The 139192-nt window shown below is 36.4% G+C and overlaps 6 protein-coding genes, 2 long non-coding RNA genes and 1 pseudogene across 9 annotated transcripts in view; 5 read left to right on the forward strand and 4 right to left on the reverse strand.

Moving 5' to 3' along the window:
• Positions 1–16009: 16009 nt before the first annotated feature.
• LOC136252870 (uncharacterized) lies at positions 16010–46137 on the reverse strand. The gene is made up of 3 exons (XM_066045453.1): positions 46128–46137; positions 45945–46072; positions 16010–18098 (listed from the first exon to the last, which is right to left on the reverse strand). Exon 3 carries the CDS (start codon positions 17183–17185, stop codon positions 16166–16168), a length of 1020 nt encoding a protein of 339 aa, XP_065901525.1. The 5' UTR covers positions 17186–18098; positions 45945–46072; positions 46128–46137; the 3' UTR covers positions 16010–16165.
• On the forward strand, positions 20274–24729 carry LOC136252873 (uncharacterized). The gene is made up of 3 exons (XR_010699814.1): positions 20274–22873; positions 23808–23865; positions 23959–24729. It is a non-coding gene; the product is annotated as an uncharacterized lncRNA (long non-coding RNA).
• LOC136253551 (tyrosinase-like) lies at positions 33914–34483 on the reverse strand. The gene has a single exon (XM_066046219.1). The coding sequence runs from the start codon at positions 34481–34483 to the stop codon at positions 33914–33916; it is 570 nt and encodes a 189-aa protein (XP_065902291.1).
• LOC136252223 (uncharacterized) lies at positions 42877–43479 on the reverse strand. The gene is made up of 3 exons (XR_010699421.1): positions 43294–43479; positions 43087–43244; positions 42877–43034 (listed from the first exon to the last, which is right to left on the reverse strand). It is a non-coding gene; the product is annotated as an uncharacterized lncRNA (long non-coding RNA).
• Positions 46138–46326: 189 nt separating the features above from the next.
• Positions 46327–56436, forward strand: LOC136252868 (E3 ubiquitin-protein ligase TRIM71-like). The gene is made up of 2 exons (XM_066045451.1): positions 46327–47904; positions 55453–56436. The coding sequence occupies exons 1-2, from the start codon at positions 46493–46495 to the stop codon at positions 56285–56287; spliced, it is 2247 nt and encodes a 748-aa protein (XP_065901523.1). The 5' UTR covers positions 46327–46492; the 3' UTR covers positions 56288–56436.
• A 24066-nt stretch (positions 56437–80502) lies between these two features.
• Positions 80503–81532, reverse strand: LOC136253552 (subtilisin DY-like). Its single transcript, XM_066046220.1, has 2 exons — positions 81517–81532; positions 80503–81380 (listed from the first exon to the last, which is right to left on the reverse strand). Exons 1-2 carry the CDS (start codon positions 81530–81532, stop codon positions 80503–80505), a joined length of 894 nt encoding a protein of 297 aa, XP_065902292.1.
• A 27587-nt stretch (positions 81533–109119) lies between these two features.
• On the forward strand, positions 109120–111395 carry LOC136253553 (long-chain-fatty-acid--CoA ligase ACSBG2-like; annotated as a pseudogene).
• A 14478-nt stretch (positions 111396–125873) lies between these two features.
• On the forward strand, positions 125874–127690 carry LOC136253554 (extracellular serine proteinase-like). Its single transcript, XM_066046221.1, has 2 exons — positions 125874–126161; positions 126554–127690. The coding sequence occupies exons 1-2, from the start codon at positions 125874–125876 to the stop codon at positions 127688–127690; spliced, it is 1425 nt and encodes a 474-aa protein (XP_065902293.1).
• A 5435-nt stretch (positions 127691–133125) lies between these two features.
• LOC136254408 (tripartite motif-containing protein 3-like) overlaps positions 133126–139192 on the forward strand; it is a 7355-nt gene continuing 1288 nt past the window's right edge. The window contains exons 1-3 of one of the 2 annotated variants that reach the window (XM_066047100.1): positions 133126–133679; positions 137182–137717; positions 138751–139192. The exon at positions 138751–139192 is cut by the window's right edge and continues 1288 nt beyond it. In XM_066047100.1, the coding sequence (XP_065903172.1) occupies positions 133140–133679; positions 137182–137717; positions 138751–139192 (1518 nt within the window). In that variant the 5' untranslated portion in view covers positions 133126–133139. Of the gene's footprint in view, positions 133680–137175; positions 137718–138750 lie in introns of both variants that reach the window. The other variant, XM_066047099.1, reaches the window with a different exon arrangement.

Raw genomic sequence — 139192 nt, forward strand, 5'->3', positions numbered from 1 at the left:
GAGCTATATGCTGTAGTGCACCATTCATCTTTTGTTTCACTACTTTTTACTGCATCATTCCCTACTTCATTTTTATTTTTTTTTAATACTAGTTTGTTTAGTTTTTTGTTGTGGCACAGCTATATAGCTACAATGTAACTGGTATTAGTCCACTTGTATTTTCCATATCTGTAGGTATGGGGAGGCAGATACCATCGCTTATAAACATCTTGCCCATTTGCTCAGTGAGAAGTGGAATTCCCCATATTGTGTGGTTATGGGCTGACTTTGCTGTAGTTTGGAGTTCTCCTTGCTGTGCTCTTCAATAATGCATGTGCATCAGGGGATCGTGTTCTAGACCCAAGCATCCCTGTGTGCCTCCAACTGTTGACCTTGTGTTGCTGAGGAGCACCTGTCTCCATTAGAACAATAATGTTTTTATATTGTCTTTTTCTTATAAAAATATGTCTACCAGAACAATGTAACTTGTAACTGTTCTATCATACGTGACTGTTGTATTAGAGTGACTGTCGTATTAGAGTATATCTCGGGTCAGCTAAGTGGTGTGCAGCTAGACTAGCTATCATGCAGTACGATAGTAGTACTGTACAGTGGCGTAGCTACCATTGAGGCAACCGAGGAAGCTGCCTCGGTAAAAATTCTCAGGCTAAGTAGGCCTGAGTTTTGGCACCCCTGATTTTCTACTCAAACGTTTATACTACTAGACAACATTGCTGTACCACACATCATCATAATAGAATCTATTATGGCTGTAGTACTAAGCAGGGCCAGAGCCTACTGTGACATGGTGCTAGACCACTTTTCAGCCACTGGAATTTGTAAAAGATTGAGAAACTCTAATAGAGCAGTCATCGTAACTAATATACTCTAATAGAGCATTCAGTACAGATTACCACCGTTCTCATTACACTGCTTGGTCTGAATTATTTACATTTATGTTAATTGTATTAAATTACTTTTCAAAAGTTCCAATGAGTCAACTGCATGGCATTGCATTGAGCTAATTGATCATACAAATCAGTTACAATAAAAAAATTGCCTCCACATGTCATTTCAAAGCATATATTTTCAAAATTTTCCTTGAGGGAGCATGCCCCCAGACTCCCTAGCCTGACATGCTTAGCACATACAGTTGATCATCACATGAAAGAGATAATCTCTGACTTAAATATCACATCAGATAAATAAAAAGTATAGTGTGCATGACTATGACCTCTGTTGGAGTCCATGGATGGCTCGACCACTCAAACTATTTATGGAGTAATTCGGTTTTTTGTGCCAGTTGAATGCAATTAAACTAGTTTAATATTGAAGCATGGTATACTGTAGCATTAACTAAGCTGGAGCATTATAATTACTTATGACATGTAGAAAAACAGTTTCTTCCATCCAACCAGAGTCAACCTGCAAATTTTGTACCACCCATACTTGAAAGTATTTGTGAATCAGTTATAATTAGTTGAGTTAGAGGCAGACCCTTTCAATTAGGTCAATATATAAACTTTGCCTCAGTAAAGATTTATTCCTGGCTACGTCACTGCTGTATAGTAGGGACATTGAAGGTATAACCCAATAACCTACCACGATTTTTCCTCACAACGACGTGACAGTATTGGTTGGGTAAAACCAAGGGATCATGTGCCTATCAGTACTGGACGACGTCTTGAAACAATTATAGGACATCGTCCTATAATTATAGAACGATGTCCTTGCAGTGGTGGATCCAGGAGGAGCACAGGGGGCACGTGACCCCCTCCTTCATCCCTTTTTAAAAAATTGCATACAAGATCGAGATACTCTAATTGAGCAGTCACTCTAATAAAGCAGTCACAGTGTTCATGAGACAGTGTAGCTTAACTATGAAGCTATGAATAAGGATCTTTACATACTTTATAGTAAATACATTTGGTAAAGGGCAGCCATTATTGGTGTGACTTTCTTTATTTCTTCAACTTTTCAGCAAAGTGCACCCCCTTTCCAAACTCTGGATCCACCCCTGCTGTAAACAAAGTAGAATAATATTTGCAGTATACACATTAAGTCACTCATATGAATTTATTATTCTGCAGGGGCGTAGCTAGACGTTTAGTGACGGTAGGGCCTAGGTGGGGCACACCTTTGCATCAAGTCCTCCCATGCAATATAAATACACGACATACGAGTCCATCTCACTGTGGACTCTTACACATCTATATAGAAATCTTATTAAAGTGCATGGTTGTGCCTAGCTAGCTAAATATACTGCTTCACTGCTGTTTCTGCAGCTAATCGACCCTACAACCTACGCTATTGCTCGGTCAGCATGCAATTTTACCTAATTTCTTCTTCCACAGCTCTCACGGATTAACTCTTGATCCCTAATCGGCTAGCAACATGTCACACATCAGCACTGCAGGAGATCCGCTTAACCACATCGGGCATTAAAAGGAATGCGTAGTAGCATGTGCCTCATCATCTTGACAATCTCCTTAGTATCATAGGTCTAATTTCCAATCACTACTCAATATTCACAACCTTTTTGCAGTGAGCATTAAAAGGAATACTTCATTTATTAAACCTCTAGCACGTCTTCTTTCAAGAACACCTCACTCAACACCTGTCATAGAGTAGTATGTTATCACCTTGACTTGATATAATCACGATGAAAACAGCCTCATTTTACTGACACCTTCCCTCCAACTCATACACTTGAACTCGCGATCACATGATAGTGGGCATTTAAAGGAATTTTAATTTTCTTTGTCCGCTGATGTTAGTAATAGCGAAATAACAAGAAATTGTATCTGCAGCGATGATATTCATATAAAAATCCGCATGGTAGCGTTGTGAAAATCGCCGCGCGTCGAATCACGTGACTTGCAACGTTTACTGACGGTGGGGCCTGGAAAGCTGACGGTGGGGCACAGGCCCCAGTGTAGCTAGGCCACTGTTATTCGTCATAAATCATGTTACAAAAAAGTTAACAAACAAGTGTAAGGAAAATTACTTTATATTGAGGAGGGATCCTTGGGAATCTTAGCAATCAATAAAGCAATGAAACAAGGGAGGTCATCTACACCACCTGCAGCAGTTTACATTTAACTCCTACTTTTTAATTAGCAATGGCTTTTAGCTATATGACTGAAGCAGGAGGGATTTAGAAAACCCGGACCGGACCAGGTCAATTGATTATGATTATAATTAAAGTACCGGTAAAGGCACAGCCTGTATACCGGATCTGCACACAATAGTACAATTAACCATTATACAAAAGTAATTCTCGAATCAAATAAGTAATTATCTAATAAGGATTTAAAATTATTTACAGAATTTACGTTGACTACAACTCCAGGCAAAGCGTTCCAATCATTAATTAACCTATTTAAAAAATATTTTGATCAACAGTTTAATCTTGAGTGACATTTGAAAAGCTTAAACTGATGTCCCCTTGTAATGGTGGTATCGGAGTAGGTATATAGAGTCGAAAAATCTGAATTAAAATAGTTATTAATAATCTTGTAAAGTAGTATCATATCACCTCTATGACGCCTGTGAGCCAAGGATGGTAGCTGTAGCGCTGCTAGTCTCTCTTCGTACGGTTTATCAATTCTTCAAGTAAGCCAATTTACACAATACCTATATTAAACATACAATTCACGCAATAGCTAGCTATAACATACACTCTTCACCTTGTTTCCACTCTGCCAAGAACACAATTAATTAGCTATGATGGCTCAGACTGCAACAGCAATCACGCACGAAACTTCATCCACGATAAAACAACCTAACTAAGCTATTAAACTATTTTCTACTACATTTAACTACACAATCATGATTATGATTAAAGTACCGGTAAAGGCACAGCCTGTATACCAGATCTGCACACAATAGTACAATTAACCATTATACAAAAGTAAATCTCGAATCAAATAAGTAATTATCTAATAAGGATTTAAAATTATTTACAGAATTTTATAATACGTTGACTACAACTACAGACAAAGCGTTCCAATCATTAATTAACCTATTAAAAAATAATTTGATAGACAGTTTAATCTTGAGTGACATTTGAAAAGCTTAAACTGATGTCCCCTTGTAATGGTGGTATCGGAGTAGGTATATAGAGTGGAAAAATCTGAATTAACTTAAGAAATAGTTATTGATAATCTTGTAAAGTAGTATCATATCACCTCTATGATGCCTGTGAGCCAAGGATGGTAGCTGCAGCGCTGCTAGTCTCTCTTCATACGGTTTATCCCTTAATGATGGCAATAAACGTGTAGCCCTACGTTGGACTTTCTCCACTTTCCTTTGATCAAGAACAAAGGAAGGCCCCCATACTGCATTACTATATTCAAGTGTTGGACGCAAAAAAGCTGTAAATAATTTAGTCAACATATCAGAATCTAAATAATCAAAAAAATTCTTAATTAATCCTAGTAATCGATTAGTTTTTGCAGCAACCTCTGTGGTATGCAGGTGGAACTTAAGTTGGTGGTCCAAAATAATGCCCAAGTCAGTGTCTTTGTAAGAATCAATATTGTCAATAACTGTTCCATCCAAATAATATGGCCCATAGTGATGCATCGGTCCAAGGTGCATATGCTTGCACTTCAAGATATTGAACTTAAGTTGCCAACGAATTGACCATTCATAAAGTAAGTCCAAATCATGTTGTAGTACTGAATAATCCTCACTAGTTCGTACAACACGGAAAATCTTAGTGTCGTCAGCAAACATATACACGGGACTTGATACAACCGAAGATAAGTCATTGACAAACACCGTGAATATGATGGGACCAACACTGAACCCTGTGGGACTCCACTTGTAACAGGAATGGGATTAGATTTCTTTCCATTAAACACTACTTCTTGTGTTCTGTCCTTAAGAAAATCTTTTATCCACTGTAGCATCTTACCATGTATCCCAAAAGAAGGCAATTTTTGAATCAAGCATTGGTGGGGAACTGTGTCAAAGGCTTTTTGAAAATCTAGATATATCACATCAACAGAATAACCTTCGTCTAAGTATTTAGTGAAATAATCAAGTACATGAAGTAATTGAGTAGTACACGATCTGCCAGGTACAAATCCAAATTGGTAAGCTGAGTGCAAATTGTTCAATATTAAATGACTTATTAGATGATCTTTAACTATAGACTCCATTAACCTACCAAAAATGGACGTAAGACTGACTGGACGGTAGTTACTAACATTGTTTCTAGCACCTTTCTTGTGAATGGGTGTCACTTGGGAATTTTTCCAGTCATGCAGTAAGGTTCCACTATGAAATGATTTGCTGAAGATAATGGACAATGGGATAGCAATAAATTCACCCACAGATTTTATTATAGAAATTGGCCAGCCATCTGGTCCTGGAGACTTATTGTTATGCATGTTCATAATTTTATCTAAAACAATATCCGGGGTGAAATCTATCGACTCAGATATGGGAGGGGAACCATTAGGGTCTATTGCAGGGGTAGAAGTGATATCTTCATTAGTAAAAACAGTGGGAAAATAATTATTAAACAAGGTAACTATTTCAAAATCAGAGCATGTCACAGTGTCATCAGAACGGATCAATTCAGTAATGCTGGGGCGTGTCTTAACTTTGGAGTTTACATACTGCCAAAAAGCTTTAGGCTTGGATTTAACATTCTGAACTAATTGCTTTTTGTAGTCTTTTTTAAGGTTGCAAGTTAGGCTTCTAAGTTGATTATTTACAGTTTTGAAGTTTAATAGATCAGTTGGAGAACGAGTTGAACGATACCTTTTCCACAATTTGTTTTTCTGTTTCTTTGAAGAGAATACTTCAAAATTGGAATACAAACTTTTCCTTTCTCTTTGTTTATAAGTAGGAACATACTTATCAATAATATCTTGAAAGATGGACTTAAACAATAACCAAGACTCATTAGCGTTGTTACATAGCTACAAGCCTACAAGCTCTTTCTGCAGTACTCAACTGTTATATATACGAGTAACCACCCGCATTTATTAGAATCGAGGTATACAAAGTGAAAGGAACTAAGATAGCAGCTAACCCCTTTGAATTTATTTCGGTAATGATGAATGAGGAATGGAGTATTTGTAGCTACATATCAAGGTAAGCTTTAAATAGAACAAAACCTTACTACTCCAGAAATCTCTATATAGCTACCCTGGGAATATAGATGTGTCACACTAGCTTACCTTTCTTAGTTTAGCCAGTCATCCATGACCAAATAAATTCGAAGATTTGCTGTTATATTCACTTTGTATATCACGATTCTAATAAATTCGGATGGTTACTCGTGTACTGATGTAACAGTTGAGTACTGCAGAAAGAGCTTGTAGGCTTGTAGCTATGTAGCGATTGTGTAGTTAAATGTAGTAGAAAGTAGTTTAATAGCTTAGTTAGGTTGTTTTATCGTGGATGACGTTTCGTGCGCGATCACTGTTGCAGTCTGAGCTATCGTAGCTAGTGTTCTTGTCAGAGTGGCTACAAGGTGAAGAGTGTATGTTACAGCTAGCTATTGCGTGAATTGTATGTTATAGCTATTGTGCAAATTGGCTTACTTGAAGAATTGACCTGGTCCGGGTTTTCTAAACCCCCAAGTTAAATGTCCACAAGACTAAACATGGCTGCAGGTGTAGATGACCTCCCTTGTTTCATTGCTTTTTATTGCTATGATCGCTATTCATGACAAAATTAATAGCCATAAACTCTCTTCTATTTTATTGCAAACTGAGGTTGGATCAACTTGTTGCATCTTCATTTTTGTATTCCTTATCCTGTGTTTGCACTGTGGTAATTACAAATGCTAGTATGAATTACAATGATGAATGCTGAATCTTTTTTTTTTTGACAATATTAATAAAATGTGTTTTAACAACACATAAAATAAAACATGTTTCAACAACGCATAATGCTGAATCTCATCCCTAATTCTCATACAGTACGATAGTAACTGTACAGTAGGGACCACAAAGGAGTATGCGTAGCCCAAGAAATAACATCACCCAAAAACCAGCCTCAATTTATCCTAACGACGACGATGCAGTATTGGTTAGGTAAAACTATGCACAAAGAAGCTTTCAGATCAACCCGAAGCGCTTTCAACAAATTGCTACGGAATTTTAAAAATAATTTATTATACGGAATTTTCTACTGACTGACTGACTGATTCCTTCAGACAAGCGTAACTCGATAAAGGCTCTGCGGCTAAGGCTATGGGCTTGATTTTTTCACTTTTCGACGTCGCTTCGGCCCGACAGGTGTCTTTTGGCATACTGCAGTACGTACAATGCATTCTTCACAGAGGCGTACCCCCCATCACCGTAGTGATCTTTTTTTTAAATCTCCATCACAAGCTTACCAGTAATAAACTGACACACCAATGACTATAAATTATATATGTGCGCTACTCAGCCCGTATTACCAGGGGTTGTTAGTGAACGCGCACACACAACATTCAACTCGCCGGTGAATCCACCGAACGAAAATATTAGAGACACACTTCTATATTTACTCATGTGATAGAGCATTTTCGAATCTAAAGAGTGACCTGCTCTAAAGGACCTCGCCGCTGCAGGAGTCGCAACTCACAAGTGACGAAGGAGACCAAATGACGCTACGAACCTACTGCCTACGAGGTGATAAAGTGTTAAATGTACCAAGTTTATTTTCTCGAGTCGATCACACTAGATCTTTGTATGGCAGTGCAGTCTATTTTTTTACTTTATCAGTCAGTCAGGCGGATCAGTCACGAGCTTACAAGTTCTGCTAGCAAGAGAGACAGGTGCATGGGATTTCATACAATACGTGGCATTTGAATTTCGCGGTGTGTAGTGAGTGAACATGTCATCCTGTCGGCAGTGTGCTAGGACTGCAGCACAAGCTGTGGCTAACATAAAGTAACTTGTGTTAGCACTAAAATATTAACAATATAGTTCTACCGGACTGTGAATGAATTTGTTGGAGTACAGTTGTGGCACGTGCGATGATGTTCGACGAATATACCTCCATTGATAAGCAACCAGTAATGAAATAGTTACGTAGCTAGTTGTGTAAGCTGTAATAATACAACACCGTATGTTGGCTAGCCCACCATTGGGTCATTAGCCCTTTTTGCAATCATGAGTAATTTTGAGTGTTTCGTGGGGGACATTCCTTCCCCTCCATCACCTTCTGGCTAGCTGCGCCCCTGATTCTTCATAGACTTACCACAGTTACCAGTGTCCTCCTTTGTGTACCATTCATGACGGCGAAAAGCGTCGATTTGGCGGTAGCACGTGATGGCTGGGAAATCGTCCGTATTTTTCATAGTGGCTATTTTGATAGCAGAGGTGCTTTTCAAACACTTCTTGATTCGTACTGGTTGAACATAGCCGACAACGAAGCGTAATGGATAATTCACATTTCATGGAGCGCGCGGAATCATTTCTTTTTTTCGGCATGCGTGGATTGCACAGATGCTTTTCGAACAGTTCTTGATTCGAAATGCTGCGTAACGGGTTGAACATAGCTGACAACGAAGCGTAATGGATACTTCACTTTCAGACGATAATTGGGGAGCACTGCGCCATTTCAGATGCGGTATGCGTGGATTCACCAGTCATAATAATTATTTACAAAAAAAGGTTAACAAACAAGTACACTGGAATTTTCAACTAGAGTAGGGACCATAGCATATCGATAAAAGTACTGAAACAAGTTGGAGTATTAAATCACAGTAAAACAATAAGAAGTGTTATATCCCTACTGTGCTCAAGATACCATAATGGAAATGCACTACTCTAGTTGAAAATTCCAAATTTTTCTGTGTACTTGTATATATGTGACTGAATTTGACAAAACAAGGCTTCGACGCACAAAGCTTTGTTAGGAGATATGGCGATTTTAAGGAATCATTGTGTAATAACTTCCCAGTGCCTACAGCTGTGCAAACAAAATTTGCACCAATTGTTCATCTGTTCACTAGCTATCACTGAGTGGGTGTATACATTTCTGATACCCAAAATTTGCCCTGTTTTGAGCAGCTTTTTTCGAGCGGGTAGTAATATCACAGATGGTAGTACTAACGGTGGGAGGGTGGGGGTGGACGGTGGTCTTAATATACGGGTATAAAATGGAGTAAGAAGACGATTGGAGTCCAGAGGCCAAGTTTGGGCTCTCCATGGCCCTCCAATTACTCCAAATTGACTGAGAACACTATTGGCGAGCTCCCTGTGAAGTCCCAGCTCACTACACACCATTATCACAAAGCCATGGCCATTTACTGGTGCCAATCTCACACTCGTGGCTTTGACAGGGTCGGAAGAAAGCTGCTACAGAAACCAGACTTGCCAGTGCTAAAGGAAGTACAGTGTGAAATATGATGGTATATTAGACCAACAATCCATTTCTGGTAAAATCGTAAGTTTGATTTTGTGTGTGTGGAAGCCTTGTTATATGAAATCCGGTCACATATAGTGCAGTACATAAGCCCTTAAAATTGACATAATCGTTCACTTTTTGATAAAAGCACCAATTTTTTTACAGAGTATATGGAGCGTGCACTAAGTGTTTTAAGAGGGGGAGGCACGTAAAAAGTCCTCAGGAACACCCCTTTTTGCACCCTGACAAGAAAACCATTTGTTACTATTAAAAATCAATCATGTTTCTATCAAGTTAACTGCTGGGCCTAGTATCATAGTAGTACAAAGCATACAGCTGGAACATAATAGCCTATTAGTAATCTATAAAAAACAAATAGTTTTCTCACCTAGGCAGTAAACAAAATCATTAAAATTTCCATTTGCAGGGATTCTGTTAAAGTTTTGGACCTTCAATGCTGATGATTGTGTAGTACTATGTACAAGGATCATCCTGATTTGTATCGTTTCTTTATTAAAGGAGTAATGCTAAAGTCACAGGTGAATATCTCTGTCAACAGAAACCATGAACTACAGCAGTTCGATTATCAAGCACAGAGCTTGAACAAAAGGTCCCTTGTCCTTATACTGGGCACCATATGAAAGGTAATTAAATTTCTAGTTTAATGAAGGCAGTTGCAAGTTGTTTCAACATCTTGTTCTCAAGTTACAGCACTTTCAATTCAGTGTAATATAGCATAAGCAAGAAAAGCACACAGATGAGTATTAAGGTATTTCTTAGTGCTGTGATAATGTTCAAAATAAGTATAAAGGAACTGGGTTCCAATGAAGTGAGATTTTGAGCACTAAGAAGTACCTTATGACACATCCTTGTGCTTTTCTTGTTACACTGAATTGAAAGTGCTGTAACTTGAGAACAAGATGTTGAAACAACTTGCAACTGCCTTCATTAAACTAGAAATTTAATTACCTTTCATATGGTGCCCAGTATAAGGACAAGGGACCTTTTGTTCAAGCTCTGTGCTTGATAATTGAACTGCTGTAGTTCATGGTCTCTGTTGAGATATTCACCTGTGACTTTAGCATTAAATAACTTTTGTTATACCCCTTTAATAAAGAAACGATACACATCAGGATGATCCTTGTACATAGTACTACACAATCATCAGCATTGAAGGTCCAAAACATTAACAGAATCCCTGCAAATGGAAATTTTAATGATTTTGTTTACTGCCTAGGTGAGAAAAATATTTTTGTTTTTTTATAGATTACTAATAGGCTATTATGTTCCAGCTGTATGCTTTGTACTACTATGATACTAGGCCCAGCAGTTAACTTAATAGAAACATGATTGATTTTTAATAGTAACAAATAGTTTTCTTGTCAGGGTGTAAAAAGGGATGTTCCTGAGGACTTTTTACGTGCCTCCCCTTCTTAAAACACTTAGTGCACGCTCCATATACTCTGTAACAAAATTGGTGCTTTTATCAAAAAGTGAACGAATATTTGGCTTAGGCGCTGGACTAATATAATTAAATTGCTGTCGACTATTTTTATTCTTGTATGAAATGTTGTAGCCACAATATGTACTGTACATGCATTCTGTTTACAGGTTTCTGTCGAACATCATATTTCATTAGTGTTAGTAACTGTGTTGCTATTATTTCACCAAATTAAGTCCTTTGCATAAAAAATAATAAAGCTTACTGTCCACTACTGAAAGGCTACATGCAGCATGTTAATGTGTACAATATGTATAACGAATTAGTCACAAGTCAGGGCATTAGACAACACCAATCAGTGGTTCCTGGTACTCACTGTAATTATAGGAAATCTCTGGGATATTACTGGGTCTGTTCTCTTGAAGCTCAAATTGTTGGACTACTTTTCTGCTACTGTGAAACAGTTTACTGAATAATATGGACACCTTGTCTATGATTTCTCCTCCACAAGCATAAGTTACAAAGTGAAAGGTAACGATGCAAATAAAATGACCTCCAGCCAGGATGATCAATATGTTGACAATCATGGCATTTATTACTTCACTGTGCTGCAAAACAACAATTAATATCCATTGAAGGTTAACTATGAACATCATCTCTTGATAGTTTTTGTATTTCACTTTAAATGGTCGTACAAATCCGTGAAGAACAGCTACGATAGTAAGTAGCATGATTCCTGTAGTGAGGTTGATATTCCTCTCCAGTGATGATATTCCATAGAATACAATTCTTATCACAAGTTGTACACCAGTCCAGTAGTAGAATTTGATCTTGTATGGTCCTTGATAAGCATCCAATAGTGGTTTGAATTTTGTGATGAATTTAAACCTTGACAATGTTCTTGTGAACAACAAGATTATATTAAATGGCAGAAGAATTGAGAAAATTATACAGCATACTATGAACAATATGGCAAATTTAACTCCAAGAAGTGGTACATTAGCATCAATTGACCACACCAGTATGGTGTGTTTACTAGGCAGATTAATAATGCTAGAGAAATGAAACAACACATTGGACACTGTTAAGAGAATCTTGGTATATGACAATAGGAAGAGTGTAGCAAGTACTGGTAGTGCTCTACGTGCAGTAAGCCTCTGTATTGTAGTAGAATAACGACTTGTTATGATGAGTGATGTAGCAATGAAAATGAGATAGAAGGGAAATGCTAATTGTAACCACATCTTTGCATAGTCATCCATACCATTGTAGAAACATGTTTGAATACCCAAATCAAGATTAGCCAGTGAAATGAAAGTGTACGTCAGTGTAAAGTTATTCAATTGAGGAAGAATCACTGATGTATTTATGCTGATGATGTTAACATAGAATATAAATGCATTGATAGTTCCATCAGTTACCGTGAGGTTGAGAATAAAGAGTAGCAAGACCAACACAAAACCTGCTATTGCAATTGGTACAATTAGAAACAGGTAGATATTTGAACATTGTTGACAGTGAGAGGAACCTAATACAGTACTGAGACCTTGTTGACAATTTCCACACAATGTACCGGATCTGTTAAACTGACACTGTGAGTTAGGAATGGAGAAGTTAAGATGTGATGGGTGAGGTAGACAATAGTGGAATGGACATTGTAGTGAAAGATCATAAGAATACAAGCTGTTTTGAAGTATTGGTAAAATCCATGACATGGCTGGTCGTAGTATAGTCTGATCATTGATATTACAGTTAATGCCAAACTGTGTGAGGGACTGGTAACATTGACACATACCATTAAACTTAATGAAACCAGCTGGACAAGGCTTTTCTTCAATGTAATAAATATCTAATTTTTCAGTACCGTCGTTAGACACTTTCAAAAACAGTTCACACCAATTTTCTTTCAGAAATGCGATAGTATATTTTATGGTAGTGCAAGTATGACTTGTTGTGATTTGTACCATTTCAGAAGAATTAGCAATGACACAAGCAGTAGGTGGTAACCAAGTAATATTGTTCACAACTGTTACTACATTATCAAAATAACCAAAACCAACAGTTTTTGTGTAAAACCTTAATGCCTTGCTTTGTCCAGGATATATGGGATCAAGTATCTCTTTATTACAATCATAATGGTCATTGTTATCACAATAACACAAGACCTTTTGTCGAATGTGTTGTGGTAACATATCAAATGTACCTGATTTGTTTATATACTTTATGTATTTCTTGTTTACTTCAAGTGGCATTACAGTAGTGAATGCTGACTGTGGTAACCAACTACAGTGAGTAAGTGGAAGATTTTTGTATGCAATTTTTGGTATATTTTCATAATTGTTATCAAATATTATGGAATAATTTCCTTTAGTGTTGGAGTGTGCATCACTTAGATATTGAAAGAAGCAAGACAGATACTTGTAAGCAGATACGTAATTAAATATCTCTGAATTTTTCTCGTTAAGAAAAGTTTGAAATGTATTGTGAGTTATGTTAATTATAGAACCTTTCTGTAAAAATACATTAAATCGGTTGTACGTTTTGTGGAAGTGATATTCAAGAATAGCTATTCCTGTGATATTTGCAAACTCAATGTAGTTTGAGCATGTTAAATTACTCTGATCCAATCTAATTACACTGTCAGTGTGGCTGATGTTATAAAATATCACTGGACCTTGCAAGTGCATTTCTGCTTTTCGTATATACAATAATCCTCTAACTAATACCATGGAAGATAGAAACACAGTATTGGTAATGGTGATTCTTATTTCCGAGTATGCTGCACGTATTCCCTCCAGGTAAATAACTGAAGATTTCTTGTTGTGATGAAACCTACAGTGAGTTATGTTTATATTATTTTGATTATCAGAAATAGTTCCTATTCCCCTATTGCTAATCCGATTATAGCATAATTCACAATTCTGAAACCATGCACCATCACCTTGTTGCCATGTATAACCATGCAAATTTGTTACATCACTTTTGATAGAAAACATTTCGTTATTAGCAAACTGACAATGTTTAACTAACACTATGTTTTGCCTTATGCTTTCAGTACAGAATTCAAATGAAATTGCCGTGTCATTTTTGAGCCACTGAAATGTTGAATTGAGTACTTGTATCCTTACCCTGTAAGTACACTGATAAAGTTTAAATTTCACTTTATTTTTAAAACACCTATCAACGTCATTGATTTGATAGTGGTCTATTGTAAGACTGTGATTCTCCATGTCCACTGTAGTGTCATTGTAAATAATTATTAAGACATTGTTTGTGATATAGGAGAAATGTGAGTCACCCAAAATGTTGATACTAACTATACCATATGAGTTATGGCTCTCCTCTATCACTACGTGTCTCAGTTGAACATTTGTACATTGCTTGATCAAGACTGTAGCATGGTTATATTCATTACCTAAGCAGCTCCTAACTGTTATATCAGTTACTATCAAGTTAGTAATATTTGTAATTACAATACCAACTGATGAGTTACACTGGATGACTGTGTCTGGTGTTGCACCATTAGTAGTGCTACCAATGAGTGAAATGTTGTTAAAATTTTGTATGATTAGATCAGTGTGAAGGTGATGTGGTCCTGGTAGGAAGAGTAGTTGAGTGTTAGAGGTGAAGTATTTGGTGGTATTGAGCAGGTAGTGTTGTAGGTTATGACAATGATGACATGTAGTGTTAGGATAGTAGTGATCTTCAGGTGTTACATTGTAGACACTACCAGTTGTAAAGTGAAGCAGTGATGATAGCAGCAGCAGTGGATACATGATGGACCTAAATGGTTAAAGGAAACAGCTTAGTCCACTTTTTATCAGTATATGTACAGTGACTTTTGCGTACCCCATTTTAAAATCATCTTATAATCCTGCAGTGTATATAACATAGAAGATTTTTACTAGGACTTCTTTACTCACTCAAAAATAGATTAAACTATAATTAAACTCAATGGAAACAATGTAATTGTAATTTTAACAATTATAATGTTGTCTGCACTGTAATTGAAAGTATTCTTCAGTAGCATGCACATTCCACAGATGCTGTCTTTATGAAAAAAACGTGAAGGTTCTGGAGAAATCAAACCCAAATCTACTAAATTAAAAATACTGTAACATTTAATTCCATACATTATGGTACATATTACATGTGATGATTAAAACCTGTAGTGGCTTACAATCATACCTCATCAGGTATAAAATACAATCTGTTATTGTCAGTTTTAGTCTTTACGTTTGTGCTCCACCTATTATCCTGAAACAGTGTGTCATTGGTGCATGTGAAATGTTTTATTGTGTTAACCCATGCATGCATGTGCAACTGAAACCTGCATGTGTTTACTTATACCTTGTTTTGTTTGAATAATTTCACTTTAATTGTAGTTTATAATACAGGGTGTATGTGCTAACAAAGACCATTCACATTTTAATATACCTCTGTCCTTATGTGCATGTAAGTTGAATCATATTTGAATGTCCTTAATATATGCTAACATGCTCAACATGCAATGTTTGTAAACATGTTTTTGTCACACAACAATGTAGTCACATGCACAATGTGTTATATATTCTGTAGTCAGATACTGATTTATGAAAAGTTATGTACCTTTTTCACACATTTTACATGCCAGCAAACAAAATGTTATAACAACAATCTTCATGCAGCACTGATTCAGTTTCTCTTTATATCAAAATGTGGAATCATTGTATATATTAATGTTTAAAAGCATTTATGAAGGAACTATATTATATATTAAAATACTGTATGGGAATAAAAAAATTACTCTCATAATTAGACTAGTATTAATTCAAATTGGGTATTGCTAGTTAATTTCAATTTCACAGTGTTATCTCGCATCAAACAAGTTTGCACACTTATGATTAGTATCCCCAAAAGTATACAATTAAAGTTGTTGTTGTTAAGATTTCCAGTACAATCTTTGAAGAATTATCGGAAAGAAGATATGACATGGTGACTGTATACATATGACCATGTACATAGTACTAATATTAACTAAAGTATGTAGACTAAGCACTATCATTTCTGTTACTAATTTAGTGCTGAATTATGGCAAGGATAATTGAATGAGGGGCTTTGATACACTAAGATCTTCTCTAACCATAGCCAGAGGTGTGTAATTTCATATAATATGAAATATTGTAGCCACAATACATTATGTAGCTATGTATATGCATTCTATTTACAGGTTTCTGTTGACCATTTTATGCTATTATTACAGTGTTGTTATTGTTTCACCAAAATTAGTTCATATGCATTAATAAGTACAATATTAAAGTTTATTGTCCACTACCGAAAGGCTACATGCAGCATGCTTAATGTACATAAATAAATACGTATATCACAAGTCAGAGCATTTATTTAGTTAACACCAATCAGTGGTTCCTGGTACTCACTGTAATTATAGGAAATCTCTGGGATATTACAGGGTCTGTTCTCTTGAAGCTCAAATTGTTGAACTACTTTTCTGCTACTGTGAAACAGTTTACAGAGCCATCTGGATACCTTGTCTATGATTTCTCCTTCACAAACATAAGTTACAAAGCGAAAGGTAATGATGCAAATGAACTGAACTCCAGCCAGGATGATCAATATGTTGACAATTGTGACATTCTCTTCACTGTGCTGCAAAACAGCCAATATCCATTGAAGGTTAACTATGAACATCATCTCTTGATAGTTTTTGCATTTCACTTTGAATGGTTGTACAAATCCATGAAGAACAGCTACAATAGTAAGTAGCATGATTCCTGTAGTGAGGTTAATATTCCTCTCCAGTGATGATATTCCATAGAATACAATCCTTATCACAAGTTGTACACCAGTCCAGTAGTAGAATTTGATCTTGTATGGTCCTTGATAAGCATCCAGTAGTGGTTTGAATTTTGTGATGAATTTAAACCTTGACAATGTTCTTGTGAACAACAAGATTATATTAAATGGCAGAAGAATTGAGAAAATTATACAGCATACTATGAACAATATGGCAAATTTAACTCCAAGAAGTGGTACATTAGCATCAATTGACCACACCAGTATGGTGTGTTTACTAGGCAGTCTAATAAAGCTGGAGAAATAAAACAACACATTGGACACTGTTAAGAGAATCTTGGTATATGACAATAGGAAGAGTGTAGCAAGTACTGGTAGTGTTCTACGTGCAGTGAGTCTCTGTATTGTAGTGGAGTAACGACTTGTTATGATGAGCAATGTAGCAATGAAAATGAGATAGAAGGGTTGTAACCACATCTTGGCATAGTCATCCATACCATTGTAGAAACATGTATGAATACCCAAATCAAGATTAGCCAGTGAAATGAATGTGTAGGTTGGTGTATGTTTGTCTAATTGAGGAAAGAACACTGGAGTATTAATACTCATGATGTTAACATATAATATAAATGCATTGATAGTTCCATCAGTTATTGTGAGGTTGAGAATAAAGAGTAGCAATACCAACACAAGACCTGTTATTGCAATTGGTACAATTAGAAACAGGTAGATATTTGAACATTGTTGAAAGTGAGAGGAACCAAATACAGTACTGAGACCTTGTTGACACTGACCACACAATATAACAGATCTGTTAAACTGACACTGTGAGTTAGGAGTAGAGAATTAAGTTAAGATGTGATGAGTGAGGTAGACAATAGTGGAATGGACACTGTAGTGAAAGTTCATAAGAATACAGGTTGTTTTGAAGCATTGGTAAGATCCATGACTTCGCTGGTCGTAGTATAGTCTGATCTTTGATGTTACAATTAATGCCAAACTGTGTGAGGAACTGGTAACATTGACACATACCATTAAACTTAATGAAACCAGGTGGACAAGGCTTTTCTTCAATGTAATAAATGTCTAATTTTTCAGTACCATCATTAGACACTTTCAAAAACAGTTCACACCAATTTTCTTTCAGAAATGTGATAGTACATATTTTATGGCAGTGCAAGTATGACTTTTTGTGATTTGTACCATTTCAGAAGAATTAGCAATGACGCAAGCAGTAGGTGGTAACCAAGTAATATTGTTCACAACTGTTATTACATTATCAAAATAACCAAAACCAACAGTGTTTGTGTAAAACCCTAATGCCTTGCTTTGTCCAGGATATATAGGATCAAGTAACTCCTTATTACAATCATAATGGTCATTGGTGTCACAATAACACAAGGTCTTTTGTCGAATGTGTTGTGGTAACATATCACATGTTCCTGATTTGCTTATATACTTTATGTATTTCTTGTTTACCTCCAGTGGCATTGCAGTATTGAATGCTGACTGTGGTAACCAACTGCAGTGGATAAGGGGAAGATTGCTGTATGCAATTTTTGGTATATATATTCTCATAATTGTTATCAAATATTATGGAATAATTTCCTTTAGTGTTGGAGTGTGCATCACTTTGATATTGAAAGAAGCAAGACAGATACTTGTAAACAGATACGTAATTAAATGCCTCTGATATTTCTCATTAAGAAAAGTTTGAAATGTATTGTGAGTTATGTTAATTATAGAACATTTCTGTGAAAATATATTAAATCGCTTGTAGTTTCTGAAGAAGTAATATTCAAGAACTAAGCATCAAGTATTTGCTTGAAATGGTTTAGAAATTTAAATTGTGACAGTGTCCTGGTAAATATTAGGACTATATTGAACAGTACTATCAGGAATTAAACAAGACATACAAAAAATAACAAACTGAATTTCAGTCCAAAGAGTTTAGTTTCTGGAGCGATGACCACACCAGTGTAGTGGTTTTGTTAGGAAGACTAGTTTTTGTGGAATAAGAGAACAAGACACTTGATACAGTACGTAACATCTTAGTATAGGACAATTGGAGTAGAGTAGCAAGAACTGGTAGAGCTCTCCTTGCAGTAAGCCTCTGTATTCTTGTAGAGTATCGACTTGTTAGGATGATTAATTTAGCAATGAAGATTAGGTAAATGGGAAATATCAGTTGTAGCCACACTTTAGCATAATCATCCATACCATTGTAAAAACACAATTCAATACCAGTGTCTAGGTTAAAAGAGGAGATTACTACAAAAGAATATTTAGTCATCTTGTCGTTTGGAAAAAATACAAGACCATTTATACTCACAATATTGGCATAATAGATGAATCATTTATGCTGCCGTCAGCTACTGTAAAGTTAGAAACAAAGAGAAATATAATTATGGCTATGCCAAGAAGTGTGAATAGTAAAAGAAGCAACAAATAAGTGCTTGAACATTTTCTACATTGAGAAGTACCAAACACAGTACTGAAACCTTCTTTACATCTTCCACACAACAGACTTGTTCTGTCGAACTGACACTGAGAGTCAGGATTGGAGATGTTAAGGTGTGATGAGTGAGGTAGACAATAGTCGAGGATACCTGATAGTAATATACTCTTGCTGATAGGTATGGAATTTTGCGAGTTCGTGTTACCTACAATCCAACTGTTTCCTGGACGTTGTATTATTTGATCATCAATGTTGCAACTATCTATTGAAATTACTTGTGTTTTTAAAATCGAATCACACTGACAGATTTTTAATATTTCATTCAATACAAATCCTGGTGGACATGGAGCTATCTTAACACGAAATGCATCTATGAACTTCCAGTTGGATTTTATGTTAAAGGAAGTAGGTAGCAATGGTGACATTACGGTTGCATGCAAATATATTTCACAGCTTTTTCCACTGCTGTGCAGTATGCTGTAGTCATTTGTGTACATATGTGTGCGAACAATGTTATTTGATTGTTTATGATGTGACTTTCACATGCTCTGTTTGGTCGATCATCAATTGTCATAATTACAGTTTGTCCAAAAATCAGATTAGCTAGTGTATGTTTTTCCTGGATAAAATGGTCCCAGTTCATCCATGTTACAATCATATTGTCGGTCATCAATGCAGTTACAGATAACATTAGATCTCTTCCTAATATCAACTGAGTTGTTAACATAATGCACTATTTGTTGATTTATTTCTTCAGATTCGGAATGCATGAAAGCTGAGCCATCAATCCAGTCACAATGTGAAGTTGCAAACCTTTCTTGGAGCACTGTCTATATCTCCCCTAGCTATTGTTTTGTAAAAGTATGGAATATCTTTTTGTAATCTGCTGCTCATCATTATAATCCGTTAAACTGTTGTGCTGTGATTTTCTCTATCATACTGAAGTGTGCACCACAGTTTACTTCCCTCAAAGTACAATTGATTTAGGTGAGACGTTGCATAGAAAAATTTGTAAATAAAAATATTTCCTGTTATGTTAAACAAAGTGTTTTCTTTAAGGACAATGTAACTGGCTCCTACACAATAATCTCCTACACCGAGTGAAATTTCTGTATAGTCACGCATCCGTACATGACTGTTTATTACATGTAACATAATGCCAGTTTTTATATTAGTAAATAAGACTGGTCCTTCCAACAACAAGTCAATGCTTGTCAGATGAATAACAGTGTCATTAATGTTTATTAGATCAAAATATGTGCTTTGAATTTTTACAAGTGTTCTAGGTTTCCAAACTTCAGCAGTTCCCTTTTTTAGCCGTGTTGCTAACAATAAATTTGCTGTGATTTTGTAAAACATGCTGTGTGTAATAGAGATTATTGAAAAGCATGCCCAGAATTGTGTTGACTCTACCAGAATTGCAAAGGCTGCTACATCTTCACCAATGAATAGTATATTTGTAAAGTTACTATCACTTACATAAATCATGTTAGCAGGTTTATTGCCTTTACCACAATTGTTTAGCCTAATCACAATTATAGGCTTTATTGATACTGCACCAATTAACTTTAATGCGTTTATGCTCACTGTATTGGTACCTACACAAGTATACGCAAGTATTGCAATAGTTTTGTTTAGCATTAAAGTCACATGAGACATTGTAATGGTTAAATTATGTGAATGCTCCTTCAGTGTAAACTCCATACCCCAGAAATCAATATCTTTTTCTTAAGACATTCTATATCATGATAATTGTTAATTAGCATATTACTATCACTAGTAGCATATTCAAATATCAAACACAATCTGCAAGCTGAAATGTTCCTTAAAATAGGTAGTTCTTATAGCATTAAATACTGACAAGCCACATTGTTGGAGAGCACATTTAATAGTTGTCATTTGTATTGAAATATATGAGGAATTCAGGGGCGGATCCAGAGTTTGGAAAGAGGGGGGGAACCTTGCTGAAAAACAGTTGAAGACCAAAAAAAAAAAAAAAAAAAAGGTCACAACAATAATAGCTAGTGATCCTTTACCAAATATATCACGTCTGTTATGTAAAATAAAATCCTATTTATAGCTTCATAGGTAAGCTACACTGCCTCATGAACATTGTGACTGCATTATTAGAGTAACTGACTGCTCTATTAGAGTATCTCGATCTTGTATGCAATTTCTTGAAGGAGGGGGGGGGCATTTGCCCCAAATTCCCCATCCTGGATCCGCCATTGGAATTTATTATGAACAATGAGAATAAAGCCAATTCCCCATATGCATGCTCACTGATAATTCCACATTCTGTTAATGCTATGCTGTTAATGCTGACATTATTAGAATCAAGTATGCTGATGCTAGCTGAAGTAGTACAGTAGATGGTGGTAGTGATGATTCCTCCTGTATTACTACCAGTTATTGAAAAAATTGTTAATATTATGGATAACAAAGTCAAAAGGCAGATGGTATCTTCCTGGAAGAAACTGCACTTGATTATTAGAAACAAAAATTATCTCAGCACTTTTCAAATAATTTTTCAGAGTATTACAACTACTGTTAGTGAGATAGTGATCATCAGGCACCACGTAATATACAGTAGCAGTTGTGATGTGTGCAAGTGATAGTAGCAAACAATAAAGCTGGTTAAAAAATAATCCCTGCAAGTCAGTTGCATACGTATAATTGTACGTTAATTGTAACAATTTTAATACAGAAATAAATGAAAAAGCAATTCTGTATTAAAATTGTACTTACTATAATTGCTGCAGTGCTTTACTTTGTCTGTTATCTAATGATAAGAGGTCACTAGAACTCCTTATATATACACTCCTGTAGATCCAATACACACACGCACGCACGCACGCACGCACGCACGCACGCACGCACGCACGCACGCACGCACGCACACACACACACACACACACACACACACACATAGCTATATAATATTGTTTGTGTACATGTACAATGTATAATGTGCTTTTTTGAAATTGATTAGCTACATTGTTTGTAACATTTCTTTGTGCATGCATGAAAGTGAATGAACCACAAGTTAAAAACTTGACATGTTTTTTTTTTTGCTTTGCATCAGTAAAACTGGTATACTGCAGTACTCAAGTAAGCTATTTTTGTTCATGAATGTAGACTGTGTAAAGAGTTTTATTGTATATGATTGCATGTATGCAGTAAAAAATCAATAGTGAATTTCACTACTAAATTCTGCAACAATACTTATTAATTGATTACTATTTTTAAGTAGTGATGTTCACTACTTTTGTAACCTTCATTACTTTTTTGTAGTGAATCTCAAAAATATAGTGACATTCACTACAAAATGTGACTGGGTCTGACAAAATGGGGCTTATAGCCCTTCAAATATTGACCATAATTTCAAAGTTTGAAATTTTACAACTTTTTCTGTGGACATGATAACTATTTAAATTATTCAACACTTATGTAGAATTTATGGCAATTTCACTGAAACTTACATAATTAGTTATAGCTTGCACAGAAATGGAGATACACATCATTAAGCGAACATATGTATTTTCTGGCTATAAACCTCATTTTGTCAGACTCAGTCACAAAATTAATATGTAGTGACCATCATTACATGTTATGTAGTGAACATCACTACTTGGTAGTGAATGTAGTGACGTTCACTACAAAATGTTTAATGATCCTCCCTACAAAAAAGTAGTGAGTATTGTGGCAGACATTAGTAGTGACCTTCACTACTTTTAGTACTGTCGTTCAACACTTCGTTTCTATTGTGTATAATTTTAGACATGATTATAACCAGTACAACTCTATCAGCAGTACATCAAGTCTCTTCACAAATATATGTAATGTAGATAAGTGGACAAACTGCTCATTATAATATTATGCTTGTATGAGATACACTTGCACTGTATAAACATCAGCATACCAGGAAAGCATACTAAGTGTATGCTTCGAAAGACATGTGTTAACTTAGGAAATTAGGATAAAACCTAATTTTAATAATTAAATGTACTATAATATAGTGCTATTATAGTGCTATTAATACACCGAGTTAGTATTGTTGTAATTTGCATCAAAAACTTTATTTTCAATTTAAATGTTGCTGTTAGACCTTCAGTGCTGGTCACTGTAAAGCACTAATAATAATAATAAAAAATAAAATAAAATCCTTTATTAGAGTAGTGATTGTTGCATTAGAGTAGTGATCATGCTCTCTTCATTGTTGGACTAAATAACAACACAATAATTATAAGTTTTGATGCTGATAGATGGCAGTGAGATTGCAGTTCTGTACCCAATATGCCATTAATGTTAATTTGCAAACATTAAAAATTATGACAGGATGGAATGAGCATTGGAAGTCATCAAGCAATGCTAACAATAACACAAAATGTTACAACACTGAACTTATACAGTACACAGATGTGAATGCAGTACAGTACAAGTGTATAGCAAGCATGCAATAAAGCTCCTCGTATTGCTTTTCCAATATTAAGTACTAGTTTTACCAAACAGTATGTGTTTCAGTATTTGCACAATATGTCTTACAATACAAGTACAGCTCATTGGTAAAAATGTTTAGCATAATGCTTAATACATATACTGTATAAACATTTTCTGTATGATTCTCAGATGAATAGATGTATGTTTTTCTATACCGTAACCAAGTAGATTCGCTTTCATACATACACAAATAAATGTGATAAACAATATAGCTAATCACTTTCATATGTCATACACACAAAATTAATCTATGTGTGTGTATTGCATCTACAGGGTGAATAAATAATTCTCTTATCATTAGATAACAGAGTAAAGCACCACAGCGATTATGGTAAGTACAATTATAATACATAATTAATGTTTTCATAGTTATGTTTCTGTACAAAAATTGTCACAATTAACTATGCAACTATATAAATTGCAGGGATTGTTTTTTAACCAACACTACTGTTTACTGCTATCACTTGTACACATCACAGCTGCTACCATATATTACGTGGTACCTGATGATTACTATCTCACTAACAGTGGTTGTAATACTCTGAATCATTATTTGAAAAATGCTGAGAGAATTTTTGCTTCTAATAATCAAGTAAAATTTCTTCCAGGAAGATACCACCTGCCTTTTGACATTGCTATTGAGGACATTGACAATTTTTCAATAATTGGTAGTAATGCAAGAGGAGTTATCTCTACCACCATCTACTGTACCACTTCAGCTAGCATAGGCATATTTGATTCTATATGTCAGCATTAACAGGCTAATAACAGCATAGTATTAACAGAATGTGGATTTATCAACGAGCATGCATATTATGGGGATTTAGTTTTAATCTCATTGTTCACAATACATTCCTCACATGTTTCAGTACAAATGGTAAATATTACATGTGCTGTCCAACATTGCAGCTTGATGATATTTAATGCTATAGGAACTACTAATTTAAGGAACATTTCAACTTGCAGATTGTGTTTGATATTTCACTACACTGTTGGTGATGGTAATATACTAATTGACAATTATCAGGATATAGATTGTCCTTAGGAGGAGGCATTGTGGAGTATGGAGTTTATACTGGAAGAGTATTCACACAATTTAACCATTACAATGTCTCACGTGACTTTAATGCTAAACAAAACTATTGCAATACATGCGTATACTTGTGTAGGTACCAATGCAGTGAGCATAAATACATTAAAGTTAATTGGTGCAGTATCAATAAAGCCTATAGTTGTGATTCAGCTAAAAATTTGTGGTGAAGGTAATAAACTTGCTAACATGGTTCATGTAAGTAATAGTAACTTTACAAATATTCACTTTATTGGTAAACATGCCATAGCTTTTAGCATTATTGTACTCTCAGCACGAGTTTGGTCACGTTTTTCAGTATTCTCTATTGCAACCTGCATTTTTTTACAAAATTAAAGCTTACATATTGTTGAAAACAGATCTAAGCGTAAGTGCTAACAGCGACCTTTGGAAACCTAGAATACTTGTAAAATTTCAAAGCACATATTTTGGCCTAATGAAAATAGATGAAGCTGTTATTGCTCTAAAAAGCATTGACTTGTTGGAAGGACCAGTCATATTTACTGATATAGAAACTAGTGGTATAATATATACTATAAACAGTCATATACAAATGTGTGATTATATAGAAATTTCATTCAGTGAAGGAGATTATTGTCTAGGAACTAGTTACATCATGTTTAAAGGAAGCACTTCACTTAACATAACAGGAAATGCTTTTCAAAAAATTTTTCTTGCAACATCTCTAGTGAATCAATTTTATTTGGAGGAAGGTGAAGTGTGGTGCACATTTCAGTACGACAGAGATTTTCACGAAGGTAATAAAAGCTCATTGGTTCATAATGATGAACACCTTCTTCAAAGAAAGTATTCTGTTCTTTTGCAAGCCAATGAAGGCAACATAGTGTATAGTGCAAGGTTTGCAACTTCACATTGTGACTGGATTGCTGGCTCAGCTTTCATACATTCTGAACCTGAAGAAATAAATCAACAAATAGTGCATTATGTTAACAACTCAGTTGATATCATGGAGAGACCTAACATTATATGTGACCGGATTTGCGAAAAGGGGCCTTCCACACACATCCAATATACCAACTTTGACGATTAATAACTTAAGATTGGAAAAAGATATTGACTTGAAATTTGGTCAGTAGTGCGCACTGACATACCGTAGCTTAATCAATGGAGAAAAGTTCAGGTTTATATGTTAACTGAACACTAATTTATGGTCTCCCAAGTGCAAAGAATTGGATGTATGTGGAAGACCTCTTTTCGCAAATCCGGTCACATATGTTACTGCACTGATGACCAACACCATGATTGTGACATGGATGAATTGGGACCAGTCTATCCAGGAAAAACATATAGCTTAAACCTAGCTAATGTGATGGTCGGATATACTGTACTGTAATTATGATAATTGATGACCGACCTAACAGAGCATGTAAAAGTCATAACGTAAACAATCGATGGATGTTGTTTACAAACATATGTACCCAGATAGGTTACAACATGTTGCATGACAGTGCGAAAAATTGTGAAATATATTTGCATGGAACAATAATAGAACCATCAGAAACAAATTTAATTGATGTAAAGTTCAATTGGAAGTTCATAGATGCTTTTCGTGTGAAGATTGCTCCGTGTCCACCAGGATTTGCATTGAATAAAATATTAAAAATCTGTCAGTGTGATTCGATTTTAAAAACACAAGTAATTTCAATAGATAGTTGCAACATTGATGATCAAACAATACAACGTCCAGGAAACAGTTGGATTGTAGGTAACACGAACTCACAAAATAACCATACCTATCAGGTATCTTCACATTGTCCATTTGACTATTGTCTACCTCACTCATTACACCTTAACATCTCCAATCCTGACTCTCAGTGTCAATTTGACAGGACTGGTCTGTTATGTGGAAGATGTAAAGAAGGTTTCAGTACTGTGTTTAGTACTTCTCAGTGTAGAAATTGTTCCAGCACCTATCTGCTGCTTCTTTTCCTATTTACACTTCTTGGTATAGCCTTAATAATATTTCTTTTTGTTTCCAACTTTACAGTAGCTGATGGCAGTATAAATGGATTTATCTATTATGCCAATATTGTTAGCATTAATGGTCCTGTGTTTTTCCCAAATTACATGATGACTAAGTATGCTTTCATACTAATCTCCTTTGTTAACCTTGATTTGGGTATTGATACATGTTTTTACAATGGTATGGATGACTATGCTAAAATGTGGCTACAACTTATATTTCCCATGTACCTAATCTTCATTGCTACATTACTCATCATAACAAGTCGATACTCTACTAGAATACAGAGACTAACTGCACGCAGAGCCCTACCAGTTCTTGCTACATTATTCCTGTTGTCCTATACTAAGATACTACGTACTGTATCCAGTGTCTTGTTCTCTTACTCCACAATAACTAATCTTCCTAACAAAACCACTACACTGGTATGGTCGGTTGATACAGATACTAAACTCTTTGGATCGAAATTCAATTTTCTATTTGCTGTATGTCTTGTTCTATTCCTGATACTATTACCATTCAATGCTATCCTTAGGACACTTTCACGATTTAAATTTATAAACCATTTTAAGCCATTACTTGATGCTTACCAAGGACCTTACTGGTTCTACTATTGGATCGGTATACAACTACTATTAAGTGCAGTGTTTTATGGAATATCAGCTCTTGACAAGAACACTAATATGATGATAGGAATTATTATATTTGGAGCAATGGAATGTATACATGGTAGAAAATTTCCATTTAAAAGTAAGGCTCAAAATTACCAAGAGCTTCTGCTTATATTCAACCTTCACATACCTGTCCTTTTTGCAACTTCAGCTTCTACTACTTCAAATTTTATTGCAGTAACCACATTAGTTGGCTTAGCCTTTGTGCAATTCATAATATTTACATTGTACAGACTAATGCTGCACAGAAATCTTAAGATCTCTTGGACGCCACTTACAAGGCTGAACTTAAAATGTGTTAGTTTTTTGCAATCACCACCAGATAACTTGCAACGTATAGAAATATATCAAGACACACGGTAGTGTGTCGTGCGGCCCAAGAAGCCGGCGCGCCACACCGTGAGTATATTTACAGGAAGAAAGTAAACGCGATTTTCACACCTTTGTAGCTCCGTGATTCCTTATCCGATTGAAACCAAAGTTGCTACAGAAGTGCCGGCTAGGTAGGGAGTCCACATTCCAAATTTGAAGAAAATCGCTCCAGCCATTTCCGAGATACGAGCGGCCAAAGTCTGGATTTTTTTTCTTCGTTTCTTCTTCTACTTCTTCTTTTCGCACACTTTGCAAAATCCGAAATAAAACACGAATTCGTGCTCCAATCGGGCTGACATTTGGCACACTTAAAGGGCTCATTAATGCGAATCTCAGTACCAAGTTTGGTAGGAATCCAATGAACATTCACCGCGTTATGACCGATTATTTGCGTAAAATAAGGTCGAAAGGCTGTCACGCCCACAGGGTAAACCGCTTGAAGGAATGAGCTGAAAATTGCTATGTAGATGGAGTAACTATCGTAGGAGTGCTTTTTTGTGGTTTGAAAGGAATCCAGTTAAAGGCCATCGAGATATAACACAAAACCCAACCTGTGTCACAATTATGCGATCGATTTTTATGAATAAAAAACTAATAGTTTTCACGCCTACCAGGCAAACTGCTTAGAGCAGTGAGCTGAAAATCGGTATGTGGCTGGAATAATTATCATAGAAATTCCATGCATTAGTACAGAAGAATCGGATTACAAACCACTGAGTTATGATTCCAAAGATAACCGTGTAGCATATGCGAGATCGAGATACTCTAATAGAACAGTCACCCTAATAAAGCATTCAGCTACTTTTATAACTTACTCCATTATTGACACATTGCAAGTTATTTTGTAGGGAGTTCAGTTACATACAGTTAATCTTATAGACAATTCAGCTACAAGCAAGTCACCCTGTAGAGAATTCAACTACAAATATGTTGCTGTAGAGATTCAGAACATTATAAGTCACACTAAAGAGAATTCAGCTATAAACAAGTCACCTTGTAGAGAGTTCAGCTACAACAAGTCACTCTGTAGAGAATTCAGCCACAAAAAAATCACTGCGTAAATGGTTCAGCTACAAAAAAAGCTACCCAGTAGAGAGTTCATCTAGATCAGCTACAAACAAGTCACTTTAAGCAATGTTCAGCTACAAGTAACTCACTCTGTAGAGAAACAAGTCATTCTGTAGTACAAACAAGTCACCGTGTAGCTGGAGAGTTCAGCAACCAATCAAAAAACCACTCTGTAAAGAGTTCAGCTATACAAACATGTTATAACTCTATAGAGAAAATTATAACTCTATATTGAGATCAGCTAGAAACAATTAGTCATCCAGTAGAGAGATCAGCTACAAGACATCACCTTATAGAGAGTTTAGTTACAAAGGAACCACCATGTAGAGAGTTCAGCTGCAAACATATCACCCTGTAGAGAGTGCAGCTATGAACAGATCACCCTGTAGAGAGTTCAGCTAGAAAAAGTCATCCTGTAGAGAGATCAGCTAGAAGGATCACCTTGTAGAGAGTTCAACTACAAACAAATCACCCTGCAGATAGTTCAGCTACAAACAAGTCACCCTATATAGAGAGATCAGCTAGAAGAAGTTACCTTGTACATACAAAGAAACCATCATATAAAGAGTTCAGCTGCAAACAAATCACCCTGTAGAAAGTTCAGCTACAGATCACCCTGTAGAGAGATCAGCTAGAAACACATCACCCTGTAGAGAGTTCAGCTACAAACAAATCACCTTGTAGGGAATTAAGCTACAAACAAATTACCCTGTAGAGAAATCAGCTACAAACAAATCACCTTGTAGAGAGTTCACTTACAAACAAATCTACCCGTAGAGATATCAGTTACAAACAAATCACCCCCTGTAGAGAGATCAGATCACCCTGTAGAGAGTTCAGCTATAAACAAATCACCCTGTAGAAAGTTCAGGTATAAAAAATCACCCTATAGATAGTTTTGATACAAACAAATCACCCTGTATAGTGTTCAGCAAGAAAACAGTCACCCTGCAGAGACATCAGTTACCCTATAGAGAGGTCAGCTAGAAGAAGTCACCTTGTAGAGAGTTCAGCAACAAAGAACCCACTCTGTAGAGAGTTCAACTAGAAACTAATTACCCTATACAGAGATCAGCTATATGTAGAAACAAGTCATCCTGTAGAGAATTCAGCTACAAACAAATCACCCTGTAGAGATTTCAGCTACAAACAGATCATCATCCTGTAGATAGTTCAGCTATAGATACAAGTCACCCTGTAGTAGGAGAAGTCACCTTGTAGAGAGATCAGCTAGAAACAAGTCACCTTGTAGAGACCAGCTACAAAGAAACCATCCTGTAGAGAGTTCAGCTACCAACAAATCACCCAGAGAGTTCAGCTATGAACAGATCACCCTGTAGAGAGTTCAGCTATACAAGTCACCCTGTAGAGAGATCAGCTAGAAGCAAGTCACCTTGTAGAGAGTTCAGCTACAAAGAAACCATCCTGTAGAGAGTTCAGCTACAAACAAATCATCCTGCATAGAGTTCAGCTGCAAATAAATCACCCTGTAGAGAGTTCAGCTACAAACAAATCACCCTGTAGAGTGTTCAGCTAGATAAAAGTCACTGTATACAGAGAGATCAGGTCACCCTATAGAGAGATCAGCTAGAAGAAGTCACCTTGTAGAGAGTTGAACTACAAAGAACATACTCTGTAGAGAGTTCAGCTAGAAACATGTTACTCTATAGAGAGATCAGCTAGAAACAAGTCACCCTGTAGAGATTTCAGTTACAAACAGATCATCCTGTAGATAGTTCAGCTAGATACAAGTCACATTGTAGAGAGATCAGCTAGAGGAAGTCATCTTGTAGAGAGACAAGCTAAAACAATTCACCTTGTAGAGAGTTCAGCTCCAAAGGACCCACTCTGTAGAAAGTTCATGATACAAGCAAGTTACCCTATATAGAGATTAGCTAGAAAGAAGCCTGTAGAAAGCTTGGCTACAATCAAATAGAGTTCAGTTACAAACAAACCACTTTATAGAGAGATGAACTAGAAACAAGTCACCTTGTAGAGAGGTCAGCTACAAAGAAACCATCCTGTAGTTCAGCTACATTTCAAGTCACCCAGTAGAGAGATCAGGTGCAAAGAAATTATCCTGTGGGGAATAATTGACATTTAATAAATATATGTATATAATTTGTATAATTACTATATAATAGATTCAAAAATAGTTGAAGTATTAAAAATCATCTTTAAGTTCTTTTCTTCTTCCTGTGGTAAATAAAAAAAAAAACAGATGGGTTAAAAAAGCCCCAAAGCCAGCTATAGGCCGGTTTTGCAATATACAAATACAAAAAGAAGTGATATGTAATCAAAACAGCCAAGCTGTAAAAAAAGGTGCGGCCTCCAAAAAGGCCATGGTGAAAAAAGATGTGAAATCCAAGGTGGCGGCCAAGAAATGGCTGTGATGGTAGGTTAATGGCAAAAATTTTAATTACGACAATTCGGGTGAATTTGGTGCCAAATCCTAGTGGAGGAGGCAACGCAAATTCACCTGAATCATCATAATTAAAATTTTTGCCATTAACCTACCATCACAGCCATTTCTTGGCCGCCACCTTGGATTTCACATCTTTTTTCACCATGGCCTTTTTGGGGGCCGCACCTTTTTTTACAGCTTGGCTGTTTTTGATTAGATAATAAATATACCAGAAGTTAAGTACAACTACCAGGAGTTTCAAGAACCATTAATTGGATATGTTGAATAATTTCTGCTAATTTTGCTTGCTATATAAACTTGCTAGCAATGTTCATCACACAGTTTAAATACATCTTTTCAATAAGCATGCTAATTTTCTTTTAAAATGATGCAATTACTACATATGTATATAGTACTTAAATTGATGTGCATTACAAGACACCTGTGCAATGGTTGCTTGTGAATGAAATGACTTTAAAGAAACTGCTTTAATTTTATACACCAATTGTCTTTCATACAATAATACATCTCACAGCTACAACCATCTCCATGATCAACTCATAAACTGACTCATCCTGAAACTGTTATTTAGCTAGTTTTTGTCTTTAGGCCATACCAGCTAGTAGCTAAACATCCGATTGACAATTGCAACACAAAACACTCTAGTAGAGCAAACAAATTTCTGATGCAGAACCAGGGGCGGTGGAGCAGGCCAAAGAGTGAGGGGGACCAGGCCAGCTGTAAGTTGAAGACCAAAAAAAAGGACACAGCCTGCTGACAATAGCTGCTCTCCACCAATTATATCTCCTTATTTATAACTACACATATGTAGCTAAGTAACTTGCTACACTGCTTCTCTGAATTCTGTGACTGCTCTATTAGAGTATCCTTATCCTGACTGTTTTATTAGAGTATCTCAATCTTTTCTTGCAAACAGTGTCCCGTAACGTCTCCACCGCCTATGTGCAGGACCACCACTATATTTATAGCTAAAGTGTGATTATTTGTATCATAATAATTATGTGACTTCAGAACAATAAACTAATACAGACAGTGGTAGTTTTTATTTTATGAAAAGGTGTTTCGCTATACTGTAGCTACTAGTCATAGTAGCACTTTATTTCAGTGTATAAATTTTACTAACAATAGAAGCAAATTAAAAAAGTGATGTCAATTTCTTAAGGAGCTACTATTGTGACCTTAATGCATTTCATGTCCGATTCATGTTGTGCAAGCTTAATATTATATGCATGCAACTTTCACACAATTCCTCCATAGCATGGTTAAATACCAGGTCAAAATTTGAAACTAACGGCACACTCCTACAATGAGATAAGGTGCTTCAAAGTTATAGAAGTGGATGTGTGGAAGCCTTGTTTTGTCAAATTCAGTCACATAATTATGGAAGTTTGCAACATTATAGTATGTAATAATGATGATAATCACCCATGCAGTAACCTTTGGACATATTATACAACATCACATGCAATGGCGGATCCAGCATGGGGCATTTAGGGCAAACATCCCCACCACCTCCTAATTCCTTTTGTGGAGGAGCCATAAACGAATTGCTAAACTTTGTCAGGCTAAAATCAAAGTAATCACTTACCATTTATTGCAAACTTACCTGTGAAACCAAAGTCAAACCAGCTGAAAACTGTCAACCAGAACATAGATAATAATAATACGGGCCATATGTAGGGGCGGATTTAGGGGGGTGGCTAAGGGGGTTGTAACTGGTAGCCCCCTTTCCTTTCTAAGTTAGTGCTTGGCCAATAAAAGCCTAAATCTTCTATGTACATCAAAATCAGACTTATTTCAGGAACTATGCATCACTACCAACACAAATAATGTCTATGTATCTATACCTATTGTTCAACTCTGTTCCAGGAGAATATAGCTTCCTGTTCCTCAAGAGTTCTTCAAAAACAAGTTTCGATTGTGGCCAGTTACAAAAGTTTTAATTGTGGGTTTTGTTTTATTCAGATGATTAGCAGTGTTTTCCACTAAGGCTATGAGAGGTGATTAGTGTGGTTTTTATATTTTAAAATGAATTATATGATTCAAAAAGTGTTAGTTGGGTTAAATTTATCAGCTTCAGTATAATGTAGCTAGCTACCAACTCAGCCATTTAGTACTGTATATTCTTTTGGTAATTTGCAGTTTCATAAGACAGCTAGCTATAGCAATGTGCAATGTAACCCAATGAGGTTGCCCGATGGTTCATATCTCTGTTTGTAATAACAGGGAAGAATGGTACCAGGTATTCATCAATGTTATGGCCAGGATTCACAACATAGGTAAATGTATTAGGCTCATAGCTAGGGAAGTTGTCGTCAGAGTATGTGTCAAGCCATTCTTCATAGAGACGATCAACATTGCAGTGGTGCAAATAAAATATAGGATCATTGCTGGATATTGGGACTCCAAGCATTGTGCCTCCTACATAGATGTGCACCCTGTTGTGGAGTTCAGTGATTCTATATAAAGCCCCAAGAGAAGTCTGGACACACATTTGGATCTCGTGGGACTAAATACTCAAAGCCCTCCAAAGAATTTCTAAATCCCATGTTGGTGTCATTAATGCTGAATGGGTGATTGTCATAAGCTTGCTGTCTCAGTGCTATTGTAAAGTCTTGCCTGCTTGGCAGCATCTTTTGAACACGACACTGCACACCAGTAGTCCCACCAATACATCTTTCAATTGGACCAGTGGGTATACTTGGATTACACACCTGGTTTTGTGCATTGCATACAATTTCTTGACTGTTCGTACATATGGTAGTTCAGTTAGAAAAGGGGGCCATTGACTGGAGCTTCAACAGTGTTGTTATCTGCTGGTGGTTCAGCAAAATTGCCACAATTACTAGTACCCATTAGGTCCCATATATCGTCTCTTGTTTTCTCATCAGTCCAATCCCAGTAAGGCAAGCCAAATGTAGGATCATTCAAAACTCGTTGCATTTCTGTCTCTACAAACAGCATGTATCCTCGATGCCAGGTTGGAAAAGCTGGACCCTCATGAGCAAAATTAGGAACTGGACATGGATTCGGTTCATTACAAATCTGTGATATGATTGAAGTGTTATCACAGCAGTTAATTTCTTTATCTCTGATGGTATTGAAATGAAAAGACACAAATATGTCAAAGAGAGAAATTTCAGCAAATGATTCACTAGGAATGGTGATAACTGGTTGTATAATTGGCACCGTATACCCAGAGGCAGTATTTCTTTTGATTGTTTGCAGTACTCGTATAACTTTGTCTAGCTCAGTGTCATTAAGGGTTAATACATTTCTTCTAACCACTAGTAATGGTTGAGAACAGTTTTCACCAGTGTATCCACGTTTGCAATCCATACAATTGTATCCAGCATAATTCCCATAGCACGTGCATGCTTGCTGAAATATTTGGTTTGGCCATTTATATCAAAAATCTGTGTTGTTGGTGCCAGGCCTACTCTTCATGAATTGTTGTGCCATACAATATTTGCTGCCAGTGTTGCCCCCGTTTTCACAAGGGTCTACAGCTTCAGTTGTAATGTCAATACATAATCCCCTTGTATCCATGGGCTCCAAGCGCAGTTTCTGGACAACATTCAAAATCAAAGACAGTTTTGTCTAGAGTGCATTCCTTTGGCAGTGGCTGTCCAAAGCTTCAAAGTAAAAATAGTTGAAAAGTTATGATATGTGCATTAAATGCAACAAAAGTACGCAATGCCTAAATGTACAAGTAAACACATGTGTATAATGGTAAGCTGTATTTATGAAAACATTAGGACTAATATTATATATAGATGTACTTTAATGAAAAAGTATAGTAGCAGTCACAAAAACTAGCCAGAACATCTTTGGTATTCCCATTTCAACACTATGGACACTCGTACCTTACTCCCTACTTATATAGCTGCCTGATTAGAAGTGCAATTGTAGAATGCCTTATATAGCTGCAATGTATGTAATACATGTGTACTTTAATACTGTGTGAATCATATTACCACTAGATGACATTAAGTCATACAGGAAATGGTTAGTCCTACAAACATTCAAGTTATTACACAATTATTGCTACACCAACTCACAATATTTGTGATTGGACCCTTACTTGTACATGGCAACCAAATGCATATACAGTAAACGGGTTGTCATTTTCCCCTTCACTCATGTAAAAAGATAGTGGCTGCATGTGAACTTCATACATATCAAGACACACGGTAGTGTGTCGTGCGGCCCAAGAAGCCGGCGCGCAACCCCGTGAGTATATTGACAGGAAGAAAGAAAACGCAATTTTCGCACCTCCGTAGCTCTGTGCTGCCTTAATGAAACAACACGAATTTTGCTGTGGACACTCCCTCCACCTTCAGCACTCCACATTCCAAATTTGAGCGAAATCGCTTCAAGCGTTCCCGAGATATGCGACTTCAAAAATTGGCTTAGTTTCTTCGTTTTTTTCTTCTTATTTTTCTTCCTCTTTTCGCACACTTACAAAAACTGCTATAAAACGCGAACGCCTTATCCGATCGCCTTGAAATCTGGCACACAGAAGGGGGGTATAAAGGCGCATCTCTGTACCAACTTTGGCTGGAATACGATAAACAGGCAAAGAGTTATGAGCGATTATTCACCAAAAATAACACCAATATGTTGTCACGCCTACAGGGTAAACCGCGTATGGGAAGAAGCTGAAAATCGGTGGGTGTATAGGTTAACTATTGAACCTCAAACCTTTTGTGGTTTGAAAGAAATCGAGCTAAAAACCAGGAAGATACAACGAAAAAACCAACAGTGTGTAACAATTACGCAATCGAGATTAGCTAATAAAAAACGACTGCTTGCCACGCCTACCAGGTAAACCGCTTGGGTTAATGCTTTGAAAATCGCTGTACAGATGGAGTTATCATCTTAGAAAGGCTCTTCAATGGTGTAGAAGAATCAGACTTAAAGCCACGGAGTTATAACACGAAATCCAACTTGGTGTAGCAAGTGCGAGATCGAGATACTCTAATAGAGCAGTCATCGTAATAGAGCAGTCACCCTGAACAGAATTCAAGAGATCAGTTAGAAATAAGTAACCTGTATAGAGATCAGCTACAAACAAATCACCCTGTAGAGAGTTCAGCTACAAACAATTCACCCTGTTCAGACATCAGTTAGAAGAAGTTTTCTTGTAGAGAGTTTAGTTACAAACAAATCACCCTGTTGAAAGATCAGCTAGAAGATGTCACCTTGTAGATAGTTCAGTTACAAAGAAACCACCATGTAGAGAATTCAGCTACAAACTAGTGACCCTGTAGATACATCAGCTAGAAGAAGTTACCTTGTAGAGAGTTCAGCTACAAAGAAACCATTCTGTAAAGAGCTCAGCTGCAAACAAATCACCTATACAGAATTCAGGTACAAACAAATCACCCTGTAGAGAGATCAGCTAGAAGAAGTTACCTTGTAGATAGTTCAGCTACAAACAAATCATCCTGTAGAGAGATCAGTTACCTTGTAGATCGTTCAGCTACAAACAAATCTCCCTGTAGAGAGATCAGCTAGAAGAAGTTTCCTTGTAGAGAGTTCTGCTACAAACAAATCACCCTGTAGAAAGATCAGCTAGAAGAAATCACCTTGTAGAGAGTTCAGCTTCAAAAAAACAATCATGTGAGAGTTCAGCTACAAACAAATTGTCCTGTAAAGAGATCAGCTAGAAGAAGTTACCTTGTAGAGAGTTCAGCTACAAAGAAACCATCATGTAGAGAGTTCAGCTACAAACAAATCACCCTGTAGAAAGATCAGCTATAGAAGAAATCACCTTGTAGAGAGTTCAGCTACAAAGAAACCATCATGTATAGAGTTCAGCTACAAACAAATCTCCCTGTAGAGAGATCAGCTAGAAGAAGTTTCCTTGTAGAGAGTTCAGCTACAAACAAATCGTCCTGTAGAGAGATCAGCTAGAAGAAATTACTTTGTAGAGAGTTCAGCTACAAAGAAATCATCATGTAGAGAGTTCAGCTGCAAACAAATCACCTGTAGAGAGTTAAGCTACAAACAAATCTCCCTGTAGAGAGATCAGCTAGAAGAAGTCACCTTGCAGAGAGTTCAGTTACAAAGAAACCGCCATGTAGAGAGTTCAGCTGCAAACAAATCATCTGTAGAGAGTTCAGCTAGAAACAAGTCACCTTGTAGAGAGTTCAGCTAGAAGAAGTCACATTGTAGAGAGTTCAGCTACAAAGAAATCATCTGTAGAGAGTTCAGCTAGAAACAAGTCACCTTGTAGAGAGTTCAGCTAGAAGAAGTCACATTGTAGAGAGTTCAGCTACAAAGAAACTACCATGTAGAGAGTTCAGCTGCAAACAAATCACCCTGTAGAGAACTCAACTACAAACAAATCGCCCTGTAGAAAGATTAGTTAGAAGAAGTTACCTTATAGGGAGTTCAGCTACGAACAGATCACCCTGTAGAGAGTTCAGCTACAAACAAATCACCCTGTAGAGAGTTCAGTTACAAAGAAACCACCATGTAGAGAGTTCAGCTGCAAAAATAAATCACTCTGTAGAGAGTTCAGCTAGAAGAATTCACCTTGTAGAGAGTTCAGCTGCAAATAAATCACCCTGTAGAAAGTTCAGCTATGAACAGATCACCCTGTAGAGAGATCAGCTAGAAACAAGTCACCCTGTAGAGAGTTCAGCTAGAAGAAATTACCTTGTAGAGAGTTCAGCTACAAAGAAACCACCATTTAGAGAGTTCAGCTGCAAACAAATCACCCAGTAGAAAGTTCAGCTATGAACAGATCACCCTGTTGAGAGTTCAGTTAGAAACAAGGAATCCTGTAGAGAGATCACCTAGAAGTATCACCTAGTAGAGAGTTCAGCTACAAACAAATCACCTGTAGAGAGTTCAGCTACAAACAAATCACCCTGTACAGAGATCAGCTAGAAGAAGTCACCTTGTAGAGAGTTCAGCTATAAAGAAACCACCATGTAGAGAATTCAGCTGCAAACAAACACCCTGTAGAGAACTCAGCTACAAACAAATCGCCCTGTAGAAAGATCAGCTAGAAGAAGTTACCTTGTAGGGATTTCAGCTACAAACAAATCATACTGTAGAGAGTTCAGCTACAAAGAAACCATTCTTTAAAGAGCTCAGCTGCAAATAAATCACCTGTACAGAATTCCGCTACAAACAAATCACCCTGTAGAGAGATCAGCTAGAAGAAATTACCTTGTAGATAGTTCAGCTACAAACAAATCCCCCTGTAGAAAGATCAGTTAGAAGAAGTTACCTTGGAGAAAGTTCAGCTACAAAGAAACCATTTTGTAAAGAGCTCAGCTGCAAACAAATCACCTGTACAGAATTCAGCTACGAACAAATCACCCTGCAGAGAGATCAGCTATAAGAAGTTACTTTGTAGATAGTTCAGCTACAAACAAATCTCCCTGTAGAGAGATCAGCTAGAAGAAATTACCTTGTAGAGAGTTCAGCTACAAAGAAACCACCATTTAGAGAGTTCAGCTGCAAACAAATCACCCAGTAGAAAGTTCAGCTATGAACAGATCACCCTGTTGAGAGTTCAGTTAGAAACAAGGAATCCTGTAGAGAGATCACCTAGAAGTATCACCTAGTAGAGAGTTCAGCTACAAACAAATCACCTGTAGAGAGTTCAGCTACAAACAAATCACCCTGTACAGAGATCAGCTAGAAGAAGTCACCTTGTAGAGAGTTCAGCTATAAAGAAACCACCATGTAGAGAATTCAGCTGCAAACAAACACCCTGTAGAGAACTCAGCTACAAACAAATCGCCCTGTAGAAAGATCAGCTAGAAGAAGTTACCTTGTAGGGATTTCAGCTACAAACAAATCATACTGTAGAGAGTTCAGCTACAAAGAAACCATTCTTTAAAGAGCTCAGCTGCAAATAAATCACCTGTACAGAATTCCGCTACAAACAAATCACCCTGTAGAGAGATCAGCTAGAAGAAATTACCTTGTAGATAGTTCAGCTACAAACAAATCCCCCTGTAGAAAGATCAGTTAGAAGAAGTTACCTTGGAGAAAGTTCAGCTACAAAGAAACCATTTTGTAAAGAGCTCAGCTGCAAACAAATCACCTGTACAGAATTCAGCTACGAACAAATCACCCTGCAGAGAGATCAGCTATAAGAAGTTACTTTGTAGATAGTTCAGCTACAAACAAATCTCCCTGTAGAGAGATCAGCTAGAAGAAATTACCTTGTAGAGAGTTCAGCTACAAAGAAACCACCATGTAGAGAGTTCAGCTGCAAACAAATCACCCTGTACAAAATTCTGCCAGAAACAAATTGCCCTGTAGAAAGATCAGTGAGAAGAAGTTACCTTTTAGAGAGTTCAGCTACAAATAAACCATTCTGTAAAGATCTCAGCTGCAAACAAATCACTTGTACAGAATTCAGCTACAAACACATCACCCTGTGGAGAGATCAGCTAGAAGAAGTTACCTTGTAGATCGTTCAGCTACAAACAATTCACCCTTTAGAGAGAGCAATTAGAAGTCACCTTGTAGAGTGTTCAGTTACAAAGAAACCACCATGGAGATTTCTGTAATCAATATATGTGACCGGATTTGCGAAAAGGGGTCTTCCACACACATCCAATTCTGTAAACGTTGGAGACAATAACTCAGTGTTCAAGTAACATATTAACCTGAAAATTTCACCATGTATTCAGCTATAGTGGTGCCCACCACTGCCCAAATTTCAAGGCAATAGCTCTTTCCAATCTGAAGTTATCAATTGTCAAAGTTGGCAAATCGGATGTGTGTGGAAGACCCCTTTCGCAAATCCGGTCACATATGTTAATCTGTACATTTACTGATAAAATATTAAAGTACATCTACTTCATCTTTTCTTCTTCCTGTAGTAAAGAAAAAAAAACATAGGTTAAAAAAGTCCCAAAGCTGGCCATAGGCCGGCTTTGGGGTATACAAATACAAAAAGAAATGAAATCTAATCCAAAACAGCTAAGCTGTAAAAAAAAGTGTGCGGCTCTCAGAAAGGCTATGGTGAAAAAAGATGTGAAATCCAAGGTGGCGGCCAAGAAATGGCTGTGATGGTAGGTTAATGGTAAAAATTTTAATAACGACAATTCAGGTGAATTTTGTGCCAAGACCAAGCGGCACCAAATTCACCTGAATTGTTGTTATTAAAATTTTTACCATTAACCTACCATCACAGCCATTTCTTGGCCGCCACCTTGGATTTCACATCTTTTTTCACCATAGCCTTTCTGAGGGCCGCACACTTTTTTTACAGCTTAGCTGTTTTGGATTAGATAGAAACTACAGTAGCTGTATAGCCACAAGTATATTATAAAGCAAAAATGTATGAGCTAGACCTAATTATAAAAGCAATTCAAAATACTACCGTATAGCGGGTTATTTTCGAAACAGAAATTTTTGCACAAGAAGAATTTCGAAAGATTTTAATTTCGAAGAGTACACATTTCGAAGTCCGGATGAATTTCAAATAAACGGAAATTCGTGTCACAAATTATGAAGATGCGTGAATGTTTGCCGAAAACTGACTTACTGATGGAATAATCTCCATTCCTGTGCACTGGAAAGAAGACTGAGGGAGTCTCGGGCGGAATGAATTCACTGGCACGATCACGCTCGATCATAGCTAGCTATCGTACTAGAGCAGACGCTTGACGACCCATTCTGGATCACCCGTTTTCTGGTTATTGGTACAGTAATGATACAGTTTACCCATTATCATCAGCAATACTGAGCTAAAACTCGAGGAATACACGAACGAATCGCCGAAAGTTGGACGGTTGCTTTCACTTGTCGGAATTTATTTTCGAAAAGTAATCGGACGTGGGAATTTATTTTCGAAGAGAAGGGCCACTTTGAAATATCCGAATATAAACCTTTCGAAAATTAAGGTAAGGGAAGGCGTTTCCGGACAAAGTTTGTACATGTATTAGAAAATTATTTTTTCTCCTCAACGGAAGAACGGATTCTAACATGCTTGGTGTCGAATTGTAGCCAATGAAATAGGCTATCAGTGGTATAAATTGTGAGTGGTAAAGTGTAGGGTACTAGGAGAAAGAACGGTCTAAACTTGCAATTTGAGAAAATGCTAAAAATTTATGTGGCTGGGGTTTCCGGACACCAGTAAAAGTAGGCGTACCTGGCATTGCTATGGGAATTGCTGCACTCCACTGAGTGCCACGGCCCAGTAGAGACTGATAGCGTTCTGTTTGGCTGGTTACTTTATTTATGGCAACGATTTTTTTTGCAGCAGAATTGTGTTATGCTGCTTCGGATCTTGCAGTTGTCTTCCAACGCTTTCAAAGATGCGACATTTGATCTACTGCCTGGAAATCTGTACCAGCCCTTACCTGAACACAGAAACAGCATAGCTACTGGCCCAGCGGATCCTTGCTGCAGGCTTCTCCGGGCTGCTGGTTGTGTTGATTGCGCATTCAAGTTGACATGACGCAGGTAATGGGCTTGGAATCCAGTTGTACTATCTCTAAACCATATATCCGTTCAGTGCATAGTGTGATTGACAATTTTTGGTGCATATGGTCGCTCAGAATTACGAACGATGCCCTCAATCTACTGTTAACACGCGTATAGAGTTTTTTACACAAAAATATTCTACATGCCCAAGCAAATCGTGACGAATCTCACTAATCCTTGAAGCTATCGAGATAAAACTTTGGTATTTTATAGCACACAAGTGGGGTACTTAGGCACTCAAACCATAGCCTGATTGGTTTCCATTCCATCCTTCAGTAGCGGATTAAAAACGAAGTGTCCGGAATACCCAGCTGTCCGGAAACCCCCTTACTTACCTTACCAGCTATACGGTATGCTTTGAAAAAGAGGTACTCAGGCATAGGTCAGTCTTGTTACTAGTACCAAATAATTTCACAGAAGAAAAGCATCACTTTAAATTTCCTGACATGCATATACCAGTCTTTTTTGAATTTATCAAACTTGGTGTACAGTGGTGTACTGTGACAGTTGTATGGTTAACATATTCCTCACTCTTTATCTATACCACACACCATGTGCATTTCACGTCATAAACTTGATGCGCTCATGAAAGAAAACGTGTGACATTAGATGCCTGTCCTGTCATAGCGGACAGTGATATGCACACAAACACAATATTGTGCTTTTAGTCTGGCTGATCAACTACATGGGCTGACCTTATCATACACCATTCTAGACATAGGAAATTTACATTCAACATCAACACATAGTTGAATGCAGATCTTGCATCCTAGGCTGCATGTGTGGCTTCTCAGGTGCTTGCCTAGACTGCAAGCTGTCTGTGGATCTCAGAGATTTTTCTCTACATTCAGAGTTTGTGTAGCATTTTTGACTCCCTGCTACACATGCTTTCGGTGGTGGTCCATAGTGGGATAACAACTAGTAAACATCTCCTCTCTTGAAGTCCCATGAAATGTCTGTGCAAACAGCCAGGGAATGTCATGGAAATAACTGTGCTCAGTACTACTTCATGCGATGTCAAAGAAAAGTTTAAAATACTCTACACAGACTTTCTGTACAATTAAAGGCATTTGCCTATGCAGAAAATGCAAAATTGCTGAATTTTGTGATACAGTACCATGCATAATACCGGACCATAACAGTATAATCAGGGGCGTAGCTAGCCAGACGGTGGTGGGGGGGGGGGGGGCAGGCACCCCCCACAAAACACTCGACGTTGTTCATAATTGCACAAAAGGCTAATGACCCAATGATGGGCTAGCCAACATACGGTGTTGTATTGTTACAACTTATGTAACTAGCTACATAACTACTTCATTACTGATTGCTACCAGCTATCACTTATCAATGGAAATATTTTCATCGAGCATCATCTCACGTGCCACAACTGTACTCCAACAAATTCGTCCACAATCCAGTAGAACTATATATTTGTGAATATTTTAGTACAAATACAATGTGTCACAGTTACTTACGTCAGCCACAGTCTGTGCTGCAGTCCTAGCACACTGGCACAGTATGATGAGCTCACTGACTTCAGCCGGCGAAATTCAAACGCCATGTATTGGCACGAAATCCCAACTCTATACCTTTCCTGTTAGCAGAATTTGTAAGCTTGTGACGGATCATCTGACTGACTGACAAAATGAAAAAAATTAAACTGGCATGCCACTACACTGTACCTCTCACTGTACGAAGATCCAGTGTGATTAACTCGGCTCGGAAAAATAAAGTTGGTCCATTTAACACTTTATCACCTCGTAGGTTTGTAGCATCATTGCATATCACCTGTCACTTCTGAGTTGCGACTCTTGCGAAGTCACTTTGAGCGGGTCATCTGTTTAGATTCAAAAACATGCACTATCACGTGAGTAGTGTAGGCTAAATATAGAATTGTGTCTAATATTTTTGTTCGGTGAAGGCATAGTGTCTACACGGGGAACCCCTGGGGATTCGAGCATACCTTATTTACAGCGCATCGTTTCACCATTCACAAACGAGTTGAATGTTGTGTGCACTCGTGTAGTAGCGCACAAACAGTAATTTGGGATGCGTGTCAGTTACTGGAAAGCTTGTGACGGAAGTTTTAAAAAACATCACTTAGTGACGGGGGGACAAATGCCTCCCCTTGCCCCCCCTTGGCTACGCCACTGAGTATAATATTATGTATTGTAACTGCTCACATTTATAGACTATATTATAGCTAATAGCTAAGTAATGTCATCTACATTGAGTAAATTCTTAACCTACTCTAGGCATTTATACATGAACCACTGTCATAATATAATAATCGTTTCATGCAGGAGTTGTCTAGGGCTGAAGAAATACTGATCTCCTGAATACTTCCAATAATGTCCATTTATCGTCTTCCTCATGGTCAATACGGTTATAGTGGACACATACTTAATATACTCTCCAGGGGCGGATCCAGAGTTTGGAAAGAGGGGGGGAACCTTGCTGAAAAACAGTTGAAGACCAAAAAAAAAAAAAAGGTCACAACAATAATAGCTAGTTATCCTTTACCAAATATATCACGTCTGTTATGTAAAATAAAATCCTATTTATAGCTTCATAGGTAAGCTACACTGCCTCATGAACATTGTGAACTGCTTTATTAGAGTAATCGACTGCTCTATTAGAGTATCTCGATCTTGTATGCAATTTCTTGAAGGGAGGGGGGGGGCATTATGCCCCATCCTGGATCCGCCATTGCTCTCCAGCCTTACCTTGCTCTACAGATAAAAAAAGCTTTTTCAGTTAACTAAATTAAATTTAATGTTTCTGTTTGTTTATACAGGGATGACAGCATAAGCCAAGCAGGCTGCTTTCAGCCATGCCTTGATTACATAGATACATTCATTCAATATGTTCCCAGTTTAACAACTGGGTGGCTGTGAACAATGGAGGTAAAGTTTCTTGCTCAAGGAAACAACAGTAGAGAACCCAGCCTGACCATCGAACCTGCAACCTTTTGATTAGCACATTCTTAATTTCATATAGCTACATATTAAGCATGCACGCAAAACGCACAGTTTACCTTCCGTTGATAACTGCTATTTTAGGCATATTTGATGTATTAACAAAATCACTAAATATGTTTTTGCATACCCGTTAGCTATTTTCACCAATGTATAGGAGATCACTAATGTATTGCTAAATTTACTCAACTTAAGCTATATGCAATCAAACATCGAATAAAACATAGCTCAGGCTTGCCCCCACATGCTTTAGCATCTGTCTAGTATAATACACCATGCTAAATGATTTGAAATGGCCAACACTCCAAAGTCATCGTAAATATCTTAGATTGATCCTACTATTCAAAGTTGTAAATCATCTTCAATTAATACCTGAACAATATTTACCCTCACCCGCAAGACTGACATTAACTAGATCAAATCATCCTTGTAAATTTTACCACATTCAAACTTCTTGTGATACTTACAAATTTCCCTTCTTCCCCAAAACGATACTTGAATGGAACAGTCTCCAAATCAATAACATTAATAACCTATCCCTTGCAGATTTTAAACTTGTATTAACTATAATAACTAAATAAACTTTTGTATTAGCGTTTTACCCATTTAGGGGCTTTGCTAATTAATAAAATGAAAATGAAATGTATAATTCTTGGCGATCTTAGCTATTACCCACATGAATCGTAAGTAAATTAGGGGGCGATATTTTCAGAGGGTTTTTTAGCTGAAACCATTACAACCCGCTACTGAAATGTATGGAGGACAAAATGGATAAATCTTTCACTGGTAACCTCTAAAACCGCGAAACCAGCGAAAGTTTTCGCCTTCAAAATATTTTGGCACAACATACTTTAGGCCCCTATTCGGTGATTATTAGTTTCTCATCCAGCCTTTCTAATTATTATGATGCGGGCGGGAGGGTATTACCATTAGGCCATTATTTTATAATATTAACACACTGATGTACAGACCTTGTCCAAATTGTCTTTCTTTCTTACTACAAACATTTCCTTCACCAGCTGATTTTATTTTTTGTGATCGCCAGTTGTTTTTCGACAGTCAACTGAAAGTCTGCTTTGATGAAGTCGATAGAGCACGATTGCAACTGGCACTGCAGCAATTTGCTAAGGAAAACGACAGTTCTTCTGGTGATATATAGTGCATTGTAGCGTTCATCAACAAAAATTATAACAGTTTAGTATCACGTGTTCTTCTGAGCATGCGCAGAGTAAATAATGGCTTACCATGCGGTAGCTTAAGAAGGATGCGGGCGGTGGATGAGAAACTAATAATCACCAAATAGGGGCCTTAAGCGCTATCAAAGAGAATTCATGTTACTATTTTGACTTACAGACCTTGAATGTGCCATTCTCTTCCTAGTCTGGGGCGGCCTATTCTCTTCCATTGCTACCATTTACCATCTATTTCGTACGGTCAGCTCTTCATCACGTGATGACGTCTGAAACCAGTGGGGATCACTGCACTATTAAAAGAAAAACATTCAATTGGCACCACTAAAGTTTTCAATGAAACCATACCATCCTAAAGTTTGTTTTTTAAAATAACAAATCCTGTACGCTCACGTGAGTGTGTCGTACCTTCTCTGGATTGAACGCGAAGGTGGCTGGTGTCGAGGATTGACTGACTCTATATAGTTAGATTACTGTTGTGACTTTCATTTATGTACTAGGTTAGGTTAGGTATCATGTATGTATGTAATTGTGGGTTTGAGTTTGGGTCACGAGAGTAGTAAGGTACTTGGCACGTGTTGGCGCTGGGATCTTCTCCGCTCTACCAGTTGATGAAACGCTCCTCCTAGATATCCGTAACAGCTGGGGAACTACCTTGCTTTAATAGTATCCTTATACAGAAAATTCTAAACTTAGGTACAGTGCGAAAAAACATGGCAACTAACTGGGAAAACGTGAAAGAAGAACTCACCTGTGCAATTTGCCAAGATCTCCTTAACGATCCCAAGATACTTCCGTGTCTTCATTCGTTTTGCACTGACTGCCTTAAAGAATGGTTGGGTCGATTGCCCTACTTGGAGGCTTCGAAACGTGACGTCGAATGTCCACTGTGCGGAGGAAAAGTTTCGCTATCCACTTCACGTGCAGTAGAAGAATTACCATCGCATTTTTCAGCCGTTCGTCTGGTAGAAATTGTGCGTCTACAAGAACAAGCAAGCAGTAAGAAGGTCACGCCTGTATGTCAAAATTGCGAAGATGGTGAAGCAGCAGTTTCTTCGTGTAGCGAGTGTGTTATATTCTTGTGTGACTTTTGTAAGAAGGCACATCGAAAATATAAAGCCACCAGCGCTCACAAACTGCGTTCAATGGATGAGCTGAGGGAAGGAAGTGCTACTGATATTCCATCCATCTTACCAGAGAAGGTTGAGATGTGTCCCATCCACCCTACCAAACCACTTGAGTTGTACTGCAAGTGTGAAGATGTGTTGATCTGTCGAGACTGCATCATCAAGAAACACAAGGACCATGACTATGATGTGATCTCTGATGTTGTAGATGGTGAGAAAAAGATACTAAAGGAAGCTCTTCCTGGTATCCAACAACTAATAGATGAAGTAGAAGGAGCTATCAATGGAGTGAAGAGCAAAAGACAAGACGTAAAGAACAGGAAAGAAGAAAACTTGCTTAGAATGAATGATGTCTTTCATACCCTCCATGTTTCCCTGGATGAACGAAAGAAACAGTTACAACAACAGATCACCCAGGATACAGAGGGAAAGGATAAAGGCTTAGCAGTACAGGAAGATGAACTGTGTTTCTTACTATGCCAGTTGAAGAGCTGCTGGAATTTCATCGATGACAAACTACAACGAAGTGTTAACAAGGATGTGTTGGCTATGAAGAGATCAATGTTGGAGCGACGAAATAAACTGAAAGAAATGATGGCCAATACAAAACTAAATCCAGCAGTTCATGAGCAAGAAAAGGTTCAATTTTATGGCATTCATCAGGTGAAGAAATGGTTATCTTGCTTAGGAATGTTTACACCTATTGATATACAAAAGTGCACTGTAAATGACATGAAATGCATGTTTCCTTTTAAGAAGAACAGCACAGCCACCTTTTCTTTTAAAGCCAATAATTCACATGGTGAAGGGGTACCAAACGTTGTAGATTGTATCACAGTTGAAATTCATTACCATGGTAAACCTCACCTTGATGAACCAGCTACAATCAAAGATACTGGATATGGTCACTTTGAGGTATCATATACTCCCAGAGTTTGTGGTGTCCACACCTTGTCTGTGTTAGTGGCAGGAGAACCAATACCAGGAAGTCCATTTAAGTAAGTTTTTGTGAATCTGCGACCTGATATTATATTAACACATTCTTTTAATTTTTGAACCAGGCGTTTAATGTACAACCAACTGCAGGCAAACTATGCATAGGCACACCTGGTATCCTGAAAGTTTTTCTAAGATGTGTGTACTTATCTATGTACATACTTGTGTTTGCCCATATGTACCAACTTTAGCAAAACCATTACATGGTAAAAGAAGCCAGCATGTGAAAAACGCAGGCTAAATGAAATGTACCCATTGTAAACCTCCACGTAGGTACAGTACTGCTCAAACACAACGTTTTCTTGTAAGAGTGTGAGCGATTAAAAAATTTGCTAATTAAAGGGCATGGCACCCATTTCACTTGCGAGTTTTCATCCCTAATGAAACAGGATGAATACTCACAAACAAAACAGGTGCCATGTCCTTTAATTAGCGAGTTTTTTAATCGCTTGCACTCCTAGCAAGATGACGTTATGTTTGAGCAGTACTGTATGCTTTGAAGTGTGTGGTTTGAAATATAGGTATAGCAACTCTTCAGAGTCTTTGTGAATGACCTTCCCATTGGGTTTACCAGGTGTTTATTGACCTTGTAGACCATCAGGGAAGGAAATTTTCTTCAACTTTCAAGGGGCATGTCTCCTCTTATTAAACCAGGCACGCACCCACAGCTGGCCAAAAGCCGGCTGTGGGCGCGCACCTGGTGTACTGAAATTGTTTTTGGAAAAGTGTATGTGTGTGTGTCTACCTACCTATCTACCTATGTTTGTCCGTATGCACCCACGTGAGAAAAATCATTAAATGGTAAAAGCATCTTACACGTAAGAAGTAAAAGCGTCTGTATTACACTTCCGCATACTTAAACTTTGCTCTGAGTTGGTTTCTTCTCGACAGTCTGAAAAACGGGTATGGTCACTCTCATATACTTCATAAACGGTCTTCCCTTTCAGTTTTGTAGACGTTTAATACCTTTAAAACAATGTTAAAGGCCTCATAGGCTACTGGAGATACAATACCGGTATATCGCCCATTCTAGTTGTTCAGTGGTTAAAGACCACACTTACATGTGTTCAGTGTGCGCATGAGTGTTGTCTGCATGATTACATCATTCTCAATGTGAACGATCAGGCTTCATAGACCTACTGATATATAATGGCACTGCTATATATAAATGTTTATACTGAAGCATGATATGTGACCAAATTTTGATAATCATTGATCTATGCATACACCAGTGAAATTCACTTTTCACCATGAATGGATAGCCACACCAATACTATATGCATTTGTACCACAGCCATGCCTCTGATTTGTTCAGGCTACTTGTCATGAGTGGAGTGTGCCAACCACTGGGAATGCCCCGGCACCTTGTAATGTCACTAGCCAGCTGAAACACGAGACCAGAGACATGAACACCTTTGGACAGTTGGCCAGATATTTTCTACGTATATTTCTTTAATTTTCAGTGCCATAGGTGGTCTTGAGAGCCCAATGTTAGGGCTTGAAGCACCATATGACCCACTTGGCCATTTTCTGTTCATACACCCATGGTGAAGCACTTGTGTTATAGTGTGAAAAAAGGTGCTCAAAATCATGGTTACATCAATAGCTGGCTTGCTATGGATTGAAGTGAAAATAAACATTGTGGTTGGCTGCATTCACGGTGAAAATTTCAAACTCATAGCTTTTGACCTTCCCAAGCTATACTGGATTGAAATGCTTAAAATCGCATATCTCACAATTTATTGATGTGCGTAGATCAACAGTTTTCCCAAATTAAGTCACATGTTGTTTTTGCATGGCAGTAGTGTAAAGGCTAATGTATGTACAATCACTAACTTCGTACTTTTTTATTTTGTTCTGAACACATGTTTATTAAATCTTTCTTTGGTTTGCACACAAATGTATCACCTAGCTAAGGTTTATGTAATAGTTATACCATTGACACGAGTGCTTTGCCGGGTATACATACAATGTGGTATATACGTACAATGTGGGGTATACATACAATGTGGTAACTGATATACATACAATGTGGTATATAAGTGATATGCCATGCTTTGTGGCTACGCTTACCATGTATGGTACATTATGCAAAATCCTTATCTAAACAGTAAACAAGTCTCTAATAACAAGTGCCTCAATTAATCAATAATTATTCACCTGAGTAAGAAAAAGGATTTTCGATGAACTCTTCTCTCCTTTATGGATAACTCGAGTAATCATGACTGGCACCATTAAATAGTCTAAAAACCTAATCTATCAACGATTTCTACTGATTTCAATCTCCAACAGGTGCTGTTACTTTATAAATTGCTATCTATAATCGTTTCATCTACTGGGGTGTAGAATATAACAGTTACTCTAGAAATGACAAAATATATGCACTCTCCCTCAAGCGCTGTGTGCTCTCAGGAAGTCGTGCGTATATTTTAGTCATATCCCTCGTACGTGCGTTATAACTATAAAATATATTGCATAGTTAAGTAATTCCCTGTTTATTAAGGATACAGAGCATTAACTAGGCACAAGTAAAGTACCAATAAACATACAGCGTGTGTCCCACATCCTCAAACATGAAAACGTATAATTACCATGTATAATATAACTAGTATTTTAACCCTTTAAGGACCGCTGCCGTAATATTACGTCCAAAGTAGGTATTGCTCGAAAGACCAGCGCCGTAATATTACGTCCAAGATTATTGGCAGTAAACAAAGAGCTATAACTCCGCAACAAATGAAGCTATTAGATCGAAACAGGGGCCATTGTATTCGCCATTCATAGGCGATTCTTTTGATATATAAGACCAACTTATCACGCAAAACTAAGCCTGTGTAAAATTCCTAACAAAGTACAAACATTTAATATTTACACAACAATAAAACTAACCTTGTAGAAATCGCTCCATAACTTTGGCTGTGTTCATCGTATTAACTTCAATTATAGAACTTTGCGTGGGCGAGATCAAAGGAAAAAGTGTACTTTAAATTTCATAAGGCACACTCTCAGCCGGCCAACTGCTTCATCGACCACAAAGAGTGCTTTATTGCACCGCAAAGAGTGCTTTATTCGCAATAAAGCACTCTTTGCGGTGCAATAAAGCACTCTTTGTGGGCAATAAAGCACAGTTGCCCACGTGCCTTAGTGTAGGCTAATAGCCTACGGGGCTCGCGCCAGTACGACTAATCACCCAAGCCGGTGAAGGCTGATAGCCTCGCCGAGCTGAGTGATCAATCACCCCAGCCGATACGAGTTCCACCACTGGATTGCTTTTATAGACATACCTAAATGCTTCGATGATGGGTGGGAGAAGGTAACGTTGCTGTTACGTTTGTTAATGTAAACGGACAAGTCCTGGAGATATCACGGAAATACTTCACCATGTGACTCACAATGGAATCGATTGTGGGTTGCGAGCAAAACCTGCCAAAAGACGCGATGAACGTCTACTATGCCAAACTATGGTGAAATACGCGTGAGTTACTTTGTTAAACTAGTTTGTGTGCGTTCAGGCTGCTAAAAGTTCGTGCAACGCTTGTTAATAAGTAATTACGAGTCCTAGTGTATGGTGAAGCTACACGACTAGAAAGTTCCATAAATCATTTAAAGCATAGCCGCGAGTGCTTCGCCTCGTGCTTTATTAGCATCGAGGCCAAGCGCCGAGTACTTTATTTTTCATATAGCACTCGCGGCTATGCTTTAACATATACATAAAGCTCAGAGTGCTCACTATTTAGAGGCGAATAATTTGATATGCAAGATCACGTGATGCGGTTTTAAAAAACTAAAATGGCGAACTGTTTTTATTGATTGTGTCATGAAGAAATCGATCGCGTGTAGGTGTTTGAAACTCACCTTAGTGCTTTTAAGACATTGGTTCTACACTTTGGTAAGTTAGATAATGTTGTTTATTATTGTCAGGCGAGTCTTTTAGTATAATTTGTTATACAATTGAGCACTTGTAGGGGCTTTGTCAATGCTATAAACTTATTATATATTTTAAAAACACTAAATGCTCAATAATCATAAAACGTGTGGGCTTTCAGGGTAGACTATGTGCACAATTTTTGGTCCTTAAAGGGTTAAAAAATTGTTAATTTAAAAATGAAGTAGGGATCTATGCAATAAAACGTAGTGAAAAAAGAGATGAATGATGCATGTTATTATAGCATAGCTTGATGGGAAAACCACTACTTTGGGACTGAACAAAATGATTGTGTTATAACTAATGTGAATAGGGACTTTCCCATCGAGCTATGCTGTAATAGCATTCATCATTCATATCTTGTTTCACTACTTTTTATTTCATAGATCCCTACTTCATTTTTAAATTAACTATTTTTTAAATACTAATTTGTTTCCCATAACATAACAATTTTGCGAATTTGGTGAATGCTCTATTAGAGTCAGTGAATACAGTCATTATGGATTTTGGTACTATACAGAGCATTTTCAAGACTGCTTTTAAGCAGAAACACTTAGTACAGTGCTATATACATCATAGGGACTAATAAACTTCCTTTAATAATGAATCACATTATAGAAGTCAAACGTGTCACCAGTAGCGGTGTGAATATAGTTTACAATTGTAGGGATTCCATTAGCTAGATAAACAGCCATCTAACCACTCAATACGTCAAAGCAAAAAAAGTTATTGTAAGTGTATAACTGCTACTGATATGAGCACAATTATTTTGAGTTACTCTAATAAAGCAGTCACCCATTTTTAGATTTATTTTTGTTACAGCGCACAGCAATCCTTCAAAGAATAATTGTAGGCTTTGACATTTAGAGTATTATTAGTAGTACCATATGGGCTAATGAATTCATTGCAACTATGAATCTTGTTTAAGATAATAGTGGCGACATAGTCCAGACTAAATGACACTTATAACCATATGAATATAATTTGCACTTGTATGGATTTCATTAGTTAGACAAGCTACTGGTTGATCAATAAAGCTGTCTGTACACATCAATAAGCTCTCAGTACAACTATTTGTGATTTATGACAAAACAATTTTAAAACTCTCTAATAGAGCAGTCTTTCGTTTTTAAGTGTTAAATAGTTGGTAATGCCGTTTTTGTTGTAGCACAATTAGCTACAATGTAACTCATGACTGTTCTATTAGAATATCTTACATGACTGTTGTATTAGAGTATATCTCAAGTCAGCCAAGGGGTGTGCAGCTAGCTAGACCAATAAGGGCTGGGGTGACGTCATCTTATTTACTGATAAGTAAATAGCTAGACTGTTAAGAGGTGCATATAGTCTCCATACTCTATCGCAATTAGTCCAATCTTTATTTCATGGGCGAGGTCGCGAACCTATTGTGAACGGGTCCCAATTGCGGAGTTGTAGGCAGATATCTAGCTAGTATATTTCTTCTATAGTAGTGCTGGGACTGAAGCGCTTCTGAAATTCAGCTTTGAAATAATTCTGTGGCATCTAAGTATGCTACTGAAATAGTGCAGTACATAAGCCCTTAAAATTGACATAATCGTTCACATTTTGATAAAATCACCAATTTTTTTACAGAGTATATGGAGCGTGCACTAAGTGTTTTAAGAAGGGGAGGCACATAAAAAGTCCTCAGGAACACCCCTTTTTGCACCCTGACAAGAAAACTATTTGTTACTATTAAAAATCAATCATGTTTCTATCAAGTTAACTGCTGGGCCTAGTATCATAGTAGTACAAAGTGTACAGCTGGAACATAATAGCCTATTAGTAATCTATAAAAAAACAAATAGTTTTCTCACCTAGGCAGTAAACAAAATCACTAAATTTCCATTTGCAGGGATTCTGTTAAAGTTTTGGACCTTCAATGCTGACGATTGTGTAGTACTATGTACAAGGATCATCCTGATGTGTATCGTTTCTTTATTAAAGGGGTATAACAAAAGTTATTTAATGCTAAAGTCACAGGTGGATATCTCAACAGAAAACCATGAACTACAGCAGTTCAATTATCAAGCACAGAGCTTGAACAAAAGGTCCCTTGTCTTTATACTGGGCACCATATGAAAGGTAATTAAATTTCCAGTTTAATGAAGGCAGTTGCAACATTTTGTTCTCAAGTTACAGCGCTTTCAATTCAGTGTAATATAGCATAAGCAAGAAAAGCACACAGATGAGTATTAAGGTATTTCTTAGTGCTGTGATAATGCTCAAAATAAGCATAAAGGAGCTGGGTTCCAATGAAGTGAGATTTTGAGCACTAAGACGTACCTTATGACACATCCTTGTGCTTTTCTTGCTTATGCTATATTACATTGAATTGAAAGCGCTGTAATTTGAGAACAAGATGTTGAAACAACTTGCAACTGCCTTCATTAAACTAGAAATTTAATTACCTTTCATATGGTGCCCAGTATAAAGACAAGGGACCTTTTGTTCAAGCTCTGTGCTTGATAATTGAACTGCTGTAGTTCATGGTTTTCTGTTGAGATATCCACCTGTGACTTTAGCATTAAATAACTTTTGTTATACCCCTTTAATAAAGAAACGATACACATCAGGATGATCCTTGTACATAGTACTACACAATCGTCAGCATTGAAGGTCCAAAACTTTAACAGAATCCCTGCAAATGGAAATTTTAGTGATTTTGTTTACTGCCTAGGTGAGAAAACTATTTGTTTTTTTATAGATTACTAATAGGCTATTATGTTCCAGCTGTACACTTTGTACTACTATGATACTAGGCCCAGCAGTTAACTTGATAGAAACATGATTGATTTTTAATAGTAACAGTAACAAATAGTTTTCTTGTCAGGGTGCAAAAAGGGGTGTTCCTGAGGACTTTTTACGTGCCTCCCCTTCTTAAAACACTTAGTGCACGCTCCATATACTCTGTAAAAAAATTGGTGCTTTTATCAAAAAGTGAACGAATATTTGGCTTAGGCGCTGGACTAAAAGAAAGTCTTGATACAGAAAATTAACACTTCAATATGGATTCGTTGGATGAAGAAGACAAGCAGCTTGATTGAAGATAAAAGAAAAGACAAGGTGCAGAGGGCCTATGCTCGTCAGAACCCCAAAAGGCACATCCCACTGGTGAGTTTGTTATGTGGCGTAAAATGGTGGCTGTGCGCTGCTTCATTTGGCCTCTAGCCTTGCGACTGGGGTCAGACAGGCAGGCAGGCAGTGAGCAGACTAAAATTCAAGTTTTGGCGATTTTTAAAATTCTATATCCAGCCACCTGTAACTGTTTGTTTATATATTATGTATTATATGGACTAGTACTACTTTGTAAAGGCAATTTTCATAGTGTAAAATGTCTCTAAGATGATTTTTAAAGGCAGACATTTTGGCGGTGCAAAATTTTCAAGGGGATCCCTACTTAAACAGTACTACCATACCATTTGTTATCAGGAAATTAGACTTGTTCCCCTACACCATGTATGAGTGTCTGGTTTACTAACTGTTCTGAAATCACAAAATTAGTTGTGTCCTTGTTGTTATGGTACTAGTGTAATTTTTTTGTGTAATGCATACATTATGTATTATAATTATTATTGATTAACACAATTTTGTATTGTTTTAGAGTGACAACAACATTGAGAGACTACACTAAAATTGAAGCAGAAAATTGTCAACTGATCACACAGTATGGAGGGAAGAAGTTTAAATGTACTAGAAATGTTACCACCACTGCTAATGATGATGTTGTCATGGTAGACAGAGACAATCATGATGTAGTAATGTTTGATAAAAGCTTGAAATTGATCAGAACTTTTGGTCAAGGAAGTGGAAATAGTAAACTGAACAATCCTGTAGGTGTAGCTGTAGGTCACAATGTAATAGCAGTCAGCGAGTGCGAAGAAAATGTGGTGAAGAAGTTTACTCTACAAGGAGACTACCTATCAAATTTTGGCTCTCATGGCAGTGGAGATGGTCAGTTCATAAATCCCCAAGGACTAACGTTTAATAGTAAAGGATTACTGTATGTGGTGGACTGTAGAGTTCAAGTGTTTGATAACAACAACAGTTTTTTATTTAAATTTGGCTCTAGAGGATATAAACCAGGACAGTTTCAGAATCCACGTTATATTGCTGTGGATAGCAGTGACCAAGTGTATTTGACTGACTGGTGTAGTAGTGGAGGAATAGTTGTGTTTCGTGAAGATGGTCACTTTATTAAGAAGATAAATTGTAACAATCCATGGTCCATTTGTCTTACTCCTGATGATTTTATAATCACTGATCCTGATGATAGTGTCACAGTGTTCAGCCCTACCCACCAGCTGATTACTAAGCTGGGAACAGAAGGAAGTCAAAGAGGACAATTCAGTGACATCACTGGTATAGCAGTCAACAGTGTTGGTACTATCTTTATTGCAGAGGAGGAGAATTATCGTCTTCAAGTTATTACCACTTAACATTATTATCAGTTATGAGTATATTGTTCGGTATAATTATGTACAACTTCTGCACACAAACCTGTAATAGTATGTTATTATACTAGGGAAACAAACAAAATCTTATATATATTATTTGAACAAGAAAAATAGGGATTGTTATTGGTTGTGATCAGAAAAATCAGCATAAATACAGGGATGGATGATGGAGAAGGAAACACCGAGGTGGTAATGTGCACCACGAATTCATATTTTTGACTTAATGCATTTTGTGGTTTATGTTTTATCAAAGAGGTGGACATGTTACCATACCCAATGGCTTTGTTTTGGAACAAGCAAATTTTCATGTTGTACCTGAATTTCCCAATCATTTAGTTAAATCGGTTGAGATATTTTGAAGCCCCGTAAATTGTTTGTTCTTGGCTATGGTTAGAGACCATGCATGCAGAAAGATAATAGTGTATTATTAAAAGGCCTCATTTAGTCAACCTTGCCATAATTCAGCACTAAACTAGTAGCAGAACTGATAGTGCTTATAGTCTTTAACAGATACACAGTTAATATTTGCACTACATGTCGAGAATGCATGTACATGGTCATCCAGTCATCATGTAATTGTTATATCTTCTCTCTGATTATTCTTTAAAGATTGTAGCAGAAATCTTAACAACAAATTTAACTACTTTTGGTGACACTGATCATAAGTGTGTGAACTTTTTTTGTGAGATAACACTGAATTGAAATTAAGTAGCAATACCTAGTACCGGTCTAATGATGAGAATACTTTTTTATTCCCATACAGTATTTTACATTTCCTTTATAAATGTATTACCTTAAAATTTATGGCAGTGATTCCCAGTTCACTCTAGATTTTGATATAAAGAGAAACTGAATCAGTGCTGCATGAGAATTGTTTATTATAACATTTTGTTTGCTGTCATGTAACTATTTTTGAGTGAGTAAAGAAGTCCTTGTAAAAAGCTTCTATGTATATACCCTGCAGGATTATAATACGGTTTTAAATTGGGGTACGCAAAAGTCACTGTACACATACTGATAAAAAGTGGACTAAGCTGTTTCCTTTAACCATTTAGGTCCACTACGTATCCCCTGCTGCTGCTATCATCACTGCTTCACTTTACAACTGGTAGTGCCTACAATGTGACACCCGATGATCACTACTATCCTATCACTACATGTCATCATTGTCATAACCTACAACACTACCTGCTCAATACCACCAAATACTTCACCTCTAACACTCAACTACTCTTCCTACCAGGACTACATCACCTTCACACTGATCTCATCATACAAAATGTTCACAACATTTCACTCATTGGTAGTACAACTACAACATCAGACACAGTCATCCAGTGTAACTCATCAGTTGGTATTGTAATGACTAATATTATAACTTGATAGTAACTAATATAACAGTTAGGAGCTGCTTGGGTAATGAATATAACAATGTTACAATCTTGATCAAGCAATGTACAAATGTTCAACTGAGACATGTAGTGATAGAGAAGAGCCATAACTCATATGGTATAGTTGGCATCAACATTTTGGGTGACTCACATTTCTCCTACATCACAAACAATGTCATAATAATTATTTACAATAACACTACAGTGGATATGGAGAATCACAGTTTTACAATAGGTCACTATCAAATCAATGCTGTTGATAGGTGTTTTAAAAATAGAGTGAAATTTAAACTTTATCAGTGTACTTACAGGGCAAGGATACAAGTACTCAATTCAACATTTCAGTGGCTCAAAAATGACACAGCAATTTCATTTGAATTCTGTACTGAAAGTGTAAGGCAAAATATAGTGTTAGTTAAACATTGTCAATTTGCTAACAATGACATGGTTTCTTTCAAAAGTGTAATAAAGTTGCATGGTTGTGAACAACAGCAACATGATGGTGTGTGGTTTCAGAATTGTGAGTTCTTCAATAATGTCTTTTCAGGAAAAGGAATAATTTATATTTCCAATAGTCAAAATATATACATAATCCACTTTAGGTTTCATCACAATACCTATTCTTTGGCTCTTAAAGTTGTGGGAATATCATACTTGGAATTGAGAACTAGAATCACCATTACCAATACAGTGTTTCTATCTTCCATATTAGTGCGATCTAAAAGATTATTGAATATAATAAGAGCAGAATTGCACTTACAAGGTCCAGTGATATTTTACAACATCAGCCACACAGATAGTGTTGTTAGACTGGAACGGAGTAATTTAACATGTTATAACTACATTGAGTTTGCAAACATCACAGGAATAGCTATTCTTGAATATCACTTCTTCAAATACTCCAAGCGACCTAATATATTTTTACGGAAAGGTTCTATAATTAATATAACTCACAATACATTTCAAACCTTTGTTTACGAGACAAATTTAGAGGCATTTAATTACGTATCTGCTTACAAGTATCTGTCTTGCTTCTTTCAATATCAAAGTGATGCACACTCCAACACTAAAAGAAATTATTCCATAATATTTGATAACAATTATGAGAATATACCAAAAATTGCATACAAAAATCTTCCTCTCACTCACTGCAGTTGGTTGCCACAGTCAGCATTCAGCACTTCAATGCCACTGGAGGTAAACAAGAAATACATAAAGTACATAAACAAATCAGGTACATTTGATATGTTACCACAACATGAACGACAAAAGACTTTGTGTTATTGTGATACCAACAACCATTATGATTGTCATAAGGAGTTACTTGATCCTGTATATCCTGGACAAACCAATGCATTGGGGTTTTACACAAACACTATTGGTTTTGGTTATTTTGATAATGTAATAACAGTCGTGAATAATATTACTTGGTTACCACCTACTGCTTGTGTCATTGCTAATTCTTCTGAAATGGTACAAATCACAAAAAGTCATACTTGCACTACCATAAAATAATACTATTGCATTTCTGAAAGAAAATTGGTGTGAACTGTTTTTGAAAGTGTCTAATGATGGTACTGAAAAATTAGATATTTATTACATTGAAGAAAAGCCTTGTCCACCTGGTTTCATTAAGTTTAATGGTATGTGTCAATGTTACCAGTTCCTCACACAGTTTGGCATTAATTGTAATATCAATGATCAGACTATACTACGACCAGCAAAGTCATGGATCTTACCAATGTTTCAAAACAACTTGTATTCCTATGAACTTTCACTACAGTGTCCATTCCACTACTGTCTACCTCACTCATCACATCTTAACTTCTCTACTCCTAACTCGCAGTGTCAGTTTAACAGATCTGGTATATTGTGTGGACATTGTCAACAAGGTCTCAGTACTGTATTTGGTTCCTCTCACTGTCAACAATGTTCAAATATATACCTGTTACTAATTGTACCCATTACAGTAGCAGGTCTTGTGTTGGTCATACTACTCTTTATTCTCAACCTCACAGTAACTGATGGAACTATCAATGCATTTATACTATATGCTAACATCATCAGTATTAACACTCCAGTGTTCTTTCCTCAATTAGGCAAACATACACCAACCTACATATTAATTTCACTAGCTAATCTTGATTTGGGTATTCAAACATGTTTCTACAATGGTATGGATGACTATGCCAAGATGTGGTTACAATTAGCATTCCCCTCCTACCTCATCTTCATTGCTACATCACTCATCATAACAAGTCGTTACTTCACTACAATACAGAGGCTCACTGCACGTAGAGCACTACCAGTACTTGCTACACTCTTCCTATTGTCATATACTAAGATTCTCTTAACAGTGTCCAATGTGTTGTTTTATTTCTCCAGTGTTATTAAACTGCCTAGTAAACACACCATACTGGTGTGGTCAATTGATGCTAATGTACCACTTCTTGGAGTTAAATTTGCCATATTGTTCATAGTATGCTGCATAATTTTCTTAATTCTTCTGCCGTTTAATATAATTTTGTTATTCACAAGAACATTGTCAAGGTTTAAATTCATCACAAAATTGAAACCACTACTGGATGCTTATCAAGGACCATACAAGATCAAATTCTACTACTGGACTGGTGTACAACTTGTGATAAGAGTTGTATTCTATGGAATATCATCACTGGAGAGGAATATAAACCTCACTACAGGAATCATGCTACTTACTATTGTAGCTGTTCTTCATGGATTTGTACGACCATTCAAAGTGAAATACAAAAACTATCAAGAGATGATGTTCATAGTTAACCTTCAATGGATATTTGTTGTTTTACAGCACAGTGAAGAAAATGTCATGATTGTCAACATATTGCTCAGCCTGGCTGGAGGTCACTTTATTTGCATCGTTACCTTTCACTTTGTAATTTATGCTTGTGGAGGAGCAATCATAGACAAGTTGTCCATATTATTCAGTAAACTGTTTCACAGTAGCAATAAAGTAGTTCAACAATTTGAGCTTCAAGAGAACAGACTCAGTAATATCCCAGAGATTTCCTATAATTACAGTGAGTACCAGGAACCTCTGATTGGTGTTGTCTAATGCTCTGGCTTGTGACCAATACGTTATACATATTATACACATTAATATGCTGCATGTAGCCTTTCAGTATAGTGGACAGTAAGCTTTATTTATTGGTGTACTCTATGCATATGAACTTATTTTGGTGAAACAATATAAAGCAACACTGTAATAAAAATATAATGTTCAACAGAAACCTGTAAACAGAATGCATGTACAGTATATACATTATTGTGGCTACAACATTTCATACAACAATAAAAAAAGACTTTGGGGTCACATTGAGGTTCACTAATACTGCCAAGCTCTCATGAAGGAAATGGTTTGAGGGTGATATTGTTGACTACAAAAATTTAAACCATACTTACAGTACTACTGCACTGCATGATAAATCACTGTCATGATACAAAACATGTTTGCCTAAATTTACTTTAATATATATTGGCAAGAATTAATATTTTTACCTTGCAATAATGGAAAAGAGACATCAAACGTTAATGTTCTTTGTTAGCATATACATACAGTACATCCTGTATTATGAGTTGCAACAGTTTATTGTAAAATGTGATATATACTTAGGCATGAGGCCATTGTGCTCCAAAAATTGAGCATTATGCTTTTGAACAGTGCTCAAAAAATCACCTATTGTGCTTTTGAGTATTGCCAATTATTCCCAAAATTATGCCACCATAATTGGCCAGTTTATTGCTGTATCAGACCATTTTCATTCGTGTTTAAGCTTCCTATAGTCTTGAATTCTTTAGCTGGTTGCAATATTAGAGTATTTCGTTTCAATGTGATAGAGTAAATAATATCTAATCCAAAACAGCCAAGCTGTAAAAAAAGTGTGCGGCCCTCAGAAAGGCTATGGTGAAAAAAGATGTGAAATCCAAGGTGGCGGCCAAGAAATGGCTGTGATGGTAGGTTAATGGTAAAAACTTTAATAATGACAATTCAGGTGAATTTTGTGAAGCGGCACAAAAATTCACCTGAATTGTCGTTATTAAAATTTTTACCATTAACCTACCATCACAGCCATTTCTTGGCCGCCACCTTGGATTTCACATCTTTTTTCACCATAGCCTTTCTGAGGGCCGCACACTTTTTTTACAGCTTGGCTGTTTTGGATTAGATTTCATTTCTTTTTGTATTTGTATACCCCAAAGCCGGCCTATGGCCAGCTTTGGGACTTTTTTAACCTATGTTTTTTTTCTTTACTACAGGAAGAAGTAAAGATGAAGTAGATATACTTTAAATATTTTATCAGTAAATGTACAAATTATATACATAATACACATGTGACCGGATTTGCAAAAAGGGGCCTTCCACACACATCCAATTTGCCAACTTTGACAATTGATAACTAAAGAGCTATTGCCTTGAAATTTGGGCAGTGGTGATTTCTTTGCAGCTGAACTCTCCACATGATGGTTTCTTTGTAGCTGAACTCTCTACAAGGCAATTTCTTCTAGCTGATCTCTCTACAGGGAGATTTGTTTGTAGCTGAACTATCTACAAGGTAACTTCTTCTAGCTGATCTCTCTACAGGGAGATTTGTTTGTAGCTGAACTATCTACAAGGTAACTTCTTCTAGCTGATCTCTCTACAGGGTGATTTGTTCGTAGCTGAATTCTGTACAGGCGATGTGTTTGCAGCTGAGCTCTTTACAAAATGGTTTCTTTGTAGCTGAACTCTCTACAAAGTAACTTCTTCTAAGCTGAACTCTCTACAAAGTAACTTCTTCTAACTGATCTTTCTACAGCGTGATTTGTTTGTAGCTGAACTATCTACAAGGTAATTTCTTCTAGCTGATCTCTCTACAGGGTGATTTGTTTGTAGCTGAATTCTGTACAGGTGATTTGTTTGCAGCTGAGCTCTTTACAGAATGGTTTCTTTGTAGCTGAACTCTCTAAAAGGTAACTTCTTCTAACTGATCTTTCTTTCTACAGGGTGATTTGTTTGTAGCTGAACTATCTACAAGGTAATATCTTCTAACGGATCTCTCTACAGGGTGATTTGTTTGTAGCTGAATTCTTTACAGGTGATTTGTTTGCAGCTGAGCTCTTTACAGAATGGTTTCTTTGTAGCTGAACTCTCTACAAGGTAATTTCTTCTAGCTGATCTCTCTACAGGGAGATTTGTTTGTAGCTGAACTATCTACAAGGTAATTTCTTCTAGCTGATCTCTCTACAGGGTGATTTGTTTGTAGCTGAATTCTGTACAGGTGATATGTTTGCAGCTGAGCTCTTTACAGAATGGTTTCTTTGTAGCTGAACTCTCTACAAGGTAACTTCTTCTAACTGATCTTTCTACAGGGCAATTTGTTCGTGGCAGAATTTTCTACAGGGTGATTTCTTTGCAGCTGAACTCTCTACATGGTGGTTTCTTTGTAGCTGAACTCTCTACAAGGTAACTTCTTCTAGCTGATCTCTCTACAGGGTGATTTGTTTGTAGCTGAACGATCTACAAGGTAACTTCTTCTAGCTGATCTCTCTACAGGGAGATTTGTTTGTAGCTGAACTCTCTACAGGTGATTTGTTTGAAGCTGAACTCTCTAAATGATGGTTTCTTTGTAGCTGAACTCTCTACAAGTTAACTTCTTCTAGCTGATATCTCTACATGGTGATTTGTTTGTAGCTGAATTCTGTATAGGTGATTTGTTTGCAGCTGAGCTCTTTAAATAATGGTTTCTTTGTAGCTGAACTCTCTCAAGGTAACTTCTTCTAGCTGATGTCTTTACAGGGTCACTAGTTTGTAGCTGAATTCTCTACATGGTGGTTTCTTTGTAACTGAACTCTCTACAAGGTAACTTTTTCTAGCTCATCTTTCTACAGGGTGATTTATTTGTAGCTGAATTCTTTACAGGTGATTTGTTTGCAGCTGAGCTCTTTAAAGAATGGTTTCTTTGTAGCTGAACTCTCTACAAGGTACCTTCTTCTAGCTGATGTCTCTACAAGGTCACTAGTTTGTAGCTGAGCTCTCTACATGGTGGTTTTTTTGTAACTGAACTCTCTACAAGGTGACCTCTTCTAGCTGATCTTTCTACAGTGTGATTTGTTTGAAACCGAACTCTCTACAAGGTAACTTCTTCTAGCTGATCTCTCTACAGGGAGATTTGTTTGCAGCTGAGCTCTCTACATGATGATTTCTTTGTAGCTGAACTCTCTACAAGGTAACTTCTTCTAGCTGATCTCTCTACAGGGAGATTTGTTTGTAGCTGAACTCTCTACATGGTGGTTTCTTTTTAGCTGAACTCTCTGCATGGTAACTTCTTCTATTGATCTCTCTACAGGGCGATTTGTTAGTAGCTGAACTCTCTACATGGTGGTTTCTTTGTAGCTGAACTCTACAAGGTGATTTTTTCTAGCTGAACTATCTCTTTCCATAGTTGCATGAACTCCCTACAAGGTAACTTCTTCTAGCTGATCTCTCTACAGGGTGACTTGTGTGTAGCTGATCTCTATACAGGTTTCTTATTTCTAGCTGATCTCTTGAATTCTCTTCACGGTGACTGCTCTATTAGGATGACTGCTCTATTAGAGTATCTCGATCTCGCACTTGCTGCACCAAGTTGGATTTCGTGTTATAACTCCGTGGCTTTAAGTCTGATTCTTCTACACCATTGATGAGCCTTTCTAAGATGATTACTCCATCTGTACAACGATTTTCAAAGCATTACCCTAAGCGGTTTATCTGGTAGGCTTGGCAAGCAGTCGTTTTTTTATTAGCTGATCTCGATTGCGTAATTGTTACACACTGTTGGTTTTTTCGTTGTATCTTCCTGGTTTTTAGTTCGATTTCTTTCAAACCACAAAAGGTTTGAGGTTCAATAGTTAACCTATTCACCCACCGATTTTCAGCTTCTTCCCATACGCGGTTTACCCTGTAGGCGTGACAACATATTGGTGTTATTTTTCGTTAATAATCGCTCATAACTCTTTGCTTGTTTATCGTATTCCAGCCAAAGTTGGTACCGAGATGCGCCTTTATATCCCCCTTCTGTGTGCCAAATTTCAAGGCAATCGGATAACGCGTTCGCGTTATATAGCAGTTTTTGTAAGTGTGCGACAAGAAAAAGAAAAATAAGAAGAAAAAAAAAACGAAGAAACTGAGCCAATTTTTGAATTCGCATATCTCGGGAACGCGCGAAGCGATTTCGCTCAAATTTGGAATGTGGAGTGCTGCAGTTGGAGGGAATGTCCACAGCAAAAATCGTCTTGTTTCATCAAGGAAGCACAGAGCTACGGAGGTGCGAAAATTGCAGAACAGCTATCTCGCAAGTCCGCAATCCGCAGTTCCAAATCTTCCAACTATTCGGATAGATCTTCCAGTTTGCGTACCCACTTAGATCCCTCCTCTCAACGTGCTTTAGATCTAGCCTCAGCCAAAGGGGCCTCCAACTGGCTTACCACCCGGCCCCTACAGGAACATGGCTTTGCACTGCATAAGTCCGCGTTTCACGATGCCGTGGCACTACGTTATGGGTGGTCTCCTCAGCGGACTCCTGCTCACTGTGCATGTGGGACTTCCTTTTCAGTGGAGCATGCTTTATCCTGTCCCAAGGGTGGCTTACCTTCTATCCGACACAATGAGATCAGAGATCTAACTGCTACCCTGTTGACTGAAGTATGCTCTCAGGTAGCTGTTGAACCAGAGCTCCAGCCGGTTTCACAGCAGGACTACCCTGCTTCTGCCAATATCCAAGATGGTGCCCGTCTTGACATCGCCATGAATGGTTTTTGGGGTGGAAGAAGTGAAAGATGTTTTGTGGATGTGCGGGTGTTCAACCCTCTGGCTGCTTCTAATGCGTCCTCATCACTGGCCTCCTGTTATCGGAGGCACGAGAACATTAAGAAACGTGCGTATGCTCAGAGAATTCGTGAGGAGGAGCATGCCTCTTTTACCCCCCTGGTAATGTCTGCCTCTGGTGGTCTGGCTCATGAGGCTTCTGTTTTTTATCAACGCTTGGCTCATCAACTTTCAAACAAGTGGGGCGATGATTACTCTGTTGTCATGGGGTGGTTAAGGTGCTGTCTATCTTTTTCTCTCTTGCGGTCCTCCATACAATGCATCCGCGGAGCCCGCTCATCCATCGGTCACTATGTTAAGACTCCCCCAATTGTGGAGCTGATTCGGGCAGAGTCTCAGTTTGCCGTGGACTAAGAAAGTCCCGGTTTGTCCAGCACAGGCCATTTATGTGCTGGGGGTGGTAGGCAAGGGCAGTCCATCAAGCCCGGGTAAAAAAAAAAAAAAAAATATATATATATATATATATATATATATATATACTCACGGGTGTTACGCGCCGGCTTCTTGGGCCGCACGACACACTACCGTGTGTCTTGATTCAGTAACTGTTCTATTAGAATTTCTGACTGCTCTATTAGAGTATCTCGATCTTTTAAAACGAAATTGTGCAATCTGCAGATTTTCCTACTATTAAAGCTTTATAATCACCTCAAAATGTTAGCATAATTCCTGATTCCCATACATACCTATTATGCACAAATAGTATTTACCAGAATTAAATGTACAGCTTCAGGATAGGTGAAGCAGCACAAAGAAAAGGGCTGGATATCCTTATCTAAAGAGGTAATCAAATGTAACTATGAATTCATTATGATATATTCATACCTTATACCTCTTTGTAAATAGTGTCAATAGATACAAATTTCTCCAACAACTTTATTTAGTATAGTGAGATCTCGCTTACACTGAGTTGTGAATTTTATGTGGTTGTTGAAATAAGTGGGCGTTTGTATAGTTTGCTCTTATAAAATTGCAATAATTGTCCATGGAATTCCTCTATAGTCTCATGCTGATATGTAAACAGATATGTCAAAAGGTACCATTTTCATACAAAAAAATACTTTGAAAGGTCTTAACTTTTCAATTATTAGCATTTGATTGTCATGAATTTTCATGAGTAAGACCATAGCATATTTTGATATAAAGAAACACTTAATCAGAGCTAGGAATCAGTTGTTACTGATTGAATCAACTTAATCAGGGCTAATAATTTTGTTTTCCAGCAGGGGAAAGAGCTACTAAGGAAACCATTGGGTAAGGGGTGATAAATGTCTGTACAAGCCAAGTAAATAAATATTGCATATATGTCACGATACTACATATTATAGGTCTTCCAATAAATAGTACCAGGTTGCAGCAATGTATCTGTATAGCAAATATAATGTGATAGTTGTAACCACTGATGCTGTTATATAAATGAGAAATGAGTAGAACTAATTTGTTTTGCCATGTACAAATAACTAGCTAGTACTTTATCTGCCCAAATTCTCCTCAGTTTCCAATTGCCCTTACAGTACTACTATGATGTCGGTTGTTATCATTTACACACGCAATGAGAACACGTGTAACCAATGGGCATATGCAAATACTACGGTGGTGGTGTGCATATAATTCAAGCATTAGGGTGTACATGGTGAATCATGTACAGTATAGTTGCATACAGTTATGAATAGTGGTGGTTTCAGTGCCAAAGTAGAGATTTTCCCAACGAGCTATGCTGTAATGCCATCATTCATCTTGTTTTACTACTTCTATCACTTGGATTCCTGCTTTATTTTAAAATTAATGATTGTTAATAATACTAGTTTGTTTGGTTTTTTGTTATAGCATACAGCTACACACGTGTGACTGTTCTATTAAGGTGACTCCTGTATTAGAATCTCAGTCTTTCACCTACCAGCTAGGGGTGTATTACTACTAGTGTAAAAATAATTTAAAAAATTAAAACATGGGAATAGAGATCACAGAAAAAGTAAAGAAACAGGAATCAAACAAGCCAGCATGTTAGACAATACAGAGATCTCTATTTGGACTCAATGGACTAAGGAAAAATTGTTTCTCCATAAATCAGGGGCAGATAACTACTGAGAATGCTTCTGTATAAATGTTAATTTGAGTACAAATAGAGATTTCTGTGTGTTTAACATGCTGGCTTGTTTGACTCTTGTTTCTTTACTTTTTCAGTGATCTCTATTCCATGTTTTAATTTTTTAGACTATTTTTACACTACTTTTAACAGTGGCCAAAGAAACCTACCTAGCAACTACCGGCCTTGTTGCCATAGTCCGTTAAATTCAGCATTAATTCAACAGAGCAATAAACCTATTGTAGAATTTTATGTAGAATTTCATTGTGCCTTTTCCTGTGGTGATTCACGTGATCATTTCGTAAAATAAAAGTGCCATGCCCAAATGTCAAGAGGTCTGTACTCATAGTGTGGCACTCCAGCTTCTTGGGCCACAGTAGTGTGTCTTGATCATACAGTAACTTTCAACTAACTCACTGTTGTGTAGAACTTTGTTGTTACTACTATTATTAGACAGTTGCCTTATCACCACTCTCTCAACAACATACAATACAATGTATTTATACAGTACAGGTTACAACAGATATAACATTAAAAAATGACTTGAATGCATACAACTACAGTAACAACATGGAAATGTGTGTAATGAGTTCAGTGATTGCAACATTTGCTGAGTGGCTGAGTGTGATGAGTTAGTTGCTGACTTAGGGTTGATGGTTCAACCTCTGAATCAGGGTTCAATCGCTGAGTCACAGTTGCTGATGATGTTGCCACAGTTGCTATTTAGTTTGATACACATTATTCTTACAGTTTCACAAGATATTACTATGATTGGGTGACAAACAATCAAGTACAAATAGCTACTAATGGGTTAACTGAACAAAAGGAAATGCAATTGTACTTGTATTTATAATTATAGCCAACACATTGTTCAGCTATACGCAATAATAATATTATTATTTTCAGTGCCACGTTACACCTTGACATAATTCTTAATAATTATTATTTTCTAAATCTTTGGTGTACCTACCATAATGCTAATGATTATTATTACAGTGAATGGATTATGCTTAACTGCTCTAATAGAGTATATAATCTTATAGAGTTTACACACACACATCAGAAGATGTGATGTTACAATAGGACCTACATGCCCAACATAGTCAAATCTTCAAAAGTTTTCTTACCTTTGAAAGAAAATATATACTTGCCATGTTCTGTTTCCAGTGCATGGTGCACCAGTAACACAAGAACATTAGTGTCATCAACTACAACATTCACTTCACTTCCTTTAATTGCAAATTGAAGTGTACACTGAACAATCATGCAGTGTGTCAGCATCCCCATTACAACCTGGCTATCGCCAGCATGGAGGACGTCAATCACAGGCTCTTCCACCTCAATCGTCTGCGAGTCTTGAGGAACGCCATTTCATAGAGAACCTTGGGACTGACGGTGACTGCAGTGTGTTCTGACCGGAAGACACATAGAAAATGTACTAAGTATGGCTGCGTAAATTGTGGAATGGTTCATTTGTGCCTTGAAAATTGTTTTAAGATATACCACACCAAGGAAAACTATAAATGAATAAGGGTTGTATGCTATTTACTATGTCTTAGACTTTTTACAGGTTCAGCCAATGTATATAGTTTAGATGTGTTGACAGTATTATCTGTTTAGTTATGTACAGAGCTGTTTGTAATTCAGGTTTTTCCACGATTGTGGTTTTTTTCTGAAATCACTTGGATCGGTTGTTTCTAAATGAGGCAAACCCTTTACTGAGTAAAGATTCCAGCTCTTTAGTGTATATATTTCATGTACATTTTATGTTTGAAAAGTTTTTCAAATTCTAATGCTAATAATAATACTTTATGTTTGATGAACAGTGCATGATAAAATGGATTGCTGTTGGTATTTGATTGACCAGTCACCAGAATACGTCTTGGCAGCACGTTGAAACGCCACAGTGATTGTATTGGAGTTCTTTGTTGCATGCCTACAGGGTAAAAATAATTGAGAATACGACAATTTTTTTTCAATTCACAACTACCTGAGAGATGTAGCTATGTCAATGGAATTTTACCACCTTGTATCAAGGGTACCACCCTTTCTAAACACCAAGTGTTGAGGCGAATGGACAGAGGAGCTGCCTACCATGATGATTATTTCCAAATGATGCGCGTATTGCTGTGGATAAATGGAGTATTATTGATAAAAACATAATAATAATATGGATAAACCCCAGGTTATCCATCGTCTGTGTACCAAGTTACAAGCTGATACATAAGGATTTTCACAGATACAGTACTAGTCGTGTAAAGACGTGCGGTTACTTCGCACAATTGTGTGAATACCATAAGTTTTTTCTAAAATTCATAAATACCTGAGAGTTGCAGCTATGTCAATGGAATTTCACCACCTTGTATCAAGGGTACAACTCTTTCTCGACACCAAGTATTGAGGCGAATCGCCAACGGAGCCACCTACCATGACGGTTATTTCCAAGTTATGCGCATATTACTTTGGATAAATAGAGAAGCATTAATGATAAACAATTGATAGTCACGATGGGTAAACCCCAGGGTATCCACCATCTGTGTACCAAGTTTCAAGTTGATACGTCGAGGATTTTCAGAGATACAGCCTTGTAAAGACGCGCGATTATTTAAAAGCGCTATGCACACATAATGCTCAGATTTTAATCTTTTCCTGGGCTAGATGGAATGTCCTTGCCAGTTGGCACCACCCCTCTACACAAAAGGATGTGTGAACAATATAACTGAAAGCTTACTGTACTACAAATTTGATTGCGTTGCCTGTATTGTATAGCCAACTCCATCTCTGGCTCAGGTGAAGCATTAGGTGAGTGGGATAAATTGAACCAAAAATATAATATGTTGAATTATGTCTATGAGAAGAAATTTTTGAAAGGATGGGGGTACTGTCCATAGCCTTCTTGCTACAGGGGCACAGCCATCTGGCTCGAATTTTAGACTGACTGCCTGACTGACCACAGTCGCAAGCCTAGAGGCCAAACGAAGAAGTGCACGGCCACCATTTTACACCACAATAGCAAACTCACCAGTGGGATGTGCCTTTTCAGTGGCAGATTTAGGGGGTTTCAAGGTTTCCACTAAAATCCCCATTGAAAAAAATGATTACGTAACAATTAAATGTTTTAATTATTGCAGCGTGCGCCTCGATCGAGATACTCTAAGGCCACTCCAAATAAATTCTCTGTTTCCCGTCCTGGACTCAGGCATATTTGCATGCAGGCGGGTGGTCCATTTCCATTATTTCATTATAAACTTGGCAGCCATTCAAGCCATTATTTGCCTGGCACAGCCATGAAAAGCTGCATAAAAACATGCTTAATGCTTGTACCTTCCTTTTAAGTTGAAAAAAATAACACAAGTGTGAATTTTTCCGACTTGATAGCATTGCTGACACGTGAGCTGACACAGTTGCAAGATAAGCCTTTACAGAATGCAAGAATAACCGGAAATAATGGAATAATGAAATCAAGACACACGGTAGTGTGTCGTGCGGCCCAAGAAGCCGGCGCGTAACACCCGTGAGTATATTGACAGGAAGAAAGAAAACGCAATTTTCGCATCTCCGTAGCTCTGTGCCACCTTGATGAAACAAGACGACTTTTGCTGTGGACACTCCCTCCAACTTCAGTACTCCACGTTCCAAATTTGAGCGAAATCGCTTCACGCGTTCCCGAGATATGCAACTTCAAAAATTGGCTCAGTTTCTTCGTTTTTTATTATTATTATTATCAAGACACACGGTAGTGTGTCGTGCAGCCCAAGAAGCCGGCGCGTAACTCCCGTGAGTATATTGACAGGAAGAAAGAAAACGCAATTTTCGCACCGCCGTAGCTCTGTGCTTCCTTGATGAAACAAGACGATTTTTGCTGTGGAGATGCCCTCCAACTGCAGCACTCCACATTCCAAATTTGAGCGAAATCGCTTCGCGCGTTCCCGAGATATGTGACTTCAAAAATTGGCTCAGTTTCTTCGTTTTTTTTTCTTCTTATTTTTCTTTTTCTTGTTGCACACTTACAAAAACTGCTATAAAACGCGAACGCCACATCTGATTTCCTTGAGATTTGGCACACAGAAGGGGGATATAAAGGCGCATCTCGGTACCAACCTTGGCTGGAATACGATAAACAGGCAAAGAGTTATGAGCGATTATTCACGAAAAAAACACCAATATGTTGTCACGCCTACAGGGTAAACCGCGTATGGGAAGAAGCTGTAAATCGGTGGTGGGTAGGTTAACTATTGAACCTCAAACCTTTTGTGGTTTGAAAGAAATCGAGCTTAAAACCAGGAAGATACAACGAAAAAACCAACAGTGTGTAACAATTACGCAATCGAGATTAACTAATCTAATCCAAAACAGCCAAGCTGTAAAAAAAGTGTGTGGCCCTCAAAAAGGCTATGGTGAAAAAAGATGTGAAATCCAAGGTGGCGGCCAAGAAATGGCTGTGATGGTAGGTTAATGGTAAAAATTTTAATAACGCCAATTCAGGTGAATTTTGGTGCCGCTTGGTCAATTGGCACAAAATTCACCTGAATTGCCGTTATTAAAATTTTTACCATTAACCTACCATCACAGCCATTTCTTGGCCACCACCTTGGATTTCACATCTTTTTTCACCATAGCCTTTTTGAGGGCCGCACACTTTTTTTACAGCTTGGCTGTTTTGGATTAGATTTCACTTCTTTTTGTATTTGTATACCCCAACCCCAAAGCTGGCCTATGGCCGGCTTTGGGACTTTTTTAACCTATCTTTTTTTCTTTACTACAGGAAGAAGAAAAGATGAAGCAGATGTACCTTAAATATTTCTGATTTTATCAGTAAATGTACAAATTATATATATATAATACATATATTTATTACAGAACTTTCCATGGTGGTTTCTTGTAACTGAACACTCTTCAAGGTAACTTCTTCTAGCTGATCTCACTACAGGGTGATTGTTTGTAGCTGAACTATCAACAAGGTAACTTCTTCTAGCTGTTCTCTCTACAGGGTGATTTGTTTGCAGCTGAACTATCAACAAGGTAACTTATTCTAGCTGTTCTCTCTACAGGGTGATTTGTTTGTAGCTGAATTCTTTACAGGTGATTTCTTTGCTGCTGCGCTCTTTACAGAATGGTTTCTTTGTAGCTGAACTCTCTACAAGGTAACTTCTTCTAACTGATCTCTCTACAGGGAGATTTGTTTGTAGCTGAACTCTCTACAGGTGATTTGTTTGCAGCTGAACTATCTAGATGATGGTTTCTTTGTACCTGAACTCTCTACAAGGTAATTTCTTCTAGCTGAACTCTCTACATGGTGGTTTCTTTGTAGCTGAACTCTCTACAAGATAACTTCTTCTAACTGATCTTTCTACAGGGCAATTTGTTTGTGGCAAAATTTTCTACAGGGTGATTTCTTTGCAGCTGAACTCTCTACATGATGGTTTCTTTGTAGCTGAACTCTCTACAAGGAAATTTCTTCTAGCTGATCTCTCTACAGGATGATTTGTTTGTAGCTGAATTCTGTACAGGTGATTTGTTTGCAACTGAGCTCTTTACAGAATGAATTCTTTGTAGCTGAACTCTCTACAAGGTAACTTCTTCTAACTGAATTCTCTACAGGGAGACTTGTTTGCAGCTGAACTCTCTACAAGGTAACTTCTTCTAGCTGAACTTCCTACATGGTGGTTTCTTTGTAGCTGAACTCTCTACAAGGTGACTTCTTCTAGCTGATCTTTCTACAGGGTGATTTGTTTGTAGCTGAACTCTCTACAAGGTAACTTCTTCTAGCTGAACTTCCTACATGGTGGTTTCTTTGTAGCTGAACTCTCTACAAGGTGACTTCTTCTAGCTGATCTTTCTACAGGGTGATTTGTTTGCAGCTGAACTCTCTATATGGTGGTTTCTTTGTAGCTGAACTCTCTTCATGATGGTTTCTTTGTAGCTGAACTCTCTACAAGGTAACTTCTTCTAGCTGAACTCCCTACATGGTGGTTTCTTTGTAGCTGAACTCTGTATAGGTGATTTGTTTGCAGCTGAGCTCTTTACAGAATGGTTTCTTTGTAGCTGAACTCTCTACAAGGTAACTTCTTCTAGCTGATGTCTCTACAGGGTCACTAGTTTGTAGCTGAATTCTCTAGATGGTGGTTTCTTTGTAACTGAACTCTCTACAAGGTAACTTCTTCTAGCTGATCTTTCTACAGGGTGATTTGTCTGTAGTGGAATTCTGTACAGGTGATTTGTTTGCAGCTGTGCTCTTTACAGAATGATTTCTTTGTAGCTGAACTATCTACAAGGTAACTTCTTCTAACTGAACTCTCTACAGGGAGATTGGTTTGCAGCTGAACTCTCTTGATGATGGTTTCTTTGTAGCTGAACTCTTTACAAGGTGACTTCTTCTAGCTGATCTTTCTACAGGGTGATTTGTTTGTAGCTGATTTTTTACAGGGTGATTTGTTTGCAGTTGAACTCTCTATATGGTGGTTCTTTGTAGCTGAACTCTCTACAAGGTGACTTCTTCTAGCTGATCTCTCTACAGGGTTATTTGTTTGTAGCTGATTTTTTTACAGGGTGATTTGTTTGCAGTTGAACTCTCTATATGGTGGTTCTTTGTAGCTGAACTCTCTACAAGGTGACTTCTTCTAGCTGATCTCTCTACAGGGTTATTTGTTTGTAGCTGAACTCTCTACAAGGTAACTTCTTCTAACTGAACTCTCTACAGGGAGATTTGTTTGTAGCTGAACTCTCTACAAGGTAACTTCTTCTAGCTGAACTCCCTAGATGGTGGTTTCTTTGTAGCTGAATTCTGTACAGGTGATTTGTTTGCAGCTGAGCTCTTTACAGAATGGTTTCTTTGTAGCTGAACTCTTTACAAGGTAACTTCTTCTAGCTGATGTCTCTACAGGGTCACTAGTTTGTAAATGAATTCTCTACATGGTGGTTTCTTTGTAACTGAACTCTCTACAAGGTAACTTCTTCTAGCTGATCTTTCTACAGGGTGATTTGTTTGTAGCGGAATTCTGCACAGGTGATTTGTTTGCAGCTGAGCTCTTTACAGAATGGTTTCTTTGTAGCTGAACTCTTTACAAGGTAACTTCTTCTAGCTGATGTCTCTACAGGGTCACTAGTTTGTAAATGAATTCTCTACATGGTGGTTTCTTTGGAACTGAACTCTCTACAAGGTAACTTCTTCTAGCTGATCTTTCTACAGGATGATTTGTTTGTAGCGGAATTCTGTACAGGTGATTTGTTTACAACTGAGCTCTTTACAGAATGGTTTCTTTGTAGCTGAACTTTCTACAAGGTAGCTTCTTCTAGCTGATGTCTCCACAAGGTCACTAGTTTGTAGCTGAACTCTCTACATGGTGGTTTCTTTGTAACTGAACTCTCTACAAGGTGACTTCTTCTAGCTGATCTTTCTACAGGGTGATTTGTTTGTAGCTGAACTCTCTACAAGGAAATTTCTCCTAGCTGATCTCTCTACAGAGAGATTTGTTTGTAGCTGAACTCTCTACAGGTGATTTGTTTGCAGCTGAATTCTCTACATGGTGGTTTCTTTGTAGCTGAACTCTCTACAAGGTAATTTCTTCTAGCTCATCTCTCTACAGGGCGATTTGTTTGTAGCTGAACTCTCTGTATGGTGTTTTCTTTGTAGCTGAACTCTACAAGGTGATTTCTTCTAGCTGAACTATCTCTTTCTATATTGCATGAATTCCCTACAAGGTAACTACTTCTAGCTGATCTCTCTACAGGGTGAATTGTTTGTGGCTGATCTCTCTACAGGGTGACTTGTTTGTAGCAGATCTCTATACAGGTTACTTGTTTCTAGCTGATCTCTTGAATTCTCTTTAGGGTGACTGCTCTATTAGGATGACTGCTCTATTAGAGTATCTCGATCTCGCACTTGCTACATTTGCAGCACATGTTGCTGTCAGACCTTCAGTGCTGGTCACTGTAAAGCGCTAATTACAATAGATACTTTAGGTTTAAGGAAGAAAATCCATCCCTCCTGGAGGAGACTGAGTGTGGCCCCGACTAGACATTGGGTGACCTGCAGTTCGAATCCTGTGGTTGGAGGGAATTTTTTTCCCTTACTTTGGCCCCTTTTCTGTTACACCTTTTCAGCTATAAGCCACTAAGTCTAAGTCCTTGCAATTAGGTTAGGTAATCCTAAGGCTGCAGCACACGTTGCTGTCAGACCTTCAGTGCTGGTCACTGTAAAGCGATAATAACAATAACACCAAGTTGGATTTCGTGTTATAACTCCGTGGCTTTAAGTTTGATTCTTCTACACCATTGAAGAGCCTTTCTAAGATGATAACTCCATCTATACAGCGATTTTCAAAGCATTACCCCAAGCGGTTTACCTGGTAGGCGTGGCAAGCAGTCGTTTTTTATTAGCTATTCTCGATTGCGTAATTGTTACACACTGTTGGTTTTTTCGTTGTATCTTCCTGGTTTTTAGCTCGATTTCTTTCAAACCACAAAAGGTTTGAGGTTCAATAGTTAACCTATTCACCCACCGATTTTCAGCTTCTCCCCATACGCGGTTTACCCTGTAGGCGTGACAACATATTGGTGTTATTTTTCGTGAGTAATCGCTCATAACTCTTTGCCTGTTTATCGTATTCCAGCCAAAGTTGGTACAGAGATGCACCTTTATACCCCCCCCCCCCCCCCCCGTCTGTGTGCCAAATTTCAAGGCGATCGGATATGGAGTTCTCGTTTTATAGCAGTTTTTGTAAGTGTGCGAAAAGAGGAAGAAAAATAAGAAGAAAAATAAACGAAGAAACTAAGCCAATTTTTGAAGTCGCATGTCTCGGCAACGCTTGAAGCGATTTCGCTCAAATTTGGAATGTAGAATGCTGAAGTTGGAGGGAGTGTCCACAGCAAACATCGTCTTGTTTCATCAAGGCAGCACAGAGCTACGGAGGTGCGAAAATTGCGTTTTCTTTCTTCCTGTCATTATACTCACGGGTGTTACGCGCCGGCTTCTTGGGCGCACGACACACTACCGTGTGTCTTGATAAAGAAACGACTGCTTGCCACGCCTACCAGATAAACCGCTTGCGATAATGCTTTGAAAATCGTTGTACAGATGGAGTAATCATCTTAGAAAGGCTCATCAATGGTGCAGAAGAATCAGACGTAAAGCCACGGAGTTATAACACGAAATCCAACTTGGTGCAGCAAGTGCGAGATCGAGATACTCTAATAAAGCAGTCATCCTAATAGAGCAGTCACTTTGAAGAGAATTCAAGAGATCAGCTGGAAACAAGTAACCTGTATAGAGATCAGCTACAAACAAGTCACCCTGTAGAGAGATCAGCTACAAACAATTCATCCTGTAGAGAGATCAGCTAGAAGAAGTTACCTTGTAAGGAGTTCATGTAACTATGGAAAGAGATAGTTCAGCTAGAAGAAATCACCTTGTAGAGTTCAGCTACAAAGAAACCATCATGTAGAGAGTTCAGCTACAAATAAATCGCCCTGTAGAGAGATCAATAGAAGAAGTTACCTTGTAGAGAGTTCAGCTACATAGAAACCATCATGTAGAGAGTTCAGCTACAAACAAATCTCCCTGTAGAGAAATCAGCTAGAAGAAGTTACCTTGTAGAGAGTTCAGCTACAAAGAAACCATCAGGTAGAGAGTTCAGCTGCAAACAAATCACCTGTAGAGAGTTCAGCTACAAATAAATCTCCCTGCAGAGAGATCAGCTAGAAGAAGTTTCCTTGTAGAGAGTTCAGCTTCAAACAAATCACCCTGTAGAAAGATCAGCTAGAAGAAGTCACCTTGTAGAGAGTTCAGTTACAAAGAAACCACCATGTAGAGAATTCAGCTACAAACTAGTGACCCTGTAGAGACATCAACTAGAAGAAGTTACCTTTAGAGAGTTCAGCTACAAAAAAACCATTCTGTAAAGAGCTCAGCTGCAAACAAATCACCTATACAGAATTCAGCTACAAACAAATCACCCTGTAGAGAGATCAGCTAGAAGAAATTACCTAGTAGATAGTTCAACTACTAACAAATCACCCTGTAGAAAGATAAGTTAGAAGAAGTTACTTTGTAGAGAGTTCAGCTACAAAGAAACCATTTTGTAAAGAGCTCAGCTGCAAACAAATCACCTGTACAGAATTCAGCTACAAACAAATCACCCTGTAGAGAGATCAGCTATAGAAGAAGTTACCTTGTAGATAGTTCAGCTACAAACATATCTCCCTCTAGAGAGATCAGCTAGAAGAAATTACCTTGTAGAGAGTTCAGCTACAAAGAAACCACCATGTAGAGAGTTTAACTGCAAAGAAATCACCCTGTAGAAAATTCAGCCACAAACACATTGCCCTGTAGAAGATCAGTTAGAAGAAGTTACCTTTTAGAGAGTTTAGCTACAAAGAAACCATTCTGTAAAGAGCTCAGCTGCAAACAAATCACCTATACAGAATTCAGCTACAAACAAATCGCCCTGTAGAGAGATCAGCTAGAAGAAGTTACCTTGTAGGTCGTTCAGCTACAAACAATTCATCCTGTAGAGAGAGCATCTAGAAGAAGTCACCCTGTAGAGTGTTCAGTTAAAAAGAAACCACCATGGAGATTTCTGTAATAAATATATGTATTATATATATATAATTTGTACATTTACTGATAAAATATTTAAAGTATGTCTACTTCATCTTTTCTTCTAACTGTGATAAAGAAAAGAGATAGGTTTAAAAGGTCCCAAAGCTGGCCATAGGCCAGTTGTGGGGTATACAAATAGAAAAAGAAATGAAATCTAATCCAAAACAGCCAAGTTGTAAAAAAACAGTGCGGCCCTCAAAAAGGCTATGGTGAAAAAAGATGTGAAATCCAAGGTGGCGGCCAAGAAATGGCTGTGATGGTAGGTTAATGGTAAAAATTTTAATAATGACAATTCAGGTGTATTTTGTGCCAAGACCAAGCGGCACAAAAATTCACCTGAATTGTCGTTATTAAAATTTTTACCATTAACCTACCATCACAACCATTTCTTGGCCGCCACCTTGGATTTCACATCTTTTTTCACCATAGCCTTTTTGAGGGCCGCATACTTTTTTTTACAGCTTGGCTGTTTTGAATTAGATATCATTACTAAACTGTTTAAGGTTACGGTATAGTCATGGGCAATCATTCAAAATTTTGAATGCCTATCGATACTTTTTGAGAAACCCATGAACCCAATCTAGCAGCGTGAAAAGTTTTAAATGAAGGTGAAGCCCTTCATATTTAATGTTTTTATGTAGCTACAGTGTAGTTTGAGACAGGTGGAACACTACAATTTGTTGTAGTAACACAAGTAAGCCAGCCCGTACATCGCTCAGCTCCGCCGGCTGTCACTACCATGTTTTTCCGCCGCCAAATACAGCAAAAGCTGTAGGCTCTATTGGCATTTCTGGGGCATAGTGATACTGTATATTAAATTTATTAGGTCCTGTGGAAGCGTTTTTGGCGTGTTTCTTCCCAGTGACTCAGATTCAAGCCTTCAAAGAGCTTGTTTCACTCGAAAAAACTACTAAAAGTTCAATAAAACGTCTATACTAGCAGTAACTTTAAAAATCGCGTCCACAGAACCTAGATATTTTAGTTGTTTAGTCACTTGTGTTGAAATTATAAGGATTCAGCAATCTGTTAGTCTGGTTTTTGGCGGCGCGTTTTCATAAAACATCGCTTCAGTTATTGTGGACCACACACCCAAGAACAGTTGTTGTTCTGTAGTTAAAACAAACAAGCACAATTAGTTGTATTGCTAACACAACACAGTTGTTGAAATTATTTATCCCTGCTTGGTTTAAAGCAGGTTTTGTAATTTGTTCCGCCCACGCATTTTAAACTATTCCGTAAGGCCAACATAATAAGATTCCTTGTTTCCCGTCACCTTGAGAGCAATCAGGTAATGAGGGCGGGCGGTTATTATTATTAATAACTAAAATTTTATTATTTTGGTCAGCCTTAACTGTCCATAAGCTAACTAGTCTAAAATAGCATTCTAGCTAGCTACAATGGATGTTTAAGAGCTTGTCATAAGCATACCAGACAAGTAAGCACTTAGGAAGACGTTTAGCAACAAGGTAAGTAGTTCAAAAATGCTTTCAAGCAAATAAATATCATTGAAATGTGTTTTAGCAGAATAACTGAGTGTATGGCTGACTGCTCTATTAGAGTATTTCGATCTTTACACAGAAATATTTCGTATTTCTAAATAGTTATAAATTCTAAATGCAATAATAATTACCAATGCGGTAGGCAAAGTGGGTATGCGGGCGGGTGACGGGAAACAAGGAATTAATAAATGTTGGCCTAACCTTAATAGTATAATATGAGTGCAATCAGTAATAATATTTTATCCAATGGCCTTACTAATGGTCATCACTCACAAAGTGTGTTGAACCATTTATTTGATAAGGTGAGTCAGTTATGATTTGATTTACAGAACCTAGTGGCAGTTGGACACTCTCCCCAATAGCTACACACTAGACTGTACATAATGACCTCAGAGAATGATACAAATCTATATATCCCATGCATGTGAATGATTTATGGTACATGCGTCTTTTCAAGAGCGTTTACTAGTACATCAACAGAAAGCCTGCTAACTTATCTCAATTATGTAGTGTAGGAATTGACTCATTCAAAATATTTTCATCTACATATAATCCACTTAATTTTTTTCAACAATCATTATAACAAAATAATGATTATATATCCATGATATTATTTTATTATATCCTTAGCTTATATACAAGCATGTGCACATGATCACTAACAACATGGTTTTAATTGCAGAAAGTTCAATAATAATTGATTTGATGAACATGTACATTCTTAAAGCTTGTACATACATAGCTAACAATCAATAGAAGGTAAGTCTCCTATGTATAACAGACGATTGTCTGTTGTTCCAACGTCATCAACAGCAGATGATAAATCAGGATCAGAGGATTTACTGAGATATTCAAATGCCTTACAAAACTGGACTCTGCCTTTAGATAGAGAAGTTCTCAGCTTGTTTCTAACTTCTGAATTAGTTATATTTGGACACTTCTCCAGCAGTAGGGAAACAGCTCCAGTGGCTATTCCGGTACTTGCAGAAGTTCCTGTTTGAAACCTTTGACATGTGTTACTGCATTCATCTCCAACCGTTTCAGCAACATTAGAACTAGGCCTGTAACAGGGAGTACCATCAGTGCATATGTGACTACTGAGAATGCCATAACCAGGGGCAAACACATCCACACATGGCCCCATTTTAGTTATTATAGAATCACTACCCATTAGTGCATTATCATCCATGTCAGTCGCAGCTACTGCAATGACACCAGAGTGGCCAGCTGGATAAACCAAGCAGGAATTGTAATTTGGTGTTCTTATGCGACTGTTTCTCCCATTTCCGGCAGCAGCAATGAATATTATATCATTTTCTAGTACCTTGTTGATAGCATCAGTAATACCTTGTGAATCTCTGTCAGTAGTAAAAGAAAGGTTAACAACTGCACGTGTTCCATTTCTGCCTTTCCTGTGTTGGAGTACACACATTAGTCCATCAATGAGAGACGCTTCAGAAGCATCACCTTCACACCTTGCTACTCTAACAGAAAATAAAGTCACACTAGTGGCTAGTCCTGTACCATTTCCACCAACAAGACCGGCTACATAAGTTCCATGACCATGACAATCTTTTCCTTCTTGATTTTCGTTTTCTAACTTATCAATTGGATCACAGCCTGGATAGTGAGCTTTACCATTGAATACACTGTGACTATAGTGAATACCAGTGTCGAGTACATACACATCAACTGATTTCCCAGTGTACTGGCTAGCAGTATATTTCTGATCCAGTGGTAGTGCTTGTTGATCTACTCTGTCTAGGTGCCATCCTTGTGTTGTTTGAAGAGATGCTAGGCTGTTAACAACTAGAATGAATTCATTTTCCTTTACCTCCCTGACCAATCTGTGATGTGTAACCTACACAAATAGGCACATAGTTAATTGTTACTGTTACACATGTGATCACTCATGCAAGTATAGAGTCTTTAATGTCAGTGTTTCATTTGTACAGTACTTAAAATGCAAAAAGTCAATGCTTTATGTTTGTAAAACTAAACACGGTTACCCTTAAACAACTAAATACTCTTACCCAAGTTAATGCTTGTTCTGATAGCCTTGCAGATAAGCTCTTTATGCTCAAAAATTCTGAAATTATTTCTGCCGTAAAGTCCTTAGATGCTTTAATCATTGCAGCAAACTTTCTTATCTCTGTATCTGTTGCACTTTTTTTAAAGTAGATAATATAGGTGCCAGGATCTCGCAAGCTTTCATCAGAAGATCTTGTAACTCTTGCAACACTAGAAGCATCTTGAAATACTGTGCAGCCAATGACTAATGCAACAATTAAACACTGATGAAATCTCATTGTCAAACAGTAAAGAAACACGCTATTTTGTAATGATCTAGGCAGTTTGTAGAGAAAACAGTATATATAGAAATGCTTTTTTCAGATGATGTTTGATAACTATACTGCAGTCCACCAAGTCCTTTTATACAGTGTACCAATCAAATACATGGCTTCATCTTCTTAATGGCTTCACACAATGTTTTGACTGCTGTAGGTACAGTGTAGCATATTAAGTGTCATACATAATAATAAATCACCAAGCTATTTCATTAAAATTTTCTAGTTTAACATGTTTCTTTCATCAAGAGTGGATATACAAATAATTATTACGAACTCTTGAATCACGCTACACTGAATTTTTGTAGAACACATGTACAGAATAATGTATTTGTCAAGTTTGCAATTGCAAGTGAAACATTTCAGTTTAAAAGCTAAATAGTAAGTTTAACCACAGTACTAGTTGCATTATGAAAAGACAAATTTTTAATGGATCCTTAACAAAGCTACTGCACTGTAAATACTCAAGGTGTTCATAAAGACATTTAGATGATAAACTGTTTTTTGAATAATATATTATATGCAGTCATTTGACTCAATAAACTAGCATATCAAACAGACTAAGCTACCAAATGTAAACAAATAAATAGTAATGGTATAGATTTATACTTCATCATTAATAATATGAGCATGTACTTTACCAGGTACATATTAATTAGCACTTTAATGTAGTCATGTACAGCTACAGTACTTACGTAGCATTCAAATTCATCAACTGGATGACTTGTATATCAACTGCATAACACATACACAATAGCATTTCACTGTATGTGTGATGTTTAGCTTGTAGACCATGCAATCACAATACACTGTGGAATACTTTAATAATAAAATAGCTACACACTCATTTGAGAGAGCAAGACATTAGATTTTTGATATTTCAATGCTTACTTGTGTTTCCAAATGGTTTCCTGTTGAAAACAGATCAAGTAACATAGTCTGATCAGTAGACACTACAGATGTACTGTGTACTAATGTTGTGGTCCATTCATGGTGATTACTTGGGTCTAGATTCTGTATGTAAACTTTTGCAGCATCCATTCTACATATTTGAGAACATAACACATGTAGCTCAGTTTATGTGTACATCCAATATTAAAACTGTGACTAAACAATATTCAGTGAAATTATGTAGTAGAGATTACACTTGTTGTTGAAAGCGATGCATTTTGCACAACGTAAACAACAACCACCGTTTTTGATGTGTACATGCAACATGTGAACAACACATGATATTGTAAACCCAGCCTTGTGTGTTATGTTCTCTAGTATGTTGAATGGCAAATTTTGGATGCTGCAAATGTTTACATACTCACCTAGACCCAACTCATTGCCATGAATGGACTACAACATCAGCACATTGTACAGTTTGTAGTGCCTAATGATGTGACTATGTTTTGCCATAGGAAATCTGTTGGGAAAGCAAATTAGCATTGAAGTATTAAAAATCAAATTTCTCAATGAGCATGTATTATGTATTGTATTAAACAAGATATCCAAAGTGCACTACAGGTTAAGCATCACACATACAGTGTTCACTAAAATGTGATTTTGATGTAGCTGAAATTATTAAAATTCATATCCATGCAACTTGAAGCCAAATGATGATACAGCTAAATATATATAAGTATAACATCCTAATCCAGACAGTAGTTGTTACACCTGAAAACCTTTGTAGTTACGTGTAGTCATCTGATAAATTCCTCAGTCTACATAAAAGTTAGTGCTGGAATTACCTAATGTTGATGTACCAGACGATTTTTTCGTTAACAAAATCAAAAGTTAATAATAGTGGAGAGGAGAGTTTCTAACTCAATACAGAGCCAATTCATTAGACACTCTCCTCTCCACTATTATTAACTTTAATTAGAATTTTGTAATGCCTTGCTTTCTGTATGGTTAAATTTTTTTGTATTGTGTAAGGCAATAATACAATTCTAGACATGCTTACTCTATCATCCAATTTTAATAGTTACATTATTGCACAAAATATAGCTAAATATGTACAAGCAGTACAGCAACATGTTTTAATTAAAGTCTCCACACAATTAGTACTTATTGTGTAAGAATCTACAATTCTTGTCTACCAAAAAATTTCTTGTATGTATGCATGTATCTATACCAATGAGTGTGTGCATGTGCTTCTGAGGTATATAAGTACCAATAGTTAACAATATTCACAGCAGTTGACAGTCTAATAATATCATGTAAATCAAACTGCTGGAGTTCAGGTTCTTTCACAGTCCTGTAATAAGCTCAGTCAGTGTACTGGTATATAGCTGCTGATAACTCCACTGTGCACATATGTAACTACTGTATGTGATATATGATGATCAAGCTGATTCAGAAGTAAACCATAGCCAACCCAATCAGCAATTGTGTTTGTAGTATTTTGCAATTGATTGTACAGTGCTATTACAAACAATGTAAGAATGTTTACATTAAAAAGCTCTTGATAATATTTCATCTCATTTTTAAAAGGTCTGATAGCACCATGCATTCCTTCTACTAAACTAAATAGTACAATACTGACAGTAAGGTTGATGTCTGTGTCCAATGATGACAATGCAAGTTACACAGCTCTTAACACAATGTTCAGTAATACATTTTGTCCTTGTAAGGTCCCTGATAGGCATCTATAAATGGTTTGAATTTGTTAATAAAGGCAAACCTTGAAAACAGTTGTGTGAACACCAAGACCATATTTAAAGGCACTAGCATCAGAACGATGATTAAACTGACATGTTATGAATAATACAATAAATTGAACTCCAAATAAAGGAACATTAGCATCAACTGACCAAACCATAGTAGTGTGTCCACTGGGTAGGGAGATGAGTTTGGAGTAAGATAACAAGACAATAGACACTATAAGAATTATTTTAGTATAGGACAATAGGAAGAGTGTAGCAAGTACTGGTGGTATTGGGCCTCTGTATTGTAGTGGAGTAACAACTTGTTATGATGAGTGATGTAGCAATGAAGATGAGGTAGAAGGGAAACACTAAATGTAACCACATCTTAGCATAGTTATCCATACCATTGTAGAAACATGTTTGAATATCCAAATCACGATTATCCAGTTAAATGAAGGTGTACACTGATGTAAACTTACCTGATTGAGGAAAGAACACTGGAGTGTTAGATTACTGACGATATTTTGAATGGAGTGATAGTTCCATCAGTTACTGTGAGGTTGAGAATAAAGAGTAGTAGGACCAACACAAGACCTGCTATTGCAATGGGTACAATTAGAAACAGGTAGATATTTGAACATTGTTGACAGTGAGAAGAACCAAATACAGTACTGAGACGTTGTTGACAATGTCCACACTATGTACCAGATCTGTTAAATTGACACTGTGAGTTAAGAAGTTAAGATGTGATGAGTGAGGCAGATAGTAATGAAATAGACAATTCAAATTAATGTGGTATTTATAAGAACCGTTTTTAACTGTAACTGTTATCCACAAATTTGAAGGCCTTGATCATTGATACTACAGTCATATAGCTATAATTATTATATTATTTGATGTCAGTACCAAATGCATTTCCTTTCTTGGTTACTAAAATTAATCCATGTGGACATTGCAAAAACTTGACATAGTAAACTGTAGGATAGTCAAATTTTGCGCTATAAGATTAGTTTACACAATTGTACATTGTCAGCTAAAACTGTGTGATTTATACTGGTACAGTTTCTTTCAGCAATGCAAGAGACTCTGCTTGTAACGGTGATAATACCGTACACACAGATAACATGCTAACTAGGTAAACAAACATTAACTATAATGTACAAGTAGCTTTAGAACAACATCCAATTTTTATCTGATGATTTCTCATTTGTAAGTGATCATGTGCACCAGCAATAGTTCCTGGTATAAACATGTAGTGTGCACTATTTAGAAACAGTTTGCAAAACTATGACTACTTTGTGGTGATTTTAAGCTATAATTATGTGTATAGGTACGTATAGCTACTTTAGAGTAAACTATTGCTTGTTATTATGCTTTTATTGTTCTTTAAGACTCCTTACTTACTTATTTCTAAAGCTAATATGTAGTGAAAATACATGCACGTACAAATAATACATTAAATTGTTATAATGTGTAATGTCTAGAGTTAAAAATATACTAGCTAATAAAAATGCAACTATATTTAGCTGTGCTCATGCATTTATCAACGTGATTTTAATGGCACAGACCTTGGTAATAGAATTATCACCCAGAAATTACAATTGATATAGTGATGAAAATTTCAATCATGCAGTGATGCTCTATAGCTGCAAAATGTCATCCAAATTTGATTTTCTTGCTATAATAATATGTACAAGATGAAATACAGTAAACATGATAAGTGGATTTTCTCTAAAGAAAATTGACAATTCAGCCAACCAGATGATTAGTGCATGGTGACAGTAAACAACAGACACATGTGGTTTGCTTCCATTAGTCCATTACATTGTCAAGTTCGGGAAAGAGCTGTAAAAGATACTGCACTTTATGGCTTTGTTTAAGAAATGTTTAGTGAAATTTAGATTTTGAAATATTGTTTGCAGATCAAGCAGTACTACAAATGAGCCGAATTTCAAGATCATGTGTAAATCCAATCATGAGTTATTAAATATTTTTGAGGATCTAGCTCAACATGTATACATACCATTGTTAAACAGTGTCAACACCCCACTAACAGTGCTAGCCATACATTTATCCCAAAAATATCACCTGATCACTCCCGCCATAACCCCAAACTCTGAGTCAACACGTCATTATAGTACTAAATACACTAGCAGAGCTGCAGTAAATGATATGCTTATGTGCACCTCTTTTCACATTCAGTCAGATTGCTTGGACATATTTCCTGGCCTTATTACTATTTTTGGTTTCAATGAGGGGTTGTATTAATGAAGTGCCCTTTACACCAGCCATATAACTGAACCTTTTAGAATGGTGTGGTAGGTGGAGGGTAAAATTATATAGTTCGGAACCTGTCTATAAGCTAGTTATATCTTTGGACCATGACTTATGGCATTTTTAGATACAGTAGCTGTTTACTACCAAGATAAAATATTGTACCGATCTTATATTAGTCACTCTATGACAAGAATAAAATTGGCTGGAGACCCTCCACTAAGTTTCAAAGTTATTCAAATGTAATGATATACCAGAATCATAATGTCAACAATGTACTAGCAAGTATTGTTGAGCTAAGTGTGTAGTAAGCTTTTGTATCTTCTGTTTTGACTGGAGCAAACATGTCAAAATTCCTTGCTAATAATATTTTCTTGCTTTCATAACATTTACGTAGACGACTGTATGTTTGCACACATTTTCCTGTTGTGTGCAAGGATTGTTTACATAAAAAACTACTCATACATGCAAAATGTCCATATAAACAGGATGTATAAACTGAATTGTGTGACTGTTATTTTTGGTGATCATTGTGCTATTGCTACATGTTTAATATTACATATATGTATACTAACATACATACACATCATGTTAGTATGCATAAGAAACATGTACCTATAGGATAACCACCTGAAAATGATTGTGTATGTTTAACTCCTAATACACAAGTTGTCTGGGGATCAAGTCACAGGGTGGAATGGAGTGTTTCTGCAATCAACACTGTGATGTCATGATTCTGACCTCTGCATGCTACCCAAATTTCAAATTTCTAGTAAGATATAAAATATATAAGTATGTGACTGGATATGCAAAACGGAGCCTACCCTACAGTATATTGCTATACTGTACATTATAATATCTATGTTGTATTCACTCATTCAAACTACCAACTTGATGATTTATAACTTCACCTGGGAAAAAGTCATTGATTTGGCCAGTAGTGAGCACCAACATAGTTTAATGGATGCAGTGACTTTCAGCTTTCTTGAACACTAAGTTATGGTCCTGCAAGAACATAGAATCAGTTGTGTGTGGATCCACCTTTTTTCAAAGGTTACTTACAATAATTATTATATGTATCCAAATTATATGGCTATATAATTATTGTAGGATTAAATGTAATTTATTGCAATGAAATAAATTAAAGTTAACATGTCTTGGTGTGGGGGTGTATCCATTCACTGGACTGGACTACTGGACTGAATTACTGGACTGGACTACTGGACTCAGATTTCTTTTCTTATGTTCGTATTGCCAGACTTAACTAAAAAGTGTTTTAGTAAATAATACCATTCACCATGAGACATAAAGCTTCTACATTGATCACAAAAACTGCACTAAAACCTTAGTACAGTTCGTTATCAAAAACATTTGCCTACTGCTAGCAATGTTTCAAGCACTGTTAGCACTGCTAATGCATGTCTGTCTTAGGGGTCAAGGAATTATGCCTGCATAATATGATGTGCTAAAAGAAGTGGGAATTATTCTGGTATTTTGAAGTGATTTAAGAGCATGATTGGCATAATAGTACAGTTTTACATAAGTTGAGATTGAGATACTCTACTAGAGCAGCCACCTACTCAAACAGAACAGTCAGTGGAATAATCTTTACCTTATTGCGACAGTAACTAAACATCTTGCCAACTAAAAGAGAGTTTTCCTGTCTAATAGAACAGGATGATTACTGCTTTAAAATCTTTCTAAACATTATAAATTGCAATAGTCAAATATTTTTTTATAAAAATTGGGAATAATGTTAAGAATAATGAGTTCATTTTGGGAATAATAAAAGCATAATGATAACTTTTTTTGGAGAAATTTAGAATGGAATAATGAAAAAAAATTGGAACATAATTCCCTGAGGCCTAGTCTGTTTTCTCTAGCCTTCTTTTGTAAAATAGCACACCATATATACGTTTTACAACATGCAATTACATTACATTGCTGTAACACAAAAATCACCTATAGCCTGCACATTCACTTCTGAGCTTTGCTAGCTCTTTGGTTTATAATGTTTGTAAATAGCAACGAGTGCACAGTGGCATGTTTAAGCTTCCCAATGCACACATTTTCAAAGAGTAAGGTAAGGTTACACATGTTTGCAAAAAAAATGCAGTGACTGTATCACAAGAGTTAAAAACCAATGTCATACCATTAAACAGACCACCAAAACTATAGCACTTTTTCAAAACATACATTATAGCTATAGCCTTAATAAATAAATTTAAAATGTGCCTCTTTGCTTTTTTATATGAGAGCCTTAGCCCCGTTGTGTGGTATACTACTCTATGTAATCACTATTAGTGGTTAAAAAATGTGTATGCGGTTGAAAAAATGTGTTTGAACAAATTTTATGTGAATCCAGTGGTTCCGTCCAGTAATTCAGTCCAGTGAATAGATACACCCTTGGTATGGGCATAGAGTAAATACAGTGCAAGCTGACATACCATATCACAGTAAATGAAGTCAACATGCTTTAGAGATAAAGTAAGAGAATATATACTAGCCTTTTGTGTTTTTCAGTTGTACCACGAATTGAAATCAATATGCTTGATTCAGGTTAGAAGGTGAACCAATCTTGTATGTCATAATGATTCACTGCATAATTCTTAAACTAGGCTTACGATCTCAGGATCCCTCACAAAACACATGGTGCGTTCGTAGACAGAAAAATAACATGCTCTGTGAAGTTCAAATGCTAACCACATACTTCTCCCTATATTTAAACAGTTTTAGTACATCATAAGAGTTGTTTAAAATAACAGAACAGGTATAATTATAGCTTGTTTGTGAAAATCTAGTGACTTAGCTGATAATTATCAGTGTTAGTGAATGATAAAAGGATCAAAATAGTAATTATGCACTCACAAGGTTATCATCACAGATGGATATGTATAGTTATCAGTTAATGATGAGTGTGTTATGTCACTATCAGAGATAATCTGGATTGCTACTAAAAATCTGTTGACTGTCTACAGAGATATGTATAGCTATACTAGAAATATTTTCAACACGTGTAAACATACAACATAAAAAACGAAATCACAAACTTTTCATGGTTGCTGTTCACTATAAAAACTTGTTGCAGTGCAGTGTGTATTCATTAAACAAAATTTTCTGCTGCTTTTAGCTAATCAGACACAGCCTAGTTTTTCAGTCAAGTGGTACCAAAGCTCTTGGCATCCTTTACAGAATGATATCAAGACAATGTCAGTGCCTAATTGTCACACTGGTGCTGTACACTGTGATATTCGAAGAAGTTTCTGCTGGGTTGGGTGCTAAAAATGTTATAAAATCTAAGAATGAGAACATGCGAGACCCAGGTACTTATATTATCCGCTTTGAGGAGAACACAACAGATGCTCAGCTACAAAATTTTGTTAAGCAGTTGATCACAATGTCAAAGAAAAGTACTAATAAAAGTTTCAAAGCAGAAATTATTGCAAAATATTTTGAATTCAATTTATTGACAGTAAGATTGTCAGAGAAAGCTTTACAGTGGGTGAGAATACAATTAAGTATAAATTATAGTATCGCTATTGACCATTAGAATAACTGTAGTTTTGTATTGTAGCATCACTTACAATATTTGTAAATCATTATGTAAAGTAGGTCTATAACAGTATGAATATATAATTGAAGCTGTGACATCATTATTCATATTTGCAATTAGGTTAAACTTCATGAGTTGGTGATGAAGGTGAAGGAAAATGAATTTATTTTATTAGCATCAGAGAATGCACTTTCTCAAGCAACACCTCCAGCATGGCACTTGGATAGAGTAGACCAACATAAATTACCACTGGATCAGAAATATACTGCTAGCCAATATACTGGAAAATCAGTTGATGTATATGTACTGGACACTGGTATTCACTATAATCACAGTGTATTCAATGGTAGAGCTCACTATCCAGGCTGTGATCCAATTGACAAGTTAAGCAATACAACACAAAAAGGAGAAGACTGCAATGGTCATGGAACTCACGTAGCTGGTCTTGTTGGTGGAAATGGTACTGGACTAGCCACTAGTGTGATGTTGTTTTCTGTTAGAGTAGCAAACTGTCTAGGCCATGCTTCTGAGGCATCACTCCTTGATGGACTAATGTGTGTACGTGAACATAGGAAAAGCAGAAATGGAACCCGAGCAATTGTTAATCTGTCTTTAGCTAGTGGTGAAAAAATGTACAGTGTTAGCATATTTGTAAAAATGCTAATAGCTGATGGTGTAATAATCACAGCAGCTGCTGGGAATGGGAACCAGTTTAAGACAGTGAATTATGACTCATGTAAAGTTTATCCAGCAGGTTACAATGGTGTTATCAATGTAGGTGCTACTGACATGGATGATAATGCAGTGATGGGTGAATTTGATGGGAGAGATCGATCCACCAACTTGGGGTCATGTGTGGATGTGTTTGCTCCAGGCTACAGCATCCTCAGTAGTGACATATGTATTCCTAATGCCGCCTGTTCCAACTTTACAACTTTTAATGGAGATGAATGTGACAGATGTCTAAGATTGCGATCAGGAACTTCTCAGAGTACTCCATTAGTCACTGGAGCTGTTGCTTTATTACTGGAGAAGTGTCCACGCATAACCAATACAGAAACTAGAAATATGCTAAGAACTTATCTATCTGGAGGCAGAGTCCGATTCTGTAAGGCATTTAAACGTGTGAGAGATCAGATGCTGTTACCAGCTGTCAATGATGTGATTGGAGATACACGCAACCGTTTACTGTTCATAGGAATTTTGCCTTTTGTTTATTGTGAAGAATTTTATAGCCAACCGTTAATAACTGATAGAGCCATTAATTACTGACATTACCAGCTATTAATAATTAATATTATTTGTAAGCTATTCTATTTACTGTATGTATTACATATAACACATGATAAGTTAATAACATTCTGTTGAAGGTGCATCGACCTCTGTCAATTGGATACTTACTAGTATAAAAGTAATTTCAAAAAATTAAAACATTGGAATAGAGATCACTGAAAAAAGTAAAGTAACAAGAGTCTAACAAGCCAGCATGTTAAACACACAGAGATCTCTATTTGAACTCAATGGATATGGTAGAAATTAATGTAAAAAACAGTAGTTTCTCCATAAATCAGGGGAAGAAAAGTATTGTGAATGATACTGTATAAATGTTTATTTGAATCCAAATAGAGATCTCTGTGTGTTTAACATGCTGGCTTGTTTGACTCTTGTTTCTTTACTTTTTCAGCGATCTCTATTCCCATGTTTTAATTTTTTAAATTGCTTTTACACTAGTTTGTTTACTTTTTATAAATTCATTTATGGATAGCTAACATGATAACAAGAGGTGCTAGTGGTGCTTGATATTACACAGTACTAAACATGTATATCAAAGTCAGTCATGTACAGTAGCTGCTGTTAAGTAGTCTGTTAATACTGTATTATCAGAGTTAGCAAACACCAGTGTATTGTTTTCTTACTTTTGAATGTACTTTGTACTATATAGCTCTGACATAATATCCAACTATAGGCAGTGTACAGCATGCTGTGATCAGCAATAGTATGGCTTCAGATTTACCATATAGGCATGCATACTTGACATGTGATCACAGTAAGTCAAGTATGCAGTGGTACACAACAGCATTGTTGCTCTGGTATGAACTTAATTTACTGTGTATAGGTAATGATATAGGGTTTCCAAATGAATGTGTTAACATGAATAGATTGGATACTTATTAACACAATTAACACGTTGGTTACCCTTGCAGAGACCCAAGTCAGAAGCAATGGCACAGTGAACCTACAAGAAGCAAATTTGCTTGAGAATGGGTGTTATCATTGTAATATGCATTTTAAAATATGTCATAGATGTGAAAAAAGACATAGGAAGGAAAGTTATGCAGTTTTTATCCCCAAAAAGTAGTCACATTTTGTTCTAGCTGTGTGGGGAAAAATAATAATAAGATAAACAAAATGGCAGATTTCAGTTCTTTAACAAAGTACTTTTATCAAGTCCTTTTGACTTCATCTTTGCTAGTGGACATAAAACTTCTTCCAAATTAACTTCTAAGGTTTCTTTTGAGGTTGGAAAAGGTTTCTAAGGTGGAATTTAGTTTAGTGTTCTATTAAGATTTTGGAAAAACATAGGCAATCTCTATTATGAACCACTACCATAGTTCACGATAATGTTAAACTGTGGAATGGAGTTATCACCACAATGCTTATACAAAGCAATATTGTTTATAAAAATGTTGATTCAGTTGCGTATGTATAGCAATAACAGAATTCAGCATTAACTTCCATTCTTAGCTCACAGGAATGATTATGCAAAATCTGCATTTTTGTAAACACTGACTTTAAACACATTGCCACACATACAGTAGCTATGTAATTTATGATAAAATAATTATCTTGGTGATGACATAACTTAGCTATTAGGCCACTCCAAATAAATTCTCTGTTTCCCATACACTGACCGCATCCGGTTACTGTCGACTCTAATAATATTCCATTATTCTGTATTCTTCCATTATTTTCTGGATTTTCTTGCATACAGTCGATTTCAAGTTGCTTGCGAATGCATTTGAACAATTCGCACACGTGATTGCTCAAACACGTGAGCTGGTTTCTTTCAAGCGAGCTCCTTTTAATAACGCAACTACATTTTTCGTCTTCTTAGATCGTTAGACAATGCCAGGAGCATAGTGGTTATAGATAGTGGTTAGATCGTTATAGCATAGTGGTTAGAGCATAGTGGTTAGATCATTTGAAACATGTGGTTATAGATATCAACCAAAACAATATTATATGGTCATAATTTTTTCTTCTGTGAATGCTATCCCACCAGTGAGAAGGCTTTATAGCCTGTGAATACAGAGGTTGTATTTGGTTCATACATCCTGAACATGTGCTTATTATGAATATTTTTAATTTGTGTAATATTTTATGTAAACAATTGCTGCACATAACATTAAAATTAATGTGTGCAACCATACAGTCATCTTTACTTTGCAAACAAGTGACTTTGCAGGAATTATACTGACATGCTTGCTCCAGTCAAAACAGAAGACACAAAAGCTTGCTAAACATTCAAAGGCTTGCTAGTACAATGTTACATCACTAATACTTGATTATGAAAGGGGACTTTGTTATACTTGTATAACTTAATATTTGAGGGTCAGCAGTCTATTGTATTCTGGTCCTAAAATACAATCAGTAGTTTTATCTCAGTGTCCAGCTATCTAATAATGCCATTTCTATCTTAAGTTTCTAGTTTAATACTCCATGTCTGCCATTGCAGGATTTGCAGCCACTTGAAAGCATAAAGATAACCAACTCAATGATAAATTCAGCAGTTTAATAACTGTTGAATAAGTATGATTAAGGATGATTCAGTATAAACAGTTTAATCAGTTTGATTCAGTTCAATCAGTCTTTTTATTTGATTTTTAATCAATTTAATCAACTCAATGATAACTATGTTTATTCAGTTATTCAGTTTATCCAGCAGGTTACAATGGTGTTATCAATGTAGGTGCTACTGAAATGGATGATAATGCATTGATGGGTGAATTTGATGGGAGAGATCGATCCACCAACTTGGGCTCACGTGTGGATGTGTTTGCTCCAGGCTACAGCATCCTAAGTAGTGATATATGTATCCCTAATGTCAACTGATTCAACTCTACAGCTTTTAATGCAGATGAATGTGACACATGTTTAAGATTCCGATCAGGAACTTCTCAGAGTCCTCCATTAGTTACTGGAGCTGTTGCTTTATTACTGGAGAAGTGTCCACATATAACCAATACAGAAATTAGAAACATGTTAAGAACTTACCTATCCAAAGGCAGAGTCCAATTCTGTAAGGCATTTAAACGTGTGAGGGATCAGTTGCTGTTACCATCTGTCAATGATGTGATTGGAACCGTTTACTGTACATAGGAATTTTGCCTTATATTTATTGTGAAGAATTTTATGGCCAACCATTAATAAAGGATAGAGCCATTAATTACTGACACTACCAGCTATTCATATTTGTAAGCTATTTTATTTACCGTATATATTACATATAATACATGATAAGTTAATATAACATTCTGTTGAAGGTGTATCGACCTCTGTCAATTGGATACTTATAATGTTAAAGTGTGGAATGGAACTATCACCAAATATACAAAGTAATATTGTTGACAAAAATGTTGATTCAGTTACGTATGTATAGTAATAACAGAAGTCAGCATTAACTTCTATTCTTAGCTTACAGGAATGATTATAGAAAATATTTATTTTTGTAAACACTGACTTTAAGCACATTCCCACACATACAGTACGTACAGTATGTAATTTATGATAAAATAAGATCCATAATCGCTATTACTGTATCTTAGTAATGACATAACGTATTATGTATATGGAGAAGCCCCTCACCCCCACACACACATCTGCCAATTATTTCTCTAAACCGAAACAGTCAAGCTGTGGAAAAGGGTTTTAAAATAGTTCACAAAAAAGGTAAAATCAATGGTGGCGGTTAAGAAACAGCTGCAATGCCCATATGCCTATTATTTTTAATGATGAGTGATCATTTTTAATGATGAGTGTGATTGTTTAAAATAATAGACTTTAGCATCATTGCAGCCATTTCTTGGTCGCTAGTATTTGATTTCATATCTTCATTCTGGCTTTTTGGGGCTCACCCTTTACCACAGCTTACCTGTTTTGGTTTAAATATCACTTCTTTTTGGTAAATACATACCCAAAGCTGCCACTGACCAGCTTAAGCAAGCTTTATAAGCTTCTTTTTACTTGTTTTTTATCTACATGAAGAAAATAGTAATGAATTTGTTACGATGCATTTGATTTGACCATGTGTGTATTATCACGGACATTTTTTGTATGCATATATGTATAGCTATAATTTATTTATTTAGAACATATGATTTTTGTTTTAAAAATAAAATTCTAGTTCATTCTGCACAGTACTAATAGTTCATAACTTTGTAGGTCTACCAAGGAATATCTAGAACATTCTGAGTGTGTCTTATTAGAAAAGTCCTTTAAAATATGTACTCTATTAGCAGGGTATTTCAAAAGTAAATGATGCATGGTCAAAATAAAATCTACATTACAAGTTACAACACAGTTGATAATGGCCTGACCATTTCTTTCATTTCCAGTAATGGATATAAGATTTCTAAAAGGGGTTTCTGAAATAATGCTAAGTGTATTATACTATAGACAAGGAAGTTTAAATTTAATAATAAGGTAACTGAGGACATACCTCTAAAATGAGATATTAGAAGCTTTGAGATTTTAGTTAACAACATTGCCTTAAACTATATGAAATAAACAAACTAACTACATTGGGACTAAACTGTAACTTTGATTGCTCTATTGGAGTACGTAGTTACGTGACTGTTATTTTACTAATACTAGAGTATTTCAATTGTTAAGATTCAATGGGAGGTGAAAAGTAAAGTGTTGCTGATGGATTAATAATGATATTGAATGTTGGTTAAATGTAAATGCATGATTGCTAGGTGTTCTACACTGATAAATTGACAATACAGACTGCTATTGAACTATATTTACGTAGCTAAAAATTGTTATTTTTGTCAAAACCACAGAAACTCACTTAGATTCGCCACTGTAATAGTTCCATCACTAAACTAAGGTATAGTGTTACCAGTGTGACTATGCATTCATGGTGATGAGCTGAGTCTAGATCAGTATGTAAACATTTAGTGCTGTAGTTTTCAAAATTTATTATTCTACACACTTGAGAACATTACACACTTTGTGTGTTGTTGACATGTTTATTTGTGACCGGGCCTGCGAAAACAGGGCATGTGGGCACACAAAATTTGCTTACTTTTTCAAACTTTCATCTTTCATAACTTTTTTTATGAGATTATACTATGACTATGCAATTGTCAGCCCTTATTCAAAATTTAATTAGCTTTATAGTGAATACAAATAGAGTATAGACATACTGAGATATGATCTGTTGTGTGATGAGGTGTAGTTTGTTCCCACATGCCCTGTTTTCACAGGCCCAGTCACATTTGTACATCCAATAACCAATGACTAAATACTATTCAGTGACATGGTGTAGAAATACGTGATAACAATTAAACTTGTTGTTGCATGTTTAATTGTAATTTGTGACCAGATCTGTGAAAAGATGTTTTAAATTAGCTAATATCCTTTGCAATTGCATGTATCTAACAGCCTATAATTTGACTTGCAAATAATCAGCTTGAAACTTCGTCATGTTATACTCCTAACATACCTCTATTGTTTAGTGTGTAATTTAAAGATGATAAGTTAAATTTGTAAGTACAGTGTAGATATGATTGATCAAAAGTGTAAAATTGGAAAGGCCATTTTACAGATTCAATGTAATTGTGAGTCAAAGAGTGACTGCATGTACAACACACTACTACTGCGTGCAGTATTAGTGCTTGTGCGTATTTTTATGGCTGCTGTTTATTTATGTAAACTTGTACTGTACATTACCATTGCTTGCATGAAAATACAGCAATATTATAGATATGTACATACGTATTCAAAATAGGTCAATCTTGTGAGACACTATTAAATAAAATAACTTTCATTGTTGTCTTAATTGATGCAGGAAATAATTTCATGTCCTTTATTTAGATTTTGTTGACAAGATTTCTCACAGTAAACTATGCTGCAAATCATTGCACTATGGAGTCGGGTCTAATGGGATAAGGCTAGCTAACACACCATTTTCAATAATTTGCACTTGAAGGTAAGGCTCAACTTGTCTTTTGGGAGTACCTCTAGATTCAATATTAGCACCATTATTGTTTCTCCTCTACATCAATGACATCACCATGTCTATTTCAACTTTACCCTGATTATCTGCTAGTTTATAGTACAATACCACCAGGTCTTACTGGGCTACAATATGAAGTTTATTCCTGCTAATGTACAACTGGAAATATGGATCTTATATAATATCCACCTTCACTATGTACATACAAGAAATTGTCTTTTGTGGCAGCCCATGCATATAACCTTCTAAGACTGGCTGCATTCTGCTGTACATAAGTACTGTTTCGAGTTAACTATATTGATACTGCATGCAATGATTTTCCTAATATTGCAATTTGTATCAGACAATCTAATTTGATAGTTTCCAAGTAATTATGTATCTAATCCAAAACAGCCAAGCTGTAAAAAAAAAACGGTGCGGCCCTCAAAAAGGCTATGGTGAAAAAGATGTGAAATCTAAAGTGGCGGCCAAGAAATGGCTGTGATGGTAGGTTAATAGTAAAAATTTTAATAACGACAATTCAGGTGAATTTTGGTGCCGCTTGGTCAATTGGCACAAAATTCACCTGAATTGTCATTATTAAAATTTTTACCATTAACCTACCATCACAGCCATTTCTTGGCCGCCACCTTGGATTTCACATCTTTTTTCACCATAGCCTTTTTGAGGGCCGCACTGTTTTTTTACAGCTTGGCTGTTTTGGATTAGATTTCATTTCTTTTTGTATTTGTATACCCCAATACCCCAAAGCCGGCCCATCTTTTCCACAGGAAGAAGAAAAGATGAAGTGGATGTACTTTAAATATTTTATCAGTAAATGTACAAATTATATATATATATATATAATACATTATATTGATTACAGAAATCTCCATGGTGGTTTCTTTGTAACTGAATACTCTACAAGGTGACTTCTTCTAGATGCTCTCTCTACAGGGTGAATTGTTTATAGCTGAATTCTGTACAGGTGATTTGTTTGCAGCTGAGCTCTTTACAGAATGGTTTCTTTGTAGCTGAACCCTCTACAAGGTAACTTCTTCTAACTGATCTTTCTACAGGGCAATTTGTTTGTGGTTGAATTTCCTACAGGGTGATTTCTTTGCAGCTGAACTCTCTACATGGTGGTTTCTTTGTAGCTGAACTCTCTGCAAGGTAACTTCTTCTAGCTGATCTCTCTACAGGGTGATTTCTTTGTAGCTGAATTCTGTACAGGTGATTTGTTTGCAGCTGAGCTTTTTACAGAATGGTTTCTTTGTAGCTGAACTCTCTACAAGGTAACTTCTTCTAACTGATCTTTCTACAGGGCAATTTGTTTGTGGTTGAATTTCCTACAGGGTGATTTCTTTGCAGCTGAACTCTCTACATGGTGGTTTCTTTGTAGCTGAACTCTCTACAAGGTAATTTCTTCTATTGCTGATCTCTCTACAGGGAGATTTGTTTGTAGCTGAACTATCTACAAGGTAACTTCTTCTAGCTGATCGCTCTACAGGGTGCATTGTTCGTAGCTGAATTCTGTACAGGTGATTTGTTTGCAGCTGAGCTCTTTACAAAATGGTTTCGTTGTAGCTGAACTCTCTACAAGGTAACTTCTTCTAACTGATCTTTCTACAGGGTGATTTGTTTGTAGCTGAACTATCTACAAGGTAACTTCTTCTAGCTGATCTCTCTACAGGGTGATTTGTTCGTAGCTGAATTCTGTACAGGTGATTTGTTTGCAGCTGAGCTCTTTACATAATGGTTACTTTGTAGCTGAACTCTCTACAAGGTAACTTTTTCTAACTGATCTTTCTACAGGGTGATTTGTTTGTAGCTGAACTATCTACAAGGTAATTTCATCTAGCTGATCTCTCTACAGGGTGATTTGTTTGTAGCTGAATTATGTACAGGTGATTTGTTTGCAGCTGAGCTCTTTACAGAATGGTTTCTTTGTTACTGTAGCTGAACTCTCTGCAAGGTAACTTTTCTAGCTGATGTCTCTACAGGGTCACTAGTTTGTAGCTGAACTCTCTACATGGTGGTTTCTTTGTAACTGAACTTTCTACAAGGTGACTTCTTCTAGCTGATCTTTCTAGAGGGTGATTTCTTTGTAGCTGAACTCTCTACAAGGTAACTTTTTCTAGCTGATCTCTCTACCAGGAGATTTGTTTGTAGCTGAACTCTGTACAGGTGATTTGTTTGAAGCTGAACTCTCTAAATGATGGTTTCTTTGTAGTTGAACTCTCTACAAGGTAACTTCTTCTAGCTGATGTCTCTACAAGGTCACTAGTTTGTAGCTGAGCTCTCTACATGGTGGTTTCTTTGTAACTGAACTCTCTATACAAGGTGACTTCTTCTAGCTGATCTTTCTACAGGGTGATTTGTTTGAAGCTGAACTCTCTACAAGGAACTTCTTCTAGCTGATCTCTATACAGGGAAATTTGTTTGTAGCTGAACTCTCTACAGGTGATTTGTTTGCAGCTGAGCTCTCTACATGAGGATTTCTTTGTAGCTGAACTCTCTACAAGGTAACTTCTTCTAGCTGATCTCTCTACAGGGAGATTTGTTTGTAGCTGAACTCTCTACATGGTGGTTTCTTTGTAGCTGAACTCTCTGCATGGTAACTTCTTCTATTGATCTCTCTACAGGGCGATTTGTTAGTAGCTGAACTCTCTACATGGTGGTTTCTTTGTAGCTGAACTCTACAAGGTGATTTCTTCTAGCTGAACTATCTCTTTCCATAGTTGCATGAACTCCCCACAAGGTAACTTCTTCTAGCTGATCTCTCTACAGGGTGACTTGTTTGTAGCTGATCTCTATACAGGTTACTTGTTTCTAGCTGATCTCTTGAATTCTCTTCACGGTGACTGCTCTATTAGGATGACTGCTCTATTAGAGTATCTCGATCTCGCACTTGCTGCACCAAGTTGGATTTCGTGTTATAACTCCGTGGTTTTAAGTCTGATTTTTCTACACCATTGAAGAGCCTTTCTAGGATGATTACTCCATCTGTACAGTGATTGTCAAAGCATTACCCCAAGCGGTCTATCTGGTAGGCGTGGCAAGCAGTCGTTTTTTAATAGCTAATCTCGATTGCTTAATTGTTACACACTGTTGGTTTTTTCGTTGTATCTTCCTGGTTTTAAGCTCGATTTTTTTTCAAACCACAAAAGGTTTGAGGTTCAATAGTTAACCTATTCACCCACCGATTTTCCGCTTCTTTCTATACGCGGTTTACGCTGTAGGCGTGACAACATATTGATGTTATTTTTCGTGAATAATCGCTCATAACTCTTTGCCTGTTTATCGTATTCCAGCCAAAGTTGGTACCGAGATGCGCCTTTATACCCCCCTTCTGTGTGCAAAAGTTCAAGGCAATCGGATATGGCGTTCGCGTTTTATAGCAGTTTTTGTAAGCGTGCGAAAAGAGGAAGAAAAATAAGAAGAAAAGAAAGAAAAACGAAGAAACTAAGCCAATTTTTGAAGTCGCATATCTCGGGAACGCGTAAGCGATTTCGCTCAAATTTGGAATGTAGAGTGCTGAAGTTGGAGGGAGTGTCCACAGCAAAAATCGTCTTGTTTCATCAAGGCAGCACAGAGCTACGGAGGTGTGAAAATTGCGTTTTCTTTCTTCCTGTCAATATACTCACGGGTGTTACGCGCCGACTTCTTGGGCCGCACGACACACTACCGTGTGTCTTGATTGCAAAAGATTTGCTTACTATTAATGATACATCTAAAGAAATTGTTGCAATTTTCATGAAACTTGATACTTAAAATGGTACAAAAATAAACAACATTCATAAAAGCGCTGTACTGACACACATATGCGCACACACACACGCACGCACACACACACGCACGCACACACACACGCACGCACACACACACACACACACACTTACATGTAGTAGTTGTAGTTTACACAGACACACTTGTACATGTAGTTACCCAGTGACTCCCAAACACAAACTTTTAATGATCATACATCATTTTCAACAACAAGTATATACACTATTCTGTGCTTCTACAACGTGTCACTGAATATAATATTAAGTCACTGTTTATTGGATGTACACATATGACATGTGAACAACACATGTTATTGTAAACACAGTCTTGTGTGTTATGTCCTCAAGCGTGTAGAATGAAAAATTTTGGACACTGTGTATGTTTTAAATTTAATACAGACTCTAGACCTAAGTCATCACTATGAATGGACAACAACATTAGTACACTGTAGTGTGTTACTTGGTCTGTTTTCAACAGGAAATCTTTTGTGGAAAAAGATAATATTAAAAGTTTCAGCATGACTGTACAGTTAGCTATTAGTAAGATTCTTATATAACTGCACTGCAGAAAAACTTAATCTTTAAAACATTATCCATTATACTATTATTAGCCATAATACATACAATAATCAACTTGAGCATGTGTATAGCAGCCCTTCCAAACAGTTCAACACATCCAAATAAATAGTAACAACAAACTGTATACAGGCGTATGTGAGAAAAGTATATGTATATGCAATTTCTGTCAATCAATGATTGTCTTGTATGCATGTGTTTTGTGAGATGTCTAGCTACTCATGACTTAACACTACCAGTGGTTCACGGTATTCGCAATAGTTGACAGCCTCTGGAATTCTAGCATTCAGAGTATCATGCAACTCAAACTTCTGGACTTTTAAATTTTGCATTTTTGGTTTCTTCTGCTTTCTTATCCATCTAAATAATGCTCTGAATGGTAGTTGTAATCTACTTCTGGTCATTTCACTTAGAACGTATCTAATTATGTGATATGTGATTATCAGGCTGAAGTGTACCATAGCCAATCCAATCATTACATTGACAGCAATCATGTTTGTAGTATCTTGTAATTGACCGTACAGCGCTATTGCAAACAATGCAAGAATATTCATGTTAAATATCTGCTCGTGATGATTTTTTATATCATTTTTAAAAGGTCTTAATGCACCATGTACTCCTTCAGTTAAGATAAGTAGCATAATATCAATAATGAGGCTAATGTTCCTATCCTGGATCAGTGATGACACAGCAAAGAATACAACTCTTACAAAAAGTTGTAGTCCAACCCAGTAATAAATTTTGTCTTTATAAGGGCCTTGATAGGCATCTAGTAGTGGCTTAAATTTTGTAATCAGACCAAATCTTGATAATGATCGTGTAAATAGAAGGATGATATTAAATGGTACTAGTATCAGGAAGAGGATGGCACACACTATGAACAATGTAATGAACCTAACACTGAATAGAGGTACATTAGCATCAACTGACCACACTAGTGCTGTGTATTCACTGGGAAGGTGAAGGATTTTGGAGTAAGAGAACAATACCCTGGATATTACAAGAAGTATTTTAGTGTAGGACAAAAGGAAGAGTGTAGCAAGTACTGGTAGTGCTCTACGTGCAGTGAGCCTCTGTATTGTAGTGGAGTAACGACTTGTTATAATGATTAATGTAGCAATCAAGATGAGGTAGAAGGGAAATGCTAATTGTAACCACATCTTAGCATAGTCATCCATACCATCGTAGAAACATGTTTGAATACCCAAATCAAGATTAGCCAGTGAAATGAAAGTGTATGTCAGTGTAAAGGCATTCAATTGAGGAAAAATCACTGATGTATTTATGCTGATGATGTTAACATAGAATATAAATGCATTGATAGTTCCATCAGTTACTGTGAGGTTGAGAATAAAGAGTAGAAACACCAACACAAGGCCTGTTCCTGCAATGGGTACAGTTAAAAACAGGTAGATATTTGAACATTGTTGACAGTGAGAGGAGCTGAAAGCAGTACTGAGACCTTGTTGACAATGTCCACACAATATACCAGATCTGTTAAACTGACACTGTGAGTTAGGAGTGGAGAAGTTGAGATGTGATGAATGTGGTAAGCAGAACTGAGATGGACAGTGTAATGAAAGTTCATAGGAATATGAATTGTTATTAAGTATTGGTGAAATCCAGGACTTAGCTGGTCGTATTATAGTCTGATCATTAATATTACAATTAATACCAAACTGTTTGAGGAATTGGTAACATTGACAAATACCATTAATTTTAGTAAAACCAGCTGCACAAGGCTTTTCTTTAATGTAGTAAATGTCTACCTTATCTGTACCATCACGAGATCCTTTTAAAAGCAGTTCACACCAATTTTCTGTTGGAAATGCAATGGTGTAGTTTACAGTAGTGCAAATCTGTGCTTTAATAATCTGTATCATTTGAGAAGAATCAGTGATAACACAAGACGTAGATGGCAACCAAGTGATATTATTCACAACTGTGACTATTGTATCATAATAATTAAAGTCTATTACATTTGTATAAATATTTAACATCATTGTTTCACCAGGATATATGGGATCAAGCAGCTCCTTATGACAATCATAATCGTTATTAGTATTACAATAACACAAGGTCTTTGGTCGAGTATATTGTGGTAACATATCAAATGTACCTGATTTGTTTATATACTTTATGTATTTCTTGTTTACCTCCAGTGGCATTGAAGTATTGAATGTTGACTGTGTTAACCAACTGCAGTGAATAAGAGAAAGAAGCTTGTAAGCAAATTTTGTTGCAATTTCTGAATTATTATCAAATATAATGGAGTAGTTTCTATATTTGCCTTTAGCACTGGAGTTTGAATCGCTTAAATATTGAAAGTAGCAAGGCGGATAGTTGTATGCGTGTATTCCATACAAATGTGAACGTTCTTCACTGTATGCAAAATTAGAAAATTTATTATAAGTGATGTTGATAATTGTACTATCTTTTACAAATACTTTAATAGATGCATAATTTTTTGATGTGAACGAGTGGTGAAGAATATTTGTTCCTTGTACGTTTGCAAACTCTATGTAATTTGAAAATGTTATTTCACTATTGTGTAGCCTGATCACGCTGTCAACGTTGCTTATATTGTAGAACATTACTGGACCTTGCAAGTGCAAGTTAGTTGAATGCAGGTACAAAAAGCCTTTATTAATGCTTGGAGTAGAAGATACAAATACTGTATCGGTAATGATAATTTCGTACTTCGCCCTAAAATTATATCCTAACTTTTTCAGAGCAGACGAATTTTCATTATAATGAAAACTGCAATGGCTTATGTGTAAATGTGGACCTTTTGATATATAAATAATTTCTGATTCCAATAGTTTGATCTGATTATTAAAGAACTGGCAATTTTGTAGCCGTACACTGTCATCTAGTGGTCTTTTGTATAGATGCAAATTTACCAATCTGCTTTGAATTAGAGGCATTTTATTGTTTGAGAACTGACAATTTTTAACCAACAAAATGTTTTGGCCTATACCATCACTATTGAAATCAATTGAAATTGCAGTATCTTCTTTGAGCCATTGAAATGTTGAATTAAGTAATTGTATGCTTACTCTGTAAATTGATTGAAGGAGTTTAAAGTTTACTTTATATTCAATACACTTATAAGCATCACTGCTTCGATAGTGATCCATTGTAAGGCTGTGATTCTCCATATCCACTGTAGTGTCATTGTAAATAATTATTATGGCATTGTTTGTGATATAGGAGAAACGTGAGTCACCCAAAATGTTGATGCCAACTATACCATATGAGTTATGGCTCTCCTCTATCACTACATGTCTCAGTTGAACATTTGTACATTGTTTGATCAAGACTGTAGCATTGTTATATTCATTACCCAAGCAGCTCCTAATTGTTATATTAGTTACTATCAAGTTAGTAATATTAGTCATTACAATACCAACTGATGAGTTACACTGGATGACTGTGTCTGGTGCTGTACCATTAGTTGTACTACCAATGAATGAAATGTTGTAAACATTTTGTATGATGAGATCAGTGTGAAGGTGATGTAGTCCTGGTAGGAAGAGTAGTTGAATGTTAGAGGTGAAGTATTTGGTGGTATTGAGCTGGTAGTGTTGTAGGTTATGACAATGATGACATGTAGTGTTAGGATAGTAGTGATCATCTGGTGTCACATTGTAGACACTACCAATTGTAATGTGAAGTAGTAATAATAGTAGCAACAATGGATACATGGTGGACCTGAGAAAAGTATTTCTAATTTTTTGACATGAATACAATGCTGCAGGTGTATGTAGTGATTTTATCACTGCATGCATGTTATCTATAATTGTCAAGATGATAGATTACATTGCATGGTACACACAAATGTACAGTATGCTACACAAAGCATATTTCACATTTCTAATGTTGGAGCATGTGTAGTTAGTCTCTCCCAAGCCTCAAGTCCCAGTATGCATTCAAACCTAAGGTAGAGATCTTACTCAGAATCATGAATTTAAACTTCCAAGAGCTATAATTATATTATGGGAGTGCCATGTGGAGCATGCATTGCTGAACCCCATGCACAATCAGATGACTTAGGTATATAGCACACTCAAGGCTTTATAGAATTGTAGACTACTTCAGCTAGGACAAATATCAAGTACAGGATCAGTAGGCATACAAACAAAATCAGTCAAATAATAATTGCAATAAATACTTGATAAAACAGCACAACTCATTCACAGCTGTAATGTACTTGAGAAAATAGTTGTAGTTGAGCAGTAGTTATTTGCATTACAAAAAGAATACATGGTGAATGCTCTTGGCTTGAAGGTCTGCCTATGAAAAATTTATTTAAATTTTTCAGTTGGTCATTACGTTAATGACTACAAGTAATCAGTTAATGCATACTACATTAAATTGATTTCAAGTTTTTCACACGTGTACATAATAATTAAGAAACAGCAATGAGTTGATGCATAAAGTGCAAAGTCCCATACATACAATACACTCACTTATTCACATACACAATAATTATGTGACCTGAAATGCTTCAGTAGCTTACCTTCACTTATCATATAAATTGTTATTGTAGTCTGTCACAATATAGTCTTTGTAGCCACTTCTTGTACTGTATATTAAATTTTGTTCTTATTTTTGTGTTGTGGATTTGAGTTCATCTATACAGTTATTAGGACCTGTAACTGAAAACGATGTTCATCTATACATTTATTTGTCTGATTAGTTTCACAATAACAATAAATTCAATTCTTGCCTATATGTGTACATGTACACACAATGTTGTATCTTCAGTCCCTAGTAACTGTAAACAATTCACGGCTAAAGTTTAGGTGGTTCCTTAATTGGAGATTACTGTGCATCATCTCATTTTGAACAAACCAGCAGTGATATTTAAACACATACAGTACAATAGTTTAATTATGCAGTACCTTCATATCATTCTTTCTTTGCTGTACACATGGTCCTAATGTTGTTAACCTGTCCATTAATCACAATAAGCTGAGTTTATAATTTCACAGCCATACAAGTAGGCCTGTAATTCCATAGAGAGCACATTATTGATAAAGTATTGCATGATCGGTGTTGTCAGTAATCAGCTACATTTTACAGTAGCATAGCTACCATTGATGCACTAATACAACCATTAAAAGGAACTGAGTTTGCATGAAAAGAATTTAGGAGTACAAATATCAAGATGGCTACTGTAATAGAGAACAATCAGAAATCCTAATTAATATAGTGTAGTGATCACCTCATCGCATCAATAGAGTTGTCATGTGTGTGACATGCACTGAATCTTTCTGACTTGTATTCCCTTGTTTGACCATGCACCCCTGTATGGTGTATACAAAACTATAGAACTATTATATTGTTTTACACAAAAATGTGACCAGATTTTGTAAAACCAGTCTCAGTATCATGCATGAAATATATTTTATAATTCACTGTGGTACTGTTTGGACGCCTATACGAACCTGTTGGATTACTTCACAGAATTTGCTGTAATTGAAAGTATAGGGCCATGATGCTGATTGAAACTAAACATCCTATTTTGGTCACTGATAAGCTATTCGAGTTGTTGAGTGTGACATTAAAACTGATTGTCTGAAATCTGGTATTATTTTAATAATGAATTTTGTCATATAAATAAAAAGCAAGAAAGTTTTCCTACACCTGCAGTATGCTATTGGATATTTCGCCCCTACATCAGTCATACAGTATATATCATAGCTAAACTAAAACAATTTACTATAAAATTCAAGTGATAACTACATGGGAAAATCCTTACTTTGGCATTGAACAAAATAAATGTGGTAGCACATACCTTTTTTCACCACGCTATGTTGTTATATCGTCAATCACATATCTCTTGTTTCAATAATTTTAATTGCTTAGATCACTACTTCATTAATTACTGTAAATATACTAGTTACTTAATAACATATTGATTCACTTTGAGAAACCATTTCCTTACTGTATTATAGTCAAAACACATGTTTCCTATTCAATTTGAAAGGTGGATCTCAGATTTTTGAAATGCAAAGATATTATAATAGAAGTGCTACCCTGTAAGAACCTGTGAAAATCACTAATGTAATCCTTCATGGATAGCAGCACCCTTAACTTTATCAGTCAGATTTTCACTGTGTTATGCGTTAGTATGTGGTGTTAACATACGTATATCCATACCCATGAAGCATTGTCTTATTATTAGAGGTGCGCAGTTTCATGATGTCATCATTTGTATGCATAATTCAAATTAATGCCGATAACATAATGAATTATGATATACAGGTATATAATATATGCAGTATTAAATGTTGGAAATGATGTGACTTAAGTCTGCAGGACTGTATAGCATACAAAATAAGCACTACTTTATTAGAAAGTTCAATAATTGATTGGGATGCATGATTAATGATCAAGGCACACTGCAATTAAAAGAAGGTAGATCTCCTATGTATAATAGATGATTGGGTCAAGAAGCAACAACATCATTGACAGCTAATAATTGAGGAAATTGACTCAATAAGTTCAAATGCCATACAAAATCACGCTCTGCCTTTAGATAGAGAAGTTCTAACAATGTTTGGAATCTGTTTACAGTTAAGAGATGCCTGAGATGGACACTTCTCCAATAATAGGGAAACACCTCCAGTGACTATTGAAATGCTTTGAGAAGTTCCTGTTCAAAATCTATGGCATGTCTTGCTACATTCAGCTCAAGCTATGATGGTTTCAAAAACACCAGCACTAGGCCTATAGCAGGTGCAGCTGCTTGTTGTATATATGTCACTGCTGAGAATGTTGTAACCAGAAGTGAACACATCCATGCATGATGACATGAACCTAAGTCGAAAGTTATTTCCCTGTTATCAAATTCAACAAACAATGCTTTTGTCATCCATGTCAGTGGCACCTATGGTGACAACACCCTTGTAACCAGCTGGTTCAACCTTGCAGGCATCAAAATTCAATGTAGAATGTCCATTTCCAGCAGAAGCAACAATTGGTATGTCATTTCCTGATACTTTCCAAACTGCATCAAAAATACCTGGTAAGTTGCCAGTAACAGCAATAGAAAGATTAACAATTGCACGTGTTCCATTTCTACTTTTCCTGTGCTGAAGGACACACATCAGTCCATCAATAAGAGATGTTAGAGAAGGACTACATCCACAGTTTGCTACTCTAACAGAAAACAAAGTAACACTAGTGGTTAGTCCAGTACCATTTCCACCAACAAGACCAGCTATGTGTGTTCCATGACCTTATTGTGCTTTTGTAGTAGGATTTAATGTATTGTGTAGGTGTTATTCTATGGGAGACACATTTTCATGGGCTACCTTGGTATGGAAGAGAAGACAAAGGAAACTATTGATGATGAAGGATTGTTAGACTCTGGAGACATTGGCCGACTAGATAAGGTCTCGAAATATCAATTTCTCTTGTGATGTTTACTGTTGTATACAGGATGGTTTCTTGTACATCACTGGTCATATCAAAAGTAACTGGTAAATGTGTGGAGGATTTGGATAGTGTGTGTTATGTGTAGAGTTGATCATAACAGCTGGTGGAGAGCATGTTCCTCCAGTGTACATTGAAAACTGTATCAAGACTGAAGTTCCCTTCCTGAGTAATGTGATGTTGATAGGAGATAAGAGGAAATACCTGACATGCCTACTGACACTGAAGGTGAAAACTTGTAGTGATCAAGAGTCACATTAGTTTGTCATGTGAAACAAAAAGTTGGTGTGCCACTCCAGTGTGTACTCCAATGTGCTGTTACAAGGACAACAGTAGCATGATTTTCACTCTTCAAGTTGCTTTGTGCTGTATAATTATTGTAAGTAGAATAACTTTTCCTGTGGAAACATGTGCACCCTTTTTTGTAGCAGTAGTTTTCATTTCTTTTTCAAAATCTTGTAGCATAGGACATGATGACGGTGTGTAGTGTGTAGTGATTAGCGTGATGTAACAAACTCAGCCTCTTGCAGTAATGCATGATCAGAGACTTTGCACACATTCATGCCCCATGTGGGGCATTATACAATATGATGACTATTGCAAATGCTAATTACTGAAATTGAGTGTAATTACCCCAGACATTTCTGAGATACAAGCTCTCAATATTCGGCTAATAACGACTTGATTTTGTACAAAGTACCATAAAGTGCAAATGTGTTAATTTTGGTGACACACATAAGGATTGGGGTTTGAAGATAAAGCATTATAAACAATTACCATAAACATGTAAAAGATTCACCAGTTGTCACACCTACAGAGTAAATACTTATGAGAAATTGGTATGTGGATATGCTACCAATATTCACAAAAAAAAGAATCCATGCCCACAGCAGCAACCACTTATGGGAAGTTGGGAACATGTTAAAAATTTTTATGTGTGCCTTGGCTTACATCTTTATTGCTTGCAAACAGGCCAGCTTAGAATATGCAATGATATCTGTGTATGCACAACAGCCAGTACAGATGTGTTATTGTATTAAAGTTTTTCTAATAGAATGGTTGCTTATGGTAAAATATCCCAGGTTACTAGACTGTTATTTATAAGATAGGGTGGCAGATAATTTTAACTGTCAGCAGTGGTTCAATAGTGAAAGGTTTTGGGTGTTTAAATGTAAGTGGAGGAGCCTGCGGTTTGAATTTTAGGCAACTGTTTTTAAATTCTGTGGTGAGTGTTCTATTAGAGCATTTTGGACTATGATTTTGAAACTATTGGAATTGTTCTTGTGATTATGTAACTCTTCCTTGGGTTTCTTCTGCTAATTTGTTCTCCAAACATTTTTATGTGTTTGGAATGTGACCTACTCTACCTGGTGGAGAACTCTTCTTGTATTGCACTGACTTTTTGTTGCATGACACACACTACTGTGTGTCTTGGTAGGAAATCTGAGAGATATGTAAAAAGCTAGTATTATTCCGTACATAGTGTGTTGTGGACCCTGATACTGGAGAGGCCACAGATGACCTTCAACCACAAGTGATTGAGATGTTTAAAGAGTTATGTTGTAAGTGTACAACAGTGTCACAAGTGATAGAGACAGAGAACAAGACAGCCATCCAGGATGGTATTAATCAGTATATCACAAACAAAAACATATCTAATGATCAAAATGTGCAGTAGTTAGTAATAAACCTGATGTTGTATGCTACAGGTACAGAAATGTAAGTTGCTCAAAATTGATTTCAGCATCCTGGGGGAGAACTAGGTCTGTACTATATTGTCCTTTCTAAGTGACATCATTCCAACATAATATTATGGTGATCTATATTAATTTGGATTTGAAATGTATGTTACTAAAGGTGGAGGAGTATTTTATGGTTATACGGTGATGCAGTTGTTAAGTTTTGTTTCACTTAAGTTATTTTATGGGAAAACAACACTTGAAAAATACAGTCCCCTCAACAATAGTTGTGACATCATTTTAGAAAAGTCTTATTATTAGTTAGTAGTAATCATGAGATCCATACAGGACCTACACTAAAGCTAAGAAGATCAGTAGTGACTACAAAATATGCTGAATTGATTGAATTACTTTATTTAGATAGTCATTTATAATTTTCCTTCAGATTTTTACATAAGAAACACTATTAATAATTATTCTGCACTTTGGTTTTATATGTGTGTCTCCATTATTACCTCTATAAAAAATGATGTCACAAATGTAAAATGGCCACCAATAGTCGACGGACTTTAATATTTTTTTATTACAGGTACCTATGGAGAAACTTTTTTGATCGATCATATTTCAGCCAAGATAGAAGATTTGGAACTCTAACTGACAACGAAGCATAATGAATACTTCACTTTTCAGATGATAATTGGGGCACGTGGCACCATTTCAGATGCGGTATGCGTGAGTTCACCAGTCATAATAATTATTTACATAAAAGGAAATAAATGGAATTTTCTACTAGAGTAGGGACCATAACACATCTGAAGCAATTGCAAGCTGGATTAATACACGATAGTAAAACAATAAGAAGTGTTATATCACTACTGTGCTCAAGATACCATAATGGAAATGCACAGTAGGGATATAATACTTCTTATTGTTTTACTGTGATTCAATATCGTGCACTAATCCAGCTCGTTTCAGTACTTTTTACCGATATGTTATGGTCCCTACTCTAGTTGAAAATTCCAAATTTTTCTGTGTACTTGTATTAAAGGATTCCAAAGTGCACTACGATTGCAAACTAAAATGTGATTTTGATGTGAAATTATTAAAAATTAATATCATTGAAACTTGAAGCCAAAGGATGATAGCTACAGCTACTTATATGAGTTTAAAATGTACACACTCTAACATATGCATCCTAATCCAGACAGTAGCTGTGCACCTGAAAAAATTTGTAGTTGTGTGCAGTTATCAGATATATATGTGCCCCTATTTTGAAAAACCATACATTTGGGAACATGCAAAATTTGTGGAAATTCTCAATTGAAAATTTCAGAGAATTTTTACAATTAGCTTTTTGCATATTCTGATAAAGCAACTATTATTAAATATGCCTTCTTGCTGTGAAATTTCACACCCATAGTTTCTTTTATCTAGGAGATATACTCAATTATATCAGACCATGTAGTAATTTCACAATGCGTGGGACAACAATTAACTTACAAATTGGGTGATTTGTTCATTCCCAAAACCAAACATTTATATATATGTGACTCCTCAATCAACATAAAAGTTAGTGCTTGAATTACCTAGTGTTCATGTACCAGTTGATTTTGTCATTAATAGTTAAAATCAAAAGTTAATAATAGTGGAGAGGAGAATGTCTAATGAAACATGGAGCCATGAGGGATTCAAAAAGATTCCTTTGTACATCTTTGTGGTTTGTAGTATATTCTATATGTGAAGATTGTTTCAATTACCATATTTCTATTTTTTCCAGCGTGCACTTGTTAATGCATCTGAGAAAAATCCTTTGAATCCCTCAGAATCATTTGTAGAGGCTCTGTATTATGGTAGACACTGTCCTCACCACTATTATTAACTCTAGGTAGAATTTTGTAATGCCTTACTGTGTGGCACATTAACATCAGGTAATTTAACCACTAACTTTCATAATATTGAGGAGTCTACAAAATAATTATATTGGATGATTGCTTGTAACTATAAATGTGTTCAGATGTACAACTACTAGAATGTACAGTGTATCATCCTTTGGCTTCAAAAAGTATGAATATTCATAATTCTGAGTGATTTCAGTTACACCAGAATCACATTTTAGTAAACACTGTTAGCTAGTCTGTTACTGTACTGTAATGTAAAAGCAATCTAGAGATATCACCATGTTTTGGTTAAGTAACCTTATAGTGATATACAGCTGCAGCAGCAACCAAACAACAGTGTAGCTATATTTTGTGAAATTATGTTTTATTACCAGACTGAAGCTAATACCTGATGCATCCAAATCACTTGTTTGGCTGACTATGCTTGTCACTTCATTCTGTCTACTCTGGTCAGCTATAGCTACAACTGGTCAGGAGTATCTAGGTTAGCAACAACTGTAACAGACAGACAGTAATGATTATTATAGAGCTTACAAAGAATTCCTGCATGCCAGAACACATTTATATTGGCCAGACATGATACAATTTTAGACGTGGTTTATTAAAATTATAATAGTTACATTATTGCACAAAATATAGCTACACATGTACAAGCAGTATAGCAACATGTTGTAATTAAAGTTAGTAATTATTGTGTATGCATGTACAATTTTTGTCTACCAAAGAATTTTTTATGTATGCATGTATCTATACCAATGAATGTGTGCATTTGTTTCTGATCATGAGGAGTCTAATCATGACCCAACAGTACTAGTGGTTCACGATATTCACGATAGTTGACAGCCTCTGGAATTCTAATATTATCATGTAAATCAAACTGCTGGAGACCAGGTTTCTTTCGCTGTCTAGTAATAAGCTCAGTCAGTGTACTGGTATATAGCTGTAATTTATCTCTGGTATCTCCACTGAGCACATATGTAACTATGTGATACATGACAATCAAGCTGAAGTGACCCATAGCCAACCCAATCATTACATTGATAGCAATTGTGTTTGTGGTAGTTTGATTGTACAGTGCTATTACAAACAATATAAGAATGTTTACATTAAAGATTTGCTCTTGATAATTTTTCATCTCATTTTTAAAAGGCTTGATAGCACCATACATTCCTTCTACTAAACTAAATAGTACAATACTGACTGTAAGGTTGATGTTCCTGTCCAATGATGACAATGCAAAATACACAGCTCTTAACGCAAGTTGTAGTCCAACCCAGTAATACATTTTGTCCTTGTAAGGTCCTTGATAGGCATCTATAAGTGGTTTGAATTTGTTAATAAAGGAAAACCTTGAAAACAGCCGTGTGAACACCAAGACCATATTAAAAGGCACTAGCATCAGAAAGATGATTAAACATGTTATGAATAATACAATAAATTTAACTCCAAATAAAGGAACATTAGCATCAACTGACCAAACTATAGTAGTGTGTCCACTGGGTAGGGAGATGAGTTTGGAGTAAGAGAACAAGACACTGGACACTATAAGAAGTATTTTAGTATAGGACAATAGGAAGAGTGTAACAAGTACTGGTAGTGCTCTACGTGCAGTGAGCCTCTGTATTGTAGTGGAGTAACGACTTGTTATGATGAGTGATGTAGCAATGAAGATGAGGTAGAAGGGAAACACTAATTGTAACCACATCTTAGCATAGTCATCCATACCATTGTAGAAACATGTTTGAATACCCAAATCAAGATTAGCTAGTGAAATGAGGATGTAGGCTGGTGTAAAACTACTTACATGAGGAAACAACACCGGAGTGTTAATACCGACAATATTAACATACAATATGAATGCATTGATAGTTCCATCAGTTACTGTGAGGTTGAGAATAAAGAGTAGAAACACCAACACAAGACCTGTTCCTGCAATAGGTACAGTTAAAAACAGGTAGGTATTTGAACATTGTTGACAGTGAGAGGATCCAAATACAGTACTGAGACCTTGTTGACAATGTCCACACAATATACCAGATCTGTTAAACTGACACTGTGAGTCAGGAGTGGAGAAGTTAAGATGTGATGAGTGAGGTAGGCAGTAATGGAGTGGACAATTCAAATTAATGTGGTATTTATAAGAGCCATTTTTAGCTGTAACTGTTATCCACAAATTTGTAGGCCTTAGTATAGTTTGCTCATTTATATCACAATCATAAATTATATTATTTGAAGTCAGTACCTTATCACAAATACATCTCTTTTCTTGTTTACTAAACACAAATCCATGTGGCCAGTGCAATAGCCTGACATTGTAGACTGTAGGATAATCAAATTTTGTGCTATGGAGGATTAGTTTACACAGGTGTGTGTTATCAGCCAAAACTGTGTAATTTATGTTAGTACAGTTTTTTTCAACAAGTTGCTCTGCTTGTAACAGTGACGACACTTTGCACACAGATTCTGGAATATCTTCATCATAAACTTTAACAGAAATTGCTACAGCAGCTTCATTAATTACTCGCTTGTTGAGTGCGATATTTAGCTTAAGAATTTGTCCAGGAAATATTGGTCCTATTATATTTGAAGTACAGTTTGGGTTTGGTACACTTAGACAGTGGCATAGCAAACCAGTGTCAAATAGTGGATATTGTCCTGTTTTGTTGATTAGGTGAATATGACTTTGATAGATCACCAGAGGATTTGCCTCATAGTACACAGAACCATTAACCAGTTTACAATTCACATTACCAGTGTTAATATCAAAGACTTTATTGTTTACAATATGAGATATCACAATCTTGTGCTCTGGTGTTTTGTTATCATTTGTTTTATAAAATTGAAAATAGCATGGAGAATAGAGCTGATTACCTGTCTTCTCTGCTGTAAAGGCTTCATTTTGTGTTGTTATGTTTCTTATGCTAATATAAACATTGCCAATCAGATGTATTCTGTAATTGGATGTTCCGGTAATTAGACCTTTTGCTTTGATATGTGAACATGAGATAGTACCAGTGACTAAGATATGAGTGTTTGTATATATTAGACTTCTTGTGATATCCACACTGTGGAAAGTTACTGGCCCTTGAAGTGAAAGGATTACATTTTGTATGACTATTGCTGGTAATCCAGTTGTTGCGTGATTTCTTCTCTCTAATAATTCTTCAAAGATTGTACCAGATATCTTAACAACAACTTTAACTAGTTTTAGTGACACTAATCGTATAAAGTGTGTAAACTTGTTTGATATGAAATAACACTGAGAAATTGTAATTTGTGGCATTATCTGATTTGAGTTAGTACCAGTCCAATCACGAGAACAGTTTTTATGTTCCCATGCTATATTTATCAAATTTCCTTCATAAACATTCTTGGTGAATGTGTTGTTTTTAAAATTTAACGTGGTGCTTCCAGTTAATTGCTCTCCTGTTTTGACATCACATGTGATGAAGTTTATCAGTATCATGCTAGCAAGAAATCTGTGTGACTTAGTAAACTCAATATCTATAAATACGCAATAGTTAACTGAGATGTGGCTTCTAAAATTACCATCATTATTGCTAACAATATGCATAACTGTAAAATAATCCAAGATATAAAAAGTAGTGTTCACAATTTGTAAGTTCACACCGTAAAGATTTTGTTTTAGATGTACTATTATAGCTGGCAATGTGTATAGCTCATCAAAATGAGTGAAATCTTTTATTTGTGAGTTTGGTTGCCGATCATAATTATCACCGTGCCTATATAAATATTCATTTTCATAGGAGTGTGAGAATGGGTCATTGTAGTAGTATTGATCTGATTGATAATATATTTCACTGCTATAATCGTAGTATAATGGATCATAATTCTGAACAATGAGAGTGTTATTGGATTGTGCAGACTTCACCAGAGATGTGTCAGCATAGAAAATGAACACTTCACTGCAGGTAAGATTAGAAATGATCGATTTTCCAAAAATGTTTGATGCTAGTAACCTTCCACCATGTGAATGTGATGAGGAACCAAAAAGTTCTACATTATGCAAACTTATATTGTAACAGTTGAAAATTATCACTGACATTGGATACTGATTGTGTGGAACTGGAGAGTGGAGATTCCTTAACTCGTTCATAGTATGACAGTGTACAATTTTCACATTTTTCATTACTAAATAAGTTATACCAATAAACTCAATTCCAACTGGCTCATGTCTATCATCACACTTGATAACTGTACTTGGTTTTTGATTAAATGCAGTGCCAATAAATGAGATATTATGAGCATCAATTAGTCTGAAGTTGGAATAAATCATAAATTCACCTCGTTGAAAGTGCAACTCAGCATCGGAAGTAAAGTACTTTTTAGCATTACTAAGATACTGATCAAGCCTTTTGCAATTATAACATGATTTCTTGGGCGTATCAGGCATCACAATGTAAATGGTACAAAGTGTAATGCCAGACAATGTTGATAACAGGAGCAGTTGCATTGGTACATTCATTTTCTGATTCTCTCCTCTATAATTAAGAGATGGGTGAATTGCAAAATTATTGACATACTGTACATGGCTTAATAAGTTTATTGATTGTATATGAACAGGTTGGTGTATATAACTAGCTGGTTAGGTAATTTAGAACTTCAAAAGTGCAATTTTTGGGCCACATAAAGTTCCTTTCATGTTGAAAGTGTACTGTAAAAGTTAAAGAAATCACAAAATACTATTCATACTTTGCACACTTATTAGTTACGCACATTTACTAGTTATGCACACTTACTAGTTACACACACTTACATATACAACTCTGATGGTACTAGCATATTATGTAGTTAGTAATGCACCTGTACTATAATGCGTACAATTTCATCTAGAATTCCTTAAGCCAACATGCATAGATTTTGCATGTACCACTAACAACCTAGCACAATCACATTTTTACATTTTACCTGTATACAGCAGTGCTGTAAAATACATCTACTGTAAATATAACAGAGGATACTAGTTGTTAATGAGGATAAGTTACTTTATAATACTTAATGTTATGTGCACAAACATGTCACTGTTTAGCAAAGTTATTGAAAACAATGAAACCAAATAGGTACTTATGTTATGGTAACCATTTGGTACAAGTGCAATTGCTAATAGGGACTGCCCAAATAATCCATCAAGTTGTTAGGGGTATACACAACATTAAAAGGACTCATAAATTAAAAGTCTCTCACATCCCTTGATATAAATGTACAGTACATGCACATACACCCACTATATAATGCTTCTGGATCCAGTAGAGATCTAAATAACATGGCTAGAAAGCTGTGTTATTTTATTAATGAGCCTATAATTATAAAGTTGTTATTTTCAAGGTGTTTACATCAACAAAAACTGAATGCTGCCATGTTAAATTCAAATTTATTATGTGGCACAGCAAATGAAATGTTATTTTCATAGTTACATTGAACAGCTTAACTTGACAACATGTCAAGCTTTTACTGTGATTTACCATATTACATACAGCGCCTAATCCTTAATGCTGTGCATGCACAACTTGAATATATCAGGGTGCCTATTCTGCAAGAGGCAATGCTGCTTGAATTATGTTCTTACATAATCCCACTGCTGACAGTCTTTTATTAGAGCATTGTGAATACTAACTATGTGACTCTTGTATCATAGTACTTCGTGAAGTAGGTGACTATTAGTTCACTATAGAAAAAACTTTTTGCAATGCAGTGTGCATCAAAGTATACTAATCTTTTCATGAAAGAAACTTTTATCTACTATAATACAACACACAAATGGACAAATATGTTGGAAATTTACCTGCAAATACACTGGATAGCCACAGCCTAGTTTTCCAATCAAGTGGCCACATTTTTTCTTGAGCAATACAGCATGTTATTAGGCTTGTTGATGACTGAGCCATCATCATCGCACACAACCATTATGCCACTGTTTTAGCTGCATTTTAACCAAGAGAAGTGATCGTAAAAGATTTGTGCAGTTAGCACACTCTGACTTCAGTGTTTGCAGAATTTTACAAGTAAGAAGTTGAAAGCTCAAGTTGGACTCAGTGAACTGAAGGACAACTATATGTGCGTACATCTGAAGTGGACTGGAATCTTATGGTTGTGAGGACTCCACAGTTTATAATATGTAGAGTTATCCAAGTTAACTAACTGCCAGTTAATTATACAGAGTTGAGGTATGATAATAATTCTAACTAGCTATGCTGTGACAAGTACTATAGGGATAATCGGTAATGGTGATGACCCGCCTGCACTCTACATTTGGAATTTTCCGACCTGTTTTCTGATTTTAAAAAAACTGAAAAGTACCAAATAGTGGCCTCATAGACAAATTTAATTTGACAAGGCTTTTCCCCAGGCCAGCACCTGCACAAAATTAAATCATGCAGCTTTAGGTAGCTGTAATAGCCACTCTACTAGTACATTCTGTATAAATATATATAGACAGTGAGGAGTTTTGAAAGGGTTTTCCACAGCGGTATTGAGTTACCAGAAGCAGAGTTCTGAGGGCACAGCTCCCAGCAACTGAGAGACCTTCCACACACATCCAGATATGTGACTTTAAAGGACCATAACTTAATGTAGGAGTAAGCTATCACTTGCACATTAATATTTTTCACCTGGTATTGCTCAATGCAATGAAAGACATGTGTTAAAAGTGTAGATTAATAGCATGCTGAGTGGTCTAGTTACAAGCTGTTAAAGTCAAAGAATTTGATGTGTGTGGAAGCCTGTTTTGTCAAATCTGTTCACATAATTATATTGAATGAAAAGATGAAAGAAGTGGTCAGGCCATTGTTGACTGTAGATTTTATTTGACTGTGTGTTATTTCAAATTTATTTTTGTAATACCCTAATAGGAGCACACAATAATTATTGAGGACTTCTAATATAGGATACAGACAAAATGTTCTAGAACAACTTAAATTTTGTATTGGCAGATCTGAACTTTTATTGTATACAACAACCATAGAATTTTATCTATATAAGGTTTAAAAATTAAGTGTAGTGAGCAGCTGACAACAGCAGTTCAGTAGTTAAAGGTTTGAGAATTAGGTATGGAGGTCCTTTGTTAGAATGTTTTTGTGCACATTTTACTATTCAGTGACTGTTCTATTAAAGTATTTTGACCTCACGCTATTGTAAGTGTAACTCATAGCTGACCACAAAGATTTGAGCTATGATGGTTAACCTACAATAGAATACACAGACAAAGTTTTCAACTCACTGTCATATGTACTCTACTTTGCTGGATAGGAACCAGCCTATTATGCTTTTGATTTTGCCTATTATGCTCATAATTATGCTCAAAACTTTTACCATAAACTTTGGCTTATGAACAACTGGTTAAATGTAAAAAGTACTCTTGTGCATTAAGAATTTGGCTGCTTTGTTAATAAAAGTGGCCGGATGTCATCAGTAGCATCAACTGTTCTATTATTATAAGTCAATCTTTTTCTGTGGCATGCATTTTTGCTTACAGTATGACAATTATTCTGCCTATTATGCTAGCATTATGCTTGATGCTTTCAGGCACCTATTATGCTCACATTTATGCCAGCATTGTAGGCTGGTGCCTATTGCTGGAGTGGTAATGCATCAGTCTATTTAGTGTCCATAATTCAGTGAATATTTATCAGATTTTGGACCAGACTTGATACGTGAATTCACCTCAAAACTGCATCCTAAAGTATGCCAAATTTCACAGCAAATGAGATGTGCATTCATATTTTATGCAAAGAAAAATTAAGCCCCTAGATAAGTAAATGAATCTAAATTTATGGAGGACTTGGATTTCATGAACACATAAGCTGCTTACATACAGTGTAGCATGTGTACAGTATTATATTAAATTATTGGCAGATATGTAGTGTACCATAGTATGTGTATATCTCTCTGTGAGGGTGGAGGTGAGGGAGACTCTCCATTTATGTGATGTCATTACAAGGATTATAGTGATGATGGATTCTTGTCTAACTTATCATGAATTTTGCACACTGTATGAGTAAAATTTAGAGTTTGCAATGCAAACACAAGATGCATCATTTCTGAAAGCCAATAATAGAAGTTATACAAGAGTAGCAATTCTGCTATTACTTTAATAGTGTAGCTGAATCAAAACAATATTGCTTGGTATTAATTCTTGTGTTAGGATGTATTAAACTCCATTCCACACCTTAACATTATTCATTAATTAGAAATTACTAATGAGGTCAATACAGTTTTCACAAATTTCAACCTATCATGTGTACATACAGTAAATAAAATAGCTTACAAAAATAATATGGTGATTATTAATAGCTGGTAGTGTCAGACAAAATGGCTCTATCAGTTGTTAATGGTTGGTATAAAACTCTTCACAATCAATAAAAGACAAAACTCCTAAGTACAGCAAACGGTTACGTGTAAGCTGATAGCAACAACTAATCCCTCACAGGTTCAAATGCCTTACAGAATCTGACTCTGCCTCTGGATAAGTAAGTTCTTAACATGTTTCTGTATTGGTTATATGTAGGCACTTTTCCATAGCACTCTGAGACGTTCCTACTCAGAATCTTAGACATTTACTACATTCATCTCCTTTACAAGCTGTAGAGTTGTAGCAGGGGGTGTTAGGGATACATATGTCACTATACTGAGAATGTTGTTGCCTGGAGCAGACATGTCTACACATGACCCCAAATTGGTGGATTGATCTCTCCCATCAAATTCACCCATCAATGTATTATCATTCATGTCAGTAGCACCTGCATTGATAACACCATCATAACCTGCTGGATAAACTTTACAGGAGTCATAATTTACATTCCTAAATATAGCACAATCCATGGTTCCAGCAGCAGCTGTGAGTATTACACCATCAGCTATTAATACTTTTACAAATTTGCTTACACTCTACATTTTGTTAGTTCCAGCAAGAGACACATTAACGATTGCTTGGGTTCCATTTCTGCTTTTTCTATGTTCACATATACATCTATGAAAAAAAGCACGAAATTTGTCCCTTGAAAAAATACTATACAGTATTTTTTACATTAGTATGTACTACAGCAAGATACGCAGGGCTGCCAAGAGAGGGAAACAGCTGGGGAAATTTGCTTCTGGCCCCAGGTACCGGACAGTGCTAAAATGGTGTATTTCACAAATACTGTAGGCCCCAATTTCCTATACTGCCACGGGCTCCCTACAGTCTCTAGGTGGCCCTGAAGATACGGTAATACAGCATGTAGCCAAAGAACATAAAATTAATGTGCTATTTATTAACATACAAGAAATTTGAAAGTTTGATATTATAGCATGCAAAGGGTCAGAATCTTGACATCATCCACATTGTTGAAAGCAAGGAGACTTTTACCAACCTGTGAGTTGATCCCTTGACAACTAGTTTGCATTCTAGATAAGTGCCTAAGGAGTCATGTATGTATGAATGAATCATTGTGTGAATATATGTATTTACTATGTATGTAATATGAATGTATGTGTATGACACATGTCAGTGGTTATAGATATCCACCAAAATAATATAGTCATGTTATTTAGTCTGAACATGTGCTTGTTTTGGGTATGTTTAATATGTGCAATTTTTCAATGTAAACAATTCTTGCACATAATATTAAATGTGAGCAAACATACAGTCACCTTAATGTTATGTAAACAAGAAAATATTGTAAACAAGTGACTTTGCAGAAATTATATATGTTTGCTCCAGCCAAAACAGAAGATAGAACTAAAGCTTGCTAAACACTTAGTGCAACAAGACTTGCTAGTATAGCACTACATCACTACATACTTGATCATGAAAAGTTTCATAACTTGCATAACTTAGTGGAGGGCCACCAGTCCGTTGTATTCTTGTCACAAAGTGACAAAAATATCAGTGATTATAAATAAATGTTTTATCTTAGTAGCCAGCTATCTAAAAATGCCAGCTATCTAAATTTGCCACAAATTTCTAATTTAAAACTCCATGTCTGTCCATTGCAGCTACCTATCTAAAATGGTCATAAAAAGCCCAAAGAAAACTAGTTTAAACAAGTTCCACAGTAGTTCACTTTACTATATGGTAATACCCACTGTCTACAACACCATTCTGAAAGGTTCAGTTATCTAGCCGGTATAACTAACCACCTTGGAACTAAAAGTAGTAACAATACAGCCTTACTATATGAAATATGTCCAAGTAATGCATGGCATGGGGTCAACATGCAGGCTCTCTCTATATTATATATACAGTGTTGGGCAAGTTACTTTGTAAAAGTAACTAGTTACATATTACATATTACTTGCAACAGAACTATTTAGTTACAGTTACATATTACCCATAAAATAAAGTAACTGTAATAATATTACATATTATATTACTTTGTGTCCACAGCCTTAAGCTGTCACGTGTGAAACTACCACCTTATCACGTGACCTGATTGCGTTGTTGGACAATGTGCAAATCTTGGTTATAAGTAAGAAGCTAGTGAATAAGCTTCATTCAGTAGGCCTCGTTACTTCGTTGTGGTTAGGCGTTACTCAGAGGATTACTAACGAGATTAGTAACTTCGTTACTTTTAATAATAATATTACGTCATATTAGACTCGTTACAGTAATTATATTACTTAGGTAACGCGTTACGTTTGTAAGTAAAGTATCTTGCGTTATATTACCTGTTTTCATAGCGTATTTCGTTATATTACTTTGTTACCACAAAAGTAATAATATTACGTAACACGTTACATAAGTAGCGCGTTACTCCCAACACTGTATATATATTGAATAAGGTTTAAGAGGTGACTTCTAAATAAGGTTTACTGTATGTGATCATAATTAGACATTTCTTCTTTGTGGCATTTTGATCCAACTGTCTTGTAAAAAGCGATGCATGTAAACATACTCTATGTAATACATTTGCTACAACTATACTGTAACATCTACTGGTATTAGTACCATTAGTTGATGTGCTGATCCCCAAAGTTCAGAGTCATGGTGGGGGTGATCAGGTGGTATTCTTGGGATAAATGTATGAACTGCAAAATGAGCACAGCAAGATATAGTTACATTAGATTTTTTAACACAAGACATTATACAATATATAGATAATAGACTAGTATTATTTACAGTACTCTATACATGCATGTATTTTCATTGCATATCAGCTTTAGGAACAATAGCTAAAGTAGAGACAACTATACATGTATAGGAACAAGCAATAGTGTACTCTAAAGTAACTACATATTACATCAAGGAAATCAAACTGTTTCTAATTAGTAGTGTGTAGCTACTGTATTTCATGTGTAATTTGTGTGCCTTCAGCAAGTTCAACACACATGATCGTTATTCTATAAAATAATGAGGAATTAGCAGCAAACAAAGTAGATGTACCTACTTGTACAATATTGTTACTGCTTGTTTTACCTTAGCTTGTTACCTATATGTGTGTAAAGTGTCATCACTGTTACAAGCAGAGCAACTTGTTGAAAAAAACTCTACCGAAATAAACTACACAGTTTTGGCTGATATGTACACCTGTGCAGTAAACTAATCCTCCATAGCACAAAATTTGATTATCCTACTGGCTATCAAGAGCCCAAGCCCATGGTCAGTTTTCCTTTTCCCATGCAAAGTATGTGTATATATAGATATTTAAGTGTCAGTGTTTATTTGTTAAGTGTGTTGCATACACTGTGTAGCTTAGGTATAAATGTAACTGCAGAAGTGTTTGTAAAGTGGTGTTATGTACATGCATTTTGTAGCTTTATGGAAATGTTGTGTGGTTAGATTAGGTCAATAGAGCTATGTAGATGTGGTGGTAGGTGGTGTGTATAGCTAGGAAGACTATAATAGTCATGCTGTGTTTCTACATGTGTCCTCATATATGAAAAGTGGTGATCACACCGACTCTTAAACCTGCCAAATGCACACCTGATACAACACCAATTAGCAAGTCAATCATGTCACTGAATGTTATTGGTTACTGTTTATTGGATGTACACATATAACATGTCATGTTATTGTAAACCCTGCCCTGTGTGTTACATATGTTCTAAGTCTGAAGAATGGAAAGTATAAATGTTTGCATACTGGTCTAGACCTAAGCCATGAATGGACAGCTACATCAGTTGTATATTTGTAATGTCCAATGTTATCTGGTCTGCTATCAATATGCAGGAAGTCTTTTGGGAAACCAGTCTGTGATGAAATTTTTATAATTACATTCTTTCACTGTATGCACTCATTGATAGGTGGAGAAATATTATAAAGACAACTTCTTTTCAGTCATGTTTATTAGACATGCTCTAGCACATCTGTAATTTTTTTCTGGCTGTATTACCCACTTGTCCTTGACAACAATCAATATATTGTCATAAATTTTGTTATAGTACACAGTGATCACTTATAGTCCGCTATCTGTGTCGAAGTACTTTACATGTGTGCATTAAGTGGCACTGAATGTAATGGAAGATTGAGGGAAGCCATGAGAAATCTTTCCTGGTGAAGCCATGTACCTGATTGCTCAAATCTATAAAAAGGACTTGGTGGACAGCAGTCTACATCAAAAATTACTGTAGATCATACTGATAAAGTATTTCTACAGTACCTCCGTAGAGTAAGCGCTTCCTGATATTGAGGGTGTATGATATACTTGCTTATGAATAGATCAGAAATAGCTGGTGCTTTTTATTTACCGTTCAACAATGGGATATTGTCATTGTTTAATTGTTATATTGTTCGTGGGATGCGTAGTATTCCAAGATGCTTCTGGTGTGGCAAGTGTTACAAAATCTCCAGATGAAAGTTTGCGTGACCCAGGAACTTACATTGTCTACTTTAAGAAGAATGCTAAGAAAGCTCAGTTAAACCACTTTGTTACAGAGTTGATCAAAACATCTGAGGAAACAGAGAATTTTGAAGTAGAGATAATTTCAAAATTTTTTAGCATTAAAGCTTTGTCTGCAAGGTTGTCAGAACAAGCAATAAATTGGGTAAGGTTTATTTCATAAATGTGACCGGGCCTGCAAACACAGGATATGTGGGCACAGAATACACCCTGTCACACTACATGTTATATCTTAGTGTTGGAGTAGAATAAATTGCATTGAATAACTTGCAATTAAACGCTTCCTAAGAGCTGAAAATTGCATTGCCATAGCATAATGGTATAAAACGTTATGAGTGACTGAAGTTTGAAAAGCGTGCAGAAATCATCTGCCTGCATGCCCTATTTCTATAGGCCCAGTCACTAATTGTGATTCTATTAAGAAATAGTATAATATCAGCATTTGCAAATGATTTAGTAACACACATATAACATTGAAACACATGATTTGATACACTCATGGATTCATGTGACAATTAATGTTATGTCCATATACAGATTACACTTAATGAATTGGTCATGGAGGTTAGGGAGAATGAATACATTTTATCTGGCTTCCAAAATAGCAATATGACATCTCTTCCAGCAACACCAGGATGGCACTTGGATAGATTAGATCAACAGACACTGCCACTAGATCAGAAATACACTGCTAGCCAATACACTGGGAATTCAGTCGATGCATATGTACTGGACACTGGTATTCACTATAATCACAGTGTGTTCAACGGTAGAGCTCACTATCCAGGCTGTGATCCAATTGACAAGTTAGAAAATGATACACGTAAGGGTGAAGACTGCTATGGTCATGGAACTCATGTAGCTGGTCTTGTTGGTGGAAATGGTACTGGACTAGCCACTAGTGTGATGTTGTTTTCTGTAAGAGTAGCAAACTGTGGAGGCAGCGCTTCCCTAGCATCTCTCATTGATGGACTGATGTGTGTCCTTCAGCATAGGAAAAGAAGAAATGGAACACGTGCAATTGTTAATCTTTCTATTGCTGGTACTGGCAACGTACCAAGTCTTTTTGATGCTGTTTGGAAAGTACTAGAAAATGACATACCAATTATTGCTTCTGCTGGAAATGGACATTCTGCATTGAATTTTGATGCCTGCAAGGTTGTACCAGCTGGTTACAAGGGTGTTGTCACAGTAGGTGCCACTGACATGGATGATAATGCATTGTTTGGTGAATTTGATAATAGGGCAGCAACTGTCGATTTAGGATCATGTGTGGATGTGTTTGCTCCTGGTTACAACATTCTCAGCAGCGACATCTGTACAATTAGCAGCAACACCTGCTACAGGCCTAGTTCTGGTGATTTTGAAACTGTTATGCCTCGAGCTGAATGTAGCAAGACATGCCAAAGATTTCGAACAGGAACTTCTCAAAGCACTGCAATAGTCACCGGAGCTGTTTCCCTATTATTGGAAAAGTGTCCATCTCTTAACCGTAAACAGATTCCAAACATTGTTCGAACTTCTCTATCTAAAGGCAGAGTGCGATTTTGTAAGGCATTTGAACTATTGAGTCAATTTCCTCAATTATTACCAGTCAATGATGTTGTTGCCTCTTCACCCAATCGTCTATTATACATAGGAGATTTGCCTTCTTTTAATTGCAGTATGCCATGATCATTAATCACACATCTCAATCAATCATTGAAATTGAACTTTATATAAAGTACTGCATATTTTGTATGCTTTATATACCCTGCAGGCTTAAGTTGCATTTGTTTCTAATGTTTATCAATCATAATTCATTATGTTACAGTATCAGCATTTATTTAAATTATGCATGCCAATGATGCCATCATGCAAATGCGTACCTCTAATAAGACAATGCTTCATGGGTATGGATATATGTTAGCACCATAAGCATTGCATGTAATAATGCAATGAAAATCTTTATGCATGACTGATAAAATTGAGGGTGCTGCTATCCAATGAAGGATTACATTAGAGATTTCTCACAGGTTCTTAGTAAGGTAGCACTTCTAATAAAGCAAGTATGTTTGCATTTCAAAGATCTGAGATCCACTTTTCGAATAGAATAGGAAACATGTGTTTCGACTACACACAGTAAGGAAATGGTTTCTCATACTGAAAAACATGTTAGTAACTAGTATATTTTACAGTAATGCTAATTATTTTTATTTATTTGTTAAGGCTTTACAGGACACCTGTAGCTGTCCTATAGCCTGTTTAATGTTGTTACAGAAAATATGGTTGAAAAGGTGGAGAAAGGAGAAAAAAATCCATGACTGGACCTGGGCAGCCTTGATATATGTTTCATAATGAATTCGAAGTAGGGATGCAAGCAATTAAAATTATTGAAACAAGAGATAATATGTGATTGATGATATTACCACACAGCTTGGTGCAAAAAGGTGCATGCTACCATAATTATTTTGCTCAATGGGATTTTCCCATGTAGCTATTATTTTTTCACTACTTTTTATCAGCTGAATCCCATTTGAATTTACAGTAATACATTTGAATGTTTTAGTGTGGCTATGATACAAGTACAATAAATTAGAATTCTATGACTGATGTGAAATGTCCATTAGTATACTGCAGGATACCTCCTTGTTTCATTATTAATTTTTTTATTTCTATGAAAAAATTCATTATTTGTGTATACTTGTTATAGCTAATACCAGATTTTGGAAAGTCAGTTTTAATGTCACATTCGACAACTTGAATAGCCTGCAACTGACCAAAATAAGATGATCCAATCAGCATTACAGTGATCATGACCTTATACTTTCAATTAAAGCAAATTCTGTGAAATTATCCAATTATCCAACAGGTTCATATAGGTGTCCAAACAATACCACAGTGAATTATAAAAATAGTTAATACATGACACTGTGACTGATTTTCCAAAATAAGGTCACATTTTTTGTATAAAACATTAATAAAATAAGTTTTAAGTGTTGTATACACCATGCAAATGCATACATGTACAAGGGTGTATGGTCAAACAAGGGTACAAGTCAGAAAGGTTCAGTATGTGAGACACACATCATGTATTGATGTGATGAGGTGATGGCTATAGTTAAGATTTGTGACTGCTCTTTATTACAGTAACCATCTTTATATTTATACTCCAAAATTCTTTTCATGCAAACCCAGTTCCTTTTTGAAACTGAAATGGCTGCATTGGTGTATCAATGGTGGCTACGTCACTGTAAAATGTAGCTGATTACTGACATAGCCAATCATGCAATACTCTATCAATAATGTTCTCTCTATAGGATTACAAGCCTGTAATAATTTGCATGCTTGTGAAATTATAAACTTAAGATTAATGGACAGGTTAATCAAACATTAGATCCATGTGTACAAAGAAAGTTATACTGTATCTATTATTATTATGAAGGTATACATTATGCTAAACCTATCGTGTATTCATAATCACCACTGGTTTGTTCAACATGATATGGTGCACAATGATCTCCAATCAAGCGACCACTGTTCAACTACAACTATCTTCTCAAATACATTATGGCCGTGGATGAGTTCTGCTGCTTTATCAAGTATTTTCATATTTTCTTTTTATAGATTTTGTACGTACCTATACTGACTTGATTTATGTCCTTAAATTGGCATACCTGCTGGTAGTCTAAACAATTCTATAAACCCTGCTGTTAAGTGTACTATTAAGTCAGCTGATCGCACATGAGGTTTGGCAAATGCGTGCCCCACACGGTACTCCCATTAATCAATGACAGCTCTTGGAATTTTATATCATTGTGGTATTTATGATTTTGAGTAGGATTTCTGCCTTATCCATGCTGTTTGGAGGGTGAGTGAGAGGACACTGTGCTACTTCACATGCTCCATTATTAGAAATATGAAGTGTACATATGAAGCGTACCTTGTGTAGCATACTGTACGTTTGTGTGCATCATGCAATGTATCGTAGTTGATCATCTCGATAATTAGATAACATACATGCAGCAGGGGCAGATCCAGGGGGGGGGGGGGGGGGGGCGCTTTGGGGGCTGAAGCCCCCCCCTCCTGGCTTTACTTGATCATTATGCTGAGTATTATAATGAAATTTTGTCTTAGCATAATTATATGATCACTAATAATACAAATACACATAAAACCACCTTATAAACATCTTTCCAAGGTATTATCAGTGGATTTATGCTAAAGTTTATGCAACAAGGACCCGGATCAGCATTGGAGGTGTACAAAATCGAGATACTCTAATAGAGCAGTCTGCTAGCTACTCTAATAGAACATACACTGGAAGCATATAGGTTCTGTTAAGGAATTTTTCCAAATCTGCCTGCACCTATACATACAATGAAGTGCATTGGTCTGTTTAAAGGGCTTCATTCATCTACTTGTGTAGTTAATATGTATGGCAATACTTATTATAATTCAGGTACACAATTTCCATTGAAAATGCTCTCAGATTCAATCTTGTAATTTCAAAATTTCCCACTTTCAATATTATTAATCTAACATGCACCTATTCAGTGTTGTGCAATTGTGAGAGAGTGCATCATGTACTCGGTTGTCTGTACCTACCCAAACTTTTCCATGCTTCAGATAGCCATAATCTAAAGGCAGTATATAAAATATCTACAGGCAGAAAATATTATGAATTTTATGTGGAAATATCTCCAAATTGCAGTATTTTAGCATCTATTTTTCAAAAATTTCCTGGGGAGGCATGCCTCCAGACCCCCCTAGTTCCAGCATGCTTTGCTGCTGGGAAGTGTGCTTTGCACACCTCTACCCAAGAGATTAATACCTTGAGTTAGCCCCCCCCCCCCCCCTTTATAAATCCTAGATCCGCCCCTGTGCAGGGACAAAATCATAGCATACACCTGCAGTATCACTTTCATGACCAAAAAATTAAAAATATTTTTTCAGATCCATCATGTATCCACGTGCACTTCTGCTACTATCATCACTACTTCACATTGCAACTGGTAGAGTGTACAGTGTGACACCTGATGATCGCTACTATCCTAACACTACATGTCATCATTGCCATAACCTACAACACTACCTGCTCAATACCAACAAATACTTCACCTCTAACACTCAACTACACTTCCTACCAGGACTACATCACCTTCACATTGATCTCATCATACAAAATGTTCACAACATTTCACTCATTGGTAGTACAACTAATGATACAACACCAGACACAGCTATCCAGTGTAACTCATCAGTTGGTATTGTAATGACTAATATTACTAACTTGATAGTAACTAATATAACAGTCAGGAGCTGCTTGGGTAATGATTATAACAATGCTACAGTCTTGTTCAAGCAATGTACAAATGTTCAACTGAGACATGTAGTGATAGAGAAGAGCCATAACTCATATGATATAGGTGGCATCAACATTTTGGGTGACTCACATTTCTCCTATATCACAAACAATGCCATAATAATTATTTACAATGACACTACAATGGATATGGAGGATCAAAGTTTTACAATGGACCACTATCAAAGCAGTGATGTTTACAAATGCTTTGAATATAAAGTAAATTTAAAACTCCTTCAATCAATTTACAGAGTAAGGATACATTTACTTAATTCAACATTTCAATGGCTCAAAGAAGACACAGCAATATCAATCGATTTCAAATGTTTTGGCATAAGCCAAAACATTGTGTTAGTTAAAAATTCTCCGACAATAACAGGCTTTCAATTCAAAACAGATTGGTAAATTTGCATCTCTACAAAAGACAACTAAGTGACAGTGTATGGCTTCAGAATTGCAAGTTCTTTAATAATCAGATGACACTATTAGAATCAGGAATTATTTATATATCAAAAGGTCCAAACTTCCACATAAGTCATTGCAATTTTCAATACAATAAAAATTCCTCAGCTCTGAAAAAGTTAGGAGATAACTTCAGGGTGAAGTACGAAATTACAATTACCAATACAGTATTTGCGTCTTCTACACCAATTATTAACAAAGGCTTTTTGTACCTACAATCAACTAACTTGCACTTGCAAGGTCCAGTATTGCTCTACAATGTAAGCTATGTTGACAGTCTGATTTATGTGGAAATTCGATCTTTTAAACAGGTATTCAAGGGGACCTCGTGGGGCCTCCTGGGAGCCCTTCCAGGCTGGGGCCCAGGGCAAAATGCCCCAGTTGCCCCCCCTGTGGACAAACCACATTAATTCTCCTCTTATTAATAAATATGTGGATGCTCTTAGACAGTATTATGACTCACTTTGTGTATGTACTATGTACTTGAGTTTTTTTGTTTTGTAATTTCCGGTGTAATCTTTTTGTTTTGTAATTGTGTCGTAACTAGCAATTTTTTGGTCGTTTTTGTATTGTTTTGGTGTTTACTTATGTGTATGTGATGTGTTCCTCTGGGCAAGGAAGAACGGCTGTAGCCGATTGCCTGGAGCGGGCTAGCTAAATATATAAATCAAGTCAAATCAAATCAATTAAGTTAGACTACCATAGCTTAGCTATATAGTAACGTGATGTTACAACTGGTTGTGTGTGCAGTGTGGTTACAGTGTATGCATTTATAGCTAGTTATGCATCTATTAATGTAATGCCTGATTACCACTAATACGGGCTGAGGGAGGAGAAAGGTCGGGGATGGTGGGGGGAATTGATCGCTAAATTTCCCCGACATAGTGGGGATTTGTCTTCACTGGTCTAAAGAAATTCACTCAGACAGCAAAGGTGTGTGCTTTCAGTTTAGGAAGGAGTATCTCAGATGCTAGCTATTACGTTCATACTAGAATCCACTCGAACTAACTCATCACTAGACCAACGCCACACGACCGTACAAATCTCCTCCTAGCCCCAGTATTCTATGGGGTTTGGAGGTCGAGACTTGGTCGGGATTTACATCGCCAGTATTTCCCCAGTAGGTGGGGAATTGTAATTTTCAGTTTTGTAAATCCCCACCTTCCCCCACCTCAGCCCGTATTAGTGGTAGTCGGGGATTACATTGATAGGTGCATTATGGTTTCTACCGGCACTGCCGAAATAGAAGTGAAGTACTAAATTCACTTCCGGCACAACCCACAATCACATTGTGTTATAGAGATTTCACGATTTAATATGGCGCTACGTCAAAGCCCTAGGATGATGGCAAACAATTGTGTACTGCTGATGGAATATTTGAATGATCCAGATGTTGAATTACAAGAAGCCATCACATCTTCAGAAGAATGCGCCAGGTTATCTATTACCTTCGACGGTACACGTGATTCAACCATGCACTCGTACCAATCCTGTCACATTCATCCACGAAGAAGGAGAGATTTAATATGCAAACACTGCAAAGTGGGCCTTTGTAGTATTTGTGCAGCATCAGCAGATCACACTGGACATGAAATAACTTTCTCGTTTACTATCGTCAACGATGAAATTCGGAGAATAAATCAATCCATTGTTGAGATAGAGAACCTACTTTCTGAGATGAAGGGGGTGTTGTCTGAGGTGAGAAAGATGAGAGATAATGTGATAAACAAGAAGGAGAGTAATGTTAAAATAACTAGAGAGGTATTCTCTACTCTACGTGCAGCTATTAACAAACAGGAGAATAAAGTGATATTAAACATTGAAGAATCAGCTGCAAGGAGAGAGAAGACTCTAAAGGTATGCTCCCACTTTCTGCATAGTTTGGCGGCACCCACCCCTTCACATAATGAGGAAGGATCTGGTCACTCTAACATTCAAAGTTTGTGTAGGTAGTGTGTTACAGAAAACAGGTAACACCAATCAGATTGCGTTATTGGTAATTCCTAAATTTTAGATACTGTAGAATTATGTACTGTCTGCAAGAGTCTGTCACAAAGTTTTATGGAAGATTAAGGCTGTTTGTAGCTGACAACAGGGTGTTCTTGTTCTATACAAGGGCAAAAGATGGAGGTAGTAAAAGCCTTGTGATTGGAACTGATGTATACTTGTGATGCTGCCTAAAGAATATAGAAGTACCTTTTTGTTGTGTTAGCAGCCATTTTTTAACAGGATTCTAGAACAACTTACTTTGTATGGGTGTTAGTCATGCCATTCTTGCCGCCATTATTGTGATGGAATTGCTTACTTACATTCCTTTGTTACAACTCCATAATGCTAAAGTGACCAGACTCTTCTTCTTTATGCGAAGGGGCGTTCGCATAAAGAGGAAGGGAGGAGAGTCAAAAAGGCTCCATAACAAAACCATACATATTATAGTACCACTATAATATCTATGACAAATCAAACCACTAAAACATGGGATGTATAGATAAGCTTAAACATTGATATTGTTAAAATTCTGCATTGAGTGATAATCGCCATTAGAGTTAAAATTTACGTAAATTAATAGCAAATATTTATACTAAACAAAATTGTCTCATCGCTGATTTTACAGGTTTTTGCAATTGAATTCGGCGACCCGTTTGCAATTGAGTTCGTCGCTTTTGCAATTGAATTCGTCCCGTTTGCAATTGAATTCGTCGGTTTTGCAATTGAATTCGTCGCTTTTGCAATTGAATTCGTCGCTTTTGCAGTTAAATTCGTCCGTAACAAGAATGGCAGCTGGAGGAAACACGAAAACATGATGTAGCAGCTGCTACAAGAACTTGTTCAAGTACAACAGTAGTAAACAACTCTTTATAAGGTAATAATTCTTCCTCTACAGCCTATCCAGCAACATTCCAAACTCTACTACGCCATTCGCGATGGGTGTGGTCCTCGGTGTGGTCACTTGCGAGCAAGTTAATTAACTTGTCAGACAGCTATCAACTTCGCGTACTACCAGCTTCAATTACTTTCTAGTGTCTCAAGTGTAACTCTCCAAGGCATAAATAGTTCATCTCTTAATGAACGGGTTGGTTTCTTGGAGCCGTTTTGTTTATGACGAATTGTAATGCAAACGCGACGAATTCTATTGCAAAACCGACTAATTCAACCGCAAAACCGACGAATTCAATTGCAAAACCGATGAATTCAATTGCAAACGGGACGAATTCAATTGCAATACCGACGGATTTAATTGCAAACGGGACGAATTCAATTGCAAAAACCTGTAAATCACTTAGTACTGATATGTAAAATAAATAGAAATTTAAACTATATGATGATGTATAAGATTTACTACTTCACATACTTTATTGCTGATTCCTTGATATGTTATGTGAGAGGCTTGTGTCTCAGTTTGTTTCATCTAATTTTTTACAACTGCTACCAGAATTATGGCAACACCTGGCTAGATTAACCCCTCAAAAAGGGAAAAGTATTTGTTTAAAGTTCTTGGGAAAGCACAAGAAGCATCCCATGCACACTGTGTTTCTACAAGCACTCAGTTTAAATAAACTAGCTCTTTTATAAAGGCTCTGCTTCCAGTAGTGCCACAGCAAAACAAGCACAGAAACCATGAAAATTGTCTCTTGCCTTAAATCTTCCTTTGGAAATCTGGCCAGGGAGCCTCAGTATAAGCAGCATTGACACAACTTGCAGATATACTAATGGACATTTAATCCCTAATTCAGTCATGCTGAAGTTTAGGGATATAATGTCCACTAATGTATCTACAGGTATTGGCAACTTTCCTTGTTTCACCACTTTTAGCTAGAGCAAGATGGCTTTTTATTATTTCAAATGATGGTACTGGTACTGGCCATACAAACTATCAGTGCAATTGTGCCAATTACTGAAAATTATCATATTGGATCACCAATCCAATTATCAGTACATCTCTATGGCATAATTTCATTTGTTGTGGTGCTACAGAAGTTATTTATGACAAATTAGCTATGTAACATTTCTACTATGAAAAACTTAATAAGAAACAAGTTCATGTTGCGCTAATTCTAACAACCAGGCACCATTCAGCTAGCTAACTCATCTGGAGTTGGTCAACTATGTATTACTACATATGTAATTATTAGCTAATAGGCTGTTGGTTTTGCAATAATACATAATTAATTTGGATTTTGTAATTCATGAAATTTTTATAATTCTTATGTTGCTATACACTGCTATGGAAGTGCTTGTTAAACAAACCGCTTTTAACAATGTATTGCTCACAGGATTATCTTCTAAGGAGAAAAGTCTTGAGGAGAGTCCAACTGCCGAAAAGAAACCACTTCAAAGCAAAATTCTTTGTGGAAGTTTATAATACAAACTTAACTTCTTACATGCAAGCTGCTTTTACCATTTAATAATTTGCTTACGTGGGTGCGTACAGACAAGCATAGATAGGTAAATAGGTACACACACATACTTTTACGAAAGCAATTTCAGTAAGCCAGAGTAAGCCAGACACATGCCCACAGCCACCCTTTGGCTGGCTGTGGGTGCACCTGGTTTAGATATTAGGAAGTTTACAACATATGCAATAAAATCTTGAAACACAAATTTAATCCCTCTTTTATTCATACTGGTTTATTGATATCTAAATTAATATATTAGTAGAGCAGCATAGCACAAAAAAAATGAGCATTTTTTGATACAATTAGGAAACTTTCCACACAAATTTCTCTCTATGACTTTTATTTTTTGATATAGTGCCACCACAAATTTTACCTTTGGTGCAGTCATTATTGCACTGAAAATTGTCGGAAACATTGTTTTGTAAAACATGGTTTCAACCTTAAAGTATTGATCGAAGAAACAATTTGACTTTTGGTTGAAGTGAATAGCTCATTCCACTCCAAAGTTATTATAATTTCATTAGTCATAAATTCTTTGAATTTATTGGGCAGTTAGCTAAATTTATAAAATTTTATGCCTGGTCACTTTATCGACTTCAAATAAAACGTTCGATGAAACCTTTAATTTGAAATCATGTTTTAACCATGTAAATTAATGCCTCAGGGAAATAAAGACAAAATTGATGAATTTTCAATGCAAAAGTCAAATGTATGATGGCATTATATCACAAAAATCATTGTCATAAGGAGTGCAATTTATGTGGAAAGTTTCAATATTGTATCACAAACCTGTAATTGTGACACAATATTTACACTGCTACATTGCTGAATATTAGGGTTTAAAATTGCACTTAAACTGATTACCCCTCTTGTTTAAGACCTTTTTATTGTAAAGATCCCTACTGTAAAATTCCTAATTTTTTCTTTCTTTGTGGTGTTAAAATGTCTATGCTCAGTTGCAGCTGGAGAGGCTATTGTTACTTTGGTCACAGCTAAATAAATGTCTGGAACTGATGAAGAAAACAAGAGAGATCAAAATGACTACAGATGAACTGGTTAGTAGGAGGAAGATACTGGAGCAACGACAAAATTATCTGATGCTAATGAAGAGAAAATCAAGACTGGAACCAGTAATAAAGGAACAGACAGGTGTTGAGTATGGAGAAGAAGTGGAATATCTTTGTGAGCAGGTGGCCATGTTGGGAAGATTACCATTGGACCCCAGCAAGTGTGAAGTGACCATTCCTACAACAATGGCAATAGTGAATAAAGAGTCGGCACTAAAGATAATACTTAGAGATGTCAATGATAACATTGTTGATGGCAGGAGTAGTGAAGTAAAAGTTTCTATAGCCATCAAAACTGGAGAACCCATTGTAGTGGAACCAGTCAAGGACATTAGTGGTGGAGGCTATACAGTATCGTTCACTCCCAGGACACTTGAAGATCACGTATCAGTCATAGTAAATGGACAGCACATTCAAGGCAGTCCTCACAAGTAAGGAATGGTGTGTGTGTTCTATTACAGTATTTTGTATCTACCATAAATGCGATAATACAGTGCCACTCAAATATAACTTTACACGCACGTGGTACGACAACACATGGTACTAAATATGACACGTGTGTACGTAAAAATCTGTGTTGTGGAATAAAATAGAAAACGTGCTACTACCACATGTATGCAAGACTGCATGCAACTACATGTATGCAAGATTTTAACTCACATGTAGCTACATGCATTTAGGCTGGCAAACTATAATAATTATGGTTACAGCAGTCAAACAGCCAACTTGCGTTATTATATGTGTACTTATAAAGCTAAACTAAGGTACGTATGTTTTTCATTGTTACTAGTAGGGTAATCCACTTATGTACATGTTACTCTAGTAGTGATCTACAGTGAAAGAATACAGCACATCAATTATGAGCAACTGGGTAGCTATTACCTGTGGTACAACAATTTTTCATGGTGGCATTATGCATAATTTAATATTATAGCAGCTTGCTACATTACGATCCATACACATGTTCTTCAGCTATGTGTGCAATCTAGCTACTGTAATTTCATGTTCATAAAGTAAACATCATGCGTGCTACAGCCTGCACGCATCACACATGTGGTGGTGCTGCTGGGTGCTACTTTCACATGTGATGGCGGTGCTGCCTTCACACATGTAGCGTAGGCAAAACTGAACTGCATGTTCATGTTGAGTTAATGCATGTGGAAATGCACGCAAAGTGCACGCATTATGAAGTTATATTTGAGCGGGACTGTAGTTGATATAATTATCCTTCTCATTTGTTTAATCACCAATGTGTATGCTGTATTAGATTTTTTTATAATCTTGTGTACTTATCTGATCAGAGACCAATATAATATAACAATTATAAGGAAAACTTAAGAATTTTATGTTCGATTAGAGGTCATAAAAAGTAGTAAACCAAGGGAGGGGGCAAAACACTGTCCTTTAAATTTTTTGATGTTAAGATATTAATATTGACTAACACAATTGTGAATCTTTTCTAAGGGTAACAGCAGCATTGAGAGACTACTCTAAAATTGAAGTGCAAAATTGTCAAGTGATCATACAATGTGGACGGAAGAAGTTTAAATGTCCTCATAATTTAGCCATTGCCACTAATGATGATGTTATCATGTTAGATTATACCAATCATGATGACTTTGTAGTAATAATGGACAAGAATTTGAAGTTGGTCAGAACATTTGGTCAAGGAAGTGGAGATGGTAAACTGAGAAATCCTCTAGGTGTAGCTGTAGGACACGATGTAATAGCAGTCAGTGAGTGGAGCAATCATGTTGTGAAAAAGTTTACTCTTGAAAGATATTACCTGTCAAAGTTTGGCTCCCATGGTAACGGCAATGGTCAATTTAATCATCCTCATGGACTAACCTTTAGTGGCAAAGGTACACTGTATGTTGTGGATCACTTCAACTGCAGAGTTCAGGTA

This window comes from Dysidea avara, chromosome 4 (genome assembly GCF_963678975.1).
Source record: "Dysidea avara chromosome 4, odDysAvar1.4, whole genome shotgun sequence".
Lineage (NCBI taxonomy): Eukaryota > Metazoa > Porifera > Demospongiae > Dictyoceratida > Dysideidae > Dysidea > Dysidea avara.

Bases quoted from the DNA above. Each gene is read 5' to 3' on its own strand.
- LOC136252870 (XM_066045453.1), bottom strand. From the start codon at position 17,185: ATGAGTATTAATACTCCAGTGTTCTTTCCTCAATTAGACAAACATACA.
- LOC136253551 (XM_066046219.1), bottom strand. From the start codon at position 34,483: ATGGATTGCAAACGTGGATACACTGGTGAAAACTGTTCTCAACCATTA.
- LOC136252868 (XM_066045451.1), top strand. From the start codon at position 46,493: ATGGCAACTAACTGGGAAAACGTGAAAGAAGAACTCACCTGTGCAATT. The intron at 47,905-55,452 runs GTAAGTTTTTGT...GTATTGTTTTAG, and splicing joins ATACCAGGAAGTCCATTTAA to AGTGACAACAACATTGAGAG.
- LOC136253554 (XM_066046221.1), top strand. From the start codon at position 125,874: ATGGGATATTGTCATTGTTTAATTGTTATATTGTTCGTGGGATGCGTA. The intron at 126,162-126,553 runs GTAAGGTTTATT...GTCCATATACAG, and splicing joins CAGAACAAGCAATAAATTGG to ATTACACTTAATGAATTGGT.